Source organism: Halichoerus grypus, chromosome 5 (assembly GCF_964656455.1).
Source record: "Halichoerus grypus chromosome 5, mHalGry1.hap1.1, whole genome shotgun sequence".
NCBI lineage: Eukaryota > Metazoa > Chordata > Mammalia > Carnivora > Phocidae > Halichoerus > Halichoerus grypus.
The window spans coordinates 95,802,375-95,946,553 of record NC_135716.1 but is presented as its reverse complement, the minus strand read 5'-3'; the positions used below and the strand labels follow the sequence as shown (position 1 = coordinate 95,946,553).

The following is a 144,179-nucleotide window of genomic DNA, read 5'->3' as shown; positions in this document are numbered from 1 at the left end:
AGTATAACTCACATAAAATAAATGTGTTTGATATAAGTATAGATAGAGTTAGATGAGTTTTGAAAACTATATACACAATTCATAGCACTCACCATAGCACATACCCTTCCCAATGTCTATCACCCAGCCACCCCATCCCTCCCACCCCCACCACTCCAGCAACCCTCAGTTTCTTTCCTGAGATTAAGAATTCCTCATATCAGTGAGGTCATATGATACATGTCTTTCTCTGATTGACTTATTTTGCTCAGCATAATACCCTCCAGTTCCAACCACGTCGTTGCAAATGGCAAGATTTCATTCCTTTTGATGGCCGCATAATATTCCATTATATATATATATACCACATCTTCTTTATCCATTCATCTGTCGATGGACATCTTGGCTCTTTCCATAGTTTGGCTTTTGTGGACATTGCTGCTATAAACATCAGGGTGCACGTACCCCTTTGGATCCCTACATTTGTATCTTTGGGGTAAATACCCAGTAGTGCAATTGCTGGGTCATACGGTAGCTCTATTTTCAACTTTTTGAGGAACCTCCATACTGTTTTCCAGAGTGGCTGCACCAGCTTGCATTCCCACCAACAGTGTAGGAGGGTTCCCCTTTCTGCGCATCCCTGCCAACATCTGTCATTTCCTGACTTGTTAATTTTAGCCATTCTGACTGGTGTGAGGTGGTATCTCATTGAGGTTTTGATTTGGATTTCCCTGATGCTGAGCGATGTTGAGCATGAGAGACTATGGACTCTGAGAAACAAACTGAGGGTTCTAGAGGGCAGGGGAGTGGGGGGATGGGTTAGCCTGGTGATGGGTATTAAAGAGGGCACGTACTGAATGGAGCACTGGGTGTTATACACAAACAATGAATCATGGAACACTACATCAAAAACTAATGATGTAATGTATGGTGATTAACATAACATAATAAAAAAAAGAAAAATAAATAAAGCTATATACAGCAATGTAAACACTACTAGAATTAGGAAGTAAAAGTATTCATTTCCCCCAAATTCCCTTTGCAGCCAATCTCCTAAGACCCGAACCCAGGCAAAGATGGATTTGTCTTATATAATTACAAATTACAATATGTTTTTTGCCTTTTCTAAAATTTCTTATGAAATTATATTAATGTACTCTTTTGTGTCTAGCAAACACTGTTTTAAAATGTTATCTATATCTTTGCATATATCAGCAATTTGTTTCTTTTTATTAGCATTCCATTGTGCAGATACACCACAATGTGTTCACCCATTTACCTGCTGACAGACATTTACATTATTACCAGTTTATAGTCATTATTAATACAGCTTCTACGAAATTCCAATACAAGTGTTTTTGTGGACATAAGTTTTCATTTACTTTGGGTAAATATCCAGCTGACTTGTATGGTAATTGTAAATTTGAATTTATAAAAAACCGCCAAACATTTGTATGTCTTCCTTGGAGAAGTGTCTGTTCATGTCTTCTGCCCATTTTTTGACTTGATTATTTGTTTTTTGGGTGTTGAGTTTGAGAAGTTCTTTATAGATCTTGGATACCAGCCCTTTATCTGTAGTGTCATTTGCAAATATATTCTCCCATTCTGTGGGATGCCTCTTTGTTTTGTTGAAGGGGGGAAATCGGAGGCAGAGATGAACCTTTAGAGACTATGGACTCTGAGAAACAAACTGAGGGTTTTAGAGGGGAGGGGGTGGGGGGATGGGTTAGCCCAGTGATGGTTATTAAGGAGGGCACGTACTGCATGGAGCACTGGGTGTTATATGAAAACAATGAATCGTGGATCGCTACATCAAAAACTAATGATGTACTGTATGGTGACTAATATAACATAATAAAATTAAATTAAAACAAAAACAAAAAACAAAACAAAACAAAAAACCCTGCCAAACAATATTTAAAAGTGGTGATAAATTTTACAATAACCAGAAACATATTAAAATTTCAAATACTCCATATTTGGCAATATTTGTGTCAGTTATGTCAATTTTAGTAATTCTAGTTGGTGTGTAGTATAATTATATAGACATTTCAATATGCACTTCCCTAATGACAAACAATGCTGAATATAATTTGATTCTGCCATTGACCATTTGTTTATCTCATGTTACAAAGTGTTTAATTTTGCTCCCCTTCTTTATGAATCTTTATGTTGATGGATTAAAAGAGTTTTTCAATATTTTGGATACAAGTCCTTTGTAAAATATATGTTTAAAATGGTTTGGCCTACTCTCCAGTTTTCCTTTTCATTTTCTTAAGGGTGTGTATAGGGCTCCCCAAAGAAACCTGTATGTGTGTGTGTATGTGTGTGCATGTGAGCATATATGTGGAGGGGGGTAGAGAGTTTTTTAAATTGTCTCACATGATTGTGTGGGCTGGCAAGTCAGAAATATATAGGGGAGGTCAGCAAGTAGGAAATTCAGGTAGAATTTGACACTGCAGTATTGAGTCCAAAATCTCCACTGCAGGTCAAAAGACTGGAAATTCAGTCAGACTTTTTATGTTCCAGTCTGGAAGTGGAATTCATTCTTCTTGAGAAACCTGTTTTTGCTCATAAGGCCTTCAATTGATTGGATGTAGCTAACCCACATTATGGAAGATGATCTGCTTTACTGAGAGCCAACTGATTATAAAAGTTAATCATATCTAAAACAGTATCTTCACAGCAACATCTGGATTAGTGTTTGGCCAAACAACTGGGCACCATAGCTTAGCCAAACTGGACACGTGAAATTAATCATCACAGAGTGTCTGAAGCAGAAAATTTTAATTATGATGAGTCTAATTTATCAATTTTAATGGCTCAAGCCTTTTACATTTTATATATATAAAAAAAAACTTTGCCTACCCCAAGAATGCTAAAATTACTCATAAATATACTTTTATCAATTTTATAAATTAGAAATCTTAAATAGAGGTCTATGTAGAATATGTATTTTGTGTAAGGTTTTGGGTAAGTGCCAGCTTTGTTTCTATTTGTCTATTCAGTGTTCCAGCACTATTTGATGAAAAAACTATGGCTTTTTTCACTGACTTTCTTTGGAACCCATGTTAAAAATATGTAGACCAGATATATGTGATGTATTATTTTCATAAGTTTTTGTAAGCAAGACTCATTTCCTCACCTCCTGCTTCCAAAACTAAATTCTTGAGAAAGAGATTTATTTGAAATAATTGGTTCACCTGATTGTGGGGCTGGCAAGAATCTTGTTTTGACAGAGTATTTTCACTTCACTTTTTCAAACTCTAAACATGTTACTAAAAAGTGTCTTAGAGAAACTTCTGGAAAGGTCAAGTAAGGACTTCTCATATCCACTCCTCTATAAGAGAGCACACAGAGAGAGACAGACACAGAGAGAACACTGGCAAAGTGGTCAACATCAACTTTTTCAAAACTTTGTAAATGACCCAAAGGTGCAACAAGCTGGAGAGCATTTCTTTAAGAACAACAATTAAATCTCAGTGAGAACTGTAAGCTCTGAGGATGCTCTATTCCTACTCACCTCCACAGGTCAGTGGTAGTCTTGAAAAAGAGAGGCCTAAGAGCAAGAGTAACTAAAAACAAAACAAAACCCCAGCAGTGTAGTAGCTACTGAAGGGACAATTGTTTGGGAAGTTTCCAAAAAAGCCCACTGCCAGAGAACTGTCACTGTATGACCTGACTGGAAGCTTCCTGGAAATGCCCATTCACAGGGCTTTGAACTGACTCAGAGTTCACGCAGTGAGGAAACATCTGGTTGATAGTCAAAAACAAATAATAGCAATTGTATAAAATTGCAGCTGCAATTTTAGGCAGAAAAACTAGTTAGGGCAAAAAATTCAGGCAGAAAAACTAGTTAGGGCAAAAAAAGATGGCCAAGAAAATTACATAGGAAAATCAAGGGAATAAATGTTCACAAATGGCTTTGAAAGGTTACACTCTATTCCTAGAGACCCAGATGGCAGAATACATGGGCAAGGATAGATGGACGCTCAGGAAGATAATTTAAAAGATCCTAATCTTTCCCCTATGGAAACTCTGAATTACTGCACAAGCAGGAAATGAAAGCTAAGAAAGAACTAAGTATTAGAGCATTGAAGGCATACTGCAACATATATACACAGAACCTCTTTGCAAATGGTGGAAGATTTATTGCTTTAAGTCATTTAAGAAAGTTTCTACCAGTCACTAGCTGACTATGAAGCTTACCAAAGATTTTGTTGGCTCCACACAACAAAGAATATGGAATGTACAGAATTGATCCAAATAAGTGATCAAGCAGCAAAGTAACAAACTTTTGGAAATGGGGGTAAAGGGTGAGTAGGGCTGATTTCTAGAGTTCCTATATACTAGCTTTTCCCTGGCCCTCTGCCTCCACCACCAGTGGACATGGCCTGCCTGCTGACTTCAGGGCCTTGGGTTCTTCCCACATGTGCATCATGAAGCTGCTGTGGCCTGCCTGGTGGCACCAGATGGCACTAGGCCTGGGTGGCCTGGCACATGGCACATGGCTGGCAGTGGCATGGCAAGGCAGCCCAGATGATGTGTAGGCATGCTTCATGGTGGGCACAGGCAGCCTGGGGGTGGGGGAGGGGTGTGCCCTGGGGTATGAGCAGGCACAGCATGGTGACCTACTGCTGCTGTCCACAATGCACAACGCGTACAAGAACCTCACAGCCAAGGAGCTGGCCATGCTGGCTGAGCATGTGGCCTTCAAGTTTGTGCTCAATGCAGACTTGTTCATGCAGCTGGACTGGCTGCTGGCCAACCTGCACATGTGTGACCCTGTGCATTGCAGCCACCTCTGCTGAGGCTTCTTTTTAGGCCAAGTCCATGTCAAGCCCAGGAGCACTAGTACGAGGCCACCTGGTTGCTCTGTGACTACTAGCTACCCTACACGCTGGGGGGTGGCTATGTGCTCTCGACCAACCTGATGCACTACCTGCACCTCAGCCACACTTGTGCACGTGGCACAGTAACTTAGGTGTTCCTGGGTGCTTGGCTCTTGTCTATGGACATACAGCATGCGCACAACCCAGGCTTCAACACCAAGTACAAGTACTGTGCCTGCAGTAACCAGTACCTGGTGACACACAAGCCCAGCCTAGAGGACATGCTGGAGAAGCACCACATACTGATGCAAGAGGGCTACTTGTACAAGCAGGAGGTGCAGCTGTGGCTCTCTGACATCTATGACTGGTCCCCACCTCCCTCACAATGCTGTCAGAGGAAAGAGGTCATACCCTGAGCTGCAGCCACTGACCTGCCATATGTCACAATGGCCTGGAAGGAGGCCAGGACAGATGCCTTGGGAGGTGGCCACAGCCAGAGTCATTTGTGGGCCTGTGGAGCAGCCACTGAGGTGGCCTCCCACTGACCTTGCATGGGCAAAGTGACAGGTTCTGGCTAGTAGTCCAGAATCAGTCCAGCCCTTGAGAGGACCTCATTTATTCAGTGACCAGTGAGGTTTTCAGGCAGATGCCAAGCAATAGTGGATAGAGCCTGGGTCCCAGCTCTAGCAGGTACCAAGGGCTGTGCACCCCAGTGGCCACAAACAGGATCTTGTTCTGGGTCTAGGAGACCTATGGTGCTTGCTAGGGTAACACATTATGTCCAGGCAGAAATGTCCTGTCCCTGGATTTCAGCCAGCATTGGCCTAGACTGGGAAGATGCCCAGTTTGGGTATGATGGCAGACAGCAGGGGGTTTACAGCCCCACCCCAGCCTGTCCACTTGCTGTCTTCTCCCAAGGTAGGGGCAAGCACCTAAAGGCTGGAGCTGACAGGCACTTGCAGGCCCTGACCCCCAAAAAGAAGCTGGACTTGTTCAGGGGTGAGGACTATGTCATCTCCTGCATCCTGTGTAGACCATCCACCTAGGAAATCACTGCACCAAGAGCTGTGGGGGCAGGGAACTGACCCTTGCATGTTGCAACTTAGCTGTGTTGTACTTCAGTGGCTTTTATCAAAACTGCTGTAGATTTATTGGGTTAGGTTACCTTCTTTAATGTCTCATGTTGGTATCATTTGTCATGTGGAAGTCTAAAACTTAACTTTGTATTATATTAATTAGCTTCAATGATATTTTGGTCTGTGTTGCTCTAGAATGAATTCATGTTAAAAGCAATTCAGCACTAGCCTGTGACTTGTTTATAAATATTGTAAATTTGTGTAGGTAAGAGTTTAAGTTGGGAGTGTGTAGGTCTCAGTATTTTTAAAATTATTTAAGGGAAGACTTTTCTATCAAAACTTGGAATTTTTGGATCAACCTGCTTTTATGGCTTGAGTTGTAGACCCATTCCTGCATGTGTGTTTAAATGTGGAAGAATTCTAAAACTAACAAAAAAATAAGAAAAACAAAATAACTAGTTTTTAACAAAAAATATGAATCATGCAAAGAAATTGGGAAGCCATGCAGGAGTCGGCCATAAGATAGTGGTCCATATCCTGGTATGGCTTGTTAGTTCCAGAGAAGCTTTGTCCTCCAAAATTCTAGGTTTATATTTTGATCTGACTGACAAACGCATAAAAGCACAGTGGGTGATCATTTCAAACACAGACAGAAGTGATTTCCACTGTCTAAAGAACTTAAAGGGAAAGAACACTTGTATTTTCCTTTTGGGTACAAGTATTTAAGGAAACCTCTGTCAGGTCACTGGCTAAACATGTAGATAACAGAGCAGAGACATCATGATCACACATGACAAAGAATACAACATTTGCAAATAGTTTGGAAAAGTCACCTTTTAAAGAAAGAATAATTTTGCTTATCATCAACCAACAATTGAACTCCCTGGAGAAGGGGGGAATCTGATTTCCAGAATCAGTACATTATGATGGTCAATATGTCCAGTTATGAACAAGAACAACAAATTACAAAGCATTCAAAGAAACAGAAAAGCATGGTTTATTCAAAGGAAAAAGAAAAATTGATAGAAACCAACCCAGAGGAATGTTGGACATTGAACTTGATGACACAAAGACTCTGTCTTAAATATGCTCAAAGACCTGAAGGAAATAATGAACAAACAAATAAAGGATATCAGAGAACAATGTATGGGCAAATAGTGAATATCAATGAAGAGAAAATAATTATAGGAAAGAACCAAATAGAAATACTGCATCTGAAAAATACAATAGTTAAAATAAAAAATTCTCTAGAGCAGCTCAATACCAGATTCAGATAGGAAGAATCTGAGAACTTGAAGATAGAATAATTGAAATTAGCCATTCAGAGGAAAAATAAAAGAGATTAAGAGGAGTGTACAGAGACCAAGGGGTTTGTGGGACACCAGTAAGCTTAACAATATACATATTATGGGAGTCTGAGAAGAGAGAAGAAAAGGAGAAGACAAAAAAAAATGTGAAGACCCAAATTTCCAATTATGATGGACATAAGTCTACACACACAAGAAGCTCAACAAATTACAAACAGGATAAATAGATTTGCATTAAGACAAATTATTTCAAACTACTGAAAGACAAAACCAAAGACAGAATCTTAAAAGCAGAAAGGAAGAAGCAACTCATTGGGGAGCCTGGGCGGCTCAGTTGATTAAGGATCCGATTCTTGGTTTTGGCTCAGGTCATGATCTCACGGTCATGAGATTGAGTCCCATGCTGGGTTCTGTGTGCTTGAGATTCTCTCTCTCCTTTGCCCCTCTCCCCTGTCTCTCTAAATAAGAAATATATCTTAAAAAAAAAAAAAAAGCAACTCATCATGGTATAAGGGATCCTCAAGAAGATGAACATCAGAGACTATGGAGGCAAGAAAGTAGTAGAATGAGGGTGCCTGGGTGGCTCAGTTGGTTAAGTGTCTGCCTTTGGCTCAGGTCCTGATCCCAGGGTCCTGGGATCTAGCCCTACATTGGACTCCTTGCTTAGTGGGGAGTATGCTTCTCCCTCTCCTGCTCCCCCTGCTTGTGTGCTCCTTCTCTCTCCCAAATGAATAAACAAAATCTTAAAAAAAAAAAAAAAAAAGAGAGAGAGAAAGTAGTAGAAGGATATATTTAAAGCAAGCTGAAAATAAAAATCTGTCAACCAAGAAATCTATATCTGGTAAAACTACTCTTCAAAGATACAGGAAAAAATAAGACAGTCTCACAAAAACAAAAGCTAAGAGGGGCTGTCAATATCAGAGTCACCTTACCGAAAAAAAAAATGCTAAAGGGAGTCCTTCAGGCTGAGATGAAAGGACATTAGATGGTAACTCCAAGCCATTCAAATAATGATCACTGGTAAAGGTAATTACATTGGTAAACATAAAAGCAAGTATAATTGTTTTCTAGTTTATAAGCCCTCTTTTTATACCCTATAAGATTTAAAAGACACATAAAAGATTAATTACAAATCTATGTAAAAAGATGTAATTTGTGACAATAACAACATAAAAGAGGGATCAGAGCTAAATAGGAGAAGCATCCATGTATATTTTGAAGCTAAGTTGGTATCAATTCAAACTAAATTATTATAAAGTTAACATTTTATCTTTAATGCCCATAGTAACCACTAGGAAAATAACCAAGAAATATGTATATACACTGAAAGGAAATAAAGAGATAATCAAAATTCTACACCACACACACACACAAACACAAATCAAACACAAAGGAGGGTTATTAGAAAGAACTGAGGAAGAAAAAAGGTATAAAGCATATAGAAATATATATAGAAATATAGTAAAATTGTAGTAGTCCTTCATTGTCAATAGTCACTTTAAATTTAAACGTATTAAAGTCATAATTAAAAGACAGATTTGTCATAGCATATCAATTAAAAAAATGATCCAAGTACATGCTGCATGGACCAGACTCATTTTAAATACATAGACACAAATATGTTGAAAGTATAAAGATGGAAAAAAGATATCCCATGCAAATAACAGCCAAGAGAGCTGAGTGTTTATACTAACATCAGACAAAATGGACATTATTATTTTATTTTATTATGTTATGTTAATCACCATACATTACATCATTAGTTTTTGATGTAGTGTTCCATGATTCACTGTTTGCATATAACACCCAGTGCTCCATTCAATACATGCTCTCTTTAATACCCATCACCAGGATAACCCATCCCCCCACTCCCCTGCCCTCTACAACCCTCAGTTTGTTTCTCAGAGTCCATAGTCTCTCTTGGTTCGTCTCCCCCCTCTGATATCCCCCCCCTTCATTTTTTCCCTTTCTACTATCTTTTTTTTTTTTTTTAACATATAATGTATTATTTGTTTCAGAGGTACAGGTCTGTGATTCATCAGTCTTACACAATTCACAACACTCACCATAGCACATACCCTCCCCAATGTCTATCACCCAGCCACCCCATCCCTCCCACCCCCACCACTCCAGCAACCCTCAGTTTCTTTCCTGAGATTAAGAATTCCTCATATCAGTGAGGTCATATGATACATGTCTTTCTCTGATTGACTTATTTTGCTAAGCATAATACCCTCTAGTTCTATCCACATCATTGCAAATGGCAAGATTTCGGTTTTTTTGATGGCTGCATAATATTTTATATATATATATATATACACCACATCTTCTTTATCCATTCATCTGTTGATGGACATCTTGGCTCTTTCCATAGTTTGGCTATTGTGGCCACTCTGGAAAACAGTATGGAGGTTCCTCAAAAAGTTGAAAATAAAGCTACTGTACGACCCAGCAATTGCACTACTGGGTATTTACCCCAAAGATACAAATGTAGTGATCCGAAGGAGTACATGCACCCCAATGTTTATAGCAGCAATGTCCACAATAGCAAAATGGACTTTAAATCAAAAACTGTTACAAGAGACTTAGGGACATCATATATTAATAAAGAGATAATTCATCAAGAAAAAATATACATGCACCAGAAACAGAGCTCCAAAATATATGAAACAAATATTGACAGAATTGAAGGGAAAAATAGATAGTTCTATATTTCAATACACCACTTCCAATAATGGATTGAACATTTAGACAGAAGATCAATGAGGAAATAGAGAACTTAAGAACACTGTAATAAACTAGACTTAACAGATAGACACAGTAGCCTCCATCCAACTTCAGCATACACATTCTTCTAAGTACACATAGAACCTTCTTCAGGTTAGACCATTCGAGTATATAAAACAATTCCCAATAAAATTCTCAAGATTGAAATACAAAATATCTTCTTCTAACACAATGGAAATGCTAGACATCAGTAACAGAAGGAAACTGTAGAATTCAGAACTGTGTGGAAATTAAATACACTCTTAAACAACAAGTCAAAGAAAAAATTACTATGGAGATTAGAAAATAGTTTGAGACAAAAATTCCAAAACTTATAGAATGAAGCCAAAGTGGGGCTAAGAGGGAAATTTATGTCTACAAATGCTTATATTAAAAATAAATAAAAATCTCAAATCAACAACTTAAGTCAACACCTCAAGTGATCAGAAAAGAGAGGAACAAACTAAACCCAAAGCCAGCAGAAAGAAGGAAATAATAAAAATCAGAACAGAGATAAATGAAATAGAAAACAGAAAAAAGAGAAAATAAATTAAACCAAAAGTTGGTTCTTTGAAAATAATAACAAAATGAACAAACCTTTACCCATGCTAAAAAAAAATGAAGGAAGATGCAAATAACTAAAGTTAGAAATGAAAGTAGAGACATTACTACCAACTTTAAAGAATTAAAAAGATTTTGAAAGAATACTATAAATAATACACCAACAATTAGATAATTTAAATAAAATGGACAAAGTCCTAGAATACACAAATCACCAAAACTGACCTCAAGAAGAAATAGAAAATCTCAATAGATTTATTATAAGAGATTGAATCAGTAATCAAAAACTTTCCAAAAAAGAAAAGTCCAGGAGTAGATAGCTTCACTACTGAATTATACCAATCATTTAAAGGAGAAAAAAAAAACAGAAAATTAGCACCAATTCTATTCAAACTCCTACCAAAACTTAATGAAAAAAACAGAGAGAAGATTAAAATTACTAAAATTAGGAATAACTAAAGGGATTTCTCTACTGACCAAACAGAAATAAGAGAATATTAAAGGGAAATACAAAACTACAATGAGATACCACCTCACACCTGTCAGAATGGATAAAATTAACCACCCAGGAAACAACTGGTGTTGGCAAGGATGTGGAGAAAGGGGAACCCCCTTACACTGTTGATGGGAATGCAAACTGGTATAGCCACCCTGGAAAATAGTATGGAATTTCCTCAAAAAGTTAAAAATAGAACTACCCTATGACTCACCAACTGCACTACTAGGTATTTACCTAAAGGATACAAAAATACTGATTTGAAGGGACACATGCACCTTGATGTTTATAGCAGCATTATCAACAATAGCCAAATTACTGGAAGAGCCCAAAGGCCCATTGACTGGTGAATGGATAAAGAAGGTGTGGCATACACACACACACACACACACACACACACACACAAGAATATTATTTGGCCATCAAAAAGAATGAAACCTTGCCATTTGCACAACGTGGATGGAGCTAGAGTGCATTATGCTAAGCAAAATAAGTCAGAGAAAGACAAATACCATGTGATTTCACTCATATGTGGAATTTAAAAAACAAAACAGATGAACATAGGGGAAGGAAGGAAAAAAAAGAGAAAGGGAGTCAAACCATAAAAGACTATTAACTATAGTCTGAGGATTGCTGGAGGGGAGTGGGCAGGGAATGGGCTAAATGGGTTATGGGTGTTAATGAGGGCGGTTGTGATGAGCACTGGGTGTTATATGTAAGTTATATGAATCACTATATTCTACTATATTCTACACCTGAAATCAGTATTACACTATATGTTAACTAACTAGAATTTAAATAAAAACTTGAAATACAAAAAAAAAAGGAAAAACGGAAATATTATGAACTACATGCCAATATGTTCCTAGAAAAACACAAACTATCAAAACTGACTAAAAAAGAAATGGAAAATCTGAATAGACCTATTACAAGTAGAGATGGAATTAGTAGTTTAAAAAACTTACAAAGAAAACCCCAGGTCCAACTAGCTTAAGTGTTTAAGAACTATAATCAGTCCTCCATAGTCTTACCCTGGTATCAAAAAACAAAAGCAAAAAACAGTATCTGTTAAGAATATAGATGAAAAATCCACAGCAAAACACTAGGAAACTAAATCCAGCAACACATAATGAAGTTTTATACAACATTACCAAGCAGGAGTTATCTGAGGAATGCAAGGCTATCTAACACCAAAAAAATCAATGCTATATATCATATTGATTTAATTAAAAATAAAAATCACAAGATTATCTCAGTAGACACAGAGAAAGCATTTGACAAAATTCAATGCCTATTCATAAAATGCTCATAAAAATGTTCAACAAACTAGGAATAGAAGGGAACTTTTTAAACCTGATGAAGGGCATTATTTAAAACTCTACAGCCAATATCATACTTAATGTTGAAAGAGTGAATTATTTCCCCCTAAGATCAGAAGGAAGAAATGTCCTTTATCAGGGAAATACATTCTTGTCAATTCTACTGTACATTATAACAAAGGTTCTTGTTTGGGCAACAACAATAGAAATGAAAGGCATCCATATTGGAAAGGAAGAAACAAAATCATCTTGGCTCACAGATGACATGATTTTGTACATAAATATACACACAAACTATCAGAATAAATAAATTCAGCTAGATTGTAAAATCAATATACAAAAACAACTGTCTTTCTGTGCACTAACAATAAACAAAATAACATGAAATTGGAAAATCAATTCCATTTACAAGAGCATCAAAAACACTTAACAATAAGAATAAATTTAACAAAACAAGTGTAAGACTTGTACACAGAAAACTATAAAACACTGTTGAAAGAAACTAAACAAAAAAAAATAAATGGAAAGACATCTTGTGCTCATGGGTTGTTAAGGTGATAATGCTCTTGAAATTGATATACAGATTCAACAAAGTCCTTATCAAAATCCTAGCTAGATTGTTTGCAGAAATTCACAATCTGATTCTAAAATTCATAATGAAATGCAAGGGACCCAGAATAGTCAAAACAATTTTTAAAATGAAAAATAAATTTGGAAGACTCACACCTCTCAATTTAAAACTTTCTATAAAGTTACAGAATTCAAGAAAGCATGGTACTGATGTGAAGACACACACACACACACACACACACATATATATTTATATATATGAATAGAATTGAGAGTAGAGAAATAAATCCAGATATCTGTGGTAAACTTATTTTCAACAGGAAAGCCACAACACCCAATGGGAGAAAAAGTAGTGTTTTTAACAAGTGGTGCTTGAACAACTAGATATTCACGTACAAAGAAATAAATTGGGACCCCTACCTCACACCATATACAAAACAATTAACTCAAATGCGTAATACACAAAAATGAAATAGCTACAATTATAAAGTTCTTAGAAGAAAGGTTACAAATAAATCCCCATAAACCTGATTTAGGCAAAGATTCCTTAGAAATAACACCAAAAGCACAAGTGACAAAAGAAAAAATAAATAATATGGACTTCATAAAAATTAAGGACTTTTGTGTATTGAAAGGCAGCATTAAGAAAATACAAATAACCCATTGAATGGTAAAAATGAATATAAAACACATATCTGATAAACTACTTGTATCTAGAATATAGAAAGGACTCTTACTATTCAATAATAAAAAGGATAACCCAATTAATAAATAAGCAAAGAATTTAGATAGATATTTCTCCAAAAAAGATACACAAATGGCCAATGAACTAATGACAAGATGGGATATATCATTACTCATTAGGGAAATGCAAATCAAAACCACAATAAAATACACTTCAAATCCACTAGGATGACTTAAAAAAAAAAAAAAGAAAAGTCAGATAAGCAAGTATTGGGTAGCATGTGGAAAAATCAGAAGCTTTATACATTGTTGGTGGGAATATAGAATACTACAGCTACTTTGAAAAAGTTTGGAAACCTTTAAATTTATTAAAGGTGCTTACCATATGATCCAACTTAAGTATATACATGAGTAATAAAAACATACATCCACAAAAAAAGTTGTACTCAAATGTTCATAAGCACAATATTCATAATAGCCCCAAAGTAGAAACACAGATTGCCACCAACTGCTAAACAGATAAGTAAAATGTGGTATATTTATACTATGGAATGTTTTTTTGGCAAAGAAAAAAAAAGCAATAATGAGTCTTGTTGTTTTGGGGGGTTTTCTGTGGGTTTTTTTTTTTAATAGTAGCCATCCTGATACATGTGAGGTGGTATCTCATTTTGCTCTTGATTTGCATTTCCTTAATGATGTGATATTGAGCATTTTTTTCATGTGTTTATTGCCTATTCACATATCTTCTTTGGAGAAATATCTATTTAAGTCCTTCACTCAAGTTTGAATTGATTTATTTGGCTTTATGCTGTTGAGTTTTAGAAGTTCTCTATATATTCTAGATATCAAGCCCTTATTAGAAAGATGACTTACAAATATCTTATAACTTTAAGTGTGTTGCCTTTTTTCTCTGTTGATAATATCTTTTGATATATCAATTTTTTAAATTTTCACAAAGTCTAACATCTATTTCTTCTTTTGATAGCCATGCCTTTAGTGTGTCATATCCCAGGAATCACTGCCAAATCAAATGCTGTGAAGCTTTTGATCTATGTTTTAGGTGTTATATTTAGATTCCTTACCCATTTTAAATTTGTAAGTGTTGTTAATTAGGGTCCAATATTTTCTTTTGTATGTAGATATCCAGTTTTCCTAATCTTCTCTGTTTTTTTCATTTTATTTAAATTATCTAATTATCCACCATTTGTTGAAAAGACTGGGTTTTCCCCATTGAATGGTCTTGATACTCTTCAAAAATCACTTGGCCATACAACAACAAGACATATTGTAATTGAATTTGTGAAATATAGTGATAAAGAAAAAATCCTAAGAGCAGGAAGACAAAAGAAGTCCCTAAGTTACAAGGGAAGAATCATAAAGCTAGCTGCAGATCTCTCAAGAGAAACATGGCAAGCCAGAAGTGAGTGGCATGATATATTCAACGTGCTGAATGGGAAAAACCTGCAGCCAAGAATACTCTATCCAGCAAAGCTACTATTAAGAATAAAAGGAGAGATAGAGTTTAACAGACAAGCAAAAACTAAAGGAGTTCATGACCACTAAACCAGCCCTGCAAGAAATATTAAAGGAGATTGTCCTCACGCACTGAAATAAAGTTTTCAGACACCAATCTGAGCAGCCATGCAGGGCTGCCTCTGCAAGGGACAGCAGCAGCAACTGAATCCTGCACATAGCTTTTATTTTGTTTTTTATCAGAAACGCAAGGACAGATGCCTCCAAGTGTGGGAAAGGAGTAAAAAGGGATGGCGAATATCTTGAAGCAGGCTAACATTTTCCCCTACACGTAGGCACACAGGGAGTCAGTCATGGGATAAGGGAGGAGCGAGATGTTTGGGCTAGCAATTGCCAGGTGCAGAAAGAGGGTACTGAGGGTCACATTCTTTCATATCTCTTAACTTATGCCCTGTCCCTGGAGATCATGGGATCCTGCTTCTACCAGGCCATTGTGCTCAATAGCCTGAGAATAGGAATGCTGCTGACATTTCAGCTGCTTCCACAGTCACTCCTTAGGGCTTACAATATACTTTCTAAGACTAACCCAAGAGATCATGGGATCCTGCTTCTACCGGGCCACTGCACTCAATAGCCCGAGAACAGGAACACTGCTGACATTTCAGCTGCTTCCACAGTCACTCCTTAGAGTTTACAATATATTCTGTTAATCTATGCCTTACCCCAGGAGATCATGGGATCCTGTTCCTAGTGGGCCATTGCATTCAATAGCCCAAAAACAAGAATGCTGCTGATGTTTCAGCTGCTTCCACACTCACTCCTTAGGGTTTACAATATATTTTCTAAGAATAACTCCAAAGGAGAATCTCTGAGTGGAAAGGAAAAACCAAAAGTGACAAAGACTAGAAAGGAACAGAGAAAATCTCCAGAAACAACGATAAAACAAATAATAAAATGGCACTAAATACATATCTATCAATAATTACTCTGAAAGTAAATGTACTAAATGCTCCAATCAAAAGACACAGGGTATCAGAATGGATTAAAAAAAAAAAAGACCCATCTACTATATGCTGCCTCTAAGAGATTCATTTTAGACCTAAAGACACTTGCAGATTGAAAGTGAGGGAATGGAGAAATATGTATCATGCAAATGGACACCCAAATGGAGTAGCACTACTTGTATCAGACAAAGTAGATTTTAAAGCCAAGACTAACAAGAGATGAAGGATACCACATCATAATAAAGGGGACTAAACAACAAGATCTAACAATTGTAAATATTTATGCCCCCAACTTGGGAGCACCTGAATATATAAATCAATTAATAACAAACTTAAAGAAACTCATTAATACTAATACAACAATGGTAGGGGACTTTAATACCCCACTTACAGCAACTGGACAGATCATTTAAGCAGAAAATCAACAAGAAACAATGGCTTTGAATGACACACTGGACCAGATGGAGTTAATAGTATATTCAGAACATTTCATCCTAAAGCAGAAAAATATACATTATTTTCAAGTGCACATGGGAGATTCTCCAGAATAGATTGCATACTAGTTCACAAATGAGGCCTCAACAAGTACAAAAAGACTGAGATCATATCATGCATATTTTCTGACCAGAATGCTATGAAACTTGAAGTCAACCACAAGAAAAAATTTGGAAAGACTACAAATACATGGAGGTCAAATAACATGCTACTAAACAATGAATGGGTCAACCAGGAAGTCAAAGAAGAAAAAAATTACATGGAAACAAATGAAAATAAAAACACAACAGTCCAAAACCTTTGGGATGCAGCAAAAGCAGTCCTAAAAGAGAAGTAAATAGCAATACAAACTTACCTCAGAATGCAAGAAAAATCTCAAATAAACAAACTGACTTTATACCTAAAGGAGCTAGAAAAAGAACAAATGAAGGCTAAAGCCAGCAGAAGGGAATAATAAAGATTAGAGCAGAAACAACTGATATTGAAACAAAAACACCAGTAGAAAAGATCAATGAAAATAGGAGCTGGTTCTTTGAAAGAATTAATAAAATTAATAAACCCCTAGCCAAATTTATCAAAAAGAAAAGAGAAAGGACCCAAATAAATAAAGTCAGAAATGACAGAGGAGAAACAACAACCATGAACACTACATCAAAAACTAATGATGTACTATATGTTGGGTAATTGAATGTAAATAAAAAAAAACCAACTACACAGAAATATAAACAATTATAAGATAATTTTATAAGAAACCATATGCCAACAAATTGGACAAACTGGAAGAAATGGATAAATTCCTAGAAGCATATAAATTACCAAAAGGGAAATAGGAAGAAATAGAAACTTGGACTGATAACCAGCAAAAAAGATTGAATCAGTAATCAAAAATCTCCAAACAAACAAAGGCCCAGGGCCAGATGGCTTCAAAGGAGATTTCTACCAAACATTTAAAGAAGAGTTAATGCCTGTTCTTCTCAAACTATTTCAAAAAACAGAAATGGAAGGAAAACCCAAATTCATTCTATGAGGACAGCATTACCCTGATACCAAAACCAAAGACTCCACTAAAAGAGAGAACTACAGGCCAATATCCCTGATGAACATGGATGTAAAAATTCTCAATAAAATGCTAGCAAATCTAATCCAACAGTAAATTAAAAGAATCACTCACCACAATGAAGTAGGATTTATCTCTGGGCTGCAAGGGTGCTTTAATATTCATAAAGCAATCAACATGATACATCATATTAATAAGTGAAAGGATAAAAACCATAAGATCCTTTCAATAGATGTAGAAAAAGCATTTGACAAAGCACAACATCCATTCATGATTAAAACCCTAAACAAAGCAGGGTTAGAGGGAACACACCACAACATAATAAAGGCCATATACAAAAAGCCCCACAGTTAATATCATCCTCAATGGGGAAAAACTGAGAGCTTTTCCCCTAAGGTCAGGAACACAACAGGGATGTCCACTCTCACCACTGTTATTTAACATAGTACTGGAAGTCCTAGCCTCAGCAATCAGACAACAAGAAGAAATAAAAGGCATCCAAATTGGCAAGGAAGAAGTCAAACTTTCACTATTTACAGATGACATGATACTCTATATAGAAAACCCAAAAGACTACCAAAAAAATGCTAGAAGTGATAGAGGAATTCAGCAAAGACACAGGATATAAAATCAATGTACAGAAATCTGTTGCTTTTATATACACTAATAACGAAGCAGCAGAAAGAGAAATCAAGGAATTGATCCCATTTACAATTGCACCAAAAACGATAAGATACCTAGGAAAAAACCTAACCAAAGAGGTAAAGGATCTGTACTCTGAAAACTATAAAACACTTAGGAAAGAAATTGGGGAAGAAACAGAGAATGGAAAAACATTCCATGCTCATGGATTGGAAGAATAAATATTGTTAAAATGTCTATAGTACCCAAAGCAATCGACACATTCAGTGCAATGGCTAACAAAATAACACCAGTATTTTGTATAGAGCTGGAACAAACAATTCTAATGGTATGGAACCAGAAAAGACCCCAAATAGCCAAAGTAATGTTATAAAAGCAAAGCAAAGCAAAGCTGGAGGGATTACAATTCCAGACTTAAAGCTGAATTACAAAGCTGTAATCAACAAGACAGTATGGTACTGGCACAAAAACAGACACAAAGATCAATGGAACAGAATAGAGAACCCCAAAAGGGACCCTCAACTCTATGGTCAACTAATCTTCAACAAAGCAGGCAAGAATATCCAATGGAAAAAAGCCTCTTCAACAAATGGTATTGGGAAAATTAGACAGCCACATGCAGAAGAATGAAATTGGACCACTTTCTTACACCATACACAAAAGCAAATTCAAAACGGATGAAAGACCTAAATGTGAGAGAGGAATCCATCAAAATCTGAGAGAACACATGCAGAAACCTCTTTGACCTAGACCGCAGCAACTTCTTACGAGACATATCTTCAGAAGCAAGGGAAACAAAAGCAAAAATCAAGATAAAAAACTTCTGCACAGCAAAAGAAACAATCGAAAAAGCTAAAAAACGACCTACAAAATGGGAGAAGGTATTTGTAAATGACATATCAGATAAAGGGCTAGTATCCAAAATCTAAAAAGAACTTACCAATTCAACATCCCAAAAAACAAAAAATCCAGTCAAGAAACAGGCAGAAGACATGAATAGACATTTCTCCAAAGACATACAAATGGCTAACAGACACATGAAAAAATGCTCAACATCACTCATCATCAGGGAAATACAAATGAAAATCACAATGAGATACCACCTCACGCTGGTCAGAATGGCTAAAATTAACAACTCAGCAAACAACAGATGTTGGCAAGGATGCAAAGAAAGGGAAACCCTTTCACCCTGCAAACTGGTGCAGCCACTCTGGAAAACAGTATAGAGGTTCCTCAAAAACTTAAAAATGGAACTACCCAACGACCCAGCAATTGCACTAGTAGGTATTTATCCAAAGGAAACAAAAATAGTGATTCAAAGGGGCACATGCACCCTGATGTTTATAGCAGCATTATCAACAATAGCAAAATTATGGAAAAAGGCCAGATGTCCATTGATGGATAAAGAAGATGTGGTATATACATATATACACACACACATACACAATGGGATATTACTCAGCTTTAAAAAGAACAAAATCTTGCCATTTGCAACAATGTGGATGGAGGAGAATATTGTGCCAAGCAAAATAAGCCAGAGAAAGACAAATACCATATGCTTTCACTCATATGTATAATTTAAGAAACAAAACAGATGAACATTGGCGGGGATGGGGGTGGGGAGGCATACCAGGAAACAGACTTTTGACTACAGAGAACAAACTGAGGGTTGCTGGAGAGGAGGTTGGTGGGGAGATGGCTTAAGTAGGTGATGTGTACTGGGGAGGGCACTTGTCATGATGAGCACCGTGTATTGTATGTGAGTGTTGAATCACTAAATTATACACGTGAAACTAATATTGCACTGTATGTAAACTAGCTGGAACTTAAAACCATGGAGAAAAAAAATCACTTGGCCATATATATCTTTATATAATAAAGATTTATTTCTGGGCTCTCAATACTATTCTACAGGTCTATAAGTCTGTATTTATGACAATACCACACTGTTTGGGTTCCTGTAGCTTTGTAGTAAGTTTTATAATCAGGAAGTGTGAGCCCTCCAGATTTTTTTTTTCAGGATTCTTTTGATTATGCAGGGTCAAGAGATTCCACATGAATTGTAGGATATGTTTTTCTATTTCTGAAAAAAAAAATCATTGCAGTTTGATAAGGATTGCATTGAATCTGTAGATAACTTTGTGTAGTACTGGCATTTTAACAATATTAAGTCTTCCAATCCAGGAACATAGCATGTGTTTCCATTTATTCATGTTTCCTTTCATTTCTTTCAGCAGTGTTTTGTAGTTTTCATGTACAATTTGTCTACCTCCTTGGTTAAGTTAATTCCTAAATATTTTATTCTTTTTCATGCTATTTTATTTTTTTTATTTTTATTTTTTTTAAAGATTTTATTTATTTATTTGACAGAGAGAAACACACCGAGAGAGGGAACACAAGCAGGGGGAGTGGGAGAGGGAGAAGCAGGCCTCCTGCTGAGCAGGGAGCCCGATGTGGGGCTCGATCCCAGGACCCTGGGATCATGACCTGAGCTGAAGGCAGACGCTTAACGACTGAGCCACCCAGGCGCCCTTTTTCATGCTATTTTAAATAAAATTGTTGTAATTTCCTTTTCAGATTGTTCACTGTTAGCATATTTTTTAGAGGGGTGGGAAGGGTGGAGAGAGAGAGTATCCCAAGCAGACTCCCGCTGAGCATGGAGCCCAACCCAGGGCTTGATCTCACGACTCTGAGATCATGACCTGAGCTGAAATCAAGAGTCAGACACTTAACTGACTAAGCCACCCGGGGCTCCTACATTGATCAATTTTTATATGTTGAACCATCCTTGCATTCCAGGAATAAATTTTGATGCTCAGGTTCTCTAATCGTTTAAATGTCCTGCCAAATTCTGCTTCCTTATATTTTGTTGAGAATTTTTGCGTTGATGTTCATAAGGGATATTTGTCTATAGTTTTCTTGTAGTTTCTTTGGTATACGGGTAATGCTGGCCTTTAGAGTAAGTTAGGAAATGTACCCTTCACTTTTTGGAAGTCTGAGAAGGATTGGTACTAGATCTTCTTTAAGGGCTTGGCAGAATTCACCATGAATCTACCAGGTCCAGGGGTATTCTTTCTTTGAAGATTTTTTTTATTACTGATACACTCTCCTTAGGATTTTTGGTTTATTCAGATTTTCTATTTTTTTTTTTTTTTTTTGTCATTTTTGGAAGAGTTTTTTTTTTTTTTTAATGTTATGTTAATCACCATACAGTTCATTAGTTTTTGATGTAGTGTTCCATGATTCATTGTTTGCACATAACACCCAGTGCTCATTGCATGGAGGACATTAGCAGGTTTTCTATTTCTTTATGATTTAGTTTTGGTGGATTTTGAATTTCTAGGAACTTGTTCATTTTATATAGGTTATTTAATTTGTTGGCATACAATTATTCATAGTACTCACAATCCTGTTTATTTCTGTAGAATCAGTTGGAATGTTCTCACTTTCACTTTTGATTTTAGTAATTAGAATCTTTTCCCCTTTTTCTTAGTCCATCTAAGTAATGGTTTATTGATTTTGCAGACTTTTTCAAAACACCAACATTTTTTTCATTGATTTTCTCGATTAGTTTCCTATTTTGCTAATTTCCTCTAATCTCTATTATTTCCTTCTTTTTGCTAATTTTTTGGGCTTAGTTTTATTTTTCTAGTTCATTAAATTATAAATTAGGTTGTTGAAGTACTTTGTAATCATGTACTTTCTTACATTTTACAATGTAAGCATTTATAGCTATAAATTTCCTCCTCAGCACTTTTCCTGTGTCCCACAAGTTTTGGTGTTTTTTTCTTTGTTTTCATTCTTCCCTACATTTTTTAAATTGTCCTTGTGATTTCTTCTTTGACCCATTTTTAAAGATTATACTGTTAAATTTCCAGAAATTTGTAAATTTTCTAGTTTTCCTTCTGTTATTAACTTCTAATGTCATCCTATTGTGGTCAAAGAAGATATTCTTCTGCACAATGTCAGTCTGTGGTATTTTGTTATGGAAGCCCTAACAAAATTATACAGAATTTTAATCCCCAAAAGTGGGATGTTGCTATAACAAATTTCTAAAAAAAGTGGCTTTGGAACTAATTAACGACTAGAGGAAGAACTTTGACGTGCATGTTAGAAAAACCCTACACTGTTTTTGAAGAGACTACTGGCAGTTGTATGGATCTTAAAGGTGCTTCTAAGGAGGCCTCCAATGGAAATGAGAAATGTGTTGTGCACTGGAGGAAAGGTGATCCTTGTTAAAAAGTGACAAAGAACTTGCCTGGACTGTTTTCTAGTGTTTTGTGGAAGATAGAATTTGTAAGTGATGAAATTGAGTATTTAACTGAGGAGATCTCTCTCTCTTTCTTTTTTTCTTTTCTTTTTTTTAAGTAGGCTCCATACCCAGGGTGGAGCCCAATGCAGGGCTCAAACTCACAACCTTGAGATCAAGACCTGAGCTGAGATCAAGAGTTAGACACTAAACTAAGCCACCCAGGTGCCCCTACCTGAGATTTCTAAGCAAAGTGCTGCTAAAGTGGCCTGTTCCTATTTGCTACTTATGGTAAAATATCAGAGGAGAGAGATGATAGAAGGTGGAGTTGTCATATGTGGAATTTAAAAAACAAAAAGAAAAACAAAACAAAACAGAGGAGCATAGAGGAAGGGAGGGAAAAATAAGACGCAATCAGAGGGAGATAAACCCTAAGAGACTCTTAACCTTTGGAAACACACTGAGGGTTGCTGGAGGGGAGGGAGGTGGGGGGATGGGGTAACTGGGTGACAGGCATTAAGGAAGGCACATTATGTAATGAGCACTGGGTGTAATGAGCACTGATGAATCACTGAACTCTACTTCTGAAACTAATAATACAGTATATGTTAATTCATGGAATTTAAATTAAATAAATAAATAAATAAATGGGGGAAAAAAGATGGAATTGTGGGGCGCCTGGGTGGCTCAGTCGGTGAAGCTTCTGACTAGATTTCAGCTCGGGTCATGATCTCAGTGTTTGTGACATCAAGCCCTGCATTGGGCTCTGAGCTGAGCATGGAGCCAGCTTGAGATTCTCTCTCTCCACCTCCCTCTGCCCCTCCCCTAAACTTGATGATTTAGAATATTCCCAGCCCATCAATGTTACAAAAATCGAGAAACATTTTTTGAGATAACACTAAGAGTATGGCTAAACACTCATTTGATAAAGAGATTACAAGTGTTTGTATCCCTCAAAATTCAAATGTTGAAACCTATTCCCCAATATGATGGTATTTAGAGGTAGGGCCTTTGAAGGTGATTAGGTCATGAGGATGGAGCCCTCATATGGGATTAGTGCCCTTCTAAAAATGAAACCCAAGAGTGCTACCTTTCTCCTTCCTCCATGTGAGGATACTGAAAGAAAAAAACAAAACAAAACAAAACCATTAACCAGGAAGAGGGCCCTCACCAGACACCAAAACTGCTGGCACTTTGATTTGGGCTTAGTCTCTAGAACTGTGAGAAATAATGTGTTATTTATAAACCACCATATTTATAGTATTGTTACAGCAGCCTGAATGGACTAAGACAGGATGTTACTCATAGAAATCAGCTGTCTCAGCAGTAGCTAGGAATAGAGAGATGGGGTTATACCAGCAGAACATTGCTAGCTTGGATTGAAGGGGACAGAGATGGGAAAATAGAAAGGCAGGCTATCAGACTTCCGGGATACTACAGAATTGGATCTCAGAACTATCCATCTGTGAACATGTTTTAGACTTCAAGAAAAGGGAAGAATGACCCTGAAGGTATTCCGAGATCAGTAAGACTGCCACTGCTACTATGGGATCATAAGGCACAGGTCCACGGGTCAAGGCTTCCTTTCCTCTTGAAGCCTTTGTTAACTTTGATTCCAGAGGGCAGAGCCATCTCATGGTTTTCAGTAGGCCAGATTGCTGCTCAGGGCTGTAAAGGAAAGACTGCCACCCAGGGCCTCAGGGGCCATACACTACCACCCTAGCAGGCTAAGAAGGTGGATTACTCCCCAGTGGCCTGGAAGACACAGCACTGAGCTAAAGAGGATTATTCTCCAGTCTTAAAATCTAGTGAAATGTTGCCTCCTAGGTTTTGAACTCATATGGGACCATGACTTCTCTCTTCATTCTGATTTCTCCCTTTTGAAATGGAAATGTTTAACCTATGTCTCTTCCATCATTGTATTTTGGAAGCAGATAACTTATATGGCTTTCATAGTTTCACAACTGGAGAATTTTGCCTAAGGATGAATCATACTTCAAGTCTTGCCCACATATGATTTAGATGATACTTAGATGAGATTTGGGATTTAGAGTTGATGAAATTGGCCAAGACTTTTGGGGTGTTTTGATGAGGATGAATGTATTTTGCATATAAGTACATGGATTTTGGTGGTGCAGAGGGTGGACTGTTAGGGATTGGATTGTGTATTCCCAAAATTTATATGATAAAGTCTTAATCCCCAGTTCCTCAGAATAAAACATTTTTGGGAGACAGGGCTTTAAAGAGGTAATTGAATTACAACAGAGCCATTAGGTTGGCCCCTAATCTAATCTGATTGGTGTCCTTATAAGAAAAGGAAATTTGGACACATTAAGAGAGAGACACATGTGCATGCACATGAGGACATGTATGAAGACACAGCAAGAAGGCAATTATATGGAAGCCAAGCAGGTGCCTCAAAGGAAACCAAACCTGCTGACATTTTGATCATGGACTACTAGCCTCCAGAACTGTAAGAAAAAATAAATTTCTGTTGTTTAAGCCACTAGTGGGTATGACATCTGCTTCTGGCACTTATTTCCATTATTCCATGTTGTGCATTCTTTCATGTGCATTTTGTCCATTCATGTATCTTCTCTTGTGAAGTATCTGTTCAAGTCCTTTGCACATCTGAAAAAATCTGGATGGTTCATTTTATTTTTTATTTGTTCATGTTCTTTATATATTCTGCAAACAAGTTCTTTGTAAAATGTACATACTATGAACATGTTCACCCAGTCTATGGTTTGCCTATTTAGATTCTTAGGTATCTCTTGATGAACAGAAATCTTAAGTTTTGAAAAAGTCTTCTGTATCATTTTATGTTTCTAGGAAAATTTTGCCTTCCTCAATGTCACAAATATATCCTCATAGGTTTTCATCTAGAAGCTTTACGGTTTGGGCTCTTTCCTCTAAGTCCATGAAACACCTCAAAATGTCTATTTAGGACTAGGTAAAGGTTGAGGTCACTGTTTCCCATTTGGATGGTCTGGTTTGTAAAAATATCAGTTGTTGAAGACTTTCCTTTTCTTGTTGAATTTTCTTGACTCTGGTTGAAAATCAATTGACTATGTAATGTATGGTCTATATTAGGACTCTATTATGTTTCAAGGTGTATTTGTCTATCCATATGTCAACACTACACTGCCTTGTTTATTTTAATTAGAATACATCTTGAAGTTTGATAGTGTAATGTAAGTCCTCCAATTTTTTCAAGATTGGTTTTGCTATTCTAGATGTTGTAAATTTCCAAATTGTACAATCAGCTTGTCAATTTCCTCATAATATCCTGCTGGGGTTTTCTTAGGAGTTACAGTGAGTCCATAGATCAAGTAGAGATTGGCATCTTAACAATATTGAGTCTTCCAACATAGGAATGTGACATACCTTTCTATTTATTTAGGCATTTTTAAATTATTCACAGCAACTTTTGTACCTGTCGGTATAAAGTTCTCATACATATGTAATTAGATTTGTTCCTAGGTATATGACTATTTTATGCTATAGATTATATTATTTCAGTTTTCAAGTGTTCATTGTTAATATAGAATTGCAGTGTATCATTATTGAACTTCTATCCTGTAACTTTTCTAAATTCACTTATTCATCCAAAATTAGTAGTTTTGAAAATTTCATATAATTTTTGTAAATACACAATTACTTTCCCTTTTTTTCTTAATCTTTGTTTTTTATTTCTTTTTCTTACCTATTGTACTGGCCAGGGCTTCTATTGTGATGTTGAATAGAAGGGGCAAGCATAGATATTTTTGCCTCCTTTCCAATTCCAGGGGAAAAGGATTTAATATTAAACCATTAAACATTATATTAGCTGTTAGATTTTCATTGATGTCCTTATGGAATGGTAAAAATTCTCTTCTATTTTTGGTTTACTGGGAGTTTTTCATCTTGAGTGTTTAATTTTTTCAAATTGTTTTCATTACTGTCATTTCCCCTTTATGTTAATTTGGTGAATTATATTGCTGGGATAAACCCAACTTGGTCATGCTATATCATTTTTTTCATTGTTAAGTTTTGTTTCCTACTATTTTAAGTATTTTTGCAGCTGGATTCATGAGGGATATTAATCTTTTTCTTTTCTCATATTTGTCAAGTTTTGTTACTAGAGTTATGCAGGCCTCATAAAACAAGGTGAAAAGTCCTCTTTATTTCTTGAAAGAGTTTATGTAGAATTCAGTATTATTTTTAAATGATATATTTAACAAAATTCACCAGTGGATTATTCAGGGTTTGGAAGTTTTCTTATTGGAAAGATATGTAATTACAAATTCAACACTTTAATAAATATGGAAATATTTTTAGATTTTTTTCTTCTTGTATTTTTGACAAGCTATGGGTTAAAAGACAAGTTGTCCATTTCATCTGAGTAGTTGAACTTATTGGTATAAAGTTATCCATAACATGCTCTTATTATCTTTAATGTCCAACAAGCTATGTAGTGGTATCTTCCTTTTCATTCTTGATATTAGTAATTTGTGTTTTCTCTTTTTCACTTGATCAGGTTTTTGTTTACTAGGCTGTCATAACAAATTACCATAAACTGAGTGGCTTGAAACTACAGAGATGTATTCTCTCACATTTCTGGAGGGCAGAAATCGAAAATCAAGGCTCCTTTTAAAGGCTGTAGGAGAGGGGCGCCTGGGTGGCTCAGTTGGTTAAGCATCTGCCTTGGCTCAGCTAATGATCCTGGAGTCCCGGGATTGAGTCCCGCATCGGGCTCCCTGCTCGGCAGGGAGTCTGCTTCTCCCTCGGACCCTCCCCCCTCTCATGTGCTCTCTTTCTCATTCTCTCTCTCTCAAATAAATAAATAAAATCTTTAAAAATAATAATAATAAAGGCTGTAGGAGAGGATTACTCCTCACCTCTTAATAGCTTCTGGTTGCTGGCAATCTTTGACTTGAGGATGAATTACTCCAATCTCTGCCTTTGTCTTCACTAGGCCTTCTGTTTCTATGTCTCTCTATGGTCTTCTTATAAGGACACCAAGTCATTGGATTTAATATGATCTCATAACTAATTACATCTGCAAATACCCTATTTCCAAATAAGGTCAAATTCTAAAGTTCTGGATGGACATGACTATTATTCAAGCCTGTATATTATTCTTGATAAGTGTTTATCAATTTTTATCATTTTCAAAATCTCACTTTTGATTTTGATTTTCTGTGTTAATTTCTAACAATTGTGGATAAGTTCTCAGTCAACATCATCTCTTCAAACATTTCTTCTATACCATTGTCTTTATCTTCGCCTTCAGAAACTCAATTACGAGATGCAAGGCCATTTGATTTTGCCTACAAAACTCAAATACTCTATACTTTTTATTTTCACTCCCTTTTTCTCTTTTGTTTTTTACTTTCGATTGTCCTGTCTTCCAAGTCTATCATTTCTTCTATGTGTAATCCTATCATATTCAATTCTAGAATTTTCTTTATTTCACATAATTTACATGTCTCTGCTGAAATTCCCCATCTCTTCATGCACGTTTTCCACCCTTTTTACTACTTCCTTCAGCATTTTAATCATAGTTAATCTACCTCTGATAACTGTAATATCTGGGCAATCTCTGAGTTTGCTTCTATTGACTCTTTGCTCTCTGGATCAAATTTTTTGCTTCTTTGCAGGTCTTATAATTTCTTGCTGTATGCTGGGTATTTTCCATAAAAGAACAGTAGAAAATAAAATGAAAATAAATAATAGTTACCTCCACAAAAGGGCATGCCTGTTCCTTTGTCAGGCTCTTAGAGTGGGAAGCTGAGTTAATCTAATCTGTAGTTGAGGTGGAGATGAGCTTTGCTGCTGATTTAGTTTAACTTTACCACTTGCTTCAAATATTTTAAATTAAAAGGGTTTCCTTTCAGCAGGGATTGGGATCTGAGCATTGGTGAGATCCTAGTGGAATCTTTGTGCTTTTCAGCTAAACTGCCCGGTTTCCAAACATGGGGACTTCCTCTCTGCACTACATTCCAACAGCATATTTTAGAATTCCTGAAGTATTCTTTGTATTCTACTCAGGCTTCCTGAGTAGGTGAACTCTCTCTCAAATTACCACGCCTTTTGGAGGATACAGTTGCTTATACTCACAATGCCTCAGAAAGATTTTTTTCTTTTAGTTCTGTTCTATGTTCTTATCTTCCTATAAATGAGTGGTTTACTAAAATTAGCAATCTGGCTGGTTGAAAAGAAGACATACATTGTGGATTTACAAAGATACCAATAAGCCAATGTTTACTGAACTTCATTTCACAGTGAGCCTATACAGGACATTGACGAGATAAAGAAAAGTTCTCTTTCTTTTTCACAAATCCACTGAACACTTACGATATATGGCACTATTCTGGCAACATACAATATAATCTAAGTAACTGGGATGGATAAAAATGGAGTTCCTAAATTATAAAAGATCTCATTTGATTTTCTAAAATCTAAAATTAGAAGTGGACTAGTTCAGGTTCATTTTATCATGTGATTCTGCCATCTCCTAAAATTTTGTCATCAATATCCATTTAGTGTAAGGAGAAAAAATTGGGTAAGAGCATTCCCATTTTTCAGAATCTTAATAAGAAAATAATGAACACCCATTTCATCTACATTTCACTGGCTAAAATTCAGTCTCATGCTCATACTTAATTGAAAGGGAAGCTGGGAAATATAGTCTTGCTGGGTTTCCAGGACAAAAAAGAAATAGATACACTCAGTTCATAGAACCCGCTAATTTTGTCAGCTTAAGACCTTTTATTTTTAAAGATAAATATTCAATACAAAAATGTTGATTGAACTGAAAAGGAATGCCTTATCTGTTTATCCAAGCTACTGTACTGACAGTGGACGCAAGGTATACTTTGAGGGAGGAGGTGGTTACCTTCCATTACTTTAGCCATAAGTGAAGGATAAACACATATTCAAAAATCTATTTATAATCCCCTTTAAACTTAATATTTTCAGCCTCTGTTATGCCTAAGGGTAAAGGTTAAATGATTGGATTAAAATACTATCAAAGTAACATTTTGTTTTAAAATAATTTCTTTAATGTGTTAGTGCACATTTCTAAGCCTAATATTCTAGTATGGACCTGTAAATCCAAGTTTTTCCCTATGCCATCCTCCCCACATATTTATAAACTTCGATTCTATCAATTCCTCTCTCACCACATTGTGGTCCTTCACAACTTGAATTTCATCTTCCCTGATGTACAGGAGTCAGGACTGAATGCTGTTTCTCAGGTGTGGCTGCACCATAATTTGCAGAAGCATGACAGAAATTTTTCATGGTTTGTAACCATTTTTTTCCTAGTGATGCCAGATTTCAATGAACCAGTGTTTACTGAAATATCTCCCATGTTCACTGCTGCATGATAAACAGTATTTTATTCCACTTTGTCTTATTAGCCCAGAAGTCTTCAGAAATATTATTTACATAGTCCTATATCTAGCAACTTATTCCTAATTGAGATCTGTTTCCACCATATATCCATTTTCCTTTAAAAGTGCTCCTTCTTTGTACTTTAAACTTGTTCTCACCATTTTTTATTTTGGCTACAGAACCATTTCTTCTAAAATGATAAACCTTGTTAATCTTCTTCAAAGATTCTTCTGAGAACCAGTCACTGAGCACCTTCTGGATGAGTAATTTGAATTTGAATTTTATCTGGGATCTGTAAACCATCCTTTATCTGCACAGATAGGGATCCAAGTAGAAGCTATCTGATCATTTGCATGACAGAGAGAAAGAAAACCATTTTGGTGGATACCTATATCACAATTATTTTGTACCTTGTGTTTTTTTTTTGGACTGATTTTGTCCTTTAGAATTTGGGTTCTACAAAGTTCACACCCTGTTTAAAAGGCTTAATATCTGCCCATTCAAGACTACTTCTATAAATAATTATAATTTGCTATAAATGAAAATCTAAGAAGCTCTTGACTGCAGTTTGTGGTAACTTACATTAATCATATCTGCTGTTATTCACAAACTTCTCAGCCTTATGTATGAACACGAACCCTTGTTTTATGTAAAACACAACTGAAGTAAATCTGCCTATAGCTACGTCTCTCATGCATTAGTGATTAAAATCTCATTTCAGAGACTAAGCTTCATGAAACTATTTCAAGTGTATGTGACAGACCACTTGGCATAGTATTTGGCTTTGTGGCAGGAATCAAGTCCATACCTAGAGAATCACCTGTGCAAAGCTTAAGCAATGAACGCACTTACATGAATTCAGGTCTGCTCCCCTTAATAAGTGGATTCCAGAAGAAAAACATTTTATAAAGACTGTAAGAAATGTACTGATATGGTAAAACTATTATTTCAAAATCCAATTCTAAAAGAGCTGTTGAGCAATGCTGATTATCTGGGGTCCTGGAAAATATCTCTTATAAAAGTGCTCCAAACAAAACATGGTTTACAATGATTTAGAAAATATGAAAGGCTGGATTTTGCAGACTGCTTGGTGCACTTCTTGTTGTTCCTCTTAAATAAAGTAGAAAAAAATCTACAGTGTTGTAGTCCTTTGGTTTTATTTTCTGGGATTAAAAAAAGTATAGGCATAAATGTTTTTACATGGTCTTCTTGAAGATATCCTTTAAAATAACTTGTGAAATGGCTTTATTTATGTCTCTTGATTATCAGTATTCATCAACATCACTGTCAGCCTTGATTAACTGGTTAAAAATTTCAGAGCAGAATAAGGAACTTTCATGAACATTTCCCCCAATCCCTGAGAATCATAATCATCACAGATATATTTTATCCCTTCATCATAAATCTCTGGAAAGTAGCCGTGTTCGTTCATTGTTCACAGGGCAAGGGGCAGCGTCATAGAGAGTTAATCCATGTAAATTGGCTTCCACTCGTAAAGAAATTTTCTGTAACAGAAAAGAAAATTATATATAGGCGTTTGTTCCTTAAAGACATCTTCAATGTCTTCAACATCACATCTTCAACATGTTCTGAAGAATATTTGTGGGACTGGAGATGTAAATCAATTCTAATGAGTAACAAGATTGAGACAGATGTTGTACTGCCAAAGGTATCTGTAGTACCAACAGTTAGGTGAACCAAGCTGTCCGACTCAGAAGGTCTTCATTTTTCTTTGGTTACTAAAAGGAATCAGTGAAACTAAATGTTGAGGATGGCCTATGTAAACACAGGCAGAGTTGATGAAAATTCTGTGAAAAGTTTTCTGCTTACTTGTTTTACAATCCTATTTTCAAGGTTGAACCCCTTACTAACAACACACTACTTCCCCAAACACAGAAATGATTTACCTGAGAAGCTCTTCTGGCATCGCTGCTTATGAAGTTAATTTTCAGAAAGGTTGGAGACTTGACTATAGGAACTTCCTTTATTCCACCTGAAGGAAGTTTGCATAAATCTAATGCTGTGTTTTCTTACCTGAAAATCACGGATGTAAGTCAGGAAAAAACCAAAGAAGGAGAAAGACATAGACCATTCTGCTGCAGTGGTGACCATGTGAAGCACATAACCCTTGAGTGACAACGGAAAAAAAAAATAATTCTGTGAAATTTCATCTGAATGATCTAGAATTTCTCTCAAATAAAAGACCCATAAAACCTGCAAACCAATCTGCCTTCTGAAATTCAAAGGACATCAGGTAAACACTAAGGACATATTAATACACTATGGCCTTTTGTTAAAAATGTATCCATGAGTTTATTAATTGTAACAAACATGCCATATTAATTAAAGATGTTACTAAAAGAAGCAGGTACAGAATATATTGATAACATCGAACCCTGTGCACTATTTTCACAATTTTCTGTAGATATAAAACTGCCTAAAATAAGGTTTGTTTAAAAACTTAATTCTATTTATCTTTTATAAATAATTCTATATCTGAACTCTCTGGAAAACAAAACAAAACAACCCTTAATTTATTGCACATATCTCAAGAATTAAAGACATTAGGAAAGTCCTCCTAAATGATCTAGCTATCATAACCTCCTCTAGAGCAAATAAAATTTCCATTTGAAGAACTAAGAACAGGAGAACCTCTACTCTATAATTGGGAAGTTACTGCCTTTCCCACAGCCATAAGATTCATTAAATGCCACTAAAAATGTCAGTAAAAAATGCTCATGATAAACGTGTTATTTTTAGAGCATTAAATAATACATGGATTATAACTGAAGGAAACTAGTAAATTATTTCATTCTTTCATTCTCACAAACATATCCCATCCGGGGCTAATTCTTTAAAAACAATTCAAAATGAAATGCCACTGCAAGGTTTGTGAAAACAGATGAACTTATTTTATCATCTAGCTAGTATATATCCCTCCTCTTTTTTTCCTCAGGGTCAAAGATGTTATCTCCATTCACATATCCACTATATTGAAACCCAAATGCAGAGTCCATAATAATAAATCTCTAGATGGTAATTCAGAAAACAAGTATTCTAATAATAAAAGATCTCAGTTGGGTATGTTGTACATTATATACATATTTAGAGGAGTCAATTTCTGAGAAAACTCTTTGCCATCACAATTCTCTTTGTGTCTTGAAAATGTTCACTGTTGAAACGTGACAGAAGAATATAGGTGGTGCTACATAAACTCAATCATACATAGAAAATAATCCTAATTTAACAAAATGATTATTCTACTGAAAAAGTATCATTTTTTTAGTGATGACATGAAAAATACATCAAAATCAACCATAATAGTTATCCTTTATACAATTAAACTAAGTTTTATAGATTCCAAGCTCTTACTCTGTCCTCAGGGTTCCAATGGAGTTTCTGTACGATATCTGTGCCGAAATTCCCACTGTACAAAAGGGATGAGCAAGTCAGCACTATAAAAAAAGTAAGTCAAGGAGAATCTCAGAGAAAATCTGTAAGCTTAGATTCAAAATAAAAATCACTTTAAAGGTCCACAAGGATTACTCATACATTTGTTTCCAAGGTCCAAACCCATTTTCTTAAAGACTAGATATTATACAGCAGTAGTGAAAATTAAAATGTACCCAGAGGATTACTACGAAATGGTTTGCATAGTCAATCCCTCTTTGCTCAGTAACTCAGCAGCACTAGCCTAAGATTCTGCTACATAATTGTTCTCGGGAGGGCATTAACTCATCCTTCCTATCTCTGAAGTGAGTATGATCAGGCTAAATCTTATCTTTGTTCTCAGCTCAATTACTGAGATCCTACGTAAAATTTGAATTTCATGTTTCAAGTCCTTTAATTTAGGGTTACTAACCCAAGAATCTCACCCACAAAATGCCTGCTCATAATATGCCAACAGTGTTCACTTAAATTCTGTTATTCAATTCCCTTCCAAGTATAGCCACATTTTACAGCAAAGGATACTGCTAAATGCACTTACTCCACACCAGATAACCACCAGTAGTCTGATCCAGAAGACTTGTTTGCCATGAATTTTGGGCTGCATTTGGTAGGAAAGGATGGTCTGAACGAACATGTATAACGAGCCCATACCAAAGGTGAGCACAGCTCCACATACATGCACAACAAAAAAGGCTGTTTTCTGAGAGGTAGAAAGAAGAAATAAGTAAATAAGGGAAACTCAAAACATATTGCCAACACAATATTTGAAAGCACAAGCTAGTGATCTCAAAAGAACAGTCACTGAATGGAAAAGCACTGTGAATTCTAGAGATTACTTCCTGAAGCAATTCTCTGTCAGAGTACTCCACAAAAGCCAGAAGATTACAGTAAACCAAATTGTTCACATGTCACTACTGAAAATATGACAGTAATTATTCATGTACTCACTGAATAATAAGTTTATTTGGGTACCTTTTCTGTGTCAAGCACTGTTCTAAGTACTCAGATATATTAGTGAACAAAACAGACAAAAATCTGGCCCTCAGAGTTTACATTCAAGTGAAGAAGCACAAACAATAAGTAATAAACTTTAGAAATAAGTAAAGTCCATCGTACGCTAGATGGTAATAAGGGTTATAGAAAAAGAGTAGTGCATGGCAAAGGAGGATCAGGATGGTTGGGAAACTGGAGGGAGGGAGTTTCAACTTAAATCTAATTTAAATCTAAGTACAATTGAAAGGTCAAAAAATTAAAGCATTCCCTCTTGGCTCTCACTGATTGGTTTTGATAAATTCCAATTCTTTTCTCCTTTATCTCACTCATCAGTATCCATTTACATTTTACTTATTATCACATGTACCCTCTGCTTAAAAGTGACAACAGTAGCTCTCCAAAAATTCTACAAACGTTTTTGGTTGAACCACTCTAGTTTCTGAAGGTGATGCAGTCTGTATGTCACTTGGTTGAGAAGGCACCGTAGAGCACCTGGCAGAGTGTATGATGGGATAACAAGAGGGGAGAGGTTAAGGCTTGGGTTCCTTCTTTCACAATCGACTGTGCTAATTCACAAACATAGAGCCCAATTTTCTTAGTTGAAGCTATAAGAAGTAAAAGATAGTAATGTTTTTGCCAAAGCCATTGGTTTTCTTTTGGAGAGGAAGGGCTATTTTGATTCGGTTTGTGGTGTTATAACTGGCAGTAAGTTATGAGTACTGGGAAGGGAAAAAAAAATGCATTGCTATTACCACTTTGGGTAACAAAGAAAAAAAACTTCAGCACCCGTAAAACATAATACAAAATGGTATTATCTTCTTATGGGAATTTATCTATACATATGAATAAAGGCTAGAAAAATATAGGCAAAAATGAAATTAACTATTTTAGGGCTACGAGCAGGTGAATTTTTTCTTAAAAAAAAAAAATTCTCATATGTATTGATGAAGATAAATACAGATATAGCCTGACTGATGCCCACCTGTGATCACTGTACAGTCCCAACAACAAAATCCTGTGAATTAAAAAGTAAAAGTAAAGAATGGAGAGTGCTTATTACTGTATTTTTATAATTAAAAATAAAGGCATTTAGGGACGCCTGGGTGGCTCAGTCGGTTAAGCGGCTGCCTTCAGCCCAGGTCATGATCCCAGGGTCCTGGGATCGAGTCCCACATCGGGCTCCTTGCTCAGCAGGGAACCTGCTTCTCCCTCTCTCTCCGTCTGCTTGTGCTCTCTCTGTCAAATAAATAAAAATCTTTAATAAAAAAAAATAAATAAATAAATAAAGGCATTTAAAACTGCTTTTAACTGGCAGTACTTCTGCTTGTACATTCAATTTTGTCATTTTAGAGACCAGGGAAACAGCAAAAGATCTTGAAATAGGCCAGAGAGTATTTTTCCAGTGGAACGTTAGAGCCTCTGGGGCTGGTTCTACACGAATATGAGTTTTACTTGGCTCTGATTAGGCTATTTTTCACAGAAAATTTCCGTCATGATAGAAGTTATGTGTAGAGACAGAAGTTAACTTATAGAAAACTGATAGTAAGGCAAATAATCCATATCTATACAAATGCAAGTTGTGTCTTTTTGAATGTTATTAATTGTCACTCTGTGAATATGACCAGTTTTACATCATAAATTTATTTTAGCATTCCCTATCTGACTACAAACGTGTGGTACCTTGACTTTTCTTTTGAGCTGATTTGTAATACCTAATATTTCCCTCATTAATTAATAAGTTAAATAAAATCTTTGGCACATGTGCAAAAGTCATTATTTTATCCTCTTTAAAAATATATCCTTTCACAAAACAAAGACAAAAACTTATCCTTTGACAAAGACAAGAAAAATTACAGAGATATGTGTGGTCAGGAGCAAATGTCTGATAAAGAACTTATAAATTATATATTCAATGGTCTGTAATCTTTACCTACAAGCAGTTAATGAAACTTAGGAACTAATCTCCTGCTTACTTATCCTTGAGGATAAATTTTATAGGAAGAAAGAATGGCATGTGACAACAGAGGCACATATCATAGAATTATGTTGCCATGAGCCATGCAATACCAAGGATTACTGGTAACCACTGAAACTAAAAAAGAGGCATGTGTCCCCAAAAGGGAACTATCCCTACTAACATCTTGGTTTTAGACTTCTGGCCTCCTGAACTTTGAGAGAATAAATTTCCGTTATTATAAGCCACTCAATTTATGGCATTTTGTTATGGCAGCCCTATGAAATTAATATAGATTTCTGCTTACTTATCCCTTCCAAGTTTCCTTGAGGATAAATGTCCTAGGAAGGGAAAAATTCCTCTAAATAGGCACTGAGGACCCTTAGCATATGTTTGTTTTGCTGAATATTATGATACACAGTTGTTTTCAAAGAAATTAAATTTGTGTTTTTTAAGTCAGATTTTTTCAAATCCCAATGGGTCTCTTTAAGCGTAGACAACCACAATAATAGCAAGAGAATTTTTATCCATCATGCATAGTCCCTTTGGCCTCTTTAATAAGTCACTAAACAATGAGAACATCTTTGTTTGAAGTGCTATGTTAGGTGCTGAATATACAATGATGAATAAAACCATTGTGCTTAGAATTAATGGAGAAAAATATCAACTAAAATTTTTAAAAACCATAGATATAAAATTAGACTATAGTAAGTGCTGTGAAGAATTTGTTTCCAGAGGCTTAGAGAACACAAAGAATTCAAATAAAGAAAACTCGAACTATATAGGAACCACAGAGAAGATCTCCCTGAGGAAGTAGTTTGCACAGAGATGTTGAAGACATACCTAGATCTATTTAGGTTTGGGGTTGTGAAATGTCCAACAAAAGAAACATGTGAAATGGAGTGAAATAAACTTGTCTTATTTAAGGAACAAAGAAAGTCCAGTGTTATATACAAGGGAGGATATTAAAAAGGGGAATGATGTAGAACGAGGCTGGAGAAGTAGATCATGCAGCCAGATCATGCAAGACCTTTGAATTAATTAAGCAGCTTGGCAGTTCATCAAATTCCTTTTTCTCTCTTGATTACATCTCTTTTCATGGAACTTGGGCACTGTTCAGCTTTAAGCAGGGGTACAGGGAAACAGAGTGGGATATATACATAATTCCAAAAGATTACACTGGCTGCAATATTAAATGAAAGGGATGTTAAGAGTGAAGGCAGAGGAAGTATTTAGGAGGCTATGGTAGCAGGCCAGGCTATGAGAGATAATGAAATCTGATCTGGTTGAGGAGATGGTAGTAGGGAGAGCAAGCGGAGATGGAAATGGAGAGCAGCAGATGTTTTCAAGAAATGTTTAAGGGATAAAACCAACAAGCCCCTACTTTAAAACACAGTGCTAGAGTCTCTTCCAAGTCAAACTCTATAACTTGAGTTTGTTTCTGCAAGACAGAGTGGGAAGAGGCAGGGGCAATGCACTCACCACTTAAAATAAGCAGTAAAAGTTTACATGAGAAAGGAAGGAAGGGTATCGGGGTACTGTTATAGAGTCTGCTTATAAATAGGGCCCAGCAATGAAGCCATCAGTGAAGGATGCAGAGGTCCAAAGTTGCATGAAAAGAGATGTGATCAAGAGAGAAAAAAGGAAATTTGATTCAAAATTCAAAGGCCCAGGGACCCCTGTGGTGAAGATTAACTAGAATGAAAGCTAAAAGGAACACAGCAAAAAAAGTATATAAACCGTTTTTGTAGGCAAATGAGGAAAAGGTAGAAAGGCAGAGTGCACAGTTTACAATCAGGAACTGCCATTGGAATTTACTGGATCACATAAACAAATATCAGTTACTAACAGAGTTAGCATCTTAAGTGTGGAGGTCACTTTGGGATTCATTTTTACCATACAGAGATGAGAGATACTGTTAAATTGATAAAGGGACAACTGGAACAAAGAATCACTATCCATATACTAAAAATTCCCCAAAACATATTTTTAACACTGAGCTTTAGAAACTGATTAGTGAAGGCAGGATCCTCTTTGTGGCAAAGACAGCTAGCTAGCTATCCATCAAAAATTCTGTGTCCCTTCCATAGTATGGAGTTGCCCCAGGAACTGATGCTCAGAAAGACTTCATTTCCCAGCCCCTTTTGTGTCTAGCAAATAAATGTTAGTAGAATGATGTGAGTCACTGCCAGGTCAAGGTTGTTAAGAAGCAGGTGTGATTTCTCTATATTCTCTTTGACTGTTTCAATCGGCTGGATGCAGAGGACAATAAGGACTTAGAGAATGGGAGAGCTCAAAGATGGATAGTGTCTGCGCCTTAAATCATTGTGGGAGGAAAGCCGTCTATCAGCCAAAAATACCCGGAGTGGATGCATGAATATGCCTCTATATGTGTATCTGTATGAGTGTGTATTAATAGTTATTAGATGTCTAAATAGGTTATCAGATGTCTAAACTGAAACTCTGAAGACTGCAGAGATTAATCAAAAAAAAAAAAAAAAAAACACCTATACGCCCGGGACACAGCTGGTATTACCGAAGACTCATCTGAAAGAATGTCAATAGAAAGGAATGTGAAGAGTTTGCAAATATTTGTGAAGGTTAACCTGCTACTTTAAGAATTCTCTGAGAAGAGGCACCTGGGTGGCATAGTAGGTTAAGCGTCTGCCTTCGGCTCAGGTCATGATCCCAGGGTCCTGGGATCGAGTCCCACATTGGGCTCCCTGCTCAGCAGGGAGCCTGCTTCTCCCTCTTCCTCTGCCCTACCCCCTGCTCATGCTCTATCTCTCTCATTCTCGGTATCTCAAATAAATAAATAAAATCTTAAAAAAAAAAAAAAATTCCCTGAGAAAAAGCTGGAAAAAGCTCCATACCCTCCCTTTACTTCCTCATATGAGGGGCTGAGCACCTAGAAATAGAGGTGATCAATGGGAACATCTAAACAAGAATATAAAATAGGTAAATGAGTGTAACTTGTTAGGCATTTTTTTTTTCAAAGATCTTTATTTTTAAGTAATCTCTACACCCAACACAGGGCTCGAACTCACAACCCCGAGATCATGAGTTCCATGCTCTATCAAATGAGCCAGCCAGGTGCCCCTCTCATATATATATTTTTTTTAAATTTAAATCTATAATTGTGTCACTTATAATTTATATCAATTCTCTCTGGTCTTGGAGTAATCTCCAACTAAGTAGTAATGAAGAATCTAATAGAGTCCTGTGAATTCTTAAAAGGTCAGAATAATTTATAGGTGTTCAGGAGCTTACTGAGAATGAATTTTTCTAATTGTGTATGTAGTGATCCCGAAGAAGGTCAAATAATTTATTTATTTATTTATTTATTTATTTTTTTAAAGATTTTATTTATTTATTTATTAGAGAGCGAGTGAGAGAGAAACAGCATGAGAGGGGACAGGGTCAGAGGGAGAAGCAGGCTCCCTGCTGAGCCGGGAGCCCGATGTGGGACTCGATCCCAGGACCCTGGGATCATGACCTGAGCCGAAGGCAGTCGCTTAACCAACTGAGCCACCCAGGCGCCCAGAAGGTCAAATAATTTAAAGGCAGGGGATTCTACTTTGTTAAGGCAAAGAAACAATAACAGTGTGTAACTGAATGTTTCAGGTTTCCTTTTTAACATGTATTAATTTATGTACCTCAGGAAAATACCTATGCTGAGCTAAAACACAAACCTGGAAGTTTGCCACAACAGAAAGTCCAAAACAACTCAGTAACCCAAGTACAAGGCCAGCCTTGTTTAATTTGATGATACGACTCTCTTCAGGATTCAGGGCATGAACTTGCTTGTAACGAACATAAATGGTAGCAATGCCTGGGAAGAGATAATCCGAAAGACAACAAAGTAATAAGTAAGCAGGGAATAAAGTTGCCAACAAAGAGTTAACAAAGGTCACCTAACATGTATCTTCCTTTCAAATTTAATTTGAGAGAAGAGAAAAAACAAAAAGCAGAAACAGCTGTTGATTTTAAAGAACATTTAAGGCTGCATTATGAAACTAGTCATATCTCTGTGTGACTGAAAGGCACTGGCCTCCATGGGCCTCACATTTACAAATATTTAGGATAAAATTTAAGAGATAAGTCTGATGTTTTCTGACAATTTCTAATGATAAGTTTTATATAAAACAAAATATCCTATATGATAAGCATTAAAGTTTAAAGTAATTATTGCTAAAATATGAATAAAATGGGTACCGGCAAAAAAAAAAACACCAAAAGGTAATTTGCCTCACTCCCATTGCATTTTATTTCAAATTATTACAACTTGGTTCAATCAGATATAGCAGTCGATTACACAGAAAACAAAAACACCCACTTTACCATCCTTGTTAGTCAAGAAAGGGTCAAATCAAATAAAATTTTCCATTGCAAAAATATTGCCAAAGAACTCAGAAGTGTAGAAAATGAAACAGAGATATGCTTTTGTAGAAATGTTTTTGAAAACTTTAGTCATAAGGTGAACTTCTATGCACTGAATCATTCATTTCCTTGACGTCAATTTCTGATCCAAGCAGATAATAAATATCATATGGAAGAGTTCAAATATTTAAAACAATCACAATTGATGGAAAAAATATTTTAATCATTAATAAAAGCTTGATTCAAAAAATAAATAATGAACAGGAATGTAAAATGCAGTAGAATTCCATTCCTTTGATGTTAGAACATTGTTCAAAAATCAAAGCATGGTTCCACTGCTATACTCTTAAACTTCTAAATTGTTTTTCCTAAATGAATTTAGTTGGTGTTAGTTGTGGTCGGTGTGTTTATAGCTTTTTGTCCTCTACTGGTCACTTAAGAAATCCACTTAAGGTCTCAAGAAATATTTGGTTATACTTTACAACTTCTATTTGGATGAGTAGTCAAATAGCCTTATAGATATTTTTTAAGGACTTATTTCTATAATTAAGCATTTTTAGAAATTGCTTTTCTTTTAAAAGGAACATATCTGGGACCAATAATTTAGTGATAACATTCCCTCAGGTATAACCAGAAACTAAAACAAGTAACACAAGTGTTTAAAGAAGGAAAGGGCAATTTCACTATTAATTTTGATTTTTAAAACAATTCCCATTACTTACACAAAACTGCGGCAATATTTAACATTGCCCCAAACAAGCATTTTTCTGGAGCTACTGTACCAGTGTCACTGAAAGAAAAAAAAGAAGGTATGTAGATTTCTCACACTAAATATACATGTGTATTTTTTCTAAAGAATAAGAAATAATGGGCTACTTCAAATCCTGTATCTTTTTATACATTTGTAAGTTTAACTCATATAATTTTATGAGAACATGACAGTTTGAGCTCACAGTACTTATCTAGTTCACTTTTTTTTTTTTAAAGATTTTATTTGAGAGAGAGAGAGGGAGAACACAGAGAGAGAGTGAGAGGGGGAAGCAGACTCCCCGCTGAGCAGGGAGCCCGATGCGGGACTCGATCCCAGGACCCTGGGATCATGAGCTGAGCCAAGGCAGATGCTTAACCGACTGAGCCACCCAGGCGCCCTAGTTCATTTTTTTCTCATATCACTTGAGATTATTTCTTTTTCAGATAACAGAAATCAATAGAAATTGATTTTAAAAAACCCAAACCTGGGCACCTGGTGGCTCAGTCACTTAAGTGTCTGCCTTTGGCTCAGGTCATGATCCTAAGGTCCTGGGATCGAGTCTTACATCAGGCTCCCTGCTCAGTGGGGAGCCGGCTTCTCCCTCTCCCTCTGCCCCTCCTCCCCGCTTGTTTTCTCTCTCTCTCAAATAAATAAAAATCTTAAAAATATATACAAATAAAAAAATTTAAAAAACCAAAACTATCCTGGGTATGTTAGGGCTGTGTTACTAACTTCTATCAATTGGGCAGGTATGTTCCTCTGTCCCACCTGAATGTTCCCTAAACATTACAGGTCCTTTCACAACTCTGCTTTGTCATCTGTTTGTTGACCCTGTCTACAAATCAATTAATACCTAATCATTTCCTGTTAATTTAAAAAACATTTATCAAGCACCTACTATGTGCCTGACAGTATTTTAGGGACAGAAGTATAGTGGTTAGTAAAAGAGACAAAGCCCTTCCCCTCTTGGAGCTTCCATTTTAGGAGACCAATTTTTCCCTACCCTCCAAAGCCTTGGCCAACTCCTCTAGCAGAATGAGGACTCGCAGAGCATTCTGTCCAGACTTCTGTTAAAATCACTGATCACAATGTGTTGCGATGCATCAGCTTACATGCTTGTGTTTCAGGGCAGCAGGGAAAACACAGGTCCAGATAACAGCCCACCTACCATTTACTGTAGAACCTTGGGTATGCTCTTGTATCTCTCTATGACTGTTCCTTATCGGCAAAGTGGGGCCATTAATTCCCTCCCAGCCTCATCAGCTCAACATGACGAAATGAAACTGACAATACATGTGAAGATTTAGCACAGCAGCAGACACGGGAGACACCCATTAAATATTAGTTCCTTTCCCTTCCCTCAAACTACAGTAAAGATGAAAAAGACAAAGTCTTTGGCCACGAATTGAAGTACTAGAGGAAAGAGATAATAAGGATCTCAGCTAACACAATGTAATGGGAATAAAAAAGAGATGGAAAATCACGTCTGGTAAGGAATCAATAAGGTTTGGTGAACATTTGGGTTAGGTTTATGGAAAGTAAAGTAACACATATAAATTCTAAGGATTGCTCCTTCCGACTCTAAGATGTATCTTTAGAAACAAAAGATTTTGTTACTCTGATCATCTTCAGGGAGTGAGGATTATGGTTTTGTTGTTTGTTTCTTCTACTTTTCAAATTTTCAAGAATAATATATATATATATATATTTTCTTATAATCAGAAAAAAAATTTTCTGATTCCCTAAAATTTTAATAGTTGTATTTCAAGAGATGCTGCAGTTTCAAAATATCCTAGAAAGAAACAAAAGCATGCATTTCCAAGATGGCTGGCTGCCTCGGCTCTGGAACAGTTTGATACAAACTGGCCTACAAGTGAAAACAGCCAGGTCCATCACCTCCTCAGCACAGCACTCCAACCCAGTGGTCATCAAACTATTTTGATCACATGTCATCAAAAAAAAAAAAAAAAAAGGTGTGATTATGTAACTTCAAAATATATGTATTTATTATATAAGTTCAAATATCAAGATTAAAAAGTATACATAGAAATTCTAATAATTTGTTCTCGTGCTCCAGTACTCTTCTCCTGCGTTCTACCTGGGCATCCACTACTTGAACCAACTAAGAGAACACCTGAAACATACTTGCAGTGGAATTGTCTTTGGAGTGAAATTTACATTTGGTTATTTCTTTTGGGACTATTGACAATTAAACCTTTTAGATAGGGGTCTATGAACTGAAAGGAACTTTGCAGAGCATCTAGTCTAACTTAAGCATTCTTCGAATGAAGGAAATGAGCCTGAGGAGTAAAATTAAGTAGTACTGAGTTTAAATGTATTAGAACATTGGAGAAAGATCCCAGGGTAATAATACTACATAACACAATAATAATACAGAAAAATAAAAGGGCAGAACAGGGATGGAAAAGGAAGTGTCTAGGGTACTATCGGACAATCACATGCAGTACCATCAGAGAACTGAAACTCTGAAAAAGAACCCAAAGGCCTCTTAAATGATTAAAAGCTCTTTAAAGTGAAAGCAGACAAGTTCCCAAAGGGGAAATAAAAATGCTGAAAGGCACTCAGGAATTACTGATGTATGTTCTCTAAAAAGTTACTAGAGAATGAACTGGCTCCTTAAGCTACATGTTCCTCTAGCAGAGTGGTGATCAGTGGTGATTAGTCATCAAATTATTCCTAGAGTTGGAACCTTAAATTCTAAAATATCTTTGGTTTTTGCACATCTTCCCAAAGTGTAGCCAATTTGTTGCTATCCTTTGCTCCATACCATACCATTGTGGGAACAAATGTAGATAGTAACATTCTGATCTCTTCTTGATATTTTAAAAAGATAAATTTAGCTTCTGGTTTGTCATCCTTTAAAAATTCACTATTTTCTATGTTGGAGAGGTTATTTTTCAGAATGTAAACAAATAAATAAATGAAAAACTATAACAACAAACTATGGAAGAAAATCAATCAAACCATTAATTACCTCTGGATAGGCAGGAGCTAGAGAGGGGTTGAAATAGACTTTCATTTTTTGCTTTTATAATCAGTCTACTATTATTTAAAATTTGTTAGGATAAGTATATATTGCCTTTATAACTGGAAAAAAAGAGTTATGAACATAGCACAAGCAACTGAGTGCCCATACTTATATCATAATTAGTTTTGAAATTTCAAAAATATTACTGATAAGTTTTGATATTTAATGTGTCAGAAAGATCTAGACAATATGTCATAAAGGTTAAAAGCAGGGTCTCCAGAGTCAAATTGCCCAAACTGCATTTTGGTTCCATCCCTTACTGAGTCATGTGGCCTTGAACAAATAACTTATTTCCTTCTCTCTTACATGGGGGTAAAAATTCTTCAAAGGGTAGTTGTAAGGATTCAATTATTTATCATCTGAAGAATGCTTAGAACATTACCTTGCATGCAGTAAGTAGATGGATAAATAGTTGTCATTACCATTATCTTTTAATACTATTACTGTTGTTTGCAGCATTTTTGAATTTTAAGGGGAGATAATTCCACTTCTATCTTCTGAGACAACCTCAAATGTTTATTTGGAAGACAAGGCACTTAAAGTGTCCTAATTCACTAACTAATTCACTAAGTGAATCATACCCCTCTGTCTCCACCTTTCTCTATCACACAGAAAGAACCAAATACAACTTCCTTTTTATATTCTTTTTGTTGTTGTAATGTCAAATATAAAATCTGAATTTTAAAATGTTAATATGGAATGTTAGCTTCACTGTTAGAATGTGAATGATGCATAAACAGTCTCCTATAAAAAAATACATTTCACTGACCTGATATAAGGCAGAGCAGGGTCAACATGGTGAAGTGTTATGGCCGTAATGTACGAAAATATGAAAGCAGCAGCTGTCCAAATTACTAGGGCAGAAGGGAGGAAACTGAGACCTTGCTGAAACCACCACATCTCAAACAGGTCTTCTGAAGTAGAAAAAACAAATTAGAGAAGATTATTCACAAGTATTTCATCTCTTCTACTTTAGCCACCCACTCCCACTATCTTGTACTTATCTCATGAGCTGTTCCACTTCTGAAATCATCCCCCACACCATCTACTACACCTGCTTGCTTTCAATTTCTCTGTAAATGGAACCAAGCTTCACCCACTTGCCATATCCAGAAACGTTCTTTCTACCCCAGCTTTCCACACATAATCAAGTAGTAAGCAGTTTATTCAACCTCCTAAATTTCCTTCAAATCTACCCTTTCTCTCCATCTTCACTGCCACTACTCTACCTAAAGCACCATCATTTCTTGGCCAGATTATTATTATAATCTCCCAAATGGTCCTTCTGTAGTGTGGACCATGACCAATCTAGACTCCACCCTAAAACCAGAGTGATCATTCTAATTCAGAAATACCAATCTGACTACCTATTCACCTACAAAGAATATTTCAGGTCCTCCCTGTGCCCTTATAAATTGTCTTTCCTCCTTAACTCAGTCTACAGGGTCTTTGCATTATCTGATCTCTACTTACCTTTTGGTAATTCATCTCTGGCTACTTCTCTGTTCCCAATTCCTTGCTCTAGCTTTCATTGTCTTCATCATCGTTACAAATGCAAGCAGTGTCTACTCTGTGTCAGCATGTTACTAATCACCTTAAATACATGATCTCATTTACTTCTCACAACAGAATTACAGAGGTTAAGAGCACTGTCCAAGGTCACAGGGCTGGGACTCAGTAGAGACAGAATTCAAACTCAGGCAGTTCTGTTCCATCATCAATCACTATGCTATACGGCTACAGCAAACCTCTTTCAGATGTTCAAATGTGTCATGCTCTCTTGTACACTTGCAGACCTTCACATACACTGTTCTGTCTGGGTAACAGACTACCATGCTATCACCCTCCAGCCTTACTACCACCTGTTAACTCCTATATATTTTCAAGTACCAACTCTTCCAGCTTGAGCTGAGTGTCCCTACTTTGTTTCCAAGAGCACCCTTTACCTCCCTGACCAGGGCATTCATCTCACTTAACTGTTGCTTGTTTGCTTGGTTTTATCTTCCTCACTAAACCTTAGGTTCTGACAGAGCAGGAACCAACCGTTTTGTTCACCATTCTATTTCCAGCTCCTACATGAGAGAGAAAAGAAAAAGAGCACCTAAATACACACATATCACACATCACCACTTTCTCTCTTAAATTCCAGACTGAGGATGTTGTTTCCGAATTCACTTATGATTACTTGACATTAATGTATCTGAATGCATTTAATTTTTAAAAATAAATACAGAAATACTTTCAAATTATAAGAAGTTACTCCTATGCATGTAAAAATAATGTCATGTTTGGAGGAGTATCTTCTCATAGTTTGATGGACAGAAATTGAATATTTCCCATGAACTTTGTAACAACTCTTATCTGCATAATCCTCCAATGTGCTCAGCTTCTTCCAAATAATGAAATCTCAGCCATTTTTGACTTGTACTTGTCATTTACTCTGATCATCTGACTTGTTGCTAAATATGTACATTTAAATCTTGCTAAATAAGTTTCTTTTCCTTTATCCCTAAAGTCACCATTATAGACTTGATTTGAATAATTTCCTGCTTGAATTATCATAATCTCCTCCTTTTTGTTCTTTTTTTTCCTTTTTAGTCTTTAACATTCTATCAATTTTCTTCATCAATTTAGTTAAACATGACAATTCCTTGCCACATTCCTATAGTGCTTTTCCCAGCATAAGTTTCTGAGACAATAATTCTCAATTTCTATAAATTATGATTACTTCTTAAATCTTTCTTTCCTTTCTTCTCTTTGAAAAACATTTTATTTTGGATAATTTTAACATAACATCCTTAGAGGCATCTAGTTTCATATTTGTTGGTTCCACCAACCTTTGCACCTGTTTATAGTTTTTCACTATGAACTTTAGGATTTGGATTTTAATTGGGAGTATTCTAAAAGGCTTAGGTTAAGGGTGAATCATTCCAGGGAGGGTCTATATCTATTTTTGCCATGCGGTCTGGCACATTACCAAGGGGCCAACTTTAATTTCCTGACTTTCAGGTTTTTTAGACCATGTAGATATGTAAATTTGAACCTTGAATCTGAGTGATGGCAGACCCTGCAGTTTCAAGTTCACAAGAGGTAGCTTTACTCACCCACCTGGACCTGGGTGAAAATGAACAAATTTCTTTGTGATCCCCCTTGGCCAGGAAAGAGGTATTTTCCCTAGCCCACCTTTCATGAAGTGTAGTTTTTTGAGGATCCAGGCTGAATTTGGGGGAACGTGGTTCTCCAAGGCCATGGGTTGTACAATTTCAAGTAGAAATATTTACATTTTAACTTTTATGAACAAAATCATCCCCTGAAACACATTTATACAAACTACCATGTGAATGGTGCCTCTTGGAGTTGTATACCTGAGAGGTCAAAGGGCTATGAATTCTCTCTCTCTACCTTGGGTGGGGAGCAAGAGGAGCCTATCACCTGTCCCTAATTGTGCTTTATTTCTACTATCAGCCAAACCAAAAGACACACTGCTAGTTTACTACTCTGGTTTGTTTTCTCTGACCTTTTAGCACTGGGGATTTCCCTTTCTGTTCTACAGGCCTGCAATGCATTTAAAAGGCTAATCCAGCATTTAGGAATTTTGGCAAAAGGAATTTCCAAAACATTGTGTCCATCTCATTGCTAGAAGCATAACCTCCTCTTCCTTTAATCATTTTTGTTTGCTCACATCCTTCCTATTCTTTAAAATCGAGCTCAAATACGATCTTCCACACTCGACCTTTCCTAATCTCTTTGCATCCGGAAATAAGCACTCCTTCTTCTGAGAACACTTGATTTGCACATCTCTTATGGCTATTGTCTTCTACAGTATGACAAACAAGGAAAGGCTCTTAAGTGGATAAAATCCTTGGTGAGAGACTCCACTAAGCACAGCAGAGGGCCTTGCCTAGAGTAATCACTAAATATTTTGATTGAACAAACAGCCAAAACCAAATCTTCTTAAACCCCAAAAAGATTCATGATTTTTCTATTTCAGTAAACAGTATTGCCATTTTTCCAGGTTATCCAGATTCTAAGACCTGAGAGTAACGCTAGGTTCCAAAACAGCATCCTCTAGCCACATGTGGCTATTTAAATTAAAATTTCAATTGACTAAAATAAAACTTAAAAATTTACTCTTTCAGTCACACTAGCCACATGTCAAGTGCTCAAAAGCCCCATGTGTCTAGAGGCTACCATAAAGGATGGTGAACATAGAGAACATTTCCATTATCATGGGAAAGTTCTACTGGATGCTGCTGAGTAGCTATTATAGGGATTGTACTGACATAGCACAAGTAAAGAAACACGTTACTGATACATAATAAGTGGTAGCTTTTAGTACTGTTAAATGGTCTAAAATAATACCCACTTCACAGAGGTTTATGCAAGAACTAAATGAGTTTATATATGTAAAATACTGTCACAGATGATCAATAAATGGCTGTTGTTCCTCTTTTAGACTGTAAAAGATGAATTACCTGTTTTACAAGCTCATAAGATATTGGTCTTCAAATCTGCACCAACCTGCACCTTTGTAAACCCTGAAATCTATATACAAAGAAAATAAGAAAATGTTTCAAACCACATTCTTTTAAACGTACAATTTCAAGTCAATGCACCAGTATCTGTTCATGGGTAGGACACTATGTTATAGAATTATTAATAAGTTATTTTTCTTTGAAGAGTCAATACTTGTGTTTATTTTTTTATTTTAAAGTTAGTTTGGTGAACATACAGGGTTATATTAGTTTCAGGTGTATAATACAGTGATTCAAAACTTCCATACAATACCTGGTGCTCATCAGGTTAAGTGTACTAGTTTGTTTTACAATGATGTTGTACCATCTAAAATTAATATTTTAAATCTAGGATATCAATTTTCCTATCCTTTCGCACATTAGACACCTTTCGCTGATGTCAAAAAAGATAAAATAAAAGGAAAAACACTGAATTTCCTCCTATGGAAGGAAAGACAAAAATGAGCAAAGAACAATAGTTTATTATTAAGCAAAATAAAACATTAACTAGTCTGTGTGATGCAACGGGAAGAACACAGTTGTGAGATCAGCTTTACCCAAGGGCAAATCCTAGCTTTATCAAGTCCCAGCTGTATGATTTTAGGAAAATTACTAAGTTTCTCTGAGTTACAGTATTCTGATTTGTAAAGTAGCTATCTCAAAGGGTTGTTCCTTAGAGTAAGAACAGAGAAAGCATACAATATAACAATGATAGCTGATTTATCAATTCGGTACAACTGTAACTAGCCACAAGGATGGGGAACAACACTTAATTCTTTGCATGTGTGAATCATCTTGGATTCCTATCTCCTCAGCCTTTGAGGTTTCTGTTTAAACTGACAGTTTAGAAGACAAGCAGGGCTTGAAATGATTTACCAGTCTGCTAATGACAACTGGAAAATTTAAGGGCCCTGACTCGGTGAGGAAAACTACTTTTGCCCATGTATTTTCACAGTGGAAAGCTAGAAGTGTAGCTGGCTAATTGCCAAGTAAACAAAATTAAAATTTTAATGGTTAATGATTTAAGAAATCTTTGAAAATAGGCAAGAACAACCTCCATCTAGCAGTCAGAGTGCTTAATGAAATATTCTTGCATCTCTCACCTACCTTCTCTGCTTTCTTTGAAGATCCATAAATCAGAACAGCAGTTACAATTCTTAAATTTCACAAATGTTTGAATGCCACTGGTAATAAGATTAATTCCTTATACTGTCTCCTCTAAGTGGTGACTGCTAAGAAACAATAAGAAAGTAAATTCTGGATATTCCAAGTGAAGAGAGAACGCCTTAAGCTCTTTTTAAAAGTCCACAGAACCACCAGGCCCAAAGCAAAGCATAAGAGAAAACGGTTATTTTTCTAAACTCTAACCTGGCCTTCTGACAAATGTGATATTGTTGTAATTGTTAAATCCTAAAGAGTCTAGAAGATAAGTAACTTTTTATATATAAGTTGGATCAAATGTTACAAGGGGAGAAATGGGGGGAGAATCTGATAATGCCACAAGAATTACGAAACTGGGGTTTGGGTACTGATTTATAAATTAAAATTTGGGAGAACTGGAAAAATTATTTCCCCGGTGTGTTTACTGGTTTTCAAATGTATCCTAATGTAAAGAACGAACAGTGTGAGGATACAAAGGACCAGCCATTTACCTTTCTGCCCCTCAGGTCCGCCCCGCGACAGAACTGCGCGTGGTAGACGATCTTCGGATAAACACAAGGTCACCACAGATCTCAATTTCAAACCTGCCCCCAACCCCCCTACCTTGGAATCTGAGCCCGGGAGTGAAAATTGGAATGCGTACCCAACCGCAGTTTTTGTGGCACTAGGGCGAAGGTTCTCGGTAGCCGCTTGAAACAAAACCCAAGGCATTATTTACACCGCTGCCTCCTTACAGAGGCGCATAGCCCTGGAACGCAGATCTCATCTGGGCTTTGCCTGCGGCCCGGAAACGATGCGGGAAGCGGACCCTGGCTCCGCCTGCTCGGGGTTAGTAGGGGAGAGGAACTAGGAGAGACCAAGGATGGGGAGGCAGAGGTGAAGCACCGAGGCCTGAGCCCAGCCCGCACCCGCCCCCGTCCCCCAGGTCCCCAGGAGCCCGCCTGCGCTCCGGCCACCAGCGGGTCCCTCTCCCGCGCTTCGCACAGTGTAGTCCCGGGAGGCAGGGCCATCCGGCACGCGACTCGCGCGCGGGCCATGGGGGTAGGGGCTCCGGGCGACTTACACTTCCCAGACCCGCCTAATCCCATTCTCTGACGCACACCCCTACAGGGGGCTGGGGCCCACCCTCAGGCCCTTTTCGGCCTACCTTGTTTGCTTGGATGACCCCGCCAGGGCTGGCCGCCGCGTCCGAAGCCGGCCCGCGGGACCGAGACAGGGCGGGACGCTAGGGCGCGCTCCCGAGCAGCCAGGGCAGTCCTGGGGCGCGCTTACCTCCCCGAGGAGCGCGCCCGCGCCGCCGCTCGTTCCGACCCTGTATCCCTTTACGGCAACGCGAAAGTGTCGCGAACGGGCTGCCGCCGTTCAGAGTCACTCAGTCGTCTGGAGGCGGAGGTCTTATTTCTAGCGGTGTGCTTTCGGGGGTCGGGGTAAGGCTGCGGGGCTCGGCCTTGGGAAGATGGCCGGGTGTGACGGACGTGTTGGGGGGCACGACTCTCGAGAGGCGTGGAGAGAGAGCTGTATGCTCTGGGGTGGGGCATTGGAATATAGGTGTGTATGGACTCAGCGAGGCGAACGCAGTGCTTCCTCGCGCCGGCTGGCCTCGCACGCGGGGTTGTGGGGAGGACGAGGGGCGCCTGCCTCTCTGGCCCCGGGTGGAGAGATTGAGGTGGCGAAGTGCTAGCACGGGAGCCCGGGGGCTGCTGAGTGGGGGAGCCGGGAGTTGTGGAGCGGAGAACCTCGGCCGGCCGGGGCTGGGCGGGCTCAGGGCTGGGGGCGCTGCCCGCGTAGAACCGACCTTGCCATGTCAGGTCCACACCCTCCTGCTCAGGTGCTGCCAGGTCCCCAAGCCGTGTTGCATCCGGTGCCGGGGTGGCCGGCCTTTTGGAATGCGGTGCTGGTGTTTCGTGGCTGGGCCACGCTTCTTGATCAATAACTTTTCTAGAAATTTCAGCGTATATTTCTAGTATATAAATAGCTAGGGTTTATTTCAGCAGTATTCTTGGAAGGAGAAAGGACAGGAGGGTTGCCAGTGTTTGCAAGTGTTCCCAGGGACATTGGATGAATAGGATCTTTATAATTAGCTGTGTTTAACTTGTTTTCTCCAATTCGGTGCTTGGCGTTGTGTCATTTTGCTGTTTTGCATCATTGGTGTCGAATATATAATTTTGCTTGAGGTTTCTTAGTTCATTAATGAATCCATATTATAATAGGCAAATTCATAGTTATTTTTCAGCAAATATTAGTGTCTTATCTTGTATGTGGGCAGAGAATAAAGATTCAGTTTCTACACTCGAACTAGTAGGATAAGAATGTGTTCAATGTGTGTATTTAATTGACTTAACGACAAGTTAGACTGTCGTAAGGATACTTAGCATTACTACTTTAGAACATTGGCGTTCACATAAAGTTCCAGCGATTGAAGTTCTGAAAGCATTTATTTTGCGACATATTTGTTTTGTGCTGAGAAAAACTAGTCAGAGCCCCTTGTACAACTTGACTGTACAGTGCTTCCATTTGAGAAATAAGTTTGATAAATCTGCCTCTTGTATTAACCTGTTCCGCCAGAGGCATCTTTATTTTTTTGTCCAATTAATAGATTGTTCTGAATATTTACAACTATGGTTTCATAAATTTATTCTCCTTCCTTTCCCACACCCAGTCTCTCTTCAAATTTACATTATAAACACTTAAATGTTTGAATACTATAACTCTAAAATTGCTATAAGTCAACTTACATTTTATTGCATAGTCAATTTGTTTTCTAGGCAGCAGTAGAGTTGTTCTTTAAGCTGGCTAAAAGTGCTGGTGATGTTCTTTTGAGGGTCATGCTGTGTTGTCTTTTTTTAAGGGAATATGGAAATAATCTGTAAAATGCCAGGCTTTTGCTTTTCTTCTTCTTTTTTTCTAGAGGAAGTTTCCTTTTTTTTTTAAGGAATGTGAGATTTCACTCCAGCAAAACAGTAGATCTGAATTGTATTACACAGTACTGTTTTTGCTTCCAAGTCTGCTGAAAAGGCTTTTGTTTTTGCTAACTTGTTCTATGTATCACTTGTTAAATAATGCTGAATGTAATCCTGTGATCCTATTAGTTTCCCCCCCCTTTTTTTTTTACTTTTTATAATTTGCTCTACCTTCCAAATAGTGTTGGCCGTTAGTATTTTTCTTTAGTAGTGCCATAAAGGTTGGAAAGAGCTGTGTAGTCACTAATTCCTGTGAAAGGACTGTAAACATACTGCTGAATCAGTGCTGCAGCTCAAAACTTGGCACCCTTAGGCATGGGGGATGGGAATTCTGAAATTTCACACTACAGGTTCGATATTGTGTAAGTTTACCTTATGCTCTGCTGAGCAGTTGGAGATGCCTTTTTTTAGTGGGATACTTGTCAGATGTTCCCCAAAGCTGAACACAGGAATAATGTAGGCAGCATGCCATTTTCCTCAGCTGCTATAAGCACAGATGTTCTATGTCATAGATTTAGCTTCACAATTTGTGTGTAATTTTAGTAAAGGTATTCATTAAATATCTCTGATTACATTTTTGTACCTTTGTTGGGCTTTTCACATAAATATTCATGCCTGCACAAAGAAAATTTTTTGTTAGACCATATGTGCCCCCCCCTCCTCTGGACTACCACAACGGTTTGTTCACAGCACATTATAACTTAGTTGTTTATAAGACTCTCCTCCCCACCCCCTTGAGTTTCTTGGAATCATGGATGGCATACTTCAGTCTGTCTGTTTCTTCAGGGTCTAGGACAACTAGGTGCTCATTAAATACTAGATGAACCATTTTTGTTCCTTGTTCCACAAATAAGTCCTAATTACCTACTTAATGTTAGGTATGATAGGAGAGTCTGAGAAAAGAATGTTAAGACAGGCATGGTCTCTGCATTCATGGAGCTAATAGACCAGTGTGGGGAAAAGACCAAAAACAATACAACAAACAGAAAAGTTCAAAATGTGATTAAGTGCTATGAAATGAGTATTGCACTAGAGCCAGGTTATAACAGAGAAGGGGAATTTGCTGATTACAAGTGGAAAGTTTACAATAGCTATAGGCCTGTGATCAGTATTATACCAAAATGAATTCCAGGTGATGGGAAGTTTTTCACCTGAAAATACTCACTTTTACTATTATGATTTATGAAAATATATCCTCAGTTAATAAATAGGTTGTGCTACAAAATTATAAAATTTTTTATAAGCTCATTGATGACTTTTCAAAACATCAATATAAAATCTCAGTTCTTTACCATGGTCTATAAACCTCTGCATTATCTGGCTTTTCAGACTTTATTTTATGTCACTCTTCCATCTGATTTATTGCTATCCAGCCATAGTGATCTCAAAGGCACCTGAACAAGACAAGCTCTTTCTTGCCTCAGGGCCTGTTCCCTTTACTTGGACTGTTCTTCCTTCTGTTTTTGGAATGGCTAACTCCTTTTCTTCCTCTGATTTTGATATAAATGCTACCTCTTCATAGATTTCAACCACCTTATCTAAAATGTGCACCCCTTATTATTTTCTGGCTCCACACTTTGTTTTCCTCATAGCACCCATCACAATGTGTAATGCTGTTTGCTTGTTTACCTGTTTTTAGTTATTTTCCAACTGGACATGGGAACCAGGACAATGTCTGTCTTGTTTACTGCACTCAATATTGGCTGAATCCATTTGGAACTTGGAATTCATTTTCTCATAAAAACTTATGACTGATGGTTTCTAGGCTAGCCAGTAATAAATTTTAACTCCTTACATTAATTGTTTTAGTTCCTTGTAGTGTGGCAGGAAAAGGACATTTTCTCTTCACCCTTTTGGGCATAGGCCTGACTAGGTAAAAAATCTCAAGTGGCTAGAATAATATTTGTACTATTTGCTTCTCCATTCCATATTCCTATCCCACATCCTATTTCCCTTTTTCTCCATAAAGTTCGATCTTCCTATAATAGTCATCTACCCTGTTGCACTCCCTTGAGATATGCTTGTTTTTCCTTTGCTGAAGTTCAAAAGCACCTGTTTTTTCCTGAGATGGTTTGAATTGCAGTAGGCTGTGGGTCTCGATGTGATCAGATGAACGAAGAGTGGAGATGCACCTGTGGCAGTGACAACAACCTCTGTGTCTATGTCTATAGGCAGGTATTGAAAGCAAAGTAGATATCTGTAGGTTGGGCTACATGTATCTGAATTTATATTTGCAATCTTGTTGCTAATAGCTTCATAGAGACAATGTTGCCAAATTGAAATAGTTAAAAACTCATTGGCTTTTTTTTCTTTTTCTTTTTCTTTTTTTAAGGATTTTATTTATTTATTTGACAGAGAGAGGCACAGCAAGAGAGGGAACACAAAGCGGGGGAGTGGGAGAGGGCGGAGCAGGGAGCCAGATGCAGGGCTCAATCCGAGGACCCTGGGACCATGACCCGAGCCGAAGGCAGACACTTAACTGACTGAGCCACCCAGGCGCCCCTCATTGGCTTTTTTTCATGTATGAATTATGTAATGGCTAGATCTAGGAAGGTTTTTCAAAATGTAGACTTTTCTAAAAGAGAAATAAAAGGTAAAAAAAAAAATCTAGGTCAGAGGGGGAAAACACTCAGAAGGAAGGTATCAGTTTATCATATAATCCTGCCAAATGCTCAAACTTAAAACCATTAGGATCAGTTGCTTGTAGTTGTTTAGTGCCAAAAGCAAGCCAGCACCCTCAATATGTCATTTGATTCTTACAGTAGGAAAATGGAATACTACAATAATAAAATATAAATTGAGGTGAATAAACTTTTTATTCCCATTTTAAGTTGAATTTTGTAAAAGCTGATTTATTATAGCTCATCAAATGTGAAGATGCATCATTTAACTATAGAAAAATTTGACTACTATAAAATTAAGTTTTGTGTGGTTATCAGTCTGTCACTTTCTCTAAAATGATCTTGTAACCAGTTGACATTAATCAATTATTTTGTGATACAATTGGGTGTGTGGAAGAATTCTTTGAAATAATAAGATACTAGCTTTGATTTGCCTTGGTTTGAAAATTATTTCAATATTTTTTATCTCAGAGCACTTTAGTTACATTTTGGCACTGGTGATTTTTTTAAGATTTTTGAAAATTTAAGGCAGTTGATAATTACAAAACTACTTTCTGAACCAATTGAGACACATGATTGAAATTTTGGTTGTCACTCTAGATCCTTGGTGATATTGAAACTTTGGAACTTGATATGTATGGGAATAGAAAGGAGTAGTCTTGGGCATGTTTGATATTGGGTCCATTGTTGAAATGTCCTGCTTCCTGTATCACATTCTGTATTCCTATAGTGGAACATTTCTGGGAATTTCATATTGCATTCTGGATAGCTTTCTACCAGAAGATCGAAGTACACCTCTCTTGGTTTGATGCCACTACCCTTTTAGTTCTATCGAGATTATCCCTCCCCCCGCCCTTTAATCCTTTTATGGCTTTCCTTTCTTCTGCTCTGTAACCCTGAGTTTCCTCCAAGTTCTTTATTATTTTCCTTTTTTCCTCATACTTAATCCCGTTTAGAACTTTTCTACTTTCAAAACAAAACAAAACAAAAAACTAGATTTTAGCATCCAGAGTTGATAACTTGAAATTTTCACGTCTTAAACTCCAGGTATTTGATCTTGTCTAAAACATATCTACTTAAAAAGTTACTTTTATGTCTTTCTAACCTGTATCCCCAGATCCGCTTCCATCACCCTCCAAGCCAAAGTGGTTTTCTTTCCTAACTTCCCTTTTTTGTCTCTGTTGATTTGTGTTTTCTTCTGCTCCTTCACCTTTCATATCTAATTCCTAAGTGCTTTCCCTTGATTCTTCCTTCTAATTAGAAATTATAGATTTGACTGTCTTTCACATTTCCATTTTTACCACCCTCTTCTAGGTGCTCACCACTTCAAACGTTTGAAGTCACCATACTAATTTTTGAGTGTTCTCACTACATTCTGCAGTCTGATGAATATATATATCTACCCTTTAATCTTGAAAATATTCTTGTCATTTTCTTATGTTGCTTAGTAATTTATAATAATTATGTTATCTTTAATCTTTTCTAAGTCAAGTGCAAGTATTTCAGGGATTAAACTCAAGGTCCTTTATGAATAGTCATCACTTAATACACTTACACTTTTTTCTTACTACTTTAGTTTTATTAGGTATTATTAGGTCACTCTGCTAATATGTATATTCTGTCTTCCTAGGGTGAGGTTTTGGTTTTTTCTTTTTTTTTTTTTTGCTCTTCACCCCTGCCTGAAATGCTGAAATGTCATCAATATCCCGTTCCACTAATAAGTTTTATCTTTCAGTTTAGCTTAGACAGAAACCCTATGTTTGTGTGAACCTCACTTACCAGCTGTATGAGCTTGGACAAGTTAGCCCCTGTGCCTTAGTTTCATTTTCTGTAATGGGATAATTAATAATCTTTACCTTCTAGAGTTGTTGTGAGGATTAAATGAGTTAAAATGTGAAACATGCTTCAAGTGTTAGTGTGTAGTAAGTGCCCAATGTTAGCTATTAACGTTAAATTAAAATCCGATTTAAGACCCATACTATTCAAGTCATTCCTCTGATATTAATACTAATTTACTGGCTGTCTTTGGGTATGCCTTTGGACCTCAGTGTCCATGTATGTGAAATGATTAGGTCATTTCTAAGATTTGTTCCATTGTATTACTGAAATCAGTGTGAGATAGGAAAAAAAGGCAAGAGCTTTGAAGTCAGACAAGCCCTAAGGTATCAAGAAGCATATTACTATTAAATCCCTTAATATTTTTCACCTGAGGGTGAGGTTATATGACTTCTTTTGGCTCACACCATCAGTAAGAACAAGAACTAAAAACAGATCCCTGGTTTTCTGATCTGTTTGACATGCATTACTGTTACTAGTTTGTTTTTAAAATTTACTGACATTGATATAAATAGTGGCTGACAGATGTGTCTTTTTCTCTTTTTTTCAGGTAAAGACCAGCCACAAAAAGCCGTGAAACAAGATAAATTATTCTCTTCAAATAAAAGACAGCCAAGATCCATGAGTGGGCATCGGTCAACGAGGAAACGATGTGGAGATTCTCACCCGGAGTCCCCTGTGGGCTTTGGGCATATGAGTACTCCAGGGTGTGTATTAAATAAATTGTTTCAGTTACCTACACCACCGTTGTCAAGACATCAACTAAAGCGGCTAGAAGAACACAGATATCAGAGTGCTGGACGGTCCTTGCTTGAGCCCTTAATGCAGGGGTATTGGGAATGGCTAGTTGGAAGAGTTCCCTCCTGGATTGCCCCAAATCTCATCACCATCATTGGATTGTCAATAAACATCTGTACAACTGTTTTATTAGTCTTCTACTGTCCCACAGCTACAGAGCAGGTAAGATGAATTTCTTAACAGATTTTGAGCATTTGTTATGTACCCAAAACTGTAATTGGGATTTTTAGGTCACTTTAGCTAAAGATAAGATGATTTGACAGCTGTTTATCAACTGTTTTAAAATACTGTATCACACATACTATTAATAAAGATTATAACTGCAGTCTATTTTATACCCTCTGTTTATGAAACCCAGAAGCAAAAGGTGGAATCTGATTCTAGTAGGTAAATTAATATTATCAGGGATTAACACGTAAAGATATTCCTTTTAAAATCAGTAAATCTCAATATAAAAAAAGTTTTTAAAAATGAGTGAATTTTTTTTTTTAATTTTTTAATAGCTGAATGAAATCTTAGCAAAGTTTAAAATGATCAGAGAGAAAAAGTCTCTAGTAGTGAGATGGCACAGCTGTAAATCCGTTTTATCAAAAGTGGTTTCCTCGGGCGCCTGGGTGGCTCAGTCGTTAAGCGTCTGCCTTCGGCTCAGGTCGTGATCCCAGGGTCCTGGGATCGAGCCCCACATCGGGCTCCCTGCACGGTGGGGAAGCCTGCTTCTCCCTCTCCCACTCCCCCTGCTTGTGTTCCCTCTCTCGCTATGTCTCTCTCTGTCAAATAAATAAATAAAATCTTAAAAAAAAAAAAAAAAAAAAAAGTGGTTTCCTCTCCATTCCTGTGAGAATTGTTTGAATATCCCTTTTCTCTTCCTGTAAATATATGTGACTGATAGGCCTCAGGTATATCTCTCTTGTACTAACAAAGCAAAAGACATGTAAGAAAAAGTCAATATAATGCATTTCCTGTTCTGTATTCTGCAATGGCTGCTGTTAAGAAGGCGAGCAGTTATTGCTGACGAAGACTTTCTTCCTGGGCGTTCTTAAGCACAAGTCTCTATTGCTGGTCCCTCTTTTACCTCTGTACCCATTACTTAAAACCAAAACTGAAACTAGAGCTCTTCATCAGAATAAGTAAATCGATATTTATCTCTTTGGTTTTAAAATTTCCTTGATAAAAAGGGAACTAAAATAGGTAAATGGAAGAGAATCAGAAACATTTATTGTGCCTATATTAATCCAAGGGATCAGTCGTGGGTAATCAAGAAAATAGAAGGTGATCCTCAACTGAAGGTGTCAGAGGTGACTCTGAACCATATGAAATCATCATGGTCACAATAGTCCTTATCTTGTTTTAAACTTGAAGTAATCATTTAAGTAGTCTTTTCAGATGATTTGTTCTTTGCAGTAAAATTATCACCATACAACCCTCTGTCTGTCCTTTTTGGTTATCATCAATTCATTTGTTTCCACATATAGCTCTTAAAGTAAATGGCTGTTGAACTCCACAGTTACCTATAAAACACGTTTACTTGTTTTTTTGTGTTCTTCCAGATGTTCATTTTTTCCTCACCCTTAAATACTTTTATTTTAATTCCTCTTTTACTATATAAATCCCGTCCATACAGATTGTATATTCATACAGATTGTATGAATATATTTCTGATTTTTATCACTTTCTTAACTATCTTCCTTTATATCAATCAGGAAACTTAAAAAACAAAAACCAGTATGACTGTTTAAATGTGTTCTGGGATTCTTTATCACATGTCCTTTGAACTGTTTTACCTGTGGCTTATTTGAGGACCTGATAGCCACTTCCAGAGGAACTTGGTCCAGGTCTCACATATCCTTAGAGATACAGCAGATAACAGGGAGGTGTGTTGATTCTAAAGGAAGCTCTCCAACAATCCTAAGCTAGTTCCATGATGGGGATCAGGGACTGAGTGCAAGTTCAAAGGTAGCTCAACCACTAATAGTCATTTATTGAATACATTTATTGAGGAAACTTCCAGAATGGGAACTATTCTAATCACAGAGAACTTTTCAGAATTGCTGCTAGGAGGAATCAAGGTAGAACATGACTGGAGCCACTGTTTGGTGCTCTGCTAGGGAAGGTAGTGTCCACAAAGGCTATGCCTGGATGCATTTACAGCTGCACAGTAGAAATCCTAGTTAGGCTTTAGATCACAGTGCATTAAAATAGGTCATGGCTGTCTTCCATGTCTTCTTATATCTCTGTGATCTTCAGTAAATTATGTAAATTCTCTAAGTCACAGTTTATCCTTTGAAATTTTATTTTGTGGTATTAAGAGAAATAAAAATTATCCATTTAGAGTGCCTAACATATAATGCTCAATAAGTGGTTATTATTTCATTGGTCAAAAACATTAAGTATGTAACATTTTCTTTCCCACAACCTTCCTCTTATTCTGATTTCCCCTAATAATACATATATATGGTATCACAAATTATTTAAGTCCTTAATTGAATTTATTTATTTATTTTTTAATCACTGTTTTGGAGTCAAAGTGTTCCATAAATTTATTACCCAGGGACATTCTCATTCATTTTAGCTCTAATTCCTTTGGGCCTTGTCCCAGTGGGTGAACATTAAATTTCATGTCACCAGGTGTTGTGAACTTTCCATATATTTTTTATGTTACTGATTTTCTTTTAATACATTAGAGTTTCAGATAATCTTTCTAGTAGAAAAGAATGTCACTATTGTGATGGTTTTGGTGGAGTTTGCCATTCTTGTTAAAAAATAACTTTCCAGTAGATAAGAAAGGAAAATCAGCCCTTATTTTTCACATTTCTAAGGTAGAAATGTAGACTTAGCCCTTTTTATATGGGTACCATAATATCCTCATGATCTATTTCTGAGCCTAAGTATTTAAATCTTATCAGCTAGTAGCTTTGGTTTTAGTTTCCTAAGTTAATTTGGAATTTATCTTGCAGCTTGATATATGTTACACATGCTTGAGTTACCTTTGCCGCATAAGATAGATAAATTGGTATTGGCTGTTTTACACACAGGAAAACCAGAATTGAGCTATGTGCTGTTACCAGTGAGAGCTCCCATCAGGTTTAAATATAACTTTTTGGAATATGATCATAAGAGTTTTTTGTTTTAACGTTCATTTGTTTTTGTTTTATATTGCCAAATTTAATGTTTTTGATCTGACTTGCTAAGAAATTTCTTAGATTTTTTTTTAATATAGAAGATTGGAAAGAAAATTAAAGTGGCACATTGCCCATAATCTTACTGCCCAGACTCCTACTGACATTGAAAAGGAAAGGGGAAACTACATAGTTGGAAAAATTCAAACAGAAAGGAATAAAACAAAAGTAAAATCTTTTTTACCTGACTTCCCTTTCCATTCTTACCTCTAATTCCTCTTCTTGTACATAATGTAAATAAGTTTTTGATATATTCTCCCAGAAAAAGAAAAAAATAAACACTATTGCATCAGCCTATGTACATATTTGTATGTATGTAAACCCCACAGTTCTGTTTCAAAAGCTCCATAAAACCATGTTTCGTAGAATTTTTTCACATGAGTTGACTCGTATAAGAACATCTCTGCAAGATTTTGCAAGTCAGTTCATTGCCTGATTGTGATAAGATTATTTTCCTATGCTGATCCTTCTCTACCCACCTATCAGGGTGTGATTATTTTCCTATGCTGATCCTTCTCTACCCACCTATCACTTTCCTGAGTGATAAATGTGTTCCTTTATTGATTCAGTGTATCTCTCAGGCTCTTAAACCAGCTGAGACCAGGCTTATTCCTGAATGAGAAAGTTTTCCTCCTTTTATTTTTTTTTTAAAGGTTTTATTAATTTGAGAGAGAGAGAGTACAAGTAGGCAGAGGGGGATGCAGAGGGAGAGGGAGAAGCAGGCTCCCCGCTGAGCAGAGAACCCAGTGGGGGTTCAATCCCAGGACCCTGGGATCATGACCTGAGCCGAAGGCAGACGCTTAACCAACTGAGCCACCCAGGCGCCCCGAGAAAGCTTTCTTCCTAAAACACTTCTGAGTTGTGAAAGAATGGGAACAAGGAAGAAATATGTAAATATTAGTTTAGTATTCTACAGATTCACAGGAAGAAAGAACGATCCGAAGACTACAGGACTTTGCTTTCTCTTATATATATATGTAATTATTATTTTGCCATTTTCTAGGACTGTGTGTATACTGATAGTTGAAGCTGTCTCTGTTTCAGACTAACACTTTGCCCCCATTTAAATCCAAAGTTTAGACCCCAAGAAGTCCCCAGCTTTCTAGTCCTGTAAAGCAGTACTGTCCAATAGAAATTTCTGTGATGATAGTTATGTTCTGTGTGGTCCAGTATGGTAGCCCATAGCCACATCTGACTATTGAGCACTTGAAATGTGCCTAGTGTAGCTGAGGAACTGAGTTTTAGTTTTATTATTTTAGTGAATCTAAACTAAAATAGCTAATCCAAATAATCTAATAATCTAAACTGAAACTAAAATAATCTAAAATATATCTAATAATCTAAACTAAAATGGCTAATGTAGGACAGAGCAGCTCTAGAGAGTTACTAGATTCCTTTAGGAGCAAGAACCAGTAGACTCAAAGTCTGGAAGGTGGGGTTCTTAGTCACTCAGGATTAATCAGTCCAGTGAGCTTGCACATAAAGTATGATCACACAATCACAGTGATTGCGTTCAGGGTTTGTAACTCTGGTTTATGCTATGGTCCTTTTGACAGCTTCAGTGTTCTAAAATATGAGACTCTAAGAAAATGTTTAAGAGAAGATCCTTACCTTTAATACTGAGAACTAAATAGAATTTTGAGAGAAACCTCTTTGCAGTGCAGGATATAAATATTATTTGCAGCTCCGAGTAGTTTTAATTTGCTGCTGTGAGCATTTAACACTCGGTTTAACTTGATAACCAATATCTGAGAAAATACCTTGTGATTATAGAAATTTTTTCATGGTTTGGGCATGGGAAAATAGTGAAAAGTCATAAAAAACACTCTTCTACATTCTTAAAGAGAACATGTCAAATAGAAGCTCCCCTTTTTTAACACAACATTTAAATCCTGTATTAGTGGTTCAATTTCTGTCTGGGAAAAGAAATTGTTCCTTGAAAATGTGCCCATAAATATTTGAAAAATAATGTTCTAAGCACTCTGTGTACTAGATCATCATTTCCCTAGTGTCATTCCATGGAACGTTGAAGAAGTGTGTTGAAAAATAGGTTACATGCTCAAATAAATTTGGAAAATGGCAGCGTATTGTGTCCCCCTTCTTGAATATTCACAGTGTGTATTAGCAAGATTAATGGCTGGAAGAAGTCCTGCAGTAGAGAAGTCTGTTTAACATTGTTTAACAGACTTCACGTACTTCCCACGTGAGTTTAGTGTGGAATTCATTTTCTTCACATAAGACCTGTAAACATCTTGAAAGATACAATTTGGGAAGAACTGTACTAGATTATTTTTTAATTGACTCTTAGAGTCTAAATGTTAGGAGGAATGTTATGGAAGTTACCTAGTCTGATCTCTTATATAACCGTATGAAGTAGTTATCCAGCATCTACTTAAGCACCCCTACAAAGCAAAGAATTTGATTCTTTTACAATTCCAATTGTCTCAAAAAGTTTTTCATCACATAGCTCTTGGATTCTCTCCCATAGCTTCCAACCAGTAGTACTTCTCTGGAGAATAAAGATAAAATATCTGTGAGTAAAAATATATCAGCAAAACATAGTAATGAATGTCTTTATAACACTTATGTTTCTTATTTGTTTCACAGGCTCCTCTGTGGGCATATATTGCTTGTGCATGTGGCCTTTTCATTTACCAATCTTTGGACGCTATAGATGGGAAACAGGCAAGAAGAACCAATAGCAGTTCTCCTTTGGGAGAACTTTTTGATCATGGTTGTGATTCACTATCAACAGGTATTGTTGATTTTTTAATGTTAATGATTAATAGTGAAAAAATTAATGTGAGAAAAGTGTTGGAATAAATAAGAGGTTTATGGTGTTATGATAGTTATCCGAATAAGTGATTTATATCAAGTTTTAATGTTTTCAAAAGACTATAAATACAGTTAATGTTTGTTCACTATTGCCTGTATGGGGAAATTTAGAAATTAATTTAGAAATTATTTCTACTGAAGTTATTTTTAAACCTAAATATTATTCTTTTGGCACCTACCGTTTTTAAAATCTTTTTAAAAGGTTTTATTGTCATCATCAAAAATCTCATAAATTATAGATGAGTACAATAGTGGGAGACTAGGAAATTCGTGGTCTTTATATTTAAATGGATATTCTGTGGATGTTTAAGATTATGTTGTAGACTTGGAGTATAACTGGTAATGGGCTTGGATAAAAAGACTAGAAAGGGGGCGTCTGGGTGGCTTAGTTGGTTAAGCATCCACCTTTGGCTCAGGTCATGATCCCAGGATCCTGGGATCTAGGCCAACATCAGGCTCCCTGCTTGGTGGGGAGCCTGCTTCTCCCTCCTTTCTGTTCATGCTCTCTCTCACTATCTCTGTCGTTATCTCTGTTTCTCTCAAATAAATAAATAAAATCTTTAAAAAAAAAAAGACTAGAAAGAAATATACTAAAGTGCTAGCAGTAGGTGAGTTACTATATATTAGATTATAGGTGATATATCTTTATTTGTACTGTTTTAAAAAGAATATTTTAGTACTTTAAGAATATTTTAGTACTTTTTGAAAGGGAAAAAAAAGATTTAGAAACTAAATGACAGTTTCTGTCTAGCCTTCCTGATAGGAATGTCCCCACCCCCTTACACACACACACACACACACACACACACACACACATATTTTTATTTAGTTTTTCTGTTGATTTCTTGTCATTTGGCATAGCATTTTAAATATTTTTAAAATAAACAAAAACCCATGATAATTTTACCTCCTGAACTCAGATTTGCAGATGTAGGTTCATGTGAAAATCATTGTTTTGGTGTGTCCTAACAATAGCCTGCTTAGTAGAGGAGAGTGAATAGCTAAGCACTTATAGGACTCAAGAAAAACTCAAGACTTTCACTGAATATAAAGGCTTGTTGGGCGTCTTGAAAGGATATTATAATTAGGTGACTATGGAATGATAGGTATCCTATTTTTTATTTTAAGTGATAGTCATTTTTGTGCTGTAGTTTGAGTTCCAAACTTTTATAGGAAGTATTTTTCTATATAAGTCACCCGTAATTACATCTGCTACCTAAGAAAAGATAGCTATGAATCTAAAAAGTGAGTCCTTTTGTGAATTATGTAGGCCTTTAGTTTTTCTTTTTTTTTTCAACAATCACATAGTGTTTAATATGTTTCAGGCACTGTTTGAAATCCTTTACAATACTGATATATTTTATCTGGTTTTTTGTTTTGTTTTGTTTTAAGATTTTATTTATTTGACAGAGGGAGACACAGTGAGAGAGGGAACACAAGCAGGGGGAGTGGGAGAGGGAGAAGCAGGCCTCCCGCCGAGCAGGGAGCCCGATGCGGGGCTCAATCCCAGGACCCTGGGATCATGACCTGAGCCGAAGGCAGACGCTTAACGACTGAGCCACCCAGGCGCCCTATTTTATCTGGTTTTGATCGTCATGTTACAAATGAGGAAGCGGAGGCACAGGGGGTGTTTTTTTGTTTTGTTTTGTTTTTAACTCTGGTCTATAATTTTTTACTGTTCATTAGTATCACTGAGTTGGGAGTATACTCCAAAAAATGCTCAAGTATTTTAGTTGCTTTTGAGACCTTTGGTTCCACTATGTGGTGTATTGAAAGAAGAAATTGAAAATACGGGGTAAAAGATTACATCCTGCTTTTCTGGTACCTTGGATAACAGAGAGAAGATTGTATATTCATAGCATGTCTTCTTTTTGCCTCATCTAAAATCATTCCCAGCTCAGTTAATGTTGATTTTTCAGATTATTCAGTTTTAATTGTGATCTTTCTCTTGCAGTTTTCGTGGTTCTTGGAACTTGTATCGCAGTGCAGCTGGGGACAAACCCTGACTGGATGTTTTTTTGTTGTTTTGCTGGGACATTCATGTTCTATTGTGCACACTGGCAGACATATGTTTCTGGAACATTGCGATTTGGAATGTAAGTAACACTTAATGGTGATTTTGTTGTTGTTGTTGTTTCCTCTTTAAGATATGGAGAATGTTGCTTTTAAGTATTTCAATATTAGGAATGGATCAAAGCACTAAATTAGTTTAACAAATAAAAGAAATTTAAAACTCATTATTATAGCTGCCTAATGGAACTATTAGAACCTCCCAACCAATATTTTTTAAATAATATGAAAAGCAGTTGTCCCTCCTCTCTCATACCCACTTGTTTTTCCCTCAGATAAATTCACTGTATTTTTCCTATTGTTATTCACCGTAATTCCATGTTTTATTTTGACATATGAAATGTGTTTTCAGGAAAAGTAAGATAGTTTATGAGAGCAAAGAGCAACTCTCCTCTCTAAATATCATAGTTTAATTAGATTTTGTTCTTTTCATATTCTTTATGAATCTATAAAAATCTAAGCTCTTGATAATTCAGCTGATATGACATACCATGTAGATTACTACCACCAACAAAATGCCCAAGAATTTAAAAAATGAAATACATACTGCTTTCAAACTCCAAAATGAATGGTTTCTACCTGATGATCAGTACTTTTCTGTAAATATTAATGAGTAAACTAGTTTTAGAATGAGGTAAAGGATGAATTTATCAACCAGTGTTTAATTAAGTATCACAGATCCTGTTTACACTGCTCAAGTTAGTATTATTTTTTTCGTGGTGTAGGATTAAAAGACAAAGAACTTGAGAAAAGACTGAATACTTCATGAAATAGCCAAATAAAAATCTGTGATTGCAAATGATAGAACATCTTAACCTAGTCCCTTTAAGGTGAATCATTAGTGGATATTTAAATTTTTAGATCCCGAATAAACTTAGTTTTCTAGGTCTTGTAAGAACTAGGCTGCACAGAAATTCAGCTGTTCCTTACAAGTTTAGTTCAAATGATTTTTGTTAAACTTATTTAAATAGAACTTAAGATGTTCTTAACTTATGACAGTAACAATAACTATTAAAATTTTGGATGTTAACTAAAAGACATGTCCTAGAAGTTTAGAAAACATATTTAAAGCCCATCTTAATGCCCTTAGTGACAATAGTGGACATGTGTGTCCAATTGAAAATCCTATGCCTCTACGTTCTTCAGCAATTTATAAAATGATCAGTGCTCAGAAAATATTATGGATTTCTGATAGAAAAAAAGCAGTAATTGAAAATGTTATGTGCAGATGTATTTTTTCTCAATGTTGTTTTTATAGCCTTTATCTCAATAATGTTTTCATAGTATTTCTCTGCATTGGTGAAACCACAAAATATATTAGACTTCTAAGATCACTTGGTTCACCCTAATTCACTTTTAGTTTTTAGTGATGTTACTGTTTTCAAAAATAGGAGAATTTGTAATATCTGAATTTGACATAGTTTGTTTCAGTGGTTATTATCTCATAGTTAACTTTCAAGCCCTTATTTTGAAAGCTTATTTATCATCAGCTCTAATTAATTATCTTTCCCTTTCAAGTAAAGCAGCACCAACCATGTGGTATGGGAACTGAAGGAAGGAGAGCGAAGGAACCATGGAAGGAGGGGAAGAATAAATAGTGTTTTTAGGAGCGATTTGATATCACAGCTTTCTATTTGCCAGTCTTGGAATGTCCCTTGTGGTGTATTCTTTTAATGACATACGTACTTGGAGAACTATGAGCAGTTCTATACCGTTAAATCATAAGATGCTTGTAGGGAGTGGCAGGAGATAAGGCTGGAGGAGATCCAGAGAATCAGGGACTTCTGTGTCCTGCCAAGAAATAGGGGCTTTGTCCTGAATCTGTGGGGAGCCTTTGCAGGACCTAAACCAGGGAAATGACAAAAGGACAGTTTGGAAAGAGCAGGCTGGCATATTCGGAGGGTGAATTAGAATGGGCTGTGACAGAGGTAAGGAGACCCTTAGAAGTCATCAGCATCATTAGCGTGAGGAATGCTGATGCCCGAGCTAGTGTGATGACAGTGCAATCAGAGAGAAAGTCATACGTTGGAGGGAGGTTTAAGAGGTAGAAACTGTAGGATCTCGTCTCTGTCTGCATATGGGGAATGAATGAGTGAGCAGGGACTTAACTCCCAGTTCCCCTCCATGGGTGGTTGGATGGAAAGTGGAGAAAGGCACTACAGGCAGAGGAACCTCTGTGAAAGGGAGAGTTCTACTAGAACGTGTATGTGAGGGATTTTAGACATCCAAATGGAATGAAAATAGCTTAGAAAACTTAGAAAGCAAGCCTAGAAAGAAGCCCGTGAAAATTATTGAACAGCCAGAGGAGGCATACCAGAATGAAAAGCCAGAAATTTCAAAAGAGAACAACGATAAATGCTGCCAAGACTCAAAACGAGGACAGAAAATTGTACACTGAATGTGGCAGTGTGAGGCCATCCAGAGTCGTTTCTCTGTAGCAGTAAGGTAAAAGCCAGATTGTAGGGATGACAAGTGAAGGGAATAAATAAGCACACATTTAGTACAGGTGACTTAGAAAATGGGTGGCTGTGATGATGGGAAGGAACAAGGCATCTGTTAGAAGAAAACATAGGTTCAAAGGAAGGAGGGTTTTGTATTTACACAGAAGAAATTGACTAGAGAAGAGATTGAAAATATTTGGGGAAAAAAGAGAGAGATGGGTATATGGAGCTAGATTGTTGAAAATGCAAGACCAGAGTTTAGGGTAACAGGCAGAGGGGCTACATGGGAGGACACTCTCCCCCTGAGACTCTAGTGCTTTCTTATGATGAGACTATATATATAGAAATATTGGGGCCAGTTTGAATATAATATCTCAATTTAAATTACATATTAGTATTACAAGAAATTGGTTTTGATTTGGAAAATTTGAATACAATTTTCTGAAATCCTGCATTCATATTAAGGCTGCACTATTTCTTTTTTAAAGTCAAAGCAGTTCTCAACACTCATAGTAATGTGCTGTGAGTGCTTACATTTAAGGAGGTATTTATCAAAATACCAATGTAATGGCATATGGAATAATAGCGATATTCCTAAAGAATTTTTAAAAATGCTATTTTAGATTTCACATTCTTTTCAAGAGCAGGGAGAATAGGCAGGTGTATAATACGCTAATATTGAACTAAAGTTTATGTATGGAGGAGAAAGTCCAAATTTTATTTTGTTTAATTAGAAAATAATAAGATAAACTCTGAAATGGAATTTGACTAACGAAATTTTTTTAAATCCCTTGCTTTTTCTTATTCCTTTTTTGGAAAAAAGTGAAAGCAGCTTCAGGTACCTTGGAAATTTTATTTTAAAATATTTTTATTTTAATTGTTTTATTTTGATGTTTACACACAAGTGAAAAAAGTCACAAGGATTTCTTTTTTATATATAACCAGTTTAGGTTGTTGTGTGTTTAATAACCACATACCGTATTTGCCAAATAAGAGATTTTTATTTGTTTTTCTTAGTCTCCTAATGTCATCATTTTTAGTTGCTATTAAGTTTGCTCATAGTATCTCGATCAAAAATAGGCTCTGTAATTTAATTCATCTATAAGTAATTTCCTTTCAAAGTCTGATATTATGAGAAAGCCAATGTGATTTGGGTACATTATCCCTGAAATTATGAGCTAAATCTTTCAGCACTTTGCTCTGATCACAGCTGAAAGCTTCCTTATACAGAGAATATTAGTACCTTTCACATCTAGACAGACCCCTGTCCTCAGTCCTTCTGGACCAAGCTAGTATGGAGATCTGACAAAGATGAGTACTGCTCATTGGGACCCTTCTTGGTCTAGCTTAGCCTGTTAGGATTTTTACTAGCTTGGATTTGAAAGACAGGAGGGACATGGGCTCAGAGGCTAGACCTTCACAGAAGGAACGGGTCGGTGGAAGAGGATAAGAATTATGAGTTGAAGCTCATTTGTAAATATTTGTAAAATATTCTTTAAAATGTTTATGGATTATATTAAATGGAAGTGGTCACGTTTCCTCTCTTAAGGCTTAAACCCTGTATATCTAGATATTTTAAAATCGGTAATTTCTACATATATGTGGAATCATTTTTATAAATTAAATGCTTAGAAACTCTAAACAATCTCTAATAAAACTGTTTATGCAAAATACTGGCCTTAAAAAAACCCTCCACGCTGTGAAAAGTAGAATTCTTTCTCAAATTATCATTTGTAGGGCATGGGGGGGGGCGGGAGGACACTCTTTTCACAAGACAAAAAAATTATAATGAATTGAACCAGATCAGTATATCTTGCCTCAGGTGTTATCTCCAAATTATTGTCTGTTTATCAGCTTGGGCAAGGCCTATAACTTTCATTTCCTAATTTGTAAATCAGTTTTGGATTTGATGGTGTCTGAGGTTCCTTCTGAAAGTCTATTAATTTCACAGATATTGTTTCCAATGTACTTAATTATTTATAATTATAGCAGGCAGAGTATTTATCTTTATTACATTTTTCAATTCATGCTTCTCATGTTTCACATTTACATTAGCTAATAACTGCTACCACATTTATTTCTATGTAAGTAGATAACTTCTGACTTTTTCTTTTCTAGTTAAATGAGAGAAGTCAATAGGTTATGTGTTCTACTTGTAGTCTAACAAATCCGATTCAGTTCTTACCCAAGAAACCTCTAAAGAATAAATATTTGAAGATACCCTAGTAATTAAAAACCGTTAATGTTATAATCCAAACTCTCTGTTAATGTATAATCCACTTTTTGTGGATTAAGAATTAGGAAACTTCCTATTGAATGCCTGTATAGGATATTTGCCTCTTTAAAAGTTTAAGATTGATCACATAAACAAATATCAGAGATTTTCCTTTCAGTTTCTAGTTTCCCTAGAATTGTATTTTTTATTGTTGGTAATGATTCAGTCATTAGGACTGTGCTCATTTTAATTTTGTTAAATTGTTATAGAACATATCTTAAAACACCTATTTATATTAACATAAAGCCTAGATTGCAGTTTGGACTCTTGGATCATCAGGTAAAATCGTAGACTAGTTTCTATCTCCTTTAGCATTCCTCAGCTCTTAATTTTGATTACATGGTTTTGATTTGAAGCCTGTTCTATACCACAAGTCTTTTTCTGTCACCATCTGTGTTCCAAAACTTCATTAGTGATTGAATTGGACATTTTACTAATTTTTACCACTAATAAACTAATCCGATATAGTAGAGAGTTATAATGCTGGTATGGAATTAAGGGAAGAAAAAGAGGAAAGAGGATAAGATTCTGGACTAGAGATTATTAGGAAACAGGACAAGGAGTTGACCAGTTGATTTGGTTCTAACCGTATCCAGAGGAGTCACAGTTTCCCAATGTCCTTTCCACATGCATGTGCTAATTCTACTGAGATAGCAGAGGTAGGAGTATGATGAGATGTGGGGCAGTGAAGGGGTGCGGGATAGATTAGTGGTTCTTCAAACACATAGATGACTGTGCCCTGGGGCTTCTGAAAACATTCCTCTCCAGAGAAGTCTGGGTAGGTTCTGGCACTGACAGGACCTATGTTAAAGATAATGTGATTATTTGGCAAGTAGTATTCACTAAGGTAATTAAGAGTTGACTGTGTTTTTAGTTCTAGTGTTACCAGCTCCCTATTTACAAGTCATTTATTCAGTGTGTTACACTTAGAATTTTTAAACTTTTCTAATGTTTTGGTTTGGGTAAGAAATATACATGTTTGCATAAGGATAACAATAGTACTGTATAAATTGTATCATTGAATCTTTAGATGTCTTTATAAGGAGAATGCTACCTTCTAAATCTGTTTTTGCTACCTGTAAGGCTCTTTGGCAAAAGCTCTGAGTAAAGTTATTTTGAAATGTTTGTTTCCTTATGCATAGATTCGATGTTACAGAGTCCCAGATCATAATTATAATATGCCAGCTTCTCACAGGAACCCTGGGACCTTGGTTCTGGAACTTCACGGTAACTGCTAGAATATTGATGCTGTCCAATGAACAGTGGCGTGAACTCAATAAAGACAGCACCTTTGTCATGCACAGAGTAATTAAAATGTAAAAAATAAAACGTCTTCTGGTGGTATTTCACAGACAAACAGGTTAATAGAAAATAATTTTAATATATATAGGGCAATAAAAATCCACCCTATTAAAATTTTTTGAAGATAATATTTCTGGTGATTTGATGCTAAAAAAAATTATCTATCTCACTTACCTACTATACCTAATATGATTTTTCCTCTATGTAATATTTTTAAAACAAATACCTTTCCACCATTAACTAGATTTTTTTTTTGATATTTATATTTTGAAAATAGAATAAAGCAGGGTTGCCCTTTAGATAAGTAAATTGAGAGGACTTTTAATAGTAATAGGAAAGATTCTGTGTATTCTCTTAACTCTTTTAGAATATATTCTTTAAGCAATCTAGTACCACTTCTTCTGTTTTCGATGAACTTGATTTTTTAAAAAATTAATGCTTGAAACTATTCTCATTCCTATTTGTATTGTTTATTGTTTTCTTCTCTTAGGTGTGCTTTTAAAACTAAGTATCCTTTGCTTTTCATGTTACTATAGCTATCTTTTGAATACCCTCCTTTTTCAGGTTTGGTTTGTTTTTAGTAAATCCATATTTCCTTAATTAATGCTGAGTGAATAATATCTCCTTTTCCTTTCATATTAGAATTATAATTTTGACCTTATGACTTTTAAAAGTTCGAAAAGATTCATTAGAAAATGGTTTCCCAGTAGAATAGCCAAGAATCCACACTTTAGTATGAAAGGTTTATTCACAAGAAAAATAGAACTTAAATTCCATTTATCTTGCTTTCAGGGAGTATTGGGGAACTGTTCATATGGACACCTAACAGATCATTCTAGCAATACAAGGCTGCATTAGGTTTCCTATATTGAATCCCCATGCCCAAAAATGTTTCAATAATGTGATAGAAATAGTAAGTCTGGTAGCAGAGTTCTTTCTGAAAGGTATCTTGCAGCATTGTAAATCCATTTATTCAGTGGCAGTAGTGACGTCTTTGGGGACAGATTAATAAGAGAGGGATAGTCTACATCTTTTTTTCAAAATAAGTTTAGAATTTGGAAAATACTGAGAGGTACTATAGGCATGATTTAGCAGCAAAACAAAAGCCATTTTCATTTGAATTTACAATGTATTTGCATAATTATTTGTGGGAGTCCTTCGTAGGGTAAAATAATGTGCATAGTTAAGAATGTGTCATTTTTTAGCACCCCTCTACCCATAACCTGTCTTCTGGCACTTTCTTCAAAGACCTGAAAATTTATGCTCACTGCCGTTGTCTACATTTATAATTTTTGATGGCTCATTTATGATTATTAATTACTTACACTCACCAAAGGTCTTTTTTCCCCAGTGTTCTTAGTGAAAATAGAATACTGACTAAATGACTTTCACCTTGTTTATGATAACAAAGTACCTGTATTTACAGAGCCTTTCCTATTAAAATGTTTCTAGAAACTAATGCATTTTAATTTTAACGTCCTGAAAAATCTTTTGGAAATGCATTCTTTTATCAGTTGCTAACTTGCAGAGATTTGCTTTTAATATTTGTTGCTTTAACTGATTTGATCATTGAAATGAGACTGTCATATGTTTCTTTGTGGGTTTTTCTTTTCTTTCTTTTTTTACAAAGTTCAGGGGGAAAATAAGCTTAAAGAGTTGTTCATTATATTTTGTTTCGAGTTAATTTAATTTATTAGCGTCTAAACTTCCTATTCTATTGCCTGTTGTTTTCTACCAATTTAAGAAAAGTTGTGTTAGTATATAAGAAACATCATCCTGTGTGGGCTCCTTAGTGATAAAAAGTTAAAAACTTAGGACAAATTTTACCCCAGTTGATCAGTAAACTAAAGAGTTTTTAGCATTGTGTAGGTACAACACTTCCAGATTCTTTCAAGGCCCTGCCATGTATTATCTGTCTAACCTTGAAAAGTCAGTTAACCTATCTGACTGAATTTCCTCATCTATAAAATGGTGGCAGTAGTTCCTACCTCCTAGGATAGTTGTGAAGATTAAAAAAGTCAAAATGTAATGTGCTAACTATAGCGCCTGGTGTATAGTGTTTGTTACCACTATTATTATATTAATTTTAAGACCTGTGTTAGTAATTCCCAACAGTTTCCAGATTTGTTCCAGAATTGATTGTGCTAGTTTGAGAGGAAGAATAGGTCCATGATCCCTTCATTTAACTCCATCAACATTATTACTAAATGAGGTGAGAGGACTCTCCTAATTCTTCTGTTTCCAAGGGCGTAAGAGTCTGCTGTCCCCTTAAATGTGAGACCTGAACTTGAGTTCTTCTTAGAGGACTTACTATGTTTTAGCCTTTGGCTGTTTTTGTCTTCCTACTCAAAAATCCCTGGATGGGTTGCTGTTGTTCGTATTTTTTAGTCTTCTCAGATAATCGAAAGATCCATGTAGTCATTCATGTGGTAGATAATACGGTTTTAAATAATTCAGCTTATCTCAAAAATAGATGCTTAGAATTTCTCTGTATGTACCACTTGATTTTAAAATATCATAGTTATCATTCACTTGTCTGGTTAATGTTACTTAACATTTAGCTTGCCATGCCCAGTTTGTCCCTTATCAAGAGTAGAAAGTAAAATATTGGAAGGCAGTATGATCAATTTCTAGGCCAGTCTTCATTGCAGTCTACCAAGATTTCACCCCACCCATGGTATTTCTGGTATAATAAGTGTTCTGGTTATATATAAGCTCCCTAGACCTGCAGATCCATTTATAGATAATTGCAAATCTGTAGGTAATAACAATCAAATTCTTGAATAGGATTCCAGACACCCTCAGTGGATGTCTTTTCAAACAAAATTCTTCTTTTTAAATAATAAATAGCTCACAAGTCAAGTTGTACGAATTTGGGGTTTTTTGACGTTGTGAATTTAGCCCTAGAGCATATTCTGTGTTAACCAAGCTAATAGCCAACCCAGATTATAACACCATTACATTTACTATGTGTGGTATAACAAATTATGTTTGCAAATTAGCTGCAAATATATCTTTGTTTTTTTGTTTTGTTTTGTTTTGTTTTAAAGATTTTATTTATTTATTTGAGAGAGAGAGAATGAGAGACAGAGCACGAGAGGGAGGAGGGTCAGAGGGAGAAACAGACTCCCCACCGAGCAGGGAGCCCAATGTGGGACTCGATCCCGGGACTCCAGGATCATGACCTGAGCCGAAGGCAGTCGCTTAACCGACTGAGCCACCCAGGCGCCCTGCAAATATATCTTTGAATGCATATGTTACACGTACAAGAAAAATAGATTAACTTGTCTTATTTCTGATATTAAAGTGGAAAGACATAAAACATTCTGGGAAAAGATGATTAACATGCTTACCAACTTTCACAGAATGTCATTTAAGTCCTTTCACATCGCTGTTATTCCTGAGTCTTGTTGGAATTCAAACCAAATGCATTTGTTAGGTATCTCTCTAAACACTAAAAAATAAAAATGAAATTCAAAACAGAAATTTTCTTCATAATTAGTTAACTTAGGTAGTTTGGGGTTGTTACACCCCTGAGTCATATTGTAAACCTGTAATTCTGATGTAATAACTGATCTAGGCTGCCTTTCTGTTTTGATGAAGGCCCCATGAGTTCTTCTCTCCAACTAGAGAGAGTTTCTGTTCCCTGTTTAGAAGTTAAAATTACTCATATTCATTTAAGGTACCTTGATCTCTTTACCTCTTTGTCAATAGACCATTGAGATGTTGTTAGGAGTGATGGGCCCAGGGGATTTATTATGACTATTCAAAGTTATTTTGAGTGCCACATTAGAGCCTCCCCATCAGAAGAATGAGGGAGCTTAGTCTCCACAACTGGTTTGCTTCTTTCCATTTGTCTTCTGTGGTAGCCATCAGAATGTTGTTTATTGCTGGCTTGCGGTAGTGATTTAAGTGGATTTCACACAGCGTTGGGGAGGTTCCTTTTGTACTTCGACAACCTATACTAAAATAAAGTAGAAATAGGAAATTATTTAAAGCAGTACCATTCAGGATATTCAAATACCTTCATGGTTATAGAAAATTAAGTGGATTATCATTGAGTTTTCCCCCTCTGAAACTTTTAGGCTGTGGAAATCTAATGCTGTGGAGAAGAGATTTGTTTTCCCATATGTCTTAAAAAAAAAAAAAATCACTCGTGTTTTGGATGCTCTTTTACCATATATTCTTTATATCTTGAAGGGCTTATTTTTGATGTAGTTATGGAGGATGATTTGTTTGTTTGTTTTGAGAAGTCCCAACATTTGAGAATTTTATCACCCATGTTATTATTTTGAAAATAATAATAAGGAAGTGACTACAGAAGTGCCAGATTCCTACCTTTCTATAACATTCTTCCTTCTGGATAACTGTCTTTCCTCCCCAGCCAAAAGGAGTGAAATGAGCCCTGTCCTAATACATGTTACAATAAGTTCAGCCCATACTAAGAGACTTCTTAGTGGAAAGGTGGGAAGATGAACTGCCACATAACCCCTCTTTCCTAAATAGAATCGTTGACTTTTTTGTTCATTGTTAATAGCTTCTGCCTCCTGTCCTCTTAGCTTGTTTAGTTCCTGTCTCTGGGGATGGCCTCTTACTGCACCCTTTTTCATTGACAGTCAAGATTAGAGCCACACCTCCAGGAGTGGTGATAGGCAGTTCTCATGATTCAGAGCAGGAGGGGCTCATCCAGGAGTACTGAGTATTCCTCTAAATCAGATGAGCAAACAGGAAAAAATATTCTTAACTACCTACAACTGGTAAGTAAGCTTTCCCGGGCTCTCCCTCCTAACATTAAGGCATTGTTGATCTAAATACAATGACAGTATCAGAATGGTTTAGAAAATTCTGTCTTCCAAAATTTCCAAACAAGCTAATCCATAAAATTTAACCTAGGAATCCCATTTTGGGGCTTTGTAAAGATCTTTCATGTTTCCTATTCTCTTTTACATTCATCCAAGGTACAAAGATAAATTGCATGAGGTTCCCTCCATTTTTATTTTGTAATTCTATACTTCTGGCCCTTCCCCTCCCAAAAGGCTACTTCATATATCCAGAAAAATGTTGTAAGATGTCTACCCTCCTCCACCCAAGACAGAGTCGATCATCTTTGACACCTGCTTAGTCTCCTGAATCTGCTACTGAGTGTAATTCCCCTTATTGGCAACACCACTCATCAGGTCAGCTCTACAGATTCTTTTTAGCCTAATTCAGTCCATTTTCCCCCCAATAAATGTGTATTTAAAGATAACTACATCACTATATGTTTGCAATTTAATAAGCTTCTGTTCAAAAAACATTCTTGAGCAAACAAAGCTCAGTTTTTTTAGTTATGAGAGACTGGTTTCAACTTAGTTATTTATTATGGGCATGAAAGCTTACCTATCTAGCTCACATTATATGTTTTAAGTGTCAGTTTTAGAAATGGGTGCTCCATTCTACTCTGGGAATTGAATCCCCTTACTGTTGATACCTATTTTTCTTGGACTAATTTTTTTAAAAATTTACCTTCTTAATAGATAAATTATTCACTTTGTTTAAAACTAACATTATAAAAAAGGTATGCAGTGTATGGTCTCCTTCCCATCCTCATCTCCCAGCTGTCTATTCCCACACTGTCCTCTCCAATAGGTAACCACTGTTCTTAGTTTGTAATGTACATCCTTCCAGAAATTTGTTATGTAATTACTGGCAAAAATAAAGATAGAATATTATTTTTCCTCTTTTTTACACAAAAAAATACCATTTATACACTCTGCAACATTCCTTTTCACCTAGTATATCTTTGATATTTTTCAATATCACTATGTAGGGAGCTGCCCACTCTTTTTTTAAAAACTACCAAATTTCATTGTATGGAAGTACCAGAATTTCTATAACTACTCCCGCACTGAGGGCTATTTTAAAAATTTTCCTATTATAAATGATGCTGTAATAAATAACCTTGTGCAAACATTTTGTGCTACCATATCTCTAGGATAAATTCTGAGAATTTTAATTTTGGATCCAATAATCTGAGAATGATAATCTCAAGATTATACAAAGTGTTAGTCTATAGAAGGAAAGGAATACCAGTTTGTGCTTTGCTCCTCAGTCTTTTTGTCCATATTCTTTTTTTCCAGGCTTTCAGACTTCTAATTTCTACTGCCCTGTTTTTGTACCAGGTTTGTCTTTTCTTGACTATAAGATCATTTTCAGCAACCTCAAAACTAATTCTTGGCTGCTTTTAGTTCTTCTTTCCAGAGATCTTAGGGTAGTTGACCTAATAAGCTTAAGAATTTGATTGAGAATTGAGTGAAATTTTTTTTTTCAAACCCCCTACCATGGAAGGCATTAAATGACTATAACTAAAGGGCAGTAAGTTTTGTAAGATCTCGGTGATTTATGTTGTTTTAGTAAAAACTCACCATTTCCTCCACTTGGTATTACAAAGCACTTGTTTCAAGATTTCATATTATATAGCAGTACAATGCAGTCCTCTCTGCTTGAGACTCAAAATTTAATACACACATACCCTGCCCCAGCCCCTTTTTCTTTTTTTTTTTTTCTTGTTTTTGTTTTTGTTTTTTTGGTGGGAAAGGTTAAGCTATAGTTTCAGCCCAACTTCAATGAGTCAGAAATTTCCTATGGAAAGGAGGGGTTTTTATTGCTCTGTGAAATTCATCAAATTAAATTAAAAGCCTCTGGATTTTATTTGATTTTGCTCATAACAAATTTTTGACACCTCCTTTTCCCCTCTCCTCAATATTTGAAATTTTTTTCTATTGTGCATGATAGAGGAATGCTGCTAAGCTTGCAAGTAATTAACTTGAAATTGTTTTGAGTAATTCTGCTTTTTTGGCTTTTTGTACCTAATCAGAATTGATGTGACTGAAGTGCAAATCTTCATAATAATCATGCATTTGCTGGCAGTGATTGGAGGACCACCTTTTTGGCAATCTATGGTAACTTTGTTCACATTGTGTATCCCATGTAATGCATGTTGTCTTTTGCTTGTGTTTTCTAATACAGGATAATCCAGTTAAAGGGTGATATGTAAAATTATTTTATTTTTTATGAAAATGAAAAACCACAGCAATGGTAGGACACAAACTTCTTTTTAGGGAATGGTGAATTTTACTACTTGGAGTTAGGTAGTACATTAGGTCCATTCCAGGGCTATTGTTTTTGAAGGCTATTTGAATTATTATTTGTCATCCCATTTTACATCTGAGGAAACAGCAGGTAGTATACCAAGTTAACCAATGACAAGATGAGACTTTTTTTCTCTTTCTGAGCTATATGAGTCTACTAGTTTTTCTATCATATGCTTAAAGCTGAATTAACAAATTTGGGGTAGTAAATAAACTAGCCCCAAAATAGAACAAATGCTTATTGAAATCGGTGACATAGAATTGTTTTAACAAGCCAGGACTTTGACTTTCAACCTGACCTATAAACACAAATATTTTTTCCACAAATTTCTGAAAGAGGGGACATAATATATATAATATGTCAGCCAAGACTTAGGAACCAGACTGCCTGAGTTTGATCCAGGCTCCGCTGCCTATGATGTGAACACCATCTGTTACTCAACTCACTGTGGCTGAGTTTCCTCCTCTGTAAAATGAGGACAATCACAGTACTTATTTCATAGGGTTATTCTTTTTTGTTAAATGAATAATACATGTAAAGCCTTTAGAACAGTGTGTATCAATTACAGTATCAGTGAAAGCCGCTCTTACAGTTGGAATTACTCCTTCCAGATTTGAGCCACAGTAGTTTGTAAGCCCTGGTCCAGGTAACTGCTGATCACTACCACCACTGCTTCAGAATTTACAGTTTGTTTGGTGTGATCTAACCAAAAGATGTACTACTCCCAAACAAACGATTCTTAAAAATTCAGATGAATTTTAAGGTATAAAGGAAATTGAACAAGATCTTTCCCATACTTAATTCACTTTATGATGGTAAATTAGATACTTGAGGAGGTGTAATTGACATACTTCCCTGAGTATTCATCACCAGAAATTGTTTAATGCCTTTTGTTGGGAGGGATAGGGTTGTGAGAAGGAAGGAGATAAAAGAATAAAAATAATCCATAGTCAACCAGGAAAATTCTGAAACTGTCCAGTTATGTATATAATATCATGCAAATTCACATCTTTCCTACACATTAGTCTCAAAAGCCAATGGGTCTTTAGTGAAATCTAAGATATATTCTAGTGAAATCTGAGCTCTATGGATAGATATATGGATATAGATACATAGATATATAGATACATAGAGAAATTTTTATTTTACTTTCCAGTAGGTTAAAAATATTGTTATTTTTATATATATAGTTGACCTCTGAACAACACAGATTTGAACTGTGAGAGTCCACTTATATGCAAAAAATTTTTCATACAGCACAGCAAATGTATTTTCCTTATGATTTTCTTAATATCATTTTCTTTTCTCTCATATCCTTTCCTCTAAGAATACAGTATATAATATATATACACAAGATATGTGTTAATTGACTGTGTTATCAGTAAGGCTTCTGGTTGGTAGTATGCTATTAGTAGTTCAGTTTTGGGGGGGAGTCAAAAGTTATACGCAGATTTTCAACTGCATGGAGCTGGGGGTGGGTGGGCACTCCTAATCCTCATGTTGTTCGAGGGTCAATTGTATGTTGACTTAAATTTTTTATATCTCTTGACTATGTTGATTATTATGTTCATAGACTTTGTGTTTTATACCAAAATCCCCCCTCTTCCAAAATTTTTTAAGTATATTATCTTAAACATATATAAATTACCGATAAAGTTTTGTCATACCAGTAACCAAAAACTGATTTCTGGCTTGATCATTGGAAAACAAGTCAGCGTTGGTTATATATACCTGATTATCCTTATCAGTATGGAAATACATAAAGCATTATTGCAAATGAAGTTATAGGCTATACATACATCCTTTTTTTTCTTTTTGAGAGAGAGAGTGCAAGAGCGAGGGGGGAGGGGCAGAGGGCGAGAGAGGATCTTTTTTTTTAGAGTGTGTGTGGGAGAGAGAGCACGCGTGTGAAAGCGCACAGTGGGGTGGGGGGAGGGACAGATGGAGAGAGAGACTCCCAAGCAGGCTCTATGCCGAGCACAGAGCTCAACTCAGGGCTGTATCTCATGACCCTGAGATCATGACCTGAGCCAAAATCAAGAATCGGACACTTAATGGACTGAGGCCGTATATATCCTTATTTTTTTTAGGTGGTCCCTGGCAGTGAATTTGCTTCAGGTACACTTGGTACCTTTTTTACTAGGATTTATATACATGTACTTAACAGAAGTGATTTTTTTTTTCTTTTAAAAGGATCAAATATTTTGTTCAGTCTTTATCGATAATTAATATAATCATCCTTTTTTATTATATATTTTAAAGAGTGACCTTAGGAAGTCTCAGATCGAAGACTGAAAATCCCCAGGCCCAGCAATCCAGTTCCAGTAGTAGTGAGGTTAGGTTGCAGTAGGGAAACAGATTCCCAGGCCTTTGTCTTGGTGTTACTGGCCGTACTGTGACCATCATTAAACTGATAGGGAAGGGCCTGACTTCTCTGGTGATATTTGGAGGCTCAGAGAAATACTGTGTATTCTTTGAGCAGTTCCCGGTACAGATTCCCATAATTGACCTCAGACCACCATATTTTTTTCTTTTTACTTGGCCCATATTCATCAGTGAATATGGTGTTTTTTTTTTTCTATCTATTTGACAGAGAGAGACACAGCGAGAGAGGAAACACAAGCAGGGGGAGTGGGAGAGGGAGAAGCAAGCAGGCTTTCCGCAGAGCAGGGAGCCCGATGTGGGGCTCGATCCCAGGACCCTGGGATCATGACCTGAGCCGAAGGCAGACGCTTAACGACTGAGCCACCCAGGCGCCCCATGAATATGATGTTTCAAATTGCATTATGTTAGTTTAGGAAAGATTACATGTAATATTCTCACTTATTCGTGTGCCAAAATGGAGCAAAGATACCTGTTTAGGGCCCAGATGTGAAATTTTCATCCCTTTTGAAGTCGAGGGCATAAAATTGACATTGCTTTCCAAATCCTCATAAAAGGCTTTTACTGATAGTTAGGAAACAAATTTATGGTAACAAACAAAAACAGTACAAATGTCTTCATAAAGCTGATTCCAGAAGATCAGCTGTTTTGCAAAGATAAGTGATTTATATCTGCTGTTTATGGATTACCCGTTTCTTGCTGCTGCTTTTTTTTTTTCTTCAGAGAAGATGGGTTTTTACCAAAGTCTGTAATTAGTTCTTTTGGTTTTGGTTGGTGGTTTTTTATGGAGTGTTTTTTTAAGGAAAGAAATTATTTTCATGCACAAAAGTCAATGCACAGGTTTACACATTGCAAGACATAAAACAACAATCCGTATTGTTGATTTCTGTATTGCTTCCCCAAAAGAGTATATTCTTTTGGAATGTCTTGAAACTATCATTTGTCATATCACTCTTCTTTTTTTTTTTTTTTTAAAGGAGAATATCATCACTTTGAAAGGGACCCACATGTAATCCCCTCATGGTCACTTTCACTGATGTTTGATTATTTTAAATGTAGTAGTTGATTAAATGTGTACTATATCATGAGATATCTTCTGGAATCCAGTTAAGGCAAGTCGTGAGAGACTTCAGGTGAAGTTTCAGAATTCCCTAGGTAGAACTAAAGACCTACTCTGTAGTGTAATTTATTTGTGTCTCATTCTTAAAGACTGAAGAAGTACCCTTACACTTAAATAATTAAGACATGGTGATTTTCCTTAAACACTTGGTAGACACTGTAATCATTGTTATATTAAATTTAGATGGAAATCACTTATATTAAAAGTATTTATAAACAATCATTGCCATGTTGTTTGGAAGACAGTTAATAGTATCTAATCTCAAAGTGATACATTATATTTCTGCTGAAATTTGCAAAGCCTATAAGAACATTTTATGCTCCTAAGTCTTAACAAATTAATAATTGATATTCTATATTGATCCAAACTGTTGAACCAAAACATGTCCATTGTAATCTGGTAAATCTGAGAATTTAATAATGCTTTTCTATCTCTAACTTTATTTAAAATGAATTACATTGGATTGGTACTATTTAAATGCATAATGTGGTAGCATGAATCCAGAGGGTTTTCCCCTGGCTGTAGAGCAGAAACCATGACCCGAGGGAATTCTTACTCTCCCTAGTCCAAAAGACCCAGAGCTCTGATGAAGGTGTTTTCAATATCGGTCCTTGCTATTTCTGTAGAGTGTATACATGTTGGTTGCTTTAGACAAGTTCCAAGAGAAGGAGGACAGAAAGGGAAAAATTGAAGAAGATAGAATGTGCCCACCCTCCTTGATCTTGGGTGGGAGGTGAAAATGGCAACAACAGTTTTAGTGCTTTTTATAAGTGGTTCAGTTGGTGCTGAGTTTTAAGGGATTGCATGGTGAGCCTTGGGATTCTTCTCATTCTAGCTTTTCCTTCATTTTGCCTCAGATTTTCTTGTAGCTAGCATCCTTTTTCCTTAGCTAACATCCTTTTTCCTTCTTAATATAGGGGCAAGATGTGTCTTCATATTCTCCCATACAATAATTCTGCATAGAGAGTAAGAGAAAGGGAGATCTTAATCTTCATTCCACAAGTGTATATTTAGCACTTATAATATGCACGGCTCTACAGAGAGTATAAAAATCAGTGCAAACAAAATCCTACACTCAGGAGCTTATGGTTTGGTGTATATAGCTATCCTATATGATGGAAGTGGAGAGGGTCTTAAGAATGTTTATGATACCTTTCTCCTAAGTCTGTAGCTTGCTTGCTTACTTTGTGGTCCAAGCCATTTACTAATTTGCCTGGCTTCTTCAATATTTCTGTTTATTCTTTCTTCTTTCAACAGGCAACAGTTTCCATTTACCTAAGAGCATTTTCACCAAATTTTAATTATAGTTGTAGTAGTATTGTGGCACAGATTATTGCTACTCTAGGGTTGGCACTCATTTGATACCCTGGCCCTAATACAGGCATGCCCCTGTAATGGCTTAATGCTTTGCTTCTTTTGAAATCTGAGGGACTGTAGTATTTCCCCCTTTGCCATACAGGTCCTTTGTATCTGGAGGGAAAAGGAAACTAGCAAGGGTATTAAATTTAAGCTAGGTGCATCAGATTAAGATTGCAATATCCCTAGTTTTCTGAACTAGAGCAGAAAAATTTCTTGGAGCTCAAAGCATCCATGGTGTTGATTTTCTCCTTTACTGTAAACAAGTTTTGATTTGGGCTGTAGGGTTTAGAAATGAATTAGGGAAGGAAGAAGGCTATTTAGGATGCTCCTTAAAGTTCTGGGCTTAATTGTTAAGTTGACTTACTTCATTTTAGAAAACTAAACACTGCCATAGTACAACTTGAAATTTGAACAGTTGATTACAATTTTTTTTTTTGAGCTGCAGTTTTGCAAGAGGTCATAGAGTTGTGTAAACAAACTGAGTTCTTCAGAGTTTTGAAGAAATAGAGTATCTAAACATTAAGATTTATGTCTTTACCAATTTTACTTGGGTTTTATATGTACAAAAAAAAGTGGGAAATGTGACATTTCCTATTTGGTTTTGAAATGGTATCCCTAAAAAGTATAAACAGCCCTAATTAAAATGTTTTCATTATAAGAACTCATTGCCTATTAAACCCTGTGGGCTTCTGAAATTTTGTACCTATACTCATTTGTTTCTATTAATAGAATATATCGCTTTATGTTGCTCTATTTTCAACACATATTGGACACAATGTGAGCCTTCTTAAAAGCTGGAATGAGAGGTGCAAAAAGGAAGAAAATCTTAAATGATTTTAAAAAGTTAGTACAAGTGTATTTCATTTGAAATGGTGGATATTATGCTTGCAAGATTGAATACGTGATCCCAATGCCCTCAGCCCCCCTTACTTTTAGGTAAATCAATCCGTATTTCAGTACACTATAAAAGTACATTATTTGCTTATTCTGAAAAGGAAACTAAACATGTTAAAATTTTGGATACAAAATTGTACCTGCTTTGATGTGCTTGATGTCTTTTTTGTCCTGTATATGAATGTCTTCTTGGCTGCCCTCTGCTTTTTCAAGCTGCTTGTATCCTAACAGTTGGGAGTTGGGAACTCTTCTGAGTACAACCTTCGTCTTCCATTCCCTAGTTTGCAGAATTTTTAAATCTAGTTGCAAATATTTCTAGTCTTTTATGCTCTGCACTTTCTCTCCCGTAACAATTAGTAACAAACTACAGATTTAAGGGCAGAGTTCCAAAAATGTACAGAGAAAAAGGCAAAGTACACTTCATTTATACAAAGTCCAGAAGACAGCCTGTTCCACGGTTGCCAGACTTCTGGGATGCATTAGGTGAACTCTACTTAGCGAGTGGCACAAATAAAGTTGGATCAGTAATTTTTTTAAAGGTTGGTGTCAGAAGTGAGATTAATTTCTATATAGCCTCTTCTCTTGGTTATATTGTTTATAATAGAAAGAGGGAAATGTTCATTAATTTAAGTATTTGCTAAACTGGAAGGAATGGAGGATATATGGCAATATGAATCAAATGTTTGTTGTATTTTCTTATTTTAATTTGTATATATCTTAATTGTTCTCTCTCTCTACCCATTAAAGATTCCAGTGCTGAATATTCAAATGAAAATTTTTCCTGCACTTTGTACTGTAGCAGGGACCATATTTTCCTGTACAAATTACTTCCGTGTAATCTTCACAGGTGGTGTTGGAAAAAATGGATCAACGATAGCAGTGAGTACATGTTAAGATTTCCAGCAATTGTTTATACCAGGACTTGGTTTTGTAGTTGCTTTTTTGATTTGAATTGTATAAAATACTTGTTAATTTAGAGTTTCTGCTTAGTCTTAAACAAACGTGATATCCAGACCTTCTCAGTTCTATCTATACGTGCATATGTTTATATGCTTACATGCTTTTTTGTTTTGTGCATGCACACACAGACACATGCACGTTTATACACATATATATTTTTAAAAGTATGATCAGGGGCACCTGGGTGGCTCAGTCGGTTGAGCCGCTGGCTCTTAGTTTCAGCTCAGGTCATGTTCTGGGGGTCTTGGGGTCAAACCCCGCATCGGGCTCCACACTCGGTGTGGAGTCTGCTTGGGACTTCTCCCTCCCTCTCCCTTTGCCCTTTCCCCACTTGTGCTCTCTCAAATAAATAAATAAAAATTTTAAAGTAAATAGAAGTATGATCTGCTTTGTAAAATGAACCTGGCCATGTAAGTAAAATCCTCAGTTTGGGCCTAACCAGCCCATGCTACTGCTTTCTTCATTAGCTGTTCTGGTATTCAGTTACAGAAACTGCTGGCTGGCAGGCACCATGAGGTTCTTAGAAGTTTGAGCTGATCTGCCTTACAGCAGATCCAAGTGGTATCTAACAGTATTGAGTGCCGTTAACCCCTCCCCTCTCTTTACTCCGCACAGGGAACAAGCGTCCTCTCTCCTTTTCTCCATATTGGATCGGTGATTGCCCTAGCTGCAATGATCTATAAGAAATCAGCAGTTCAGCTTTTTGAAAAGCATCCCTGTCTTTATATACTGACATTTGGTTTTGTATCTGCTAAAATCACTAATAAGCTTGTGGTAAGCACCAGAGTTTTTATTTTTTTTGTTTTTAACATTCATCTTGTTTTGGTTTTATGGCCCTAGTTTTCATTCCACAGCTTCCCGAGCAGTTCTAGAGTTTGCTGTCCTCCATCAACATGGGAGCTCTTTTTCTCTTCTGTGAAGCTACAACTTGACATTACCAGAAGCTCCGTGGACCTCCGCAACACTTCTTTCTACTGCAGCTTAATTTGGTGCTTTAGTTTATCTGCCTTCTCCAGTCTCAGTCTGTACATTCAAATTAAGGCTCTTTATGAAAAGCATCTTTTGGGGGGCTTCGCTACATGGGCTCTCCCTTTGGTGTATAGCTCTCACACATACTTCTTGTCAATTTTTTAGTTTGGAAATTCAACTTTTTATTCAGTATTGCTAAATAATTCTTGAAACTTGTGATTTGAGCACAAAACTGATTTACTGTGTAGCTCACAGTTGCTCTAGTATGAAAATGCCTGCATCACGGTGTCTCTTTTATTTGCAGGTGGCACACATGACTAAAAGTGAAATGCATTTGCTCGACACAGCATTCATAGGCCCAGCACTTTTGTTTCTGGACCAGTATTTTAACAGCTTTATTGATGAATATATTGTACTTTGGATTGCCCTGGTAAGTATTGTACTGTGTCCTATTTCATGATTTGGAAGCCACTTGTTTTCTTGTTTCTGTGGGCCAGTCCCGAAAGATAAGATCATATAATTGTAATGATTTGGCATGCCAGAAAACCACAATTATGGGACTTTGCGAGTTCCTTGTGGCTTTGTCTTTGAGCCATTTTTTGCATTATTCTTACTAATCCTGCCTTTGTCAGGGCTTAAAAATTCCAGATTTCTGACTAAAGCAGGAGCTGATAAACTACATCCTGTGGGCCAGTGACGTGTTTTTTGTAAATAAAGTTTTATTGGAACACAGCCATGGCCATTCATTTCTGTATTGTCTGTGGCTGCCTTCATGCTACAGTGGCAAAGTTGAGCAGTTGAGATGCAGACAAAGCCTAAAATATGTACTGTCTCTCTGAGAGTTTGTTGATCCTTAGTGTAAAGGAAAAGTCTGTGAGGAAATTAAGTTATTAAATCGTATGGAATTGAAGACAAATCTGAAAAGAAAGGAAGAAAGTCAGAGAAGCTCCTCCTCTTTACTTTCAGGAAGCTCAGGGATGGCCTAAGCAGGTCCTGAGAATCTAACGGTCTCTCTTCTTTCTAGGTCTTCTCTTTCTTTGATTTGATCCGCTATTGTGTCAGTGTTTGCAATCAGATTGCGTCACACCTGCACATACATGTCTTCAGAATCAAGGTCTCTACAGCTCATTCTAATCATCATTAATGACGTAAACTCCGTGTTATATAGGAAACTCCTGTTTTCTGCAGGAAAGAATCCGAACATATTAAGGAGAATGGGGTGGATAAGAACAAATATAATTTATAATAATCAATGTTGTATAACTTTTCTTTGTTATTGGTAACACTCCTTAACTATCCTGTGTGAGAGTGGGAATTTCAAGTCCCATCTTGTAATTGTACATGTTGTCATACAGGGTTTGGCCCGAGGAAGCATGCAGGAAAAATTGCCACGTGTTTGTAATTATCCTGGATTCAGAATAAAATTGTCCTGGGGAGCAGATCCCCAGTGGTGGAGATGTCTAATGTAAAATATTTGCAGGCCAAAAGATGGTTGCTTTATAATTTTAACAAATCATCATCTTTTAGTGACATCCTTGTTTAGTGTCTTCTCAGGCTTTCTTTAACTAAAGAGCTCAGCTTGTGGCACAGACATATCCCACTAGCTTATGAGATGGAATTAGTGATAAAGACCTTGAATTTGGATTGAAAGGTTTCCTATCTTTACATTGGTGAGGAAGTCATTTTTTTTATTGCTTAAGAAATGGTATCTCATGGGCTTGGGAAATCTGATTAGCATGCAGAATAATGTGGTAACTTTGTTGATCCATTTTATTTTTTTAAATAAATATATGACCTGAAAGCCAGCCTTTTTCTCAGTTTTATTCAGTGGAAAGATAACTAAGTTTTAATGTCATTTTTTAAAATTCAAGCAAAATTTATTTCTCTTCTTTAATAAATAAGGAAATTCGGTCAGCTGCTTTGTCATTATGTGTCCTGCGATCTTTCTATTTTGTATAAGCTGTTTAATTTAAAACCTAGGAGAACTAAAAAACAGGAAACAAAAAAATGAAACCTAGGAGAACTGTGTTCATTTTCCCTCTCAATAGGTTTTTCTTTTTTTTCTTTTTGTTGCAGTTGTCTTTTTTTTAAAGGCAGCATCATTTATTTTTAAAGATTTATTTATTTATGTGTTTAAGAGCGAGAGCACGAGCAGGGGGAGGGGCAGAGGGAGAAGCAGGCTCCCCACTGAGCAGGGAGCCCGATGTGGGGCTCGATCCCAGGACCCTGGTATCATGACCTGAGCCGAACGCAGAGGCTTAGCTGACTGAGTCACCCAGGTGCCCTGAGATTATGTCTTAGGAATCTCAAACCTTTCCCCCAAATTTTCAAGAAGAGAGGCTTAGGCCTCTCTGGGCAGTTATTGAAAAGTCATACTCCTGTTCTGGCTCCGCAGTATACTACAGTTTGAAATGAGAACCAGGTTTCTTCACTAACTATAATCCAGATCTGTTTCCATTGTGTGTAGATAGTACAGTTGCTTGAATGGAGGGGGACAGCAGAAAAGAAACTATTGGCTAAAACAAGGTATCTTCTTACTGGTTTTTATTTATACCCTGTTTCCATAACCGTGGGTGAACAGTAGCTGCACTGCCTCAGCTGGCAGGCGGAACTCTACTTTCTTGCACTCTTAATGCTTCCATTAATCCCATGTAATCTTGAGTAGCAGTGACCGTGAAACCTTCCATTTCTTTGCTAGACTATAACAGTAAAGAGAAATCTCTGTTTTTGCTTGCTAGCAACTTCTCCAGCATCTGGGGTAGAGAAGTGCATGCAGGAAAATGCCAGGGCACATACACACATTAAAAAGGTGAAAGTATTGAAAGACAAGAGGCTTCTAAAAGTTTCCCACCCCTTGCAGTGTTGGAACAGAAGCTGCCATTAGAAGTATAGAGGGAAGGGGCACCTGGGTGGCTCAGTGAAGCCATCGACTCTTGATTTCAGCTCAGGTCATGATCTTCAGGATTGTGGGATCGAGCCCCACATCAGGCTCTGTGCTCAGTACCAAGTCTGCTTGTCCCACTCCCTGCCATGCTCGCTCGCTTGCTCTCAAATAAATAAATCTTAAAAAAAAAAAAGTATGGCGGGAAGATGGTTGAGGTGACCACTAAACTCCTTTGGACGCTTAAGATTATAATACTCTTTTCTGAAAGGGAAAAAAGATGGCATTGAGGCAAACCCTCTACCTGTAGCTAAAGAGTTGAGCTGGGCTTCTCAAAATAACCAAGTAGGAAGTTGGATGTCTACAACTGGAGGCTCCAAACCAGAAGTGATGGGCAGACAGACCTGTCTATGGAGGCAGCATAGAGCTCTTTCCCAGCTTCTGGGAACTGAAATTTCTTACCCTCAAGTTGCCCTAGACCGCAGAAGCTTCCCTGGCCAGCAGCCTTTCCTCCCAGGTTCTGGCAGGCACACGTGACTGGAACCAAGAACTGTTGCCCTGTCCCAGTGCTGTTGCTGCTTCAACCAGTGTGCCCCGCCTTCTGTTAGAAGCAGAGCTGCTGACCGCATAGCTGTCCCACTGCAGACACAGCCCCAGAGTTCGGGGCCACTGTGCCCACGTCCCCCCTCCCAGTCCGTTTACTCTCTCATCTGTGGCCTTGTGCTCCTGGTTCTCCCCCCGCCCCCAGAGTGGAAGCCAAAGATAACACATAGACAACAAGGAGATGTTCATCTTTATTCTTAGCTTCACATGTCCACAGACTTCTTTTTATGTGGAGAGACGGAGCCTTTGGGCCACAAGTGCTTTCCGTGTTGAGGATTTTGTAATAGTGGTTCCTGGAAGAGGGCAGTCACGGCGACTTCTGAAGCTCCTCAGCACCTGTGCTAACTGCGGCCTGCCGCCCTGCGCTGCCCGTGCAGAACATGCCGCTTGGAGCCCAGCTCTGAGCACACAGGCCGAGCCTTCCAGAGTCTAGAGAAAGCTGATTCCGGGGGTCCCAAACCCAAGACCTGGCTACCAGGACCTGGAAGAAGGCTGTGGATTCTGGAGGCGGCAGCGTACTTTGCCGATCCCACCATGCTGGCAGGGGCCAAAGTCCAAAACGGGCCTGTGAGTCCAGTCCCTCCTGTTGACCACAGCTCTTACTTCACAGTCTTTTCCCTTGATTTCTTCTGTTTCTTCTGTTCCTCATATTCAAGTATCTTCTGTTGGAAGTAGCCTGTGGGTTATACAGGTGTTAGAGGCACGTCATCTGGCCAGGCGGACGATGATGAGTTTAGGAATGGGGATCAAAGGAACCTCTCTGCTCCCCGTGCTCCCCCGCCACACCCACATTCCTGTTAGGATTCCCATGTCCTCATGGGCCTCTCGAGAGCCAGGTACTCAGTTTGGCCCCAAACCGGGGCTACAAATAGAATAATTAATAGAAATTAGCTCCAGACTAAAACAAAGAACAACTTGGACAAAATGGCAGCCCAGAGGCATTTTCTGAGGCTTCAGCTTATTTCGGTCCAACCCCACCGACAAGACTCCTGTCTATTTTGCGGGCTTCCAGAGCCAATGCTCTTCATCCTAGTGCCACACCTGACTTGGAGGCAGTGACCCTCTCTGGCCTTGGAATGATAGGGGCCTGTCACCGTATACCTGCAGGAGGGTTCCTGCTCTTCTCCGCTTCCTGGATGAAAAGAGAGAAGAGCTGTGTCTTCACAAACTTCTTCACAAATCGGCGGTTGGCCTTGGAGGTCAGAGCCTTATAGAAGGCCCGTTCTTGGAAGTGGCCTTGCCCATTTGCCTCCCGCTTGATATAGGAAGCATAGTGGCCCACCGTCTTGACAAAGAACTGCACAAATGGGCCCGAAACATGCTCGTTGAGCTGTTCTGAAGCTGCAGGAGACACACAGAGGCCATCTCAGAAGAACCACCCACTCCTGCCTCCATGTGCCTTCTGAGGCAGGCCGAAAGCTCCTGGGGAAGCAGCTAGGGTCGGGCTCATGACTACTGATTAAAATGGGAGACTGGGTACAGGTTCTTCACCATTGCTTGGGAAGACTAAAATCTCACACTCAGACTTGCCCTAGAATCTAGGCCCCTGAGACTGGCCCAGGACTGCTGAGTGAGTGCATTTTAGTTCTGGCTGGGATGGTTGGGAATCCTGCCCTCAGGTTCTGTAGAGAAACCCAAAATAAGGGGGACCCAGGACTTACTCTGTGGCTCATTGGTCCCCTGACCAAGGGAGTCTAAGATGTCATCCTGAAGCTTGGGTGGAAGGATATCTTTTTCGTCACCAACCTAGGAGAGGAGAGCTCGGAAGTCAAGCAGTCCGGGAGGAGGTGTGCCGTGTTGGTACAAAGCCTGAGGAGGGCATGAATTCTACACCCCGACTCCACCCCAAGTTGGTCACGTAGGAGAGAAGCAACAGAAGCCGCTTCTTGGCCTTCCATCTGACTGTAAACATTAGCAACTCTCCCCTGTATCCCTGTGGCACGGGGTTTACATCCCTGCTCTAGAGGCACCAAAACCGATTGCCTGGTAGTGAAGCCGTTTGCGTCTTTGCCACGGGCTCCTGGAGAGAGATCTTACTAGCATGGGTTCTCACCCAAGAAAAGCACTTCAAGTTTGTGCAAGGAGATGGCGCACGGGAGACACTAGAGTGATGGAGTTGGTGGTGGGCCTGCAGGGGGCCGGAGCCCAGACACTTACCGACATTAAGAAGGTTCCTTCACAAAGATTCACCAACAGGACCTGAAATAAACAGAAGGAATGGCTTTCTCTCTTCCCATCAGAGACCTCAGGAGCACTGCACCTGCATTTCTGCCTGTGGCTGCACCTGTCGGCCCAAGTGGGCAACAAGATCAGCACCGGCAATTCTCCCTTCTGCCTGACACCCTCCTTTCTCACCACCCTTGGAAACCCCAGGTCCCTTCCTGGGGAAAGGCAGGAGGGTGTAGGAAGGTGGAGGAGGAGCGCTGAGGTAGGAGAGACTACAACTGGGGAAGCCACAGCCGGTCACTCTCCTAATGAAACACTGATCGTAGGAATGGCTTCTATATATGGAACATTGAGCACACGGCACACACGATCAGGCTTTGCACATTTTCTCTCCTTCAATCCTCCCCACGCTCCTGTAGAGGGAGGCACTATCCCCATTTTGCAGATGAGGAACCAGAGAAGTTGCCTGAGGTCCTACAAATAGTAGAACCGGTTTCCAAGCCTAGATTGAGCTGTCCTAGGTACTGCGTCCCTCTCCTCCCCACGCCTTCAGCTCCCTGCCCTCTGATCAGATTTAGGCCAGCAGTGGACACCTTTTGATCTTTTAATGCTTGCAACAACTTTATGTACGATTGCCCGGGAGTCCTACTTTAAAAACTCCCTGGGATTGTTGGGCCTTCCCGAAGGAAACAGGAAGAGAAGGAAATGAGCCCAGGGCAACAGGAACAGGGAAGGAAAGGCAGTGAGGAGACCATGTGTCTGCAGGCGGTGGGGAAGGCGAGCACAGGGCTGGCACTTGAGTTCATCACTGCCGGAGCGGCCCTCCGTCTAGACCTGACATTACAAATTGGCATCCTGCTGGTTAGATTCCAGCCTGCCGATCTGTTTCTTTGAGCCTCAGAGTATTTTTAAACAATTGAGTTGGTTTCCAATATTTAAATTGGAAAATTTCACAGCAAATTTGCTTTGGGGGCTTCTGAAAAGTCAGTAGCTCTAACACTGGTTGGTCCACGTTTCTAAAGGACCATGTTCGGATGGAATGGAGTGCAGCTGCCTCCTTTAGGCAGGACCTGTGCTCCGCAGTTTACCAGGATCCCCCAGAGTCTGGGTTGGTCATTTAAATGCCTGTTGGGCCCATCTTTTCAGTTTTGACTCTCCGTAATGTCAGTACGGTGAATGATCCTTCTATGCACCCTTCTTCCAAATAAAGGGAAAGAGGAACAGGCAAGTGTGCCAAAAGACAGAACAGGCAGTGTCATCATGCATCCTCAGGGGAGAAAAGCTGAACTAGCCCAGGCCTGAGGCCTCTTGAATACACAGGCTCAGATGCCGTTCTTTATTCAGGGAAGGCTGTTCATTTCAGGGAGCTAAGAATGTGCATGAAGAATTTTTTTGTGAAGTTCCCCAAAATCTTTCCAGTATTTGCTATATTACTGTCCGTCGAGTAATCCCTTCCAGAGCTTCTGTGGGCAGAGAATCCCCCCACAGCCACAGTTGGCCCCTGGCCCTCCCCCTTCCTCATCCCCTGCCCATTTCACAGAGCAGCTGCTGAGGACTAAAATGGGCCAAGGCTCTTGGATAGCAGGAGCTGCAGTCTGGCTGGCCTTGGGGTATCTTCCTGCCTGGCTGTTGGGGGGGGGGGGGGCTGGAACTGCAGCGTCAGCAAGTTTCATAACTCCTAGGGTTGGGACATTTTAAGTCATTGCCAAACATGGGGCTGCTACTCTGACCCAGTTAGTCACATGGCAAAGGCTGCTTCAAAGGGCCCATCTACTCAGCACTTCTGAGGAGGTCTGGGAAGGCCAAGGAAGCGAGGAAGGGAAACAGCCCGTTTCTTTACTTCCCGGCAACACTTTGTATAAGAAGGGCTTTGGTTCCATCTGTGGTGCTAGGTTCCATCATTGCCTGTGTGGCCTCGAATGAGTCAACAGTTCGCTGGACCTCCGTTATTTCTTATGCAATTGGAAGAAGTCCTCCCACCAGGGCTGGTTCCTGCCTCTTTAGTAGCTTACAAGACCCACCTCTTCCCTTGGTCAGCCCTTTGCACAGGGGAGTCCATGGTTGGCCAGCGCAGACGCAACTAAGTAACTCTGGTGGCTCGAGATTACAGTAAGGTGATCTTCGGAAAGTGGCTACCGACAACTCAAAGCAGAGTGCACGTTTTGAGTTGTTTTTCCAACACTGGAGATAGCTTTATGCTACCAATGCCCATTTTCACCACTGAGCCCTCTGGTGTGTCTGGGGCATTGCTAAGAAATAAGATGACAAAATCAAGGGGGATCTGGACCTATATCCTTATTAGCCAAGTGCGCTCTGAGGTAATCAGAAAGATAACTTGGGGCACCTGGGTGGCTCAGTTATATATCTGACTCTTGATTTCAGCTCAGGTCATGCTCAGATGTGTGAGATTGAGCCCCACATCGGGCTACGCACTCAGCTTAAGATTCTCTCCCTCTCCCTCTGAGCACCCAACCCCCCCCCACCGCCACTTGCATGCACACACACCCCCTAAAATAAATAAATTAATTAAAATTATAAAAAAGTTAACTCCTGCTACAAAAATCTGCATTTTTCAAGACTCATAGTTTGTAGGAGGGCTACGTTAGCTCACTTGCAAGGAATGCGAATGAATTCTAGTGGGCTGTGTGTTGTATAGACCAGCTGTGCTTGTCCATTCAGATGAGAGATAGGACAGCCCAAAGCCTGCCCTTTGGAACTAACTGACCTAGGACAGCTGAATGACCCCTGAATAAGCTGCCCTTACATCCAAAAGGAAATCGTTCAGGAGGAGGAAGCAACCACTTACTGAGCATCAGTTATGTTAAGCACCAGGCTATGAGCTTTTTGCAGGTTATTTCCCCTCAAATCCCTAGCACTTGAACACCGATATCCCCATTTTACAGATAAGAAGCTCGGGCTTAAAGAGGTGAAGCAACTTGCTCCAGGTCACACAGCGGTTGGCAGCAGAGCCCAGGTCTGACTCCAGCTGTGCCTGGCTCCGAGTCATGCCCTCTTCTAGCACCGTACCTCTTCCATGGGGCTATCCATGACCTGCTGCTGAAAGCGCATTTGGACTCCGACCATGAAGGGAGTGGGGCAGCAGACAGTGTCCAGAAGTCTCTCGGGGACAACGGGGATGTAGGTGTGTGCCCAGCTGAAGGGGTAGAGCAGCGCGGCAGCAGCATGGATGCACTGAGACAGGGTGCTGGGGACAGGGCACAGAGAACACGAGTCAGACAGGCCTCCCTGCGCCTCCACCCCTATGCAGCCCCCATGGCCCCTCCCCCGCCAACAGTAGAAGCAAGTCTGGGAGCTGTGCTGGTCGCAGAGCTTGTGAGGAAGGGTAGCTGGGAGCGGAGGGACGGAAACCAGGAGAGGCTGAGCCTCCTCTCATCAAGGACAGGGCCTCTCTCTGATCCTTCTTTTCTCAGTTAGTTTTCTCTCTCACCTCTGCACAAAAACACTAGTGGCCCCAAAGAGGAGGGGAGAGGAAATGCCTTCACTCCAGCGAATCACGGGGTGAGCCTTCTATAGCCTCGCCACTGTGCTAAGGATGTGGAGACCAGGAAGTCCAAGGCACTGACCCTGCTTAACAAACTTACAGCGTAGTTAAGGAGACAAACATGTAAACAGTGGAACACAGCAGAGAGGCCAAGCCCTATTTCCTCCTTGTGGCTATCCACCCTCACCCCCAGTCTTTACCTCTCACAGCTCCCTCTGGCCCCTCGACGTTATTTAAAGTTAACAGGTTGGTGCCTGAGTTAGCCTGGGAAATTCCTAGATTCCAGGAACCTTTGCCCAGCGATTGCTAGCCGGAAAGTCCCAGAGAGGTGGCTCCTCCACCCTTCCAGTGAAGCATTCCCTGCGTGATCACTGCTTTGGTCACAGCTCAGGCAGACTCCTCACCCCACCCACCCTCCAACACACACACCCAGCCCCGCTCTCTGTCCTCCCCACGGCCTCTTCATGGCTCTCCATTTCTCCAAACAACCCTCCTGCCAAGGCCAATAAAAACACGCATGCAGGAACCCTGTTCCAGTTCTTGGTATGGAGCTCGCAATTCCTGAGTTAGAAAGACTGAGTCTCTGAGGGTCCAGCCAAGGCTGAGGCTGACTGGAAGTCCCCTCCCTGCCTGGGCTTCGGGAGCCTGGCAAACTCAGTGTGGGAAGGAAATGGGGAGTGGTGGGATTCCCCTGGAGAAAGTGAGCACCTGAGCGGCGAATCCTGCCAACCTGGGCCTGTATCCAGGTCAGCGGGCACCTGGAGTCACCCTCACTTCCTTAACACTGATCTCAGGGGAAAGGCAGGAACCCCAGCCCTAGCCACAACAGAACCTTCTCATTTTTCTACAGGGTTGAAAGTGGAAGTGCTATTTCCAGAGCAAAAGATTACACCACTTCCATGAAGGATTTGGCTTACAATTAGTGCCTTTTTGGTTATCACTGATTTTGTAGAAGGTTCAACCCACAGCCTTTACTCCCTGCCCAAACTTCCTTTCCTCTAAAACCCATGATATCCACCTGGCCCTCTGGCCTAACATTTGAGTCCCTAACGTCCTTTTCTTCTTCTTCCCTAAAAGACAGAACCAGGGTTGTCAACGCAATCTCATTGGCTTTCTCCCTCCCCAGACAGCAATAGACGGTCAGCCTCCCACTGTTTCATATTTTTCTCCTCCATTCTGTCACATGTCTCCCCGTGTTTTTCTCAGACTTGAGGCCCCTAAGAGGCAGAGACCAAGACATGACAGTACCCTTCTTTGACTGTGCCCAGAGATATCTTCAACTGTGAACTTATTATTAAGGATAGCAGCTAGCTTTTGCACAGCAAAGGAAGCCATCAATAAAATGAAAAGGTAACCTACAGAATGGGAAAAGATGTGTAGATGATATATCTGATAAAGGGTTCATATCTACAATATATGAATTCCTACAACTCAGCACCAAAAATTATCATCATCAAGTGACTAAAAAATGGGCAGAGGACCTGAATAGACATTTTTCTAAAGAAGACATACAGATGGCCTAACAGACACACGAAAAGATGCTCAACATCACCAATCGTCAGGGAAACGCAAATTAAAACCACCATGAGATATCACCTCACACCAGTCAGAATGGGTAGTATCAAAAAGACAAGAGATGACAAGTGTTGGAGAGGATGTGGAGAAAAGGAACCCTCGTGCGCTGTTGGTGGGTATGCAAGCTGGTGCAGCCACTGTGGAAAGCAGTGTGGAGGTTCCACAAAAAATTAAAAATTGAAATACCATACAACCCAGTAATTCTGCTGCGTGTTTACCCAAAGAAAACAAAAACACTAATTTGAAAAGCTACGTGCACCCTTATGTTCACTGCAGCACTATTCACAATAGCCAAGATAGGAAAACAACCCAAGTGTCCATCGATTGATGAATGGATAAAGAAGATGTATATACAATGGAATATTACTCAGCCATGTGAAATAATGAAATCTTGCCATTCATACCAACATGGATGGACCTAGAGGATATTATGCTAAGTGAAATAAGTCAGACAGAGAAAGACAAGTACCATGTGATTTCCCTTCTATGTGGAATCTTAAAAGCAAAACAAAACAAACAAAAGCAGAAACCAACTCATACATACAGAGAACAAACTGGTGGTAGCCAGAGAGGAGGTGTGAGGAAGGATGGGCAAAATAAGCAAAGGGGGTTAAGAGGTACAGACTTCTAGTTATAAAATAAATAAGTCGTGGAGATGAAAAGTACAGCATAGGGAATATAGTCAATAATATTGTAATAGTATTGTATGGTGACAGGCATTGACTACACCTATCTGGGTAAGCACTGCATAATGTATAGAATTATTGAATCAATATGCTATACACCTGAAACTAACATAACACTCTATGTCAACTATACTTAATAAAAAGTAATAATCAAAAGAATAAAAATAAATAAGTAAAATTAAAAGACCCCCCCCCCAAAAAAATCCCAGCTAGCTCTTACCAATATGTATGCACTTGGGAAAGGTGGTAGGTACCTAATGTGCACTGTTTCATTTAACCCTCGACACAACCTTATAAGGTAGGTACAATTGCTATCTTGATTTTACACATAAGGAGATCATGACTTCAAGAAGTTAAGAAACTGACCTAAGGGGAAGCATACAGCTAAAGGTGGAAGAATATATTGGATTTGAACCTTGTTCTGCTGATTTCAACATCTCTGCTTTCAACCACTAGAGAATTCTACATATCCTAAGGTCAATGACCATGTCTAGTTTGTCCCTATCTTCCTGATGTTGACACACAATAAATGTTTGTTGGATGAGTGAATAAATGGATAGATGAGATGTGTTTGCCCTTAAGGATGACGGGCTTGGCCTCCATACCAGCATACGCCTTCTCACCCTGTCCTGTGCCCTGCCTCCCTCCCTAAGCCATCAGGAGTAGAATCACATCTGCACCCACCCTGACTGGTCTCCGCCTGAGCTGTCCCAGGAACACTTCAAGCCCTGCTCAGAGCTAAATCTGGAAATTTCTTTAGGCTTAGGAAGCAATCAAGTTTGGAGGCAGAAGCAGGGGAATTGCAACAGCTGTTTCTCTACGAGGCTTAGTACAAAATCAGACCTGGAGGCTCGCAGGTCCTACAGCCGGATTCCCTCAGAGAGCCCTCCAGCCTGTCCTCTGAACCCGGGGGTGCCAGTCAGCCCAGGAGAGCTGCTCAGCGGCTGGACCCACCTGAGACCTTCTGCCAGAAAGATGATTCTTCTCTCGAGCACCGCAGAGGCAAAGATCTGAAGGATCTGCTCAAAACGGAGACAGCGCAGCAGAGAACTGAAATCCACGTGTTCGAGGTGGGAGTCCAGGGGCCGCGTCAGGGAGATGAACTGCAGGGGAATCAGAGAGAGGAGGGATCGCCACACTGAAAAATCACAGGGCCGCGAATGCTGGGCCTCCACCGGCCTCCGCTCCATTCGTCCCACCGACGTACATCGGACCCCGCTCCTCCCCTCCTTTCCCTCGCGCTCAGGGCCCTGCGGACGGGTCCGGAGCCTGGTCCACAGGCCGGCCTGCGCCCGCCCCTCCATGCACTCTTCCTGCCCAAGGGCCTTCGCGGCTCAGGCCCCCTGGTCTCCGCCTCCCTCCGTCTCAGAGGCCCCCTCCAATTCGATGTGTGTTTCCCATCATGTTCTCAGGAAGCATCCCGTGCCTTCCCATTCATCACTGTCACGCCATTTTAAATAAAATACTTTCCTCGTGCGTTTACTTATTGAACATCTGTCTCCTCCGCTAGACTTTAAGCTCCAGGAGGTCAGGAATCGCATTCATTGTATTCACCACTTCATATCCAGAAAATAGTACAGCTTGGCGCATGGCAAGCGTTCCGTGCTTATTTTGGGAGAAAGGGGAAAAGCCTAGCCCCCCCCCCCTTGTCTTTAGGTGGGGAAGCCAAGGTTCAGAGAGACACACGGATCCTCCGCAGTCCCCAGGGTCAGGACTGGGATTCTTAAAACAATGTCCTACTTGGTGCCTCGGTCTGCTTAGTGCCTGCAACTGTAGCATCCCCGTGAGGCATGGGTGGGGATGCACGGGTGGGGATGGATGATAAGTAGACTGACGGAGGCCATCAGGTAGAGATCCTGGACACACACGGGAAGATGGGGGGGAATGGAGACAAGTGGTAGTTTGGGGGCTGTGGGCATCATCCATTCTAGCACCAGGAACCTCAGCTTACATGTTTTATTATAAATACAAGTCTTGGTGGCTTGAACAGTAATGAGGTACTTGTGAGCTTCAGGTTGGGAGGATCAGAAACCGTGGGTTTGATTCTCAGCTCTGTCGGTAATTCCAGTCGGGCCCCCATCCCTGCCTGGCTCAGTCTGTCTGTGCTAACCCGGTGGATGGCAGGACTGAGAGAGCGGTGCCCGCCCCCCACCAAGCCTGCCCTCTCCAGCCAGGGAGGGGCTCATGTACGCAGTAACCCACCTCCGTGCCTGAGTCGGGGATGAAGCTCTTGAGGGTGACGGTCTTCCCGGGAGCAGGGAAGGCTGCCTCTCGGAGGCCCTGCATGAACGGGTAAATTACCGCCATGGAGATCTGGTGCCTCTTCTCCACCTCATCCAGGATCTGCAAGGCAAGGTATGGATTGTGGGAGGCAAGGCTCAAAGGGAGCCACTGGGAGGCGGCAGAGGCCCCACGTGTGAGCCTCCCCCCTCCACTACCCCACCAATCCCATCCCTGCCCTGCTCCACTACCCCACCAACCCCACCCCTGCTCTGGTCCAGCCAATCCTTGAGGACCTTCCAGGCCCCTCCACCAACTGCTTCCCTCTCCTCTCTGGCAGAGCCCAGTCTGCTGTTTATCTCCTGCGCAAGAGGAGACCTGCTGCCTTCTTCCTCTTACCTTCTTTACCAGGCCCCATTCCTCCTAGCTGCCTTCCCCCCAGGAGTCCTCCCAGAGTAAATCATCATCCACGATGGTACCATGTCCAGTCATGCTGGATGCAGTGGGAGCTCGAAGCCTGGGCCTCTTGGGTGACACTCGGCCCTCCTACTTCCACTGGAGACTCCCCAGAGCCAGGGCCAGACTCCATCCCTCAGAACACTCCGCCAAGCAAAGGTGACAGTGTCCCCTCCTCATCCTCCCAAAGGCCTGCTAGGGCCAGAGCACACTGAAGCTCTTGCGTGGCCACCAAGACACACCGCATTCACTCTGAGGACCAACTCAGGTGTACTGACGCTCCAGTTACTCCAGCAGGAGAAGCCCTAGAGAACTCCACCCTCCGAGGAGTCGGAGGGAGTCTCGGAATAGTATACTATGACCCTGTATAGTAACTATCTTCATTATTTGTTCAGTGTTCCGCGTTTCTCACGTCACTTCATTGGAGCCTCGCGCCAGACCGTGAGTCAGGGAGGTGAGGGATCATTGCACGGCTTTGCCAGATGAGGAACGGGAAAATCCCGCCTCCTAACCTGGGGCTCTCCCTGCTGTCCTGCTCCAGGTGCTTTCTTCGCTGACCAGAAGGGGAGCCTGGGCTCTCTGCAGGGGAGACAGGCCCCTGGGTTCAGCGCCCACTTTTCTCTAAAATCAAGTTGAGCCCAAGCTCCTCTCTGCCTCAGTTTGCCCAAATGTGCCTTGGTTTGCCCCCGGCTGTGAGGGAAGAGCTCCACTCAGGGCCCCGGGAGCACAGATGGGTCAGGCGGCCAGGCAGACCTGGGAGCTGAACAGGCCCCACAGGCCCCGAGGAATCCCGCTCCACCTCTACCTTGGAGAACAGGCCGAAGCAGCCGATGCAGCTGATGATGCAGTACACCTTGGGAAGGCGAGGGCCACGACCGGCAGGCTGGGGAGGGACAGAGAGGCTCCTTCAGTGCTGCAGCCGCCCTAGGGCTTCTCCCAGCTGGGGCTGATGGGGCACGAGGCTGGGGCTGGGGGGCTCACGGGGCAAGGGGGTGGGCAGAGGTGGGCAGAGGTTCTGTTTGTGGCACGGACAGCAGGAAGGCCGGAGCGGCCACCCAAGTCAAAAGCAGATGGCCTGGAAGGGGCCAAGCCCTGCCGCCACCAGCACCAGCACCATCTGGGGTCTGCAGAGCAAGGGAACAAGAGCGCTGTGGAGACGAGGGAACGGCTAGAGACGACAACACTGTGAAAGTGACTTGGAGAATCCTCTCAAGACCCAAGAATCATTGTCTGAATCCCGGTCTACGCTCTGGGAGGCTCCAGGGCCCGAGGCAGCTAGGCCTGGGTACAGAAGCTGGAGGGAGGATTAGGTAGGAGCCTCCCACGGGGCGAGCTGTTGAAAGCCTGGGGGAGAGCAGAGACCGCAGCATGGCCCGCGAAGGTCCCCTGGGTGGGGAGAGAGGGGCCTGCGTCCCCATTCCTGCAGGGGCGCAGAGGGCACTAACATGGCAGCAGGTGCTGGGCTGGGCTCTCCCGGCAACCACCACTGCCAGGGAGCCTTGGCTTTTGCAGCTGAAGCTTGAGCAAGCCCAGCTGTGGAGCGGAGCAGGCCGCAGAGAGGAGGGGGCAGTTCTGAGTGGCACAGACCAAGAGGCGCCTGCAGTATCCAATCTTCCTGCTCCCATCCACGTTGGTCAGGACGAAGGAGAAGGTCTCCCTGAGGAAGAGCAGACATATGGTTTGCATTTACTTACCGGATCTAAAAGAGGAAGGCAGTCAGCCTCAGACAGATGCTGAGGGGGGTCAGGAGGGCAGAGGGGAGCTGCTGATTGATTAATCATGAGAGTAATAATAACATCAATAATTTATTATGTGCTTATCGGCACCCAGCTCTAAATATACCCCCTCATTTAATTCTCAAAACAACCCTTTGAGGGGGGTTCAGTTACTATCCCCACTTTAAGGACAAAGGCACCAAGACTGAGGAGGTCATTCTTATCCAAAGTCATTTGACTCAAAAGTGGTAAAGCCAAAATCTGAACTCAGGCAGCCAAATTCCAGGAGTGATGCCGAAAGGGACTTTGCCACTTTGCCTTCTTAGAAGCCAAAGGCCTTCCATAAAGTCCAGCTTCTGCCAGAAACAGTCAACACATGGCGACCGTCATTCCCAGGATAGGTGAGAGATTCTTGCCCTTCTCTGGACACAGGTGACTGACTGGTCAACCTGGTTAGTCAAGACCATTGGCCTTGGGGGACTCCAGGCAAGATGCTTATAAGTGAGTCAACTCCAGTCCCTCTGCGTCAGGAGGTAAGCTGGTGAGAAACTGGCATGCACAGCAAGCCACAGGGCCCACAGAGCTCACACTTGTCCCTTCTCCCCTATTCACAGATTCCTCTGTCCCAGGCCCGAGCAATTACCTGGGATACTCAGTGAGCGGTGCCCACTCATTCCCATCTGGGAAGCAGAACAAGGGGATGGCTCCAAGCAGCCGCTCCTCCTCCTCCTGTTGGCCCCGAAGCAGGTTCTCCCGCTAGAAGGAACGGGAAAAGAAGCCAGTGAATTGTGGAGGCCGCGGCAGGCGGAGAGGGCCTGAGCATTGGCAGCTTCTTTTTGAGGCTCTAGATCAGTGTGAGAATAAGCCTTCCTGCTGGCATGGGGGCTCAAGTGTGCCTCAAAGTCACTCGGCACAGGGACTGCAGTCTGGGGCTGGACCCACCCCGGGGCTGGAACAGCCCCTCCTAGGCCAAATCTACACGAGCCTGAGTTAGACATCAGGATCCTAAGGACTCACATAGGCAGGAAGGGGGCCAGGGCCTCACTGAATACAAAAAGGCCCAGAGGCTGCCTGGCCTCCTGGGAGGGCCACGTGAGAGAGCTACCATATCAGAGAAGAGAAGTGGCCAGCTCAGCTGTCGAACCGTTGGGGTTAACAAGAAGGATGCCCTATCCCCACCCCTTACCCTAGCCCAGGCGCAGACAAGAAGAAGCCTGGTGTCTGGGCTGTGGCCATAGGCTGAGCCTGCCCACCAGCGGTAAGCCGGCCCCACCCTCTCCTTCCCACCCACCCCAGGGAGGGGAGGCCTGCAAGGAGGTCTGGCAGAAGGCAAGCCTCTCTACAGAGAAGGGTGACTGAGGACAGAATTTGGAAGAATGAGGAGGCCCCAAAAGGGGCAGAAGAACCCGCCTCCTTTCCCGGCTAGGGAGTCCAGGTCAGTTCCTCACAAAGAAGCCAGACCTAGATCCTGTGGGTGATAACAGGAAACCGGGCTGGGCCTGAAGAAAGGAGCACTGAGCACAGGGCGGCTCTAGACTCAAGCCCCGGCAGGGTGGAGTGGGAGAGAGGCTCCTCTCCCTACCCCCACTGCCTCTCAAACACCCAAATCCTGTCTCCCGCTGCCCCCTCCTTCCAACCTTACCTTGGGAAACTGGTAGGTGATGGTGGGCTCATAGTCAGCCCCCGAACCCTTTTTTTTGAGGGAAACCACGAGGAGGTATTCAAAGAAGTGTTGCCCTCCAGCAAAGGGGGGCAGACAGTGCTCCTGGGCCCTTTCTGGCTCCTTTACAGCGTCCCTCAGATTGTCCTGGAGAGATCCTGAAACCAAGACACCAAGGCCCACTTGGTATCTCAGTGGCCCGTGCCCCAAGGGGTCTGTGTGGTTCCAGGCAACCTCTCCCCTCGGGGCTGCCATGCCAATGCCAAGGTCCCCGGAGCCTACCCAGCGACCCAGGGCCTGGCACAGGCTGAGAGCCACCTGGGCAGTTTTCGTGCCTGCCCTGGGAGATTTCTGAAAGCGCAGGGAGCCAAGAGGAGGACAGAAACCGCTGGTGTGGAAACCAAGGACATGTACTGGGGAGCCACTCGGGAGGCCCTCTGCCCCAGAGGCAGAGACTGTGCCCACCCAGAGGCGCCCAGCGCAGGACCTGAAGCAGTAAGGCCTGAGCGGACATGGACCTGAATCATAACAGGTCCCGGGGCCATGTGTCTGTGGCCACACCAACCCCGTGGACAGCACGACCAGCTCTGAAATCTAATAGGGGAAGCATCCCGGCCTCCTCACATGGGGGACTAGGTGGAGGTCAGGCTATAGAGACTCTACAGGAAGAGAAGGAAGAAGCAAACAGCCCATCGGAGGGGTCACCCTAGAAAACAGGAAGTGGGCAATTCAGTCCAGACCTGCTCGGAGTCGAGGCAGCCGGTTGCGGAAGAGCCTGAGCATCCCGCCTACCACTTGTCCTTCCATCTTCTCCAGCCTGGGCGGGGGGGGGGCAGGCGCATGGAGCGCTTCCCCTTCCTCCAGCACAAGCTGGCTACAGAAAGCCTGGGAGAGAGGCTGCCGCTTCGGTCTCCAAACACAACTCCATGCAGCCACCCCGTGTGCTGCCTTCCAGATAGGGGAGAGCAGCTTCCATGCTGAGCACCCAATGATTGAGCAAGAAGGATGTGACGGGACCCAGGAAGGCGGCCGAACGCCCGCGTTGACAGAGGCAGCATACTGGCACTGCAGCTATGACCTCAGCTCCTCCCAAGAGCCCCAAGGTGTGGCAAGAAAAAAGGTCACGAGCAAACACCTCTAAGGCCCAGCTGCTTCTGGGCTAAGGGCTGTGAATCCTGTGCTGCAGTCTGCCCAATGGGTTTATTTACAACCTCGGGACAGTGAAGAATGCCCAGCAGCAGCAGACTGTGGGCACTGGAACCTCACCAGCCCCAGGACAGGGATCTGATATCCCCGTAACTCTGACTCCTGACCTTTCACATCTCAACTTGATTCACTACGGCCAAAAAGCCCTGCAAGGCCCCCCTGCTGCACGCTGAAGCTTCCAGAACTTCAGGACTGCAAGCAAGCGCAGAGGACCAAACCTTCCCCACAGCCAGCAGACCACTGCCTCCCTTGATTAAGATAAATAGACTCGGCCTATTAATTCTCTACATGGAAAATTTTCTCTAGCAGGAGAGTTCTGGAAATAGATCCGAACCTAAAACCCTCCTCTCCTGGAGGTAAAAGAAAGAGCAAACTCATCTCTGAGCTGAAGAGTTCCTGATATGTCAGGATGATCTACAGTGGTGCATCTCTCACCAGCCGCAATATATCCTTTTTTTTTTTTTTTTTAAGATTTTATTTATTTGACAGAGAGTACAAGCAGGGGAATAGCAGAGGGAGAAGGAGAAGCAGGCTCCCTGCTGAGCAGGGAGCCCTACGCGGGCTCAATTCCAGGACCCTGGGACCATGACCTGAGCCGAAGGCAGACGCTTAATCAACTGAGCCACCCAGGCGCCCCCCTGCAATATATCCTAAGACTGACTTCTCTCAAGGGACCGGCTCCAGAGCTCCCGCAAAGAATCCCTCTTCCCACATAGGAAGCACTGACTCAGGACATTCTCCCTGGCCCCCAGTAGGGGACTAATTGCATCAGCAGCCTGAGGCTCACTCAGTGACAGTGGAAAGCAACTGGGGTGATCCCTGCCCCACCCCCACTCCTGCTCAGTCTTTTTCCCCTGTTGGGTCAGGTCAATAGTTCTGCCCAAGCTAAGAGCAGAGCAGCTGACCCCCTGGGCTCTAGTGGTGTCTCGAGGCTGTGTCCGGAGGCTGGGGAAAAGAGAAAAATAGCAATAAGTCACGTGGGATTTTCATGTCAATTTCTGAGTGAGTAAATGCATGGGGTAAGAGCCAGGAGGCAAAAGCGTTTGGTGTCCCTTGTCTGCCACTCCAGCAAAGAATTTGCAGCCTTCTGCAGAAAGTGGGTTGCTGGAATAGGGGGAGACGGCTGCCTTGTTCTTAAGAGCTCCAGACCAGGCTTCTTTGGGACTAGTAAGAGCCAGTACTCAGGGGCCCAGACATGACTCCTGGGGAGAACCCCAATCACAGTAAATAAGGATGTCACAAATGCTGTAATGATGAGGACAATGACCCAGAACACTCAGAACTGTCACCACGCCTTACTCACAACCTACACAGACTTGTTGCATAATCCTCACCACCTGTCTGAGGAACAAGTATCTTCCTGATACAGATGGGGAAACTGAGGCACAGAATAACTCAGGGACTATTTAGGGACTATTAACAGAGTCTGTTTGGAGTAGGAATTATGACAGTTCCATGTCTATGCTCCCGCCTTCTGGATGCAGTACACACCAAACATCCCACCAATGTGGGGTGCCTCCTGTTTGCAAGGGTCTTTGAGAACCCAAATCTTCTCACTGGTCATTCCAGAACCTCAGGAAATTATTCCTTTCCCTAAACCCTTTGGGTTGCATTTTCAGCCCATTTCCTCCTGCTTTATCAGGAGAGCCAGGAGAACAGCAAAACTCATAAAATCAAACAAAAGAAGTTACTAGACTTTTGGGCTGAAGCCCAAGAAATCCAGAAAAAGATTGCTTTCTTCTTCCTTTCAAAGAGGTTTATCAACAGAAGAGAAAAGCAGAAGAGAAAACACTCCATCCTATTAATGTAGGTCATCTCATTTAATCCCCAGGGCCCTGGAATGAAATTCCTGTCCTGAGTTTTTTAGCTGAGGAGGGAGTCACCCTTTCTAGGGAAGTCAGGAGTCTGGTTACACTTGTTCCTCCACCAGGAAGCCCCTCCCACAGGCACCCGAGTAAAGTTACAGAACCAGCTAGAGTATAGGTGAGGGGACTCTCTGGAACTTTGATTTGGAAAGCTGGCCCTTCCTTTTCTAGTTCAGCTGCTCCCAACTCAGGACTACCACCACTGCCACGTCTTCCCACCAGGATGACTTACACACACATGTACACCCACCCACACACACACCCTCTTATCACACAATTGCCCTGAGGCCAAAAGGGCAAAAGAAGATGGGGAACTCCCCAGAAAGGTGGAGGGTGTTATGGAAGATGAAGAGGGCACACTCTCCTGGCCTGACAGGTGGCTGACCTCCGGACAGGTAATCCAGGCTGCTCATCTCACAGCTACTCCGTGCCCAGGAAGCTGCTCCAGGCACAATCATCAGCCCAGTTCGGGGGCTGGGGTGGGTGAAACAACTGGAATGTCTCCTCTGGGCAGCAAAAGGCAGAACTCTTCCATTCACACGGATTTCTGAGGGTTAAGGGAGCCCAGGAAAGATCAGGCCAGTACTCTCCGGAGAAAAGAGGACAGACACCAGGCGCGCCAGAGTAGCTGAACTCTTTTCCAGCCATTGCAGTTCCAGGCTCTGCCCCCACTCTGGTCTCTGACCTCTCTGCCTTGAAATAACCAGATACTGTAAGCCTTGGGTTTAGGGAGAACAGCAAGGACTGGGAGTTGGTGGGGGTGGGGGGGTAGGAGTGATGGTAGAAGGGGCGCTGATCTCATTCCCAGATCTCCCCAGTTCGGCGGCCTGGAGTAGGAAGGGGTCTCGCTAAACTTTTTGACTGCCAATGTTAGAAAGCTGGGAACGGCCCCGATTTACTTTCCAATCGGCTCCTTTCTCCTCGGTAGGTGGGAACTCTGGGCCAAGTATCTAAAGGTTACTGCTGCCCAGACACAGGACTGGCTACTGGCAAGCCGAAATAAATGTTTGTTGAATGAAAGAAAACATGAAGGAACTCCTAATCGCGTTCTTGCAAAACCCAGTGCCCCTGCTAAGAAGAAAGGGAACGAAGGAACAGTGACTTCTAACTGAATCCCCACAACCCTGTAATTATTCTCCCCTCACCTGGGGGAAGGTGCGGGGGGGGGGGGGGGGGGGCGGGTGTCAGGAGCCAGGGGAGGCGTGCCCTGTCTGGTCCGCACACTCTAAGGCAGCAGCCGAGCAGGCTCTGTCCCCGGTCTGCTGGGGGCCACGCTCTCCCCGGCCCCGCCGCCCGCAGGTGGGGGTGGTCACGTCGGGGAGCCGAGCGGCGGGGCGGGGCTGAGGCGAGGGCTCCGGGAGGGCGCCTCAAGAACACTGCGGTTGCACCACAAGCTTCCTGGCTAGAAGGACACGTGGCCCCGGGGCCCCACAACTGCTTCCTTTGGCCCGCCGCCTCCCCCCTCGCCCCCAGGGGCCTGGCCGCTCCTCTGACCTCCGACCTCCGCCACCGCCACCTGGCCCCATCCCCTGCACCTGCGCCACCCGCCACTCCGGCTCACCTGGCGCTGGGCCTGCGCTCCTAGTGGCCCTCGGACTGCCCCCGGAGCCGCCCCCCGCGCCACGCTCCCCAGGCCCCCGCCCCGCCAGCCTCGTGGCTCCGACCTCGGGCGTCCGTGCCGCCCCCGCGCCCCGGCCCCGCACTGACCCCCGCGGCCGCGCTTCAGTCTCAGGCTGGCTCGGAGGCGGCGGCCGAGCCCGTCCATGGCCCGGCGAGTGCCCGGCGCCCGTCCCGGGTCCGCGCCGGCCCCACCCCCAAAGTTCGCCCTTCGCGGGCCCGGCACTTTCGCTTTCACGCGGGGGGAGGCCGAGGGCACAGGCCCGGGACGAGGCGGCGCACCTTCCGGACTGCGGGCCAACCCCCGGCGCACCTGGGCGGGCCGGCTCTGCCCTCGGCCCCCCGGCGGGGTGGCGTGGGGTGACAGAGGGCGCTCGACGCGCGTCCGGGAGGGGGCGGCGCCACCGCGCTCCCACCCTCCGTGGGGCGCCCCGGGAAGTTTGACTTGCCGAAGCCCGCAGCCCCCAAACGCGCGGGTGCGACGCGGTCACGCCCTACCTCCGCGGCGGGGGCTGGGAGTGCCCTCTGGGTATCGGTGCCTCTTCCAGGTGGCTCCGGACTTACCTCAGAGGGCACAGAATTCTCAGAGTCAGCACACCCTCCCACCTTTCATCTCTCTCCACCCCGCAACCGCTTTAGCCTCTGACCATTTCCAGATCTTTTGCCTTCTGTGTCCTTGCACCCGCAGGGCACGTGTCCCTCGCTCTTTTCCCTGTTTCACTTCCCTAAGAACGACTGCAAGCCAAGGGCTGCCCTTTGGGTTCCCAAGGAGGGACAGGAGAGGCGCTTAGAGTTCTGACCCTGCCTTCCCTCCAGAGTGTTCTTGGGCAAATCAGCGAAGTGGGGGGGGGGGTAATTCCTGCCCTGCCTCCCCACAGAGATGTGAAAGCTAAGGAACAGAAAGCTCTTTGTAGACTCTTATGTGATACACATGTAAGGGATGATGATGGTGGTGGCGGTGGTGGTGATGATGATGATGATGTCAATTGTAGCTGTCCACACTCGTGGTCTAATCCCAAATCCCCAAACAACCTTTCAGCTCCTCCTCCACCCTTCTTATATTCATTGGCTTCCAAACACACAGAGACTTCAAGCTTTAGTGGTCAGACATGAAAATTTGCATCTGATAAGCCCCACTTGCTTCTGGGCCATCTGCAGGACTCCCCTCTCCCTTCCAGACCTGCATCTGTAGGGTGGGAAGGGTGGAGGGTGTGCGGAGTCCATCCGATGTGTCTCCATTCACAGAGGTTTTAGCCTCAGTTTCAGTGTGGGAGGCAGAGGGCAGAAGACACAGCCAGAAATATGTCTGGGATCTATAGAAATGACCCTCAGACCTACAGCTCCTTTCCCTCTCCCATGAATGGCCTCCAGGTAGCTCTTGTGTCACAGACAGGGTGGGTGAGCAGGAGTGGAGAATCCAGCCCTGGTATTAAACTGTCTAGTCTTTGCCAGGAGGTTCTAAGAGTTGTCTGTACTCTGGGCCTATGCAATTTTGTACTTAATTACACGGTCTGTTTCTGTTCCCTATTCTCTGTGTGTTACACCCACACACAAGGACACATCTCTTCCCCAAGTGTCTTCTCTTGGCTGCCCTGGTGTCCTATGCTTCTCTGTGTAAGTATAGTGGTTGTTCATGATCAACTTGTCCGGTTGGTTGAATATTATTGTGCCTTAATTTTCCCAACCTATTTTACGGTGGTGCCAACCAAATTATTTCCTTCCCTTAAAAACAGATGAAGAAATACATGCACATGCACACTAAAAAGACATGCATGAATGTTCATGGAAATCCTATTTGAAATAGCCTCAAACTGGAAATAATCTCAAATGTCCCTAAACAGTGAAATGGATGGATTGTGGCACATTCTTACAATGGAATACTATACAGCAGTGAAAACGTAAATTAACCCCCGTTGCCTGCATCACACAAATGTGATGTTGAGCCAGAGACCCAGATACAAAAGAGCACATAATGTAAGCTTCCATCTACACAAAGTTAAAAAACAAGCAAAACTAATACATGGTATGAGAAGCCAGGATGATGGTAGATTTATGAAGGAAGGAGGAGGTAACGATTGGAAGAATACCATAGGGCTTCTGGGGTGCTGGGAATGTCCTAATTCTTTACCTAGTGGCAGATACATAGATGTGTTCACTGTGTGAACATTCTTTGCATTGTACACTTCCATGCATTTTTCTCTATGTATATGAGTTTAATTTTATTCATTTTAAAAAAAGATTTTACTTATTTATTTGAGAGAGAGTGTGTGTGTGTCCGTGGTGAGAGAGAGAGAGAGCTGGAGGGAGATGGAGAGGGAGATAGAATCTGAAGCAGACTCCGTGCTGAGCGAAGAGCTGGATGCGGGGCCGGATCCCACAACCTCAAGATCATGACCTGAGCCGAAACCAAAAGTTGGCTGCTCAACCGACTGAGCCACCCAGGTGCCCCTATATGAGTTTAATTTTAAAAGATTTTTTAAAATGCTCATTAGGACCTTAGGGTGACATAAATGGAGGATAAGCCAGTTGAGAATGAGGAAGTACAGATAACATTAGGAAAGTTAATTGTTGCTTGGTTAGAGGGACATATGGGTTTGAAATGGTGGGTTAAAATGGGACAGATTAGAAGGTATTTATAAGCCTAGGGATGGGAACAGCAGGGACGAGATGTAAAGTATGAGAGTGGCAGGTGGATCAAGGTCTGAGAGGAGGGGAGAAGGCGTAGGTACAAGATTGGCTTCAAAAGGGAAAAGAGAACTTTATTTGAAGGGGAAAACAGGAGATGAGAATGGGTATGGATGCTGATTGATTTGTAGGTCAGAAAGTGGGAAGTTACAGGATAGAACAAGACACCTCAGTTTCTGCTAAGAGAAAAGGCTTCTTTCCTCTTTTCTTCCTGTAACTGCCATTCCCCACATTATTCCACAGGTTATTCTCCCAGAGTTTGGAGGGGAAGCAGAAGAAAATGACATGAGCCTTTCTTTCTTGACGGTCTTGAAAGGAAGCTCCCAAGTGAGTTTTATTTGGGGAGGTAACGTGGCAGAATGGACTGACATTGGACTCAGCCCTACCTGCCGCTTACTTGCCCTGTAGCCTGAGGTTGGCATCCCCCTGAGCCTCACTCTCCTCTAAGATAATAAAATCACCTTGCAGGGGGGTTGCGAGCACTAGAAAGAATACACTGTAATCTGAATGTCCAAACCTCACACATCACTTTAATGCCCCAAATCACCGTAGTCTCCACTCTGTCTCTTTTCATTGCAGAAGTACTGTCTTTTACCAGGCTCCTGTTTCCAGGTGTTCCTGAGAAACCCTTAAGAAGTGTTTACATGCTCTACAGACCAATTCTGGTAGCTGCTTGTCATCATCATAGGGATCCAAACTACTACCCTCTCCTTCTGCAGTTATGCCCATTTGCCTCAAGACAGACTGCTGCTCTCCCCATGCCATTTTGCCCAACCTAGAGATTGATCCTATCTCCAGTTCCGTACAGTGATTGCTAAGATCAGGAAAGAAGGTTTGTTAAGACTTTGCTGAAGGCTTAGTGATACGAGATGGATATTGCCAAAGAGGGAAGTTAAAAGTGAAGTATCACTGCTCTTGGGGTCTGCAGCGGGGTCCTCTCCTGGATACTTCTCTGCCTGCCCTCACACCCACCCCCATGCTCCAGGGGCCAGCTGACCTGACTGCAGTGGAAATGCTCTGGAGTCCAGCCCTGCCTCCATATTCACATGTTCTAGAATTATCGACGATGACAATGTTTATTACCTTCAGGGGAGAATGCGGACCCATACACAGGATGTGATCTTGCCCTTTGGCACAAAGACACCAGAACAAGAGCAAAATCAAAAACCACTCCAAAGGATGGGCTCTCTGGTACAGAATAACATTATCAATAGTCCCGTGCAATTCCTCTTCATAGCTTGAGGTGAACAGAAGCTCAACTATCTAGCCTTCAAACCATCTTGAAGTTTTGGCCTCTGATCTCCTGTGATAAATGACTTGGACAATAACCCATACATTCACCAGGAAAAAGCAATGGTGGCCAGGATTTGTAAAGGATGTCTGAATAATGGAAACAAAGATGACCTTTTATGTTACACAAAGAGCTTCTGGAGCCAAAGTTCTCAAATCTCTCTCTTTTAGACAAGAGTCTGTGCTCTCTCTTTGCATAACCTTGACCAAACCTTGACCCTCCCCCATGTAAATCAGATCTTCCTGTTACAGCCTCAATTCACACAATTTCCCTTGTTTCTGTAAAAGCACTTATAACAATTTGTAGTTACACATATATTTCTGAGATTATTCAACTACTCTCTCCTTTTCCAGAATTTTCCCAAAGAGGCATTAGTCGTGTCTCTTTTGCTTAACTCTGTGTCCCAGGTGCACACGAGGTAATCAGTAAATATTTGAGTGAATAAATGAATGGATGAATCAAAGGATAGTCTGCCCTAAACTTCCATCTCTAAGGAGACAGGAAATTACTTGAAACGTTTTTATTTTTCTGGGTTCTACTCAGGGCAAACACTTAGGTTGCTTAACACCCATTCTGCCTTTTATCTTTGCTGGCAGTCTTTGGCCGGAGTTGTATCACGTGGGCGGAATCTGATCATAGAAGTCCCAGTCTCCTTTCTTGACCTTCATTTATAGTGGGCATGAGACTCAGCTCTGACTAGTAAGGGGATATCTATTCTAGTCAAGGGGTGATCTGCTGGGGATGTCTGGTACAGGTTTCTCTAGAAGGGATGGTGTTTTTCTGCCTCTGGACATCACTGCGTTTGGACATGACAGAAGCTGCTGAGACGAAGCCAGCACATGCGCAGAACGAGGCCAACATGCTCTCAGAGCAAGGGGGCGGGTACCAGGTGTGGCTGGCAGGAGCCTGCCGCCGCCTCAGCTCTGCACTTCTTGTTACCCGAGCTAATAGTTCTCCTTACAGATTAAGGCAGTGAGCTTTCTAAATACATCTTACATGGCATCCAACACAAATACACATGCATGTAATATACAAAAAACAAAACTTTCGCAGGACAATACCACTCCTACTCTGTGCAAGGTGTTTCTCCTTTTTTTCTTCCATTCTATTATTGCATTTTTAAAAAGACATAATTGAGTGGGGCGCCTGGGTGGCTCAGTCGGTTAAGTGTCCAGCTCTTAATTTCAGTTCAGGTCATGATCTCAGGGTCATGGGATCATCGAGCCCCATGTCAGTCTCCTCACTCAGTGGCAAGTCTGCTTCAGATTCTCTCTCTCCCTCTACCCGCCCCATGTTCTCTCTCTCTAAAATAAGTAAATAAGTTTCTAAAAAATGAAAAGACATAATTGAGTCTCCCTCTAATGATTACACCACCCAAAAAATGTGTGTGACCTACTCCTTAAAAAATTTGGGGGTTTTCTGGTACTTTTCTGCAAATTCTGGAATCAGACTACCTAGGTTGGTATCTCAGCTCTGCCAGTTACTAGGTTTGTTAAATTGGACATGTTTCTTAACCTCTCTGTGATTAAGTTTTCTCCTATCTGGTGGGAATAAGAATGGAACCTAATTCCTAGGGTTGTTTTAAAGATTTAATGAGTTAACACATGGAAAGCACTTGGGATTGGGAGACATTAGGAGCTCTGACCAGAAAACTGACATGATCTCACGAAGATGAATAAGGCATAGTCCCTGCCCTTACGGAGTTTCCATTCCTATGGGAAAGATATTTTAATGAGGAGGTACTGGGATTAAGAGAAACATGCAGCAATTTAGGGACATGAAGGAGAAATGTGCATTCCAGCCCAAGAAATAAAGTCTAATCTCCAGGAGGTAAGACTGGGAGATAAAATGAAATCAGAAATTTCTATTTACTTAAAAAACATAATACACAAATTTTTAGAGTAATTTCAGGTATGTGAAAATCGAAAGGAAAGTACAGTGCAGAGAATTCCTGTATATTCCCTCATCTTCACCCTCACACAGTTTTCCCTATTATTAATATATTGCCTTTGTGTGTTACATTTGTTACAATTGATAAGCCAATATCGATACACTATTATTAAGCGAAGTCCATAGTTTACTTTGGAGTTCACTGTTTGTCCCATACATTCTGTGGATTTGGCAAATGTATAGTAACATGTATTCATCATTACAGTATCAGATGGAATGGTTTCACTGCCCTAAAAATCCCCTGTGCTCTACCTACTCATTCCTCCTTTCCTCCCTTGAAATCCCTGGCCTCCACTGATCTTTTATTGTCTCCATAGTTTTGCCTTTTCCAGAATTTCATAGAATTGGAATCATACAGTATGTAGGCTTTTCAGATTGGCTTCTTTCACTTAGCAACGTCTACTTACTTTTTTAAAAAACCTTCCTAAATACAGAATACATTCAGAAGAAAAAGAACGGATAGAATTGGAAAGTATCTTTTTGGCACTATTCAGGGCTCTGAGTAACCGATAGGCAGAACCAATTTTCTTACAAGCAACTGCTTAGTAGTATTTGTTGAACAAATATGAATAAATTCCCGGCAGTATGACTACAATATTAACACATGCACAACACGTATTTGTTGAACTGAGCTATAATCCTAACCCCTTGATTACGCTTAGGAATTTCCCAGTTCTCCCTGGCCATTCGTTTAATAGGAACAGACAACTCTCATGGATTGAACTCTTTCTATATGCAGACACTATGCTAAGCATTTTATAAACATTACTTCAAATCAGCTTTACCAATAATCCTCTGCGCTAGGTATTACTATCCCTGCTTTATAGATGAAGAAACAGGCTCAAAGATGTTAAGAAACTTGCCCAAAGTCACAAAGCAGGGAGAGTGCTCCTTTCATTCACACTCAGATGAGAACCTTATCTCCAGGTTCTTGGTGGTGGAGAAGGGGTGAGAGGGCACTGCTGATGAGTATATCAGCAGTTGCTGTGGAATCTTCTGTGAAAGTCCAGTACTCAAAGTCTCCTATGATGCCCTCAAACAGATATCCTGTGTGATTACAGTCAGGCCAGTCTGCTCACTGCTCCCAAAGTGCCCTACCTTCCACACTGAGGAATTCCCCAAACTATATATGAGGGTTTTTTATTTTTTATTTTTTTGTCATTGTTGTTTCCTACATGGGACAGAGGCTCATCATTATAGGTGTCACAGCTGCTGGAAGTCCCGAGACGTACATGACACCTCCAGAGATAAGACAGACATATAGTTCTGTAATGCTGGGGAAATGAGCCCACCATTCACCATTCATTGTAGGAGGAAAGAAGGGGACTCAAAGATCAGGGAGGGCTTGTAATTCATCAAAGATTATTAGACATTTCCACCTACAATTAGAAATGACAAATACCTGATTTTCTCCAATGTTTCCAAACTTCTGATCCAATAAACACAATCTTTCCAAGCAGGTGGACGAGTCTTGTAAATCAAACATATCAGCCTGCTAAATGTGGTGAGCAGACAGAGCGTAACTGAAGCAGCTCTGCAAAGACAGATTACTTTCCCTGAATGAACACAATTTATGAAGGTCCTGATTCTGTATTCATTTCTTTATTGTCTCCCTGCTTCTTTGTACAATTTCCCAGAACTACATATTTTTCTCATCTGACCAACTGAAAAACCACCTCAGTGTCATGACAGCAGTAACTGACATTTCAGAGTCAGGGTTTGGTCTGAGACTCTGGATGGGGAAACAAGGCTTGCACAATAATTCCAAGATCATTCTAGATGAGCCCTACCCTAATAAGCTGAACCCTTCTTAGAGCCAAAAGACTTCTCAATCCTATGCCTTTCTCAGAATATAGTGCATCTTCTATCACTGTTTTGGTTTTTTGAATGGTAACCCTTTATAACACTTTTACCAAGATGTCTTCCACATGAATTTCAATTGACTAATTTAAGTCCAAACTCTTCTCCTTGTCTGAATTGCAGTGAAATATTTCTACCGCCTGCCTGAATTCCACACCCTCTTTGTCCGCTTCCATCTCAGTTGTCTCATTCACCACCATATTCTGGTCATTTATTGACAGAAGCACCCTAGAACTATAGAATGTCCAGTCGGAAGGGACTGTGTCTGAGGCATTCCTATGCTCCAGGCTGTCCCTGTCACATGCTGGCACCTCAGCAGGCACGGTCTCGGCGATAGGAAAATCCCCGCCTTGAGAAAATGAGAGTCTGCCAGTTGCTGGCCTTGCTGGCAGGGGTAGGGGCTGGACTGGAGGGGTGTGGGGCGGGGGGATGGTGGGGAAGTCTTGTCACCATACAACTAGTTAGTGACTGTCAGGATCAGAACCCGAGATGACTTTGTCCAAGCCCGTCTTCAGCCCAGTGAAGGGATCTGATGAATAATCTATTTTTTCCCTTTTATTCACTTAATAAGCAAAGACAACAGAGAGAGCAGTGAGCACTTAGCATAGCCCTAGGACATGGAAATCAGTAAATATTTGTTCATTGACTGATTAATGACATCAACACCCAGCTGTCCACGTTCACCCTAATAACAAAGCCCAGGAAGGTATGACCTCCATGCCCCCACAATTCCCCTCCTCCGCCCCTGCCTAGCCCAGGAAGGAGCTGTGCTGAACAACTGTGACCATGGCCATTGTGGAGGAAGCTAAGGAAATGATGAAAGGCTTTGAAAGACAAGCATGTGAGGAAAGGGGGAAGGGAGGGGAGAAGTCACAGTGGGTGGGACTTGGAGGGAAGAGAGAAAGGTGGTTGGGTAGAGAGGCTGGGGGCAGGACTGGCATCACCCTCAAAACCATGGCCCCCCACCTGGGTCTTAGAGCCTGCTCTCTTCTCTTCCCTTTTGCTCCTGCAGGGAATATCATTCCATCTTATGTCTAGGTCATGCTTTTTTTTTTTAAGATTTTATTTATTTATTTGACAGAGAGACACAGCAAGAGAAGGAACACAAGCAGGGGGAGTGGGAGAGGGAGAAGCAGGCTTCCCACTGAGCAGGGAGCCCGATGCGGGGCTCAATCCCAGGACCCTGGGATCATGACCTCAGCCGAAGGCAGACGCTTAATGACTGAGCCACCCAGGCTCCCTGTCTTGGTCATACTTAAAGAGATGATGCACATAGATGTGTGTACGGACTTATACACACACTCACATAGATGCCCATGGGTCTATTTAACTATAGGTACCAAATTGACGAGTGTTCCAAAACTGGACTCTACTGAGTACAGCCACTCAAACTCGGGGCCCTCTGGAGCTTGCACTCTTGAAATCAGACGCCGATTCAAGGGTGAGTGTCAGCCTCAGCCTCGGCGGGTGCCCTTACCAGACCTGACTGAGAGCTGAGAAGGGCCAAGCCCACTTCATCATTTCTCCTCTTATCAGTTCCCCTTCACCTGTCACTCCAACACCTCTCCCTGCAGATGTCCCTTGCTGAGCGTCCCCTGTGTCCCAGGCATGCTGCCTGGTGCTACAGACCTGAACTTGGCTCCAAGGAGGCACCATCTCAGCTCTCAGAGTTTTCACACCCAACATAACCTGTGGGCTTTTTGCAAAGCCCAGGGGAGACTTCAATTGTGAAAATATTTTGAATAAGTGGAGTATCTGAGCTAATATTACACCGTGTACTTCAGTGGGGTATATAATGGAGCTCACTAGTGAGCTTGCTGCCAAGAGGAAGAGGAACGGAGCAGTACTTGGTACCCGCTGGTGGGAAATCTGAGCAGCAATCAAGGTGTGAATATGTGGGAGACCATGAGCATCAGGTTCCCAGGGTGAATGGAACTATGAAATTAAAACTGTTTGTTTTGCTTTTGCTTTATCGTTTTTTTTCTTTTGTGATATACAGGAAAAAAAAAAAAACCCAAAGGAAACCAAATTCAGATTGGTACTTATTCTGTGGGGGCCCAGATGCCAGTCCCCTGCTTATCAGGAAATTGAAAGTATCAGTTGCCCCAGCAACAGAGGCCTGGCTGCTGGAGACCTGCGGGTGGAAGGTGGGGCGAAGGTTGTTTGCCGGTTTGTTCTGGGGAAGGAGGTGGAACCATCACCCACAGCACTACCAGAGGAAACTGCCTGTGCCCCAAGGTTGTCGTAGAGCTTCCTGCCAGAGCATCTGACGCCAGAGTTCACGACTGAGGTGGGCCTTCACCACAAAGCCTTTCCATAGATGGAGACACCAGAGGGTTTGTGAATGACCAACCAACTGCCTCCTGCTCAGACCCGAGCTCCTTCATGCTGACTGGGGCGGGGCTGCAGGCAGAGACAGCACCAGGCTTTTGTTTGGTTCTGGGTTTGGGTTATTTTTTTTTTTCAGGCTTTCGAATTTCTGTGTTTAAACCCTGGCTCTACCATGTGAAAGCTACAGGACTCCTTCCCTGTAAAAAGGGGACAGGGTATAATGCCTGCTGGCTCAGAGTCATGGAACTTTCTCTCCCATCCGTCTCAATTTTCCCTTTCCCTCTTCGATTCCCAGGATCCCTTTACCCCTCCTTTGGTGTGGCCAGCCAAAACTCAAAACTCTTCTTTATTTGGCAAAGCAATTTTGCTTTCTTTGTGTCATGTGTTGCTCTCTAAACCAGATCCTGGGACCTAACTTTTCAGCAAGTGCTTTGCTGACAACAACAACAAAAGTTCTCTAGAAGGGATTCTGCTGCCAGCTTTAATAGAACATGCATTTCCCTCCCTCACGTCTGTACTGGTTCTTCACTCTGCACTTCCCTTGTTTCTCAAGATAACCTACAATGAATGAGATGGACAAACCGACAGCCAAACTGGCCTTCCCTTTTCTACACACTTCACAAATCTGCGGTGCATTGCTCCTCTTACTGACCAGTTCTTTTTTAACAATCTGAGACCAACCACACCCACCCTTTCCCCCTTCACGTCTCTCCTGTCTTTCTCTCAAGCAGCTTACTTATGAAGTCTTTCCAAATCACTATGCCATCATGCCAACATGGTAGCAGTGCATATTTATTATATACACCTGCCAAACAAGGGAAGGGGGGAGAAAGTTGTTTTGTAACAAAATTGCAAAAAGCAATCAATCAATGGTAGAAATTGTCAATCACTAATCTAACATTCTTCATAAAGTATGCCCCTTTGATTCTGCTAACAGAACCTCATGCGTTTAGCTACCAGCAGAAATCTTTTGACTCTAGGGAGAGAAGACCTCCTACTCTGGCCATAAAGAATGAATTGCAATTTGCCTAGACCACACATAGAATCTCATTCTCCAAAGGTTGGCTACATGACCCAATGAAATATAAGGGGAAGTTTGCTGGATGTGGCTTCCAGGAAAGCTTTTGCTTTCTTGGGTAAGAAAGGGACAAACTCCACTGGCAGGGTCCCTTTTGTCCCTTTGTCATTTCTTCTTTCCTGGAATACTGATACCATACAGCAGCCACCTTGGGACCATGAAGCACAAGAACAAGGGCAAAGATACAATCTGTTGAAGTATGGAGTTATGGAACTCCATAGCAAGAGCCTGAGATATCGATGGTAACCTTGAGTAGTGGACCAATATTGGTCTAACCAGTCATGTGAAATGAATAAGCCTCCATTTGTTTATGTCATTGGGATTTTTGTTATACATACCTAAATGCAGTCCTAACTGATACATAGTTCTTGCTCTTATGAAATGGTCAGTGGCTCAGTGTATACAACTTGACATCACTCTTCATTCTAAATCCAGGGCATGAAAAAATCGTGTCTGCTCTACCATCAAAATATATCCCTGGGGGTGCCTGGCTGGGTCAGTCAGTAGAGCATGGGATGCTTGATCTTGGGGTCATGAGTTTGAGCTCCACAATGGGTGTACAGCTTACTTAAAAAAAAAACCCTACAAATATATCCCAGATTTCAACCATTTCACATTGCCCTGTTGTTAACCTGGATTAGGCCGCCATCATTTCTCGCTCAGAATATTACTAGCATTCACTTAACAGGCCACCTGTGTCTAGCCTTCCCCTCTGCAGTCTGTTCTCCACAGAGCAGCCAGAGTGATTCCATTCAAAGGCAAATCAGATGGTATCACTTCCGTCATCAAAACTCTCCAGTGGTGTCCAGGTTACCCAGAGTAGAAGCCAAAATCCTTAAAGTGACCTACAGAGCACTGTGTGATTTAGCTCCTGGTTTTTTGTCATTTTGTTTAGTTTCCACTACTCTGCTTTGAAGTTGTACTGCTATCTTTTTCTTCAGAATCTCATCTACTTCTATGCCCATCCAGTGAATTTTTCGTTTTGAGTATTTCATTTTTCAGCTCTTGAGCTTCCTTTTTTATTGGGTTTCTCTCTTCATTGTACTTGCGTTTCCCTTTACATCCTTGAACGTACTTACAATAGCTGCTGCATGTCCCTAGTGTGTTAATCTCTGTCACTTCTAGGCCTGTTTCTAGACAGATTTTTCCCCCTTGTTCTGAGTCACATTTCCTGTTTTTTGGCATATCTAATAATCATCATTGGATGCCGAACACTCTTATGTTGTTGAATGTTTAGTGTATGTGGACAATCAGTTCATATACTTACAGATTGACTCGAGCACTTTGCAGCTCGTGTTAAGCTTTGTCAGGGAAGGGCTAGAGCCGTCTTTAAGGGCCAACATGTCCTTTACTAAGCATTGAATCTTCTGAGATCCCAATTTAATTTCCTAGCTGCTCAACCAACACGTTCCACCTGGACTCACTCAGAGTTCACAGTCCTGCATGATGGATTGCCTAACATCTGAAAACATGGTTTCATAGATTTAATCTAGACTTCTAGTTTATGGCATGAGGGTTACTGAGTTGCAACTGGAAGTGGCCACAAACACTTCTTTTTTTCAACAAATTCTGCATTTTTTATTTCATTTTGCCATTTTTGCCATCAGACGAAATGATTAATAATGATGCTGAAGATGGAGGTGAAGGTGGCCATAGCTCTTTGGAATATGGATGGAGCTCAAGCAGATTTAAAAGTTATGAAGAGCAGAGTGACTCAGAGTACCACAATGGGGTCCCCAGGTCCTTCCTGTGCAGTAACCACCAAAAGCAAGTGTGTTCAGTCTGTGTAAGAGACAGAATATCTCATGTTTTGTTTTTTCAAGTTTTTATTTAAATTCTAGTTAGTTAACATATATGGTAACATTGGTTTCAGGTCTAGAATTTAGTGATTCATCACTTACATAGAACACACCCGATGTTCATCACAAGTGCCCTCCTTGATATCCATCACCCATTTAGTCTAACCCCCACCCACCGCCCTCCATCAACCCTCAGTTTGTTCTCTGTAGTTAAGAGTCTCTTATGGTTTGCTTCCCTTGCTCTCTTTTTTTTTCCTTCCCCTATGTTCATCTGGTTTGTTTCTTAAATTCCACATACACGTGGGGTGCCTGGGTGGCTCAGTCGTTAAGCCTTTGGCTAAGGTCATGATCCCAGGGTCCTGGGATCGAGCCCCGAATTGGGGTCCCTGCCCCACAGGGAGCCTGCTTCTCCCTCTCCCACTCCCCCTGCTTGTGTTCCCTCTCTCGCTGTGTCTCTCTCTGTCAAATAAATAAATAAAATCTTTAAAAAAAAAAACTCCACATATACGTGAAATCATATGGTATTTGTCTTTCTCTGACAGACTTATTTCCCTTAGCATAATACTCTCTAGCTCCATCTACATCATTGCTAATGACAAGATTTTGTTCTTTCTGATGACTAATATTTCGTCACATATATATATATATATATATATATATATATATATATATATATATACATACCACATCATCTTTATCCATTCATCAGTGATGGACATTTGGGCTCTTTCCATAATTTGGCTATTGTTGATTATGCTGCTATAAATATAAACATCAGGGTGCATGCACCCCTTTGAATCTGTATTTTTGTATCCTTTGGGTAAATACCTAGTAGGGCAATTGCTGGGTTGTAGGGTAGTTCTATTTTTAACTCTTTGAGGAACTTCCATATGACCACAAACACTTATTAAATGTGCATTAAACTAGCATTTCAGCCTCCATGCTAGTTTCTAAGATACCAAGTTGAGTGTGAGTCCATTGGCATGTGGTAGAGGAAGTGAAACTCAGAATGGGGAAATAATTTGCCTAAAGACAAGCTGTTGCTGGAGCTAGGAGTAGTGCCCAGGTGTTTTGTGCTCTTAGGCTGACCTTTATGCTCAAACCATATCACCTTTTCCTGGCTTAGCTCCTCTGAGCTCTCCCTCCCCCTCAGTTCCTGTCTTCTAACATTTGCAATACTGACTCCCCTCCAACACCTCCCCCTACCTTCTTTCAGACTATCTGGGAAAGGTCTTTCAGGCCCAGTGCATCAGACCGTTTAGAAGGACCGAGACCCACTCCATCACAAGCCAGTGGGATGAGATTTCTGATTCTCCCCACTTTGACATCTGCCTCAGATTTCCCCCAAAGGCCCCTCTTACCAGCTCGCAATAAGAGGAGACCACATCTGTGAAATTGTGTTGTGACAAGCAACACTTAAGCAAATGGGATTCATCAAAAAACAATTAGAGTAGAAAACATCTGCTTCTGTGTGTCAGGTGATGAGGGGCTAAGGGTCACAAAAGGCCTCTTTTCTCCAGAAGGACTCATTCCAGGGACTTGCTGCCCAGCTGCAGGGGTGCCTCGGCTGCTGGTTTTCTCAGGGTCTGCTCTGATGCAGAGATCCTTTTTTCCCAAGGTCATGCCCTTACTAGGTGACTGAATGAGATGGATGTATAAAGGCTTGGGCATGTTAGTCTGAAACAGGGCAACTCTGATGGACAGCACTTGTTCTGAAGCTCCCCATCAGGTGGGCCAAAGCTTTGTCAGGGTTGCCATCGTGACTTGGCTTCTCCCCCTGCCCACTCCTGCCTCCTCCCCAGCCTCTCCCAGGTGACAATTCCTGATGACTGATCTGTGCCCAAGTTCTGGCTCCACATTTGTTTCCAGAGAACCCAATCTGTGACTCCAGGAACCATCACTGGGCCATATAGTCCAAGTTTCCTGCAGCCATGGTCTCAAGGTTAGGCAATGGGTGATAACCCCATAGGACCATCCCCCTGATAAAACAGGTGTGGGCCCCTCATAACTTTCCACCTCCCTTCTTTACCAATGTGATGGAAAATTGAAGTGGACATCCAGAATGTATTGGAAAATAGTATCAGATATTTACTGAGTGTGCATTCTGAGCCAAAGCATTGTGCTGCACCAACATGATCACCTTTAATCTCCACAAATGATCCCACAGGAAAGGTAACCCTATCATCCCCACTCTGTAAAGACCTTCCCTAGCCTCTGTCTGCGAAGAGTCGTGGCAGGTGCATGGGTAGGTGATGAATGACTATCTCAGGCTCCTTCCAGGGGCCTGGCCCCCTCTACTACAGCATGAGCTCCCGACAATGGTTTCCTTCTCATCTCTGGCTGGAGCTTATATCCTCCCTTTGCTCCTTCCTCCCCCAACTCTCAGTTCTGCAGAGCTGGCAGGCCCTGCGCTGGCCCCACTAGCAAAGCAGAGGCACTTTCAGTACCCAACACCCACCCTTGAAAGTAGGAACATGAGAAGCTCTCAGCCCACATCCTGTATCTGAGCGAAGTTCTCACAGGTGGTTCAACCCAGACAAGCCTTTATGCAACATCGTTCAGCTCACCGCCAGTCTGACAACCACCAAATCTGGGCTCCCAGGAGGCCACTCACTCATTCATCCATTTATCAACAACGAACTACCAGTGATGGCCCTACTGGGTACAGGGGCTGCCTGGAAGTACACAGACGAACCACCTATTCATTTATTCATACGCTTGTTTATTTAACAATGACTTACTGAGATCCTATTTTGTCTGAAGCACACGTCCTGACAAAATGGTGGGAGCAAGAAGCTGTCTTGACCTTGCATTCCTCAGGAAGAGAGAAGGGTTAGAGTCCATTATTCAACTACTTTACTATATAGTCCAGTCTCACACACAAGGACCAGATGTACTTTGGACGTACAAGAGGTTTTTAGTTCAGGTGGGATAGTGACTTCTCACGCAGAAGGGGCTCTCAGACAAGGTGGGTGTTTGGGCATCTCCTCTAGTTGGTTCCTCTCTAGTTCTTTTTGGGCTGGGTCTTTTCAGTTAGGCTCTCTGGGTGCCTCACAGGGGCACTCTTCTCACCAAGGAACAAATACCTCTTTCAGAAGCTGCTCTCTCCTCTTTCCTCCCAGTGCTCTGCGTTGTAGACCAGCCTTTCTTAGCATGCTTCCCATGTGTTCCCAAGGCTGACATTTGCTGAAAAAGCCCATCCCTTCCTCTGCCTAGAGGCACATAAACAAAATGCCCCTTTCTGTTATGCCAAGTTTAGGCCTGAACTAGGTCCCAGAAAGCAAGGTGGGGAGGTGCCACGCCTTAGGAATGCATGCATGTTGGGGCAAGCAAGGAAACCCATCTCGCCATATTTAGAACAGAGTGTTTCTTCCTCCTTTTTCTGCATTTTCCCCTTCGACTTTCCCTGCTGTTCTTCCTCTGCTTCCTCCTTCTTTTGGGTTATTACCTATTTCCTCAATGAGCCAGACTCGTTGAGCTAGACTCATTTCTCTCTCCCTACTCATCCTCCCAACTTTTCCGAGATAATCCCTATCCCAAGAGAAGACTGAGAGGCTGGGGGAGACAGTACCTTCCCAGGAGCCTATCAGGTGTTGAGTCCCCTGCCAACCACCACCAGAGGGCGCTGCTTCCCCTGGCCTCCTGAGGGGGAGGCTGTCTCCCAGTCCAGGCAGGGGCTGGTGCAGAGGCTCGGCAGGGGCCTCCACCCAGGTTTCTGTCTGGACAGTGGCAGTGCTTCTGTTGCCTCGCTAATAAAGCGCTGTCTTCCATTTTTATTCGCTCCTTTGGCAGAACAGGCTTCTGGATTTCCTCCTCAAGCAAATCACTAAAGCATATGGTTTCTGACCAAACCTTGGGTTAATTGGTTTTCCCCACTTTTAGGTATTCAAGTCTTCCCTGGGGTTTCAGAGCTAGGTCTTGCCTTCTTAGACCCCTGTAAATCAAGGTGACCCAGAACTGGCATTTAAATCTGACCTTATTAACCAAAAACGGATGTCCTCACATCTCCGGCCATCTGGCAATTCTCAATTGCTGTGATGCCCGTAAAGGCTCATCGGTCACTTTTGCTCCCCATGTCTGCCCAGGGAGACCATTCCCGTCCCCAAGACTTCACTGATGGCCGAGTGCTGCATATGTTTTAACTTTTCTTCTGCACCCTGGTTGGCAATGCCCAGACCCTCTTTCCAATCCTATCTCAAAACTCACTTTCTTTTTAAGTTTTAATTAAAATTCCAGTTAGTTAACATACAGTGTAAGATTAATTTCAGGGGAAATTAGTGATTCAACACTTCCATACAGCTGGTGCTCATCACAAGCGCACTCCTTAATCCCCATCACCTATTTCACCCATCCCCCACCCACCTCCCCTCTGGGAACCATCAGTTTGTTCTCTATAGGTAAGACTCTATTTCTTGGTTTGCCTCTTTCTCTCTTTCTTCTCCCCTTTGCTCTTTTGTTTTGTTTCTTAAATTCCACATATGAGTGAAATTATATGGGATTTGTCTTTTTCCTACTGACTTATTTCTCTTATCAAAGCTCACTTTCTAGGGGAAGCCGGTCTGATCCCTGCCAGAGCACCCCCTCATTCCAGTCACCAGTCTCCGTCCGATTGGTACTGCTATGCTGCCCGGACTCAATCCTCTGCTCCTTCCTTCTGTATCTTGCCTCACTCCTGCCCATGTCCTCCTTCCCGGGTTCCATCAGAAGCCATACATGAAGACTGACAGACTGGACTTCATAAAAACATTGTTGTAATTGCACAAACACAATATAAACAAAATATGAAGGAAAAAACATGGGAAAAATCGAAATAAATATGAGAGAGAAAAGATCAATACATGTAATACAGAGAGAACTCCTAAAAAGCGATACAAGAAAGATGGACAATCTGATAGGAATGGACAGGCAACTCAGAGTAGCAATAGTATTGGCCAATAAATATAACCTTTAATTTTAATATAAGTTAAACTTTAATTTTAATATAAGTTAAAATAACTTGCTCAACCTTTAATTTTAATATAAGTTAAAATAAGAAGGCATCATTGTTTAATATAAAAGGTATAAAAGACTGATAATACCCATTATTTGTTAGAATGGGGGTAATAGGCATACTCCATACACTGGTGGAGGGAATATAAACTGAACCACATTTTGAAGAGTAGTATAGAAATAGTAAGTGCATGTTCTTTTATACGAACTCATTGCAGTATTGTCTGTTATTGTGGAATTTAGAAACAACTAAAATCAGTGGGAGATTGTAGCCACTAAAAGGAGATTAAATTGATATATCTAAATTGATGACATGTAAGGATGCTTTATCTTAAATTGTTGAATGTATGTGTATAGAGACAGAGACAGAGACAGAGAAAGAAGATAGTTAGGAATGATATGTACTAAACCATTAACAGTGGGGTTTTTTTTTAGAGCATGAGTAGTTACTTTCATTTTCTGCCTTATATACTTTCGTATTCTTTAGGGTTTGTTGCAATGCACATTTGCTACAATTATAAATTTTTTTCAAATTTCCAGTCTGGGGGAAAAAAGGAACAATTTGTTTACGTATTTGTCTCTCCCCCTAAGGACGTAAGTTATTAGAAAGCTGGAACCAAATCATATTTATATGTATAAAGTTGCTGGCATAAATACTCCATTCATATGTATATATATATTCATATATATATATGAAATACTCCATATGAATATATATTCATATATATATGAACTATATGTGTATATATATATATATATATTGTTCTTTTAGAGAGAGAACACGTGTGTGTGCACAAGCCGGCGAGGGGATTGAGGGGGGAGGGAGGGAGGGGCAAAGGGAGAGGGAGACAGAGAATCTCAAGCAGGCTCCATGTTCAGCACAGAGCCCGATGAGGGGCTCAATCTCACGACCCTGAGAAAATGACCTGAGCCGAAATCAAGAGTCGGACACTTAACCAACTGAACCACCCAGGTGCCCATCCCCATCCATTCATATATTTTGAATTGATTTTATTTTACACATTTTAAAGGTTGATACTCTATTTAGCATATCCTTCATTCCCTATAGTATTATATTTAGTTGTATTTAGATATTTGCCTCCCTAAGTAGAGTCAATTTCCTTGACGCAGATCAGGTGCATCCCTTCTAAGCTCCTAGCAGCTCATTGCTAAGTGTAGATAGACTTCCCATAATGTTTGCTGTACTTGTTGGATACTGAGTGATTAAAAGTCTTACTCCCTTTCTAGACTCCAACCCCTCCAGCCATGTTCTCTTCCTCTTCCGAGGTGGAGCTTTGACTTCAGAACAGACTACGGTCTGTGTGACTGGGAAAGAGCAGAAGTCTGGGAAGGAATGTCTCCAGTTTAGGCTTTGAGTCAGGATAGGCAATGTAACTATAGAGCAGAAGACTTTACTTGGGACAGAATCCATAACTTAGACCTGGAAGGAGATTTGTTTCAGAAGGTCTGCAAACAATTGTCATGACCTTGAAGGTAACACAATCCCAGCCAGGGTGGGAAACAGGCTGAGTGCTGGGCAGAGTAGGACAAAAAAGCCTGGGTGAGACCATTTTCACATATTTGGGCTGATCCATTCTTATGTTCCTTTGCAACGGTCTGTCTTGTTTTCTTATTGATTACGCTGGTTCTGTCCTTTTGGTGGGTTTCCCATAGACTTTTAAAGTAATAACTGTAATAATTTTGACTACCATTTATTGAGCACAGTCTGAGTTAAGGGCTTTTTTTCACATGTGTAGTAGGGTAAACACTGACTCTACCACAATCCTTCATTACAAAAGCATCAGTTTTAATTTTCTAAATCAGAATAAACCTGATCCTATGCCCTTAACTCACTGGACTGATATCTGATCTCAATCATTAGTAAAGTTCGTTCTCCCCCACCAATAGTTGATCTGACTCTAGTCCAGATATTCAGGAGTTCCCACCGTCATTGTTGCTATGCTCCTGCCCAAGCCTACCTATTGCCTAAAGGCAGGTGGTTTGGCTGCCTCTGTCATCCCTGGGTTACAGGTAACCTATGGGTTCTTGGGCAGGTAGGGGTTGTTGCTGACCCACCAGCCAAGCCAAGATGGTCAGAGTGGAGGAGCAGAGGGCTGGGGCTCTTGCAGACAGACACCTGGAGAAGACTGGCCATGCTGTCCAGGAATAGGGCCCAGAGCAGTTTGAAAGCTCCTAGACTAGATGGCTGGGCAGCAGCCTTCCATCACTGAGTGATGTAGTTTTTGCATGTAGGTGAGGTTCAGTGGGGTGGAGTCCAGAGCCGATGACCAAGAAAGAATTCTTGAGGCATTTTTGCTGCAAAATGGTGGTTTATTAAAGCATGGGGACAGGACCCGTGGGCAGAAGACCTGCTGCCCTGTGGTCTTGAGGAGTGGCTGATTATATACTCACAAGTTGGGGAGGTGAGGACAAAGGGGGTGTCCAGAAGGACTGTCATATGCTAAAGACTCTCAGGATACTGAAGGCCTGGTTATTGTCACGCCAAGGTAGTTTTTCCCTCTAATGAGGCATTAACATGAAGACAGTTGGGAGTTTCCTGGAGGAATGTTACATTCCTCCCATCACACGTCCTTGTCAATGGGCTTCAGGTTCAAAAGAAATTCAATTTTCTTTACATTTCCTTCTACCTCAGCCTTCCTCAATTTCATGTAGGGGAGGGTGATGTTAAGGCTTCAGGAAACTGAGCTATGTGTCTCTGGAAGTTAGGCTATTGATAAGAAAGCTTCTTCCTTGTAAATCACTAGGACATTTGTAAACTGAGGGAGACTCCTGTCCTGCAGGACTGTGATCTCTATCACTTAACCATTTATTTTTCCTTTAGGGCAGCCAGGAGCGCCTGAGGAATGTCACAAATATCACATGGGGGGGGGGAGTGTAGGGTGCCAGCTTCTTTCTGCTTTGTCCTCAGCTAGCCTTCTGCTCCCTCATCACGAGCATCTATGTTTTAGTGACTCAGATCAGGCCTCAGGTTACTAACTTGGGCTTTGAAATATGTTTTTGTTTGTTTCCAAGCTTAACTTATATGAGTAGGCAAGGTGACCTTAGTGCCTGCTTCCTCTCCAGGAATTTTTGTGTGGGATTCTTCGAGGCTAGATGAGGCCCTCCAAATGTCCCCCTCTGGGCCTTCCCTTGACTTCCTCTCAGACCTTGGACTTGGCTTTGTTCTCCTGCCGCGGCTGACTTGTTCCCTGAGGCGCACACACACACACACACACACACACACCATTTTGCTCCAGCAAGTGTGGCCTCATTTGTGCAATCTTGATCCTGTGGTGTAAGGCTGTCCTGTTCTTACTATTTGTGGGGCCCAGGGCGAGGGTACAAGTGCAGATCTGCATTTCATATGTTTAAATATTTAAAAGAGCTAACTGTTAAAATATGATTTATACTCCCATGGTAGCAAATGGGATTTTACAACAACCTAGAAGATCAGGATTGAATTTAGCATTCTCAGACTCCTAGGAATTCTGTATGAGCATGTGTTCAGTACTCAGCCCATGGGGCAGCCCCCCTCTTCTCCCTTTCAGCTTCTCACAGAGCAGGGGCTTCACACACACACACACACACATAAATACACACAAACACACACAAGATCCTCTGGGCCATGCATGTGCACACCAGCCTTGGGGTCCACATTCAGGATGACGGGAGCAAGGCAAATGCCTATGCAGGCCCTGACAGTGGGCACCAGGCTATTTGGACAAGAATCCTGAGTCACGGTTTAGAAGAGGAGAGATGTGAGTTCCAGGTGGATGTGCCTTTAGCCCTGGAGTCTTGTCTCATGGCGAGGGGTGCAGCTGGTGGAGGGCCAGAGCAGAACCACCAAAAGCAGGGGGCAGCCTCTATGGCCCATAGGTCAAATCCAGCCCACTGCCTGTTTTTGTAATTAAATTTTTTTGGAAGAGCTATGCCCAGTTTGTTGACATATTGCCTTTAGCTGCTTTCTCTCTACGGTGGCAGGTTTGGGAAGTCACAGCAGACACAGCATGGCCTGCAAAGCCTGCAATATTCCTCTCCGGCCCTTTATAGAAAAGTTTGCAATTCTTCCTCTACAGGATGGTGCCCAAAGCAGGCCCTAAAGCTGTTAGGATATAAGGCTGTTTCCGGGTCCAGACACCTTCATTTCACCATAAATTTCCCCTGATTCTCCCACTTCTCTTCCCTTCCTTTCCTTCTAGAAAAATGATTTTTTTAAAAAAGATTTTATTTATTTATTTGAGAGAGAGAATGAGAGACAGCATGAGAGGGAAGAGGGTCAGAGGGAGAAGCAGACCCCCCGCTGAGCAGGGAGCCCGACACGGGACTGGATCCCGGGACTCCAGGATCATGACCTGAGCCGAAGGCAGTCGCTTAACCAACTGAGCCACCCAGGTGCCCTAGAAAAATGATTTTTAATCTAAACTTTGAACCCCCCTTTCACGAGCCTATTTAATCCTCACAGCTTATGAAGGAGGTCATACAGGCCCGATTTGCAGATGGCTATGAGATCCGAAAGACAGCGAGAGCCAGACGCTCGGGGATTTATTTCCGAGGGGTTTTAAATATTTCCTTACGTCTGAGAAGACACCCAATGTACGTACCACAGAACAGGGGTGGCAGGCAGTGCGGGAGTAGGGGAACTCAGTCCCCCAAGCCCCCTAAACACTGCCCCAGTGCTCAGATTTTCTTACGGTAAGGTGGGCATTCCCTGGGACACCTCTCTGATCTTCTAACCAGTTTAGTGGTTTCCTCGGGTCATTGTGTTCTCAAAGAAGCAGAAAAGCAGAATAATCAACAGCACAAGCTGGAGTCAGACTGCTTGGCTTCACATACTGGCTTTGTCGCTAACTTACTGGCTGTATAGCCTTGGGCAAGTTATTTACCTTCTCTGTGCTCCAGTTTTCTCATCAGCAAAATGGGAATAATAGGAGTACTTATCTCCCAGAGCAACCGAGCTCTCAGCATCACTCTTCCCGGGACAGGTGAGTTGCTGTCATTTTTCTGGATTATTTTCTCCCCAGATCCTCAGCACGTATTCTACATGTCCCAGGAGGTGCCACCCACAAGGGACTCATTGTGGATACTCATTGGGGATACTGTCGCCTGGAGTCTGCCACATGCAATGCAGGCTCACAGCCACCTGAGAGCTAGCTAGCTACCGATTTACTGCCCCAAGAATATTAAAGTTTTAAAAAACATTTTAAAGTTGAGGAAACAGGGACGCCTGGGTGGCTCAGTCAGTTAAGCATCTGCCTTCAGCTCAGGTCATGATCCCAGGATGCTGGGATCGAGCCCCGCGTTGGCTCCCAGCTGAGCAGGGAGCCTGCTTCTCCCTCTCCTCCTGGCTCCTGCTCTCTCTCCCTATCTCTGTTTCTCTCTCCAATAAATAAATCTTATAAAAAAATAAAGTTGAGGAGACTGAACCACAGAGAGGTTAAAAGCTTTCCCTAGCCCCCAGACTAGTGAGGGGCAGAACCCAGGAATGCCTGATCAGATAGGTTAATTGACACTTCAGTCCAGTTGGAAATCCAATGGGCAGGTTGTAAGGTCAAGCTCTCAGGACCTGGGTGCATGCTGGAAGACATCACAGAAAAGTGAAATTCGGTCTGAATCTTGGCTCTGCCACCTTACTCTTTAGGTGATCTTAGACAAATGGCTTAACTTCTCTGAATATCACTTAAAGGTCAAAGAGATTGTGGTTTCCTGCCAGTGACCTCTTCACTGTGTGCTGGACTGGAAGCAAAGCAGGGGAACTGGGGTGAAAATGGAACCATGAACTCTTATTTCCAGCAAGGAGCAGTGGGGTGCGGAGAAAAGAAAGGGAGGGACAAGGGAAAGGTGGCCCAAGCAGAGCAGGGCACATCTGAGTCAGGACAGTTGCTCCTGCACCTGCCCCAGGTCTGTTCCTTCCTCCTGAAAGGAGCCACCAAGGTGTGAAACAACCCCTAGGAGGCGCCATATGCCTAGAAGGGGGACCAATGGATTGTGTTTGTCAACCTTAAGAGCTTCACCCTCAAGGTAAGGCCCTCCATGCTCCTCCTTCTGCTCAGTTGGGAGAGAGAGCGCCTCCCAGTGCATTTGATGAATTACAATCCCAGGTGAGGCAAGACCCAGGGAGGCCCTAAGGTTTCAAGGTGAGCTAATGACCCAGCTGCAGAGTCCGGCAGTTAGAGGAGCCCTTCTGCTCCCGTGCAGCCACAGCTGGCTTCCTTCCTTCCCTTAGCTCCTGTACCTTCCCGTCGTCCCCCCAACTCCTGGAGACTCCCTTTTGGTCTCTTCCCCTGCTGTGCTCTGGTCCTGATCCAGCTCAAGGACCAAAGTGTAGATCAGAGTTTCTTCCCCTCCTTTGTTCCCCTTCTGCTTATGGAAAATATATACAGGAGGTGAGAGATCTTTCAGGCCATTAGACTTCTGCCCCCGGTCTTTGCATGCTCAGGTGTGGGAGGTAACTGCTGACCAACCCCGGGGCCCTTCACTCCGTACCTCCCCATCTGGAGCCCTCTCTCTTTGCCCAGACACCTACTGTGCAAAGGGCCTTATGTCTTTTATGACACTACAGCCCACCCAAGCTCCAACTCAGACAAGCCTTCTCAGAAGGTGGTTGGTAGTAACAGAGGACAGGGGGAAAAGGGATGCTTGGAGTCCAAGACTCATTCTCCCTGACTTGGCAGTCCTAAAATCTTTCCTTGGAAACAAATATGTCCATGAGTCCGTCAAAGTCCCTGTGAGTAAGTCACTCTCCCATTCCCTCCTCCCCATGATTGGATCATCCCCCTCCCACTATCCTCCTGGATTAACATTCATAATAATAATTCTAAGAGATAGTACTATTTTTTTTAAAGATTTAATTTATTTGTTTGACAGAGAGAGACACAGCGAGAGAGGGAACACAAGCAGGGGGAGTGGGAGAGGGAGAAGCAGGCTCCCCCCTTCCCAGGCAGGGAGCCCGATGCAGGGCCCGATCCCAGAATCCTGGGATCATGACCTGAGCTGAAGGCAGACGCTTAACAACTGAGCTACCCAGGTGCCCCTAAGAGATAGTACTATTATCCCATCATTAAATGGAGGAAACTGAGGCACAGTGAAGTTAGTGATTTGTTCATGGTCACACAACTTGTGGCAGAGCTGGGCTGTGCACTTGGATAGCACAGATTCAGGCCCAGAGCACTTAATCTCTGGTTCGGGTAGGATGTTCCCTTGGCTGAGAGGAGCCCCCAGTGACCCTCCAGACACATTTGTCCTGGGAAAGGAGTCCATTCCAGAACCCACAAGGGCCCTTTTCTTACTCTCTTCAGGTTGCAGAGCGCCCACCTCTACCAGAGTACCAGCTCAGCCCCCATCACCACTGTGGCTCCTGGGGTGCGGGTGATAGTGGACTCTGTGCCAGGAGGTCCAAGGGTCTCTAGCCCGGCCCCCCCACCAAGGGCGCCTTCTACATCTACGTGGATGGGCACACCTGTGAGGAGGCTTGGCAGATGGGTCTGGTGTTTGAGCTGACTGCTGTTGCTGTAACTTGTCGTAAGCCATCCACCTGTGGGGTCCATTGGGGACCATAGGACGGGAGGATAATTAGGTAGAGGTTTTGCTTCAGAATGCTGGCTGTCTCTTTGGATTTATAAATCTGCATGCTTCTGCCCTGCATGTAAAGGAGAAGCCCACCTTCCTGCTCTCCAGAGGCTGGAGCTGGAAGGAAGGCAGAGCAGTGGCTGGGACCTCTCTGAGCATCTCTGTGGGAAGTTCTGGTCTTTTGGCCCCATCCTGAGGACAAAGGGAAAGGAAATGGGAGGCTCTGGGGGGCAAGAGAGATCAAGTCCTTGTTCCTTCCCACAAATAGACTTCCAAAGGGTCTTACAGAAGGACTGAGAAGAGTAGCTGGACTCAGGACACTTAATTTACTGCCTCACCTCCTTTAGGAGCTCTTCCTTCCCCAAGTTTACATCTCCCAACTCCAGGGCTCAAACCCCACGCAGCCATCCTGGTTGATGGAGGACAGAGCATGATGTCGGGACAGTCTGAGCACTCCATTTCCACACCTGCGAGGTTAGGAACAAAGACTGTCAGCACTGATTCCAAAATTACCTTTTAAAAAAATTACCTCCTTATCATCTTTATTGCCGCACCACACCCAAACGTACCTTTCAGTTCCCTCAGGGAAGGCACCAAGAAAATGAAAAGAAAAGACACATTACAGCAGGGGAGGGAGGTCTCGTTCCTACCATCTTCAGGACAGCATGGCCTCTGCCCATCCCCAGGCCAGTGCCCAAGCTGAAGAAGCCGAGGAAGAATGCAGCTCACCAAGCGAGGAGGTGCTTCTACACTAACCAGTTCCCTGGCTTGGGGCTGGAGGGTTCTGCGGATTATGCTCTTTTGACAAAAGCTGTACAAACAGTAAGGGGAGTTTTTCCCCCTGCCTCCCCTCTCCTCAGCTGGAGTACAAGTGGGATGTGTAGCCATCTCGGTTTACTGAAGATGTCCTGGCTGGTAACTGTGGTTCCAGCCTCCCATTCACTCAGCGATTTGGCCCGGTTTTCAATTTTGTTATAAGAATGTTTTTGTGACTAGTTGGATCAAAATGATCTGGAATGGATTCGATAGACTTCCACTTAATACTTTCACTTTCTGCTGTGTTCTGTACACAGAGTTCTTCCTTTAACACGGGGTTGCATCTAAATGTTCACGAGGGATAACCAATTTTCCCTTTCCTGGCCCTTTTGGACAAAGCTTAAATTATAGTGTTTTGCAATGACCACTGGCAGGGTGCTTGCTGATCAACTGACATTTGCTCGGGTGGAAGTCACTGGGGACAGCTTTCTGTCTGCTCTCCAGGACTGGCTGGAGAGGTCCTGGTGACCTGTGCCACAGAGTCCTCAGGCCACCTCATTGATGTGTCTAAAACCAACTGCGACATTTTATCATGCAAAATAAAAATTGCCAGATTTTCAAATATTTTTAGATACATAGAGTAACTGATCGATAGCTTTAAAGAGGTAATTGGTAAAATGAGGTGGGATCAGTGGGAAATGTGGGAAATTACAGGTTGGGGGTATAGGGACTACGAATAGGGAAACAGAAGGCGAGCAGTTCTACCACTGAGCTTCTAGAGTAGTCCAAATGCTCTTGCTACGGGCTTTGCCATTTATTGTGTGGCATAAATTTACAGCCACTTCTTTATTTTGTTGTTTGAAAACACTTTTTATTTTGCAAGGAAGTGCTTTTTGTCAGCAATGAGCTAAGAAAAATAAACTTAAGATGCCCATTTAATGAAAAACTCAGTACTCCATTTCCATTTTCTGAGAAAGTGGAGATGAATGTATAACTTGCACGTTAGTTGGCATTTACTCTCCACCACGGGGCTGTCTGACGCTGCATGGAAACCGGAAGACAGGAATCTGCTGAACAAGCATCAGCGTCTACATCAAAAGTACTAATTATTTTAAGGGGATTTTACCTCAAGATCATGATTTAATTAAAGGTAGTTGCCAAAGGTAGTTTTCATATCACCCCATAAAGCATACATTTACTTTTAGGTAGATCTAGTGACAGGTGGGCCAAATTAATGTTTCCTTTTTTTCTATTCTTGTTGTGTGTGTATGTGTTTGTACAGGTATAAAGGTGAAGCTCTATTTACAGAACAAATTCACAAGGTTTTAAGTAATATCAATTTTATATCCAAGTCATAGATGCTTCAAATAGAAAAGCAGGTAAGTTCGTTGTAATAATGGGTGAATTTTTTTCACCCAGGTCATGAAATAAAACTAAGGCTTTATTTAGGCGGTTCATTTTGCCAAAGATAAAACATCTGACGTTATTGTAAATGCTATTGTAAATTCAGTGAAAAAACTCAACATTGAAAATATCTTTTGGTGATAATAATAAAGTCAAATATTAGTGGAGTACAACATTATGTGAAAACAATATTTTTTTCTAAATTAAAAAAACAAAACAAAACACACAAAGCAGAAATGCCCTGGGGATTGGGCGGAGGCCACAAATCACTGATGTGTCTAAAACCAACTGCGACAATTTGTGCAAAATAAAAATTGTCAGATTTTCAAATATTTTTAGATACATAGAGTAACTGATCGATAGCTTTAAAGAGGTAATTGGTAAAATGAGGTCATTACGGTGGGCCCTACTCCAGGCTGACTGGCGTCCTTACCAGAAGAGGAGATTAGGACCGAGACACACACACAGGGGACCATGTGAAGACACAGGGAGAAGGAGGCCATCTACAAGCCAAGGAGCGAGGCCTCAGAAGAAACCAATCCAGCAGACACCTTGATCTCGGACTTCTAGCCTCCAGACCTGCGAGACAATAAAATTCTGTTGTTTAAGCTGCCCGGTCTGTGGGATTTTGTTACAGCAGCCCTAGCAAACTAACAAAGAAGGTATCGACATTCTCAAAATAATTAACTATGAAGAGTGACTTTGAAGAAGATTTCAGGAAATATTATGAAAAAAATTAAAAATAGTAAAACCATATTGAAAAATTCTTCAGGAAAATATCAGTGATACTGAACTAGAAATACGGATAAGAACTGATGGAATTTTGTCAGTATATAGCAAGAATAATTACTCAGATTTTTGTTGTTGTTTTAATTATTTTATTTTATTTTATTTTCATCATGATAAGTGTACTTTTTAATCCCCATCCCCTATTTCACCCATCCCCCTACCCACCTCCCCCCTGGTAACCTTCAGTTTGTTCTCTATAGTTAAGAGTCCATTTCTTGGTTTCTCTCTCTCTTTTCCTTTGCTCATTTGTTTTGTTTCTTAAATTCTACATATGAATAAAATCATATGGTATTTGTCTTTCTCTGTTTGACTTATTTCATTTAGCATAATACTGTCTAGCTCCATCCACGTCACTGCAAATGGCAAGACTTCATTCTTTTTTACAGCTGAATAATATTCTATTGTATATATACATCACATTTTCTTTATCCATTCATCAATTGATGGACACTTGAGCTGCTTCCATAATTGGGTTATTGAAAATAATGTTGCTATAAACATAGGGATGCATATATCCCTTTGAATTAGTGTTTTTGTATTTTGGGGGGTAAAAGCCCAGTGGTGTGATTACTGGTTCGTGGGGTAGTTCTAGTTTTAATTTTTTGAGGAACCTCCATACTGTTTTCCACAGTGACTGCAATGTGTAACAAGAATAATTACTCAGATTTTTAAATTTTAATTTACTATGCAGATATGTATTATTGTTTAGAAAAATATACTTTTGAAAATTGTTTTAATGGAAATATTTGTTAAGTTTATTTGTATAACAACACAATAAAAAAAACTATTTCAAAAATGACATAATTCTAATGTCCCTTTCACTCTCCAACGTGTCTGGGTTTGGATGATGAATTATGTGAAGGGATTCAGACATTCCATTATACACTGAATGTTCTCTTACTTCAGCAGAATAGAAGACACCAGATTTGCACCAAGTGCTGACCCAGCCGTTTTGTAAGTAAATAACAAAAAGAAAACTTGAACATACTGCACAGCCCAGGGTCTCTGGCCCAGGGTTTCCCCAGATGTTCCCGTGATCGTGTGATCGCTGTGGCTTGCACTTTCGCCATCTGTACATGCGTGTCTGGATTGCTGTCCTCATCCGGAGAGTGCACGCACCCTGATGGCTCCTTATCTCATTGCCCTGGCTAGGCGGGAAGGAAGTCACCCTCGGTATTCCCCAGTCCTAGGCTCCAAGTCCCTTCCTGCTGCTTTATTTATTTAACCAACACTTACATAGCGCCCTATAAGCAGGCCCTGTGCTCCGCACTCAATAAACATCAACTCCCTGAATCTTCATAAGGACCCCCTGAGGTAGTCATGATTATTCCCACTTTACAGAGAGGAAATTTAGCCCAGAAAGTCTGAGGAGAGCCTTGCCTAAAGTCATACAGCGGGAAAATGCGTGTCAAAGCCCGCTGTGTGGCTCAGGTGTGCATGGCCTTGCCCCACACTGTGCCTTCCTTTGGCCCAACTACACCCCGAGGCCACCCCTCACTCGCAGCCAGGGCTCCAGTCTCTGGATCTTACTCCAGAACTGAGGGGAAAGCAGAGTGGAGTAGGTCCGGGGGCGCCATTCAGTATTTTAGGAGCCCCCCCTCCTCTGACTTCAGTACACCCCACCCAGATCCTGGAGCCATAATGCTGACCCTCTGTCTGGTGGCCCTCCTCGTGGGGCACGGACCCCGCCGGCGGCGCGGGGACAATCGAGCATCGCCCGCGAGCGACGACCCCCTCTCGGTGCCATCCCGCTCGGAGCCAGCCCTCCGCACCCGCCCCGCGCACGCTGAATGATCCGCCCAGAGCTGGGCGGCGACAGCGATCGACGCCCACCCCAAGGTTCTTTCCTCTCGGGGCCGGGGCCCAGCCAGAGCGACCCCTAGCGACGTGCCGGGAGAGTGCGCTTGCTGGCACTCTGCGCTCCCTCCTCTCCCCTTCCGGCCGCTTCCACCCCTTCCCTCCCGCAGGTGTCAGGGTCCCGCCACTCCACACCACCCTCGAGGGATGGCCGGGGGGAGGAGCGCTACCCTGAGGGCATGGTCGCGGCGCCGAAATCTCCGCTTACAGAAATGAAGCGGCCGCAGGAAGGGCAGACCCTCGCTGGCACCCACTGCCTGCCGTCTGTGGTCCTAAGGGCTCCTCAGGCCACTGGGCGCGCCTCCTGGGGCTCCCTTCCCGCCAGCCCACGTGGGCCACCACGGTGTGGCCAGGGCCAGTCACCACCATCCCCAGCAACACTGGGGCAAGTGGGCGATGCCCTGGGTTTTTAAAACCTCCTGGTCAAAAGTTCCAAGTGCCCAGATCGGAGGCAGGTAAGTCTGTGGACCCTGTGCCCAGACTTTGCCTCACTTTTCCACCTCACTGACACTTGCCCCACTCTTATTCCGCTGTCTCTAGTTCCTCACTCTTTCACGCCATTCTTTTTTTTTTTTTTTTTTTTTACAGTTATCATTTGGATCTGACAGGTGGCTGCTCCATCAACTGAGGCATTTCACAAAACGGGTTCTAAATAACACTAGCGTTCTGCAAGCTAGTAATAGAGTAAACACATTTGGGGAAATGCTATCCTATGTTCATGCTTTGTGTGGGCCACAAATTTGATTCTGTATTTCTGGTAGTTAATGAAAGATAGGAAATGAGTTACACAATTTATAATGTCCAGAAAATCAGAAAAAAAAAAAAAAACTCAACAAGACAATTAAAAAAAAAACTATTTTAGATTCTAGGAGCAGAAATATACTTCCTCCAGAGTTATTTATAAAGAGAACACTGTATAATGTTAGTATGGACACTCTTACAATAAACATAAGGCCTATTTTATATATGGATGCTCCCCATAGCCTCCCTCAGAAGAAAGGGAGGGCCTAAGTCCAAACTGCAACCAATTAAAGCAAACCTGTGGGAAGCCTGTAACAGAAAAGCCATATCCCAGCTCTTTGCTGGGCTCTCTAGAGCAGGGCGGTCCATTCCAGTTGGCACTAGTCACAGATGGTTACTGAACACTTGAAATCTGGCTAGACCAAATTGAGATGTATATCTAAGTATGAAATACACCCCAAATTTTGAAGACTCACTAAGGGGAAAAAAGAAAGTAAAACATCTCAATAACTTACATATAAATTATATAAATGAGTAGAGCAGTCCCAAGATGAAATGATAATAGTATAGATAAATTAGATTAAATAAAACATATTAAATTAATTTTACCAGCTTCTTTTTACTTTTCTAAAGGTGGCTATTAAAAAATTTAGAGTTGCATATGTGGCTCCCACTATATTTCTATGAAACAGAGCTGCAGTGTTTCTTAAACTATATACTCTAAGCTATCAATAAATATGCATGACAAAAGGATGCCATAGTTTGACAATTTGGGAAACACTGTCTATAGTTAGCCCCTTCTTGGTGTGTTTTGTAGGACGGTAATGTAACAAACTTGGAAAAAAATTCCATAAATTAACACATTTGGGAAATGCCAGAATAAGCATAGAGGGCTTCTCGGGACTCTTTATAATGATAATAGGGATTTTCCAAGAGCAGTTTCTCCTATGTAGCATTTCTTCAACATAAGCAATCAAAGAACGCTTTTCATCGTGGACACAACACCCATTGATGGCATTCTGAAGGGCTCCACTCTTGTGGCTTGTGGTTTGGCTCTGAAGTCTTTCCCCTTGCTTTTTACTCCAACGAACATCTAAACCAGTATTTTCACCTGATTTCAAGTCCTTACCCCAGACCTAATGAATCCGATTTATTGAGACCACCCTTTTTATGTTAACTTTGGCGGCATAATAAACCACCCCAAAATACAGTGCCTTAAAACAGTCACAATTTCACATGCTACACATGGGTGAACTTTGAGGACATTATGCTGAGTGAAATAAGCCAGTTGTAATAATACAAATACTTTATGATTCCACTTATATGAGTTATCTTGAGTAGTCAAAAGCATGGGTGCAGAAAGTAGAATGGTTGTTGCCAAGGGCTGTGGGCAGAGGGGTTGGGAAGTCGTTCAATGGGTAATATAGAGTTTCAGTTTGGCAAGATGAAAAAGTTCTAGAGATCTGTGACACGACAATGTGATTATAGTAAACACTACTGAACAGTACACTTAAAAATGGTTAAGAAGGTGAATTTTGTATGTTTTTTACCACAGTTAAAAAAAATAAAATTTAAATTAAAAAAAGCCAGCAGCAATTAATTTCGTTCACAATTCTGTGGGTCAGCAGTTTGGGCTAGGTTGAGCTGGGTACTTTTTCTACCAGGCTTGGCTGGGCTCACTCACCCATCTCCGGTCAGCTGGCAGTCAGGGAGTTGGGCTTCTGGGAGTTGCCCGGCTGTCAGCTAGGGCCCTGAGCATGACTGGCCACGTGTTTCTCATCTTCCCTCGGGCTAGCCCCGCTCATGTGGCAGTTTTGGTATTCCAAGACAGTGAGAACCAAAGCTTCAGGGACTGTTCAGGACTCGGCCCAGAACTCACCAGTGTCACACCAGCTGCATTCAATTAATTGAAGCAAATCACAAGGCCAGCTCAGATTCAAGGGGTGGGGTGAGCATCTCTAACGCTTGGTGCAAAGAGCTCAAAAGCCCTGTGGCCATTTTTACAATGCTCCATGCTTGTCCCATTATCTGTCTTTTGTGTTTCCTATGTACAGAAGCATCCCCTCTTGTACCTTACTTTCCTTCACTTTCTCATACACCCCTCCATCTGGTCAGCATCACAGAGCTACTTTATTCTTTTCAGGGGTGAATTTTCGCATTATCACTTTGCTGGGCTTCCGTTGCCCCCCTGCCTCTCCATGTCTTTACTATATCTCTATATCAAACACTGGATATTCTAAAAACAATATTCTCCAAAAATGTTTCCCTGATTCTCTCCACCTATCTCTCACCTGTTTTGTTTTGTTTTGTTTTGTTTTTTGAATCTTTAAATCCAGATGCATAGTTGCCCATTCCTCAAGCTGGACTCCTTTTTATTTGGCTCTAATAGTTACTCTGTTCTCACTTGTCCTGTAGCACTTAATTCACCAGGTCATAATTCTCCACTTATGTATCTGTCTGCACTGAAACAGTGAGACCTGTGTCTTGTTTGCTCATATAGCTCAGCACCCACGTGGTACCTGACACAAGGCAGGCATCCATTAAATCATTACCAAATACATGAATGAACATTATTGAATGAATAGTGTGATACAGGAGCATTCCTATGGTATTTACTGTAAGTACAGTATGTAACCAGAAGGTTATAGAAGATGGGAACTGCTCCTTCTCCATTTCCTCCTTCCAATTTTTGACTCACATTGTATTGGAAGAAGGCCTTCTTTTAATACCTCCTACCTCGTTTCCCATATGTGAATTTCTATGGTAATGCTCTTAGCATTCTATGTACACACCTATGAGTCCCACCTGCCAGAATGTGTCTCTTCATTAGACTATTTCTTCTTTGTCTGTGCTTTCAGTGATGAGAGCTCTCTGGAAACAAGGGCCCCTGATCCCCTTCACTCCTTCATGTGCACTTGAAAAGAATGTGATTGTGCAACTGTGGATACAGTGTTTTATGGATGTCAGTTAAAATTAATCATGTGCTCAGATCTAGACACCTTTTTCTTTGTTCTGTTACTGTGAGAGTTTCTTTAAAATCTCCTATAAGATAGTGAACTTTCAGTTCTGTCAATTTATATATTATAAAGATTATAAATTTCTATATCTTCTGGTTAGATCAACTTATTATTATCAAATGTCCTTCTTTATTTCCAGGGGTGCTTCTTATCTTAAAGTCTGCTTTGTCTGATATCAGTATGCTATACCAACTTTCTTTGGTTAATGTTTGCATGGTATACTTTTTCCATCCTTCTACTTGGACCTTGCTGTATCTTTGTGGTATGTCTCTTAAAAGCATTACTTAAGCATTTTTTAAATGAAAAAACAGATTGGCAATCTTTGATTTGTACCTAGAGTATTTAGCCTATTTACATTTAATGCAATTACTGGTATATTTAGGTTTAAATCTATAATCCTTTTTTTTAAGACCCCAGGGCCATGGAGCTTGTGTAGGAGGCCACCCTTGTAGATACAGGTTGTTGGTATGGCTTATAACATTTGACAGTGTGGGGGTACAGGCAAGGAAAACACTTGGGACAGACCATCTTGTCCAAGTGTATTTCTGGGCAGGCTCAATAATGCTACCTGATAGGCGAAACACTAAGTTCAGGGTGGATTTTTCTGGATATTGTGGACTGAGTGTGGCTATTCTCCAGTGGT

The 144,179-nt window shown here is 40.7% G+C and overlaps 3 protein-coding genes, 1 long non-coding RNA gene and 1 pseudogene across 21 annotated transcripts; 2 read left to right on the top strand and 3 right to left on the bottom strand.

Moving 5' to 3' along the window:
• Window positions 1-4,418: 4,418 nt before the first annotated feature.
• On the top strand, window positions 4,419-5,227 carry LOC118543013 (beta-1,3-galactosyltransferase 6-like; annotated as a pseudogene).
• A 25,803-nt stretch (window positions 5,228-31,030) lies between these two features.
• On the bottom strand, window positions 31,031-51,435 carry DRAM2 (DNA damage regulated autophagy modulator 2). 12 transcript variants are annotated; one of them, XM_036103704.2, is made up of 11 exons: window positions 51,290-51,435; window positions 50,089-50,213; window positions 48,943-49,012; window positions 46,445-46,539; window positions 45,237-45,381; window positions 41,390-41,457; window positions 39,980-40,119; window positions 33,863-34,040; window positions 33,263-33,345; window positions 31,798-31,924; window positions 31,031-31,395 (listed from the first exon to the last, which is right to left on the bottom strand). In XM_036103704.2, the coding sequence occupies exons 5-10, from the start codon at window positions 45,365-45,367 to the stop codon at window positions 31,832-31,834; spliced, it is 693 nt and encodes a 230-aa protein (XP_035959597.1). In that variant the 5' UTR covers window positions 45,368-45,381; window positions 46,445-46,539; window positions 48,943-49,012; window positions 50,089-50,213; window positions 51,290-51,435; the 3' UTR covers window positions 31,031-31,395; window positions 31,798-31,831. The 12 variants fall into 12 exon arrangements, with proteins under 12 accessions (XP_035959597.1, XP_035959592.1, XP_035959593.1 ...); XM_036103699.2 differs by lacking the exon at window positions 31,798-31,924 and adding an exon at window positions 31,925-32,017 and having other exon boundaries at window positions 51,290-51,431; XM_036103700.2 differs by lacking the exon at window positions 31,798-31,924 and adding an exon at window positions 31,925-32,017 and having other exon boundaries at window positions 50,089-50,210; window positions 51,290-51,428.
• An 8-nt stretch (window positions 51,436-51,443) lies between these two features.
• On the top strand, window positions 51,444-89,185 carry CEPT1 (choline/ethanolamine phosphotransferase 1). Of its 2 annotated transcripts, none has more exons than XM_036103696.2 (9): window positions 51,444-51,569; window positions 58,110-58,519; window positions 64,141-64,288; window positions 66,323-66,464; window positions 79,313-79,397; window positions 86,090-86,221; window positions 86,918-87,076; window positions 87,576-87,701; window positions 88,296-89,185. In XM_036103696.2, the coding sequence occupies exons 2-9, from the start codon at window positions 58,181-58,183 to the stop codon at window positions 88,413-88,415; spliced, it is 1,251 nt and encodes a 416-aa protein (XP_035959589.1). In that variant the 5' UTR covers window positions 51,444-51,569; window positions 58,110-58,180; the 3' UTR covers window positions 88,416-89,185. The 2 variants fall into 2 exon arrangements, with proteins under 2 accessions (XP_035959589.1, XP_035959590.1); XM_036103697.2 differs by having other exon boundaries at window positions 51,542-51,690.
• Window positions 89,186-90,927: 1,742 nt separating this feature from the next.
• Window positions 90,928-109,849, bottom strand: DENND2D (DENN domain containing 2D). Of its 6 annotated transcripts, none has more exons than XM_078072615.1 (13): window positions 109,514-109,849; window positions 108,192-108,353; window positions 104,718-104,893; window positions 103,719-103,831; window positions 102,948-103,017; window positions 102,166-102,243; window positions 100,887-101,027; window positions 99,639-99,787; window positions 95,949-96,126; window positions 92,913-92,954; window positions 92,417-92,501; window positions 91,857-91,887; window positions 90,928-91,431 (listed from the first exon to the last, which is right to left on the bottom strand). In XM_078072615.1, exons 1-13 carry the CDS (start codon window positions 109,569-109,571, stop codon window positions 91,407-91,409), a joined length of 1,308 nt encoding a protein of 435 aa, XP_077928741.1. In that variant the 5' UTR covers window positions 109,572-109,849; the 3' UTR covers window positions 90,928-91,406. The 6 variants fall into 6 exon arrangements, with proteins under 6 accessions (XP_077928741.1, XP_077928738.1, XP_077928740.1 ...); XM_078072612.1 differs by having other exon boundaries at window positions 91,857-92,096; window positions 109,514-109,781; XM_078072614.1 differs by lacking the exon at window positions 91,857-91,887 and having other exon boundaries at window positions 109,514-109,815.
• Window positions 109,850-134,231: 24,382 nt separating this feature from the next.
• Window positions 134,232-136,071, bottom strand: LOC118543012 (uncharacterized). Its single transcript, XR_013447538.1, has 3 exons — window positions 135,542-136,071; window positions 135,311-135,439; window positions 134,232-135,164 (listed from the first exon to the last, which is right to left on the bottom strand). It is a non-coding gene; the product is annotated as an uncharacterized LOC118543012 (long non-coding RNA).
• Between the last annotated feature and the right edge of the window lie 8,108 nt (window positions 136,072-144,179).

Bases quoted from the DNA above. Each gene is read 5' to 3' on its own strand.
- DRAM2 (XM_036103699.2), bottom strand. From the start codon at position 45,367: ATGTGGTGGTTTCAGCAAGGTCTCAGTTTCCTCCCTTCTGCCCTAGTA. The intron at 34,041-39,979 runs GTTTGTGTTTTA...TCTACCTCTCAG, and splicing joins CTGTTGTGGCAAACTTCCAG to AAAACAGCCTTTTTTGTTGT. The intron at 31,396-31,924 runs GTAAGAAAACAC...TTTCTGTTACAG, and splicing joins CTTACATCCGTGATTTTCAG to AAAATTTCTTTACGAGTGGA.
- CEPT1 (XM_036103696.2), top strand. From the start codon at position 58,181: ATGAGTGGGCATCGGTCAACGAGGAAACGATGTGGAGATTCTCACCCG. The intron at 64,289-66,322 runs GTATTGTTGATT...TTTCTCTTGCAG, and splicing joins TTGTGATTCACTATCAACAG to TTTTCGTGGTTCTTGGAACT. The intron at 87,077-87,575 runs GTAAGCACCAGA...TTTTATTTGCAG, and splicing joins AAATCACTAATAAGCTTGTG to GTGGCACACATGACTAAAAG.
- DENND2D (XM_078072612.1), bottom strand. From the start codon at position 109,571: ATGGACGGGCTCGGCCGCCGCCTCCGAGCCAGCCTGAGACTGAAGCGC. The intron at 102,244-102,947 runs GTCTGTGCCACT...GTCCCTCCCCAG, and splicing joins GATACTGCAGGCGCCTCTTG to CCTGCCGGTCGTGGCCCTCG. The intron at 91,432-91,856 runs GTATACGGTGAC...TATAACCCACAG, and splicing joins GAGCAGGAACCCTCCTGCAG to GCTACTTCCAACAGAAGATA.